This window comes from Aricia agestis, chromosome 11, assembly GCF_905147365.1.
Source record: "Aricia agestis chromosome 11, ilAriAges1.1, whole genome shotgun sequence".
Classification (NCBI taxonomy): Eukaryota; Metazoa; Arthropoda; class Insecta; order Lepidoptera; family Lycaenidae; genus Aricia; species Aricia agestis.
The window spans coordinates 15,928,635-16,072,813 of record NC_056416.1 but is presented as its reverse complement, the minus strand read 5'-3'; the positions used below and the strand labels follow the sequence as shown (position 1 = coordinate 16,072,813).

The 144,179-nt window shown below is 37.9% G+C and overlaps 3 protein-coding genes and 1 long non-coding RNA gene across 5 annotated transcripts in view; 2 read left to right on the top strand and 2 right to left on the bottom strand.

The window, feature by feature from the left end:
- Positions 1-31,062, top strand: part of LOC121731719 (protein Tob1) — a 49,939-nt gene extending 18,877 nt beyond the window's left edge. The window contains exons 2-4 of the mRNA XM_042121308.1: positions 27,292-27,590; positions 28,578-28,669; positions 29,908-31,062. Of these exons, the coding sequence (XP_041977242.1) occupies positions 27,302-27,590; positions 28,578-28,669; positions 29,908-30,264 (738 nt within the window). The 5' untranslated portion in view covers positions 27,292-27,301 and the 3' untranslated portion in view covers positions 30,265-31,062. The remainder of the gene's footprint in view (positions 1-27,291; positions 27,591-28,577; positions 28,670-29,907) is intronic.
- A 976-nt stretch (positions 31,063-32,038) lies between these two features.
- LOC121731477 (zinc finger protein Xfin-like) lies at positions 32,039-43,973 on the bottom strand. The gene is made up of 5 exons (XM_042120908.1): positions 43,646-43,973; positions 42,881-43,030; positions 42,715-42,795; positions 42,438-42,518; positions 32,039-37,727 (listed from the first exon to the last, which is right to left on the bottom strand). Exons 1-5 carry the CDS (start codon positions 43,784-43,786, stop codon positions 33,516-33,518), a joined length of 4,665 nt encoding a protein of 1,554 aa, XP_041976842.1. The 5' UTR covers positions 43,787-43,973; the 3' UTR covers positions 32,039-33,515.
- Positions 43,974-52,422: 8,449 nt separating this feature from the next.
- LOC121731478 (ras-related protein Rab-37) lies at positions 52,423-128,321 on the bottom strand. 2 transcript variants are annotated; one of them, XM_042120910.1, is made up of 6 exons: positions 128,082-128,321; positions 111,775-111,924; positions 107,756-107,866; positions 68,322-68,430; positions 57,373-57,483; positions 52,423-52,745 (listed from the first exon to the last, which is right to left on the bottom strand). In XM_042120910.1, exons 1-6 carry the CDS (start codon positions 128,085-128,087, stop codon positions 52,507-52,509), a joined length of 726 nt encoding a protein of 241 aa, XP_041976844.1. In that variant the 5' UTR covers positions 128,088-128,321; the 3' UTR covers positions 52,423-52,506. The 2 variants fall into 2 exon arrangements, with proteins under 2 accessions (XP_041976844.1, XP_041976843.1); XM_042120909.1 differs by lacking the exons at positions 107,756-107,866; positions 111,775-111,924; positions 128,082-128,321 and adding exons at positions 72,831-72,941; positions 73,280-73,474.
- LOC121731480 lies at positions 94,529-113,412 on the top strand. The gene is made up of 3 exons (XR_006036242.1): positions 94,529-94,541; positions 111,140-111,146; positions 112,694-113,412. It is a non-coding gene; the product is annotated as an uncharacterized LOC121731480 (long non-coding RNA).
- Positions 128,322-144,179: the final 15,858 nt, after the last annotated feature.

Below are 144,179 nucleotides of genomic sequence, written 5' to 3'. Positions count from 1 at the left end.
TATGTACATCTACGGAGCCCTGAAACTCCACTATAAACATTACGCCACACCTCGACAGATGTTCACGACGAGTAAACAACACGACACGACGCGGCACTTAGCGCGCCGCTAACACCCAATAACTGTCGTAATAGGAGGCGCATGAAAACACGGCGCCGCCATACGTGACGCGGTGTTGCGTCAGATTTGTGCGTAGGCCGTAGCTTTCAATTAGTTCTGCATTGTAATGTTACCATCGTCACTATCGTCCGACATATTTTTTTATCTAAATCATCGTCTAAATGTAAACCAACTTCAGTGTGGAAGAAATGCTAGCTATTATGATTTATGCTACCAATTTAAATTTAGAATTTAGTAAGTATGTTATTATTTTCAGCAATATTCGGCGAAATAGACCTCAACCTGTAAATAAATGAGTGAGTGCCTATGCGTACACTCGCATGCAAGAACCTGCAAACACCACCACCACACAAGCTACTAAATTTTAAGCTATGGTTTTCCGCAAAGTAACGCCTGATTCTATTAACAATTTAAATTTAGATTTTAGACCAAAATTAATTATAGCGTTTTATATCTTGTTCCTTAAAAGTATTTTTAATAGAATATGTTTATTCAAAAATCCAGTTATTCTCTATTGTTTAAAAATGCAGTATCTTCAATTATTAAATATTATATGGTTCCTGCAACTTCTCGTGCTGAAAATTTTGACGTGACAATAATTAAATAACTATATCGGTTTAGCGATATTCTATGGATATTAATTATTTACCCGACTATAGTCTGCCAAAAAAGTGGGATACGTGGGAGAGCCATGCTTCGGCACGAATGGGTCGGCTCGACCGGAGAAATACCACGTTCTCACAGAAAACCGGCGTGAAACAGCGCTAGCGCTGTGTTTCGCCGAGTGAGTGAGTTTACCGGAGGCCCAATCCCCTACCCTATTCCCTTCCCTACCCTCCCCAATTCCCTTCCCATCCCTTCCCTCCCCTATTACCCTATTCCCTCTTAAAAGGCCGGCAACGCACCTGCAGCTCTTCTGATGCTGCGAGTGTCCATGGGCGACGGAAGTTGCTTTCCATCAGGTGACCCGTTCGCTCGTTTGCCCCCTTATTTCATAAAAAAAAAAAAAAAAAAAAAAAGTGAGGAAATTGAAAGGTGGCAACATCGTAGTGTCATCCCTTTCAAATCAATCCAAAACAATTAATGTCCATAGAATATCGCTAAACCGATATAGTTATTTAATTATTGTTTTACTTTTTTGACAGACACATGCTATGATAAAATATGTCGTGAATGGTGATAATAGTTTTAAGGATGATCAAACAAAACGTCAAACCTTACTACTTGCGTTTTTCCAACACGTCCATATGACGACGAGACACGTAGGCACATAAATAACTACTTTACGATGTCTTAACATCAAAGTCGTCAATTCAGATGGACCATATGCGATAGGCCAAGATAAACTCCTTTTATCTATGTTTATCACTCTTGAAAAGTAGTTCTTATTGTACTTATCTAAGATACCTATAGCAACATGTATGTAGAAATAGTAAACAATGATTCAAGATCTAGTTTATCTATATTATAAATAGTTTCCCAAAAACAGAGTTACTATTGAAAAAAACATTATATTGGTAGCAATGAGATCATCCAAAACAGCAACAAACTCCAATACTACATTTCCCGGAAAACTTCGTATCTTTTCCCTCGCAATAAATAAACCTTCCCTGGAGTTCCACGAATATTTCAACACTAAAATTAGCCCAATCGTTCTTGAATTTTAGCGAGACTAACTTTAAAATTTATTTTTATTTATAGACATGATTCGCAATTATTACTTTTGAGTGTGAAAGTGCCCTAAATGTTCCAGTTTTGGCTGAAATGCCTATTTATACCCTAACCTAAATTATCGTATCGAATTTAGTCTTTATTCATGAATCAACTCACTTTTACTCGCTAGTACTTTTTGTTTATAAAAGCTCATCTCGATTTTGATTAAGATGGATGTTTATAGTCAATTTATCAGAATATGATATCTTAATAGAGTCCGTAAAAAGGTTGTATGAGGAAAAACGATAAGCCTTTTATGACTTTATTTAGGCGTCGCTATATAAGTTGTATTTTTATGGTTGCGTGTGCATTGACGGAAAGTCCGTCTACAATATTTGATTTCAAGATGGCATAAGGCATTGCTGTCATCCAAAGGTATGCATGTATAGTGCCGAGGAAGTTGATTCCTAGGCAGTTTACAGACCTACGTCGTTTGGTCGGCTTATGTCAATAATCAATTCAATGTTAGCTGTGATCGTTCGGGAGGGTTTGACTTAACGCGACCAAATTACTTAGGTGCGCCATCTGTAAAGGAATTAACTTCTCTGATAGTACATACAATTTTTAAGTAAATTTTCGGGGTGCTGACCGGCCATTTCGTCGAATTAATGTACAATCAATGCAAATATCCGTCTGTCTCTTGATGAATTCTCTAATTATGAATATGTACATACACTTAAATTTTCATGAATTTATGATAAAAAATTAAAGTGCAAAGATTGCATACTTAATATACTTAGAATAAGTAATTATAGACTTCAAGTAACTGCTGAAAAGAGTTTGTAACGCTAGCCTGTCATGAAAAAATAGTAATTAATCAAAAGAAACACATTAGAATATCTTCCATGTTTTATATTCATTTAATTAAATATTAAGTACTACAGTAGATTTAAAATAATGAAGATATTTCTCACAGACATTGATTTATTCCGTAATAACTAATAAATAAAAGTAATGTGAATTTTCGGGAGAAATAAATAACGTTAGTTGCTTCTAGTTTATGCAATTTTGCGACTTTAATTAACAGTCATACTTGACATTGAATTTTTCATTATTAAAATACCTTTTATTAACCCCCGACAAAAAAGAGGGGTGAGGATCAAACTTATAACAAGTTTGATCCAAAAAGAAGTCAAACACAACAACATCAGCTGATACTAAATATAGTGACTGAGTAATACGTGGGAGAGCCATGCTTCGGCACGAATGGGTCGGCTCGACCGGAGAAATACCACGTTCTCACAGAAAACCGGCGTGAAACAGCGCTAGCGCTGTGTTTCGCCGAGTGAGTGAGTTTACCGGAGGCCCAATCCCCTACCCTATTCCCTTTCCTACCCTCCCCTATTCCCTTCCCTTCCCTACCCTCCCCTATTACCCTATTCCCTCTTAAAAGGCCGGCAACGCACATGCAGCTCTTCTGATGCTGCGAGTGTCCATGGGCGACGGAAGTTGCTTTCCATCAGGTGACCCGTTTGCTCGTTTGCCCCCTTATTTCATTAAAAAAAAAAATTGTTGTTCATTAACGTAGTAATTGAACGTCCTTTCTACTTATACAAGGTGTAAAAAAACTAAGTGATACTTAATACTTAATACGTTAGAATTTCTATTGTGTCTCGGTCACCGGTGACCGTATGGGGCTTGATGAATTAAATCCAAAAGTGTGTCCGTTAATCTGTTACATAAACCGCGGCTGAATTAGAGGAGAATAGAATCTTTGATCCCCAAAATAGGCCATAGTTTTTGTCTGAGTAAGATCAAAAATATTCAGTTAGCTTTAAAAAATCGGTTTATTTAAAATCATAGCAATTATAGAACACAGCAATAGTGAACAAGGGGGTCACAGACGACAATGGTGTCTTGACATTGGACATTGTTTCCCGCCATTGTGACACCCGTCCCGCCGACCTACAAACCTAATAAGTTTGAATAAATGCACGGATGTTGTTCGCTCCTAGACTGTTTATCTATCTATAGAAATAAAAATGAATTTCAAACTCTCTCGTATAATGTCTAATAACATTTTTTTGTTCCAGGTAAAAGTCAAGCCCGCACCAAAGTACAATTTAATACAAGCTCATGTTTTCGGTGTAAGTCAATACATAGTTATCTTAATTTAATATTATTAACTAGAAAAACACAGCCAACAAAATATTGTGAATATAAATGTAGGAAAGTATTATCACTTAGTTTTGTAGCACTCTGAATTACGCTTTGGTCTATCAGGGGCCGCCATGATTGTCTATTATCGACGAGTACGATGTAGACAGTTTCACAATCGTGGTAGCAATCATGGTTCCACATGGCAACGAGGGCTTTAGAAATCTCCATCAAAATCTAGTACTGTGTAAATCATTACCTCCTTTCGGCTCCTAACGGGTAAAACCCACAATGTAACCAAATCAATCTGGTCCCGAGATAAGTAATCGGAATGTCGTTACCATCCATCATGGACCTGATAACGTCGATCCATCTCGGCTTCAGGGACGTAGCTAGTGGTTTCGAGGCCCCAGGGCAAAAAAGAAGTGGTCGAAAAATTAATTATTGGGCATTGGCTCAATAAAGTGTCCCATAATTTCAGTAAAAATTGCTTTTTACGGGAACTTACTACAGTTGCTTGTCCCTGTCAGAGGACCTCAAAGTCTAGTATTAGTCTGGGAAGCAACAGTCGAAAATATCCGGCAGTGAATGACGAGATTTCTACAGTTATCACGTAGAAAAAAAATGAGCTTTATTTTATCGAAGGTTACGTACTTACATAGACCTTCAAAATTGAATCCCTCCTAAAGTAACCACGACCGAAATTCCGTATAGCTGCTTGTCGTTCCTACCTCTATAGGCAGGGGTCATATTATACAGAAAAACTTTCAGCTTTTATAACGTAACGACGAACGCCTGGCTGTCGCTGGCTATATCACTAGAATTGCAACAAAACACCAAATGCTTTTTTTTTTTATGAAAGAAGGGGGCAAACGAGCAAACGGGTCACCTGATGGAAAGCTACTTCCGTCGCCCATGGACACTCGCAGCATCAGAAGAGCTGCAGGTGCGTTGCCGGCCTTTTAAGAGGGAATAGGGTAATAGGGGAGGGTAGGGATGGGAAGGGAAGGGAATAGAGGAGGATAGGGAAGGGAATTGGGCCTCCGGTAAACTCACTCACTCGGCGAAACACAGCGCAAGCGCTGTTTCACGCCGGTTTTCTGTGAGAACGTGGCTCTCCCACGTATAAAAGCCAAAAGCCACGTATATGCTGGCTTTTACCCACTTCATAGATAAAGTAACACGAGAAAAAAACAGAACGACACTTCGGAGACCTTTGTAGCCTCTTTTTTTCGCGGCCCTAGGCCGTGCCCTATTTCCCTTTACCTTAATACGGCCCTGCCACAAACTGTATTGGTAAACTGTGATCTCGCCGGGGAATATAACGAGCGCTTAATTAAGCGGTGGGCTGCCGTAGTGCTTTACTAATTTGAACTTTATCACTATGTTGATAAGTCAGATTTTGGCGGATTCAAGCCATGTTATAGTGTTTCAGAAGTTATTATAGATCTCTTTCTCAAAGCACAGCAAAGGCAAGAGATCAAGCACAAAAGTCAAAATCAATGCAGTGTGCATTAGTATTTGCTTTACAGTCACACTTTCGCTTTTACAATAATTTTAGTATGGATTGAGTGATCATTAAGGACCTGTTTCACCACTTCCTGATAAGTGCCAGATAGGCTATCCACAGCTTATGTGACCGATTGAGTATCTGTCAGAAAAGTTGTGGATAGCCTATCCGGCACTTATCAGGAAGTGGTGAAACAGGCCTAAGTCTCTCTGAGTGCAGCCGTACCTATCTGTAGTGGAAAAAATCCGTGTTTCTTTCCTTTAAATTAGGTTATTTTCATTAGTACTACGTAATTTAGTACTCTGCTACGCAGCTCAGGTATCAGAAACAACCTATTTAGTGTTATCACTATGCAAATTTACCTGTTTATGGACTTTCACACGATTCGGATGTGCTGATAGCGATGTGGGTTATCTGTGGTTAACTGTGCAAGGTATACTGGGCGTTCTGTACCGGTAATAAGGACGGATTTGGTGTGCAACAATTAGGACCTTGCGTTGTATCTGCCGCCCGTATGCGTCACTGGAAGTTGGGAGATGCTCTCATTTGTGTAACTTTCATAATGTTTAGTGTTTACTCTAGTCTGTACTAGTACTATGTACTTACTACTTAGTAGTTACATAGTACTAGTATAGTGGTACCCGTACGTTACGTAGAGCTCGTAGTTATCGGCTCACGTAGGCTAAGTAATATCCTTGTTTTAAATAACTTGCTTTACTATTGCTCCGTTTCTGAGGTTCGTTAAGAGAACAGTGACGGGCGTATATTATATAGCTTTGATAAGCCCCCTTATCCCTAACGTAAAAAAGTGCGAGTTGGAATCGCCCATGAAGGGTTCCGCAGCAGCAAATAGGCAACGCAATAGGAAATCATAAATATTTTTTTATACATGTACCGCGCCGATTTTAATTAGTCGAAATTGGACAAGTAAGATGAATAGTAATGGGGGGGGGAGAGGTTCGGACCCCCAGGACACCCCCCTTATATATGCCCATGAGAGAACTCAACATTTCAACAGCGGTGTAACTGATTTGTTAACAGTTAACAGCAGTGAGAGAATTTCGGAAATTTGATAGAAATTCATATAAGAACCAGCAGAATTGCTCCAATTTTCTTTGCTAAAATTGAACAAGAAGTCGTTCCCTACTTTGTTTTAGTTTTCAATTCAAAATCCTATTTATATCGTGTGTTTCTGTTCTGATTTCGCGAATACCGTGTGTAATTGTTATTTAATTGAACCAACTGCAAATCGCCATTTAATTATTTGCCTGGCGTCATCGGGCGGTCTACATGCGATTTCTGCCAAATTGTAGCCATTATGATAATCACCAAAGCTGTTACTAGGTCATAGGCCTAACTAGATTGATTAGTATTGTTACAGACTAAAATTTAACCTTGTTAGTCAGACAAAATTAGACCTTATTCTAAAGTACTTAGTAAAATGCAAAAATTAAAGAGAGAGAAGATTTTACGAGACAAAATAACTCATATTCAGACAAAGAGACAAAGATGCAACAAAAAATATCGTAATAGCTTTGTCCACACTGTGCCTTTTTCTGTTCGTCAAGGGCATGCCTTATAGCGCAGTCAACAGTGAACGTGAGGCATGCCCGCGACGCATGCCCTCTGACCGTATCCAAAACTTCAAAAATGACAATATAGAGGAAAAACTATAATGGCTGCCATTTTACAACCATGAGAGAGAGAAAAAATTTGAGGGCCAATTTGTCGATAAAATATGCCATAAATCATGACATTAAAGGGTCGGACACCGGTGTCGGGACACATTGTATTTTACTTGCTCAAAAAAGATATGCCGACGTATGTTTTAGATAGTGGTAGGTGACCACTGCTCTATGTGGCCTTCTGGATGTTGGGATTCTAAACTTCAAATAAAAACAATTAATTCTCTTGTAACAATATATATTCTCATCTCATAAACTTTTCCCAACATTAATTTTACTAATTTTATATCTTGCCAATATGAGCCATAATTTTAGACTTACTTCTTACAAATTGTCACTTGTATGTTTTTTAATAACAAAGGAGGTTTACAGAGGAGGCCTTATTCGATTCAACAGTAGGAACCCACTGCACGTTTTTTTCTTTGTATAGAAGCATGCATTAAAGTTTATTTTATTTTATTTTGTGTACCTTTATTAGTTTAAAAACGTTAAGTTCTTTTTAATTTTTAGAATATTTGCTAGTTTAGAGAAACCTTAAAAATATCATGGTTTTAAAATACTGTTAAGTGCCTTTACTTTTATTCAGAAGTTTGGTTAGTTTTGTTATTTATTCTTATAATTGACTAAGCCCCAATTTCACCAACGTCTGTTAGTGTTAACAGCTTGTTAAAATGTAATGTCTTCTCTTTCATTCATATGAAAATCGAAAGAGGTAACGTCATACTAATTCCGATTCCGGCGTTAACTTTAACAGTCGTTGGTGAAATTGGGGCTAAGTACTTTAGAAGATTACTGAACAAAATGTTGATGAAATTTGTTTTATTTCATAAAATCATTCAGTTAAAATATGTGAGTCCCAGGGACTCATAGAAGGTAAACACGTTAGTAAATTTCACCTAGTGAATTGAGGGCTAGGAGTGAATGAACGCGAAGAGATGGCGATGTCCTACGAGTATAAATTAGTCTCAAATATCCCGTCCGCAGGAAGGTTGCGGTTGTACTAATAATATATAAAAGATTATAAAGGTATAAAAGATTATGAAAAGGTATAAAAGGTATAAAAAGGTATAAAAGATATAAAAAGGTATAAAAGATATAAAAGGTAAAGGGAACGTTACCTGAATATTTGTACCGGACAATAAAGACGGGTGTATTAAAAGCAATTGCTAACATTTACGCTAAAATTATCTCGTTTCTGCTAAATTTTTCCTCAAAATGAGCTATTAGGATCACAATTCACACATAAAAGCTTACAAAATATTATAGACACGTTTATTATAATTTATGTTAGGATTTTAATAATAATCATTACGCTAACATACTGCCATTTTAAAATATAGTACTATCCTATAAATGAGTGAGTGACCTATTGCCTACATAACTTATTCGGATTATCTCTGATTGATGAGTATTAGACGTGATCGTCTAATACTAACTTGACATAGCCCGATCAAATAACGTGGACCTATTCACAATTACTAATTATTACTAATTAGTAATTAGATTATGTTACTTATAATGTTTTTACGACCTATACCTAGTCTCTAACCTATGCCCTTAGCAGATAATATTTTAAATTCAACTATTGTTAAAAGGCAAATAAGGCAAAAAGACGCTTATTGAGATCATAAAACCGGTCAAGTGCGTATCGGGCCACGCGCAATATAGGGTTCCGTAGTACCGCTAGTTTTTTTTTAATTTTTGTATGGTCAATGAATGTACATTTATAACGTGTTTTACACTACTAACAACATCATCTCAGTTACGTACAAAGGAATTTGAACGAAAAGTTCCTTTATACTTAGCCGAATACATTTTTTTTAGTTGATCGACTATTACTCAATAACTTATGAAGTCTTCTTAGCCGTGATAGTTTTACTTTTAAATTCAGCATATTTCCTACTCCCGTGAATTTTTGACCCGTGACAGACGGACAGACGGACGGACAGACCGAAACTATAAGGGGGACTACGGAACCCTAAAAATGTACAAATTAAAACTTATTATTAATCTTATGTTCGTGTTTATAATAAATTATGTAAAATGAAATGAAAATAAAGTGACGCACAGTATCAAAAATAATACAAAACAGGTATGTCGAGAACATAATCTTGGCGGTTTTATTATAAGCAGTGAAATTTGATGACGTGCGTCAAATCTTCAACAGGTAGAATTTGCGCATAAACAGAATTTTTATATTTTTACCCGATTACAGTGATGAAAAACGGAAGGGTACATAAGGGTCTACACAGACGGACCGCATTTCATCTGCAATCCAACTGCAAATTGCAGTTCAAGTGCTGTTTGAATGCAGTTGACACGACTGCAATACGACTGCAATAGAACTGCAAACCAAACGCGCAGTCGGATTGCAGTTCAGTTGCAGTCGGCGTGCAGTCGTGTGAACTGTTTCGTTTGCAGTTCTATTGCAGTCGTATTGCAGTCGTGTCAACTGCATTCAAATTGCACTTGAACTGCAATTTGCGGTTAGATTGCAGTTGAAATGCGGTCCGTATGTGTAGACCCAAATGTTTTTGGATGTATAATAATATACAATGTACCATCGAGGAAATTGATTCCTAGGCAGTTGACGGACCTACGTCATATGATGAATTATGATCGGTCGGATGGGTTTGACCAAATATTAGGTCCGCTATCGGCCTAGGAGTTAACTTCTATGATAGTACATGGATGGTATCCTAGCTACGTATTTTTACTTCATTATATAGACTAATCTACTAATCCGATTTTATTGAATGAGGAGTATATTAATAATAATTTTACTAAGATAACATAACTCATAAGGCAATATTCAATATTTTATGTGAACGAGTTACAACTTACATTTTCTAAATTTCAATTTTGTTTTGTTGAAAACTAAGTATCTTTGGTTCGGATTTCGGATGGTTATCTTGAGTATTTTTAGTGTTGAAAATTTCCGAAAATTTCCGAAACTTTGGAAAGTTTCAGAAAGTTTACCGGAAAATTTCCGTGAAAACTTCCAAAGTTTCCGAAATTTTGGAAACTTTCAGAAACATTTGCGAATTTTTTAAAAAATGGTTATTCTTCTATAAAATAGTAATTTTTACCGATGAAAACAGATGTGGTACTCAATTCAATACGTATTTTTTTTATGTAAGTATAAGTAAAATCAAATCAGCTGATTGACTTAAGAAGTTTAGCCGTTAATTCGATCCTTAATAGAGACACGTATACTTCAAAAAATGTTATTTTCTGTATTACTATTAGAAAACTATTCTAGTTTTTATTAAAAAAATACTTAGTTTCAAAAAATATATAATATAAAAAAATCGAAAGAAAGAAGCAAAGTCAATCCTGAGCAATATATTATGTTTGAAAATAATGTTATCTTAGATGAATATTTATAAAAACGATCTAAATCATGCGACTGAATAATAAAAAAGTAGACAAATCTGCTTTCACATCACATATTTTATACCTAAAGTATATTCAATTTAATCAAAACTATAAAAAGCACCTAATTTTAGTGTTATTTGCATTTAAAAACAAATGGCACAACTGTCTTTATAAGTTAAATGACAGTTTTCAAAACTTCCAAATTTGGAAGTTTTCAGAAAATATTCCGTAGAAATGGAAACTTTCCGCGGAATTTTCATCTCTAGTATTTACAAGCATTTTTTTTTGCATTATTGTAGACGCCCTCTAGGCCCTAACACGCTACGGGCTACTCTACAACCATGTAACATGTTTTATTTGCGACCAAAAGCACAAAAATTAAAAAATTACAATATTTAAAATGCTCTTGTTTGATGTTTCAAACGTACTTAAGTTGAAACATTTTAAAATTAAAACAAAATCATAGACTCACTCGAAGAAAATGCTCGCTTCGGTGCATTGCTAAAAGCATTTTGAAAGCTGTGGAAGCGAAAAATTATGTCCGATTGAAATCTGAAAGACTTGATGATTTTTAACGGGTCCGTACACACTTGTTTCAACTTTTGCGAGAGTTATTTTACCCTGAAGGCCTTCCCATAAAAAACGTCGTGTGGAAGGGCCCTTAGTCATTTTAAATGTTCCAAAAAAAACTGGATGAATTTGAAAACTCATAATTCACAAAAAAGTTATGAGAAGTAATTTTTCTCACATTAAGTTACAAGAATATACGAGTACCTAAACAGTAAAAAAAACTAAGACTGGGAGGTTGTAGAGCCTTCCAACTCTTTTCTCTTCTGTCAAACAGCTAGGCTTGGCTTTAGAAAATCTGATATTTTTGTCACTACAAGTCTTATCTTGGCATTTAGGTACATTAAACGGCTTTAGTGCAGAACAGTATCATTTTGTCGTGTACTACGTACGCTCTCTGAGGCAAGTCGAAATCCATCAGGCGCTGAAGGTGTGGAAACCGCACTAACTTAGATAGATGTGCACATTTATATCGGGCTAACCGATACGGCGCACTAAATGGGCGGTTTATACAACATTTTATGCTTATGTGTCCCTGGTATATATTTATTGTACTTTTGATATAAATTATTTTACTACGGACGTCCGACTTCGTTGCGCCAAAGTACGTTTATCTCGCAGGATCCGTAGATTTTTCCGGGATAAAAGTATCCTATGTCCTTTCCTGGGACTAGAACCACCACTATACCAAATTTCAGCAAATTCGGTTCAGCGGTTTGGGCGTGGAGAGGTTACAGACAGACAGATACACTTTCGTTAACTTTCGTATTTAGTATTGATCGAGTATCAAATCCTAATAATTTTGTTTGAACTTAGCTCTGTATATTTAAATAATTTATAATATCATCTCTATCCTTCAATACGAGAAACAAAAGAGACGGTAAGATTCTGAAAGCCAACTGGCACCAGTCTGAGTTAAAATGAACACTGGGTTAAATATTATGTCATTTCACTCGTCGTATTTCCTCGTATTGATCCTAGAAAGGCAGGATACAAAAGACGGTTAATTACTTTAAGTCTAACTTGCACAAATGAACCTGAAGGTTTAAGTTTTAACACAGGTTAGTTGTAAATTATGCAATAAAATAAAATGAATTTTCAATTTAGTTACAGTTACATTAAAACTCAAGTACGGCTAAGCCGATTTGGCTAATTTTTGCCTTGAAATATTCGTGGAAGTTTTTTTTTATGAAATAAGGGGGCAAACGAGCAAACGAGTCACCTGATGGAAAACACCTTCCGCCTCCCATGGACACTCGCAGCATCAGAAGAGCTGCAGGTGCGTTGCCGGCCTTTAAAGAGGGAATAGGGTAATAGGGGAGGGTAGGGATGGAAAGGGAAGGGAATAGGGGAGGATATGGAAGGGTATTGGGCCTCCACTGGAGGCCCAATTCCCTACCCTATTCCCTTCCCTACCCTCCCCTATTCCCTTTCCTTCCCATCCCTACCCTCCCCTATTACCCTATTCCCTCAAAAGGCCGGCAACGCACCTGTAGCTCTTCTGATGCTGCGAGTGTCCATGGGCGATGGAAGTTGCTTTACATCAGGTGACGTTTGCTCGTTTGCCCCCTTATTTCATAAAAAAAAAATTAGTTTATAAGTATTATTTCTGAGTTAATATGTAATATTTGTGATTATTTTACGAAATGGGAAGTCCTATTGTGAACTGTCAATCCAGGATACACCGACGTTAAACTAGGGTCTAGGACTTATCATTATGAAAAAAAAAAGTAATTCCATGTATTTAAATTACAAGTAATCTGATTATATTGTAATTAGAATAAAATTTATTCCAATTACATTCGAATCAACTACTGGTTAATTTCAGGTGCACAATTACTTCATCAATCTGATTATTTTGTAATCAGATTAACAACTACAATGTATTTGTAATTGTGTAATCGTTAATCTAATTACTTTTTGCCCAACTCTGGCCTCCAGTAAACTCACTCACTCGGCAAAACACAGTGCAAGCGCTTTTTCACGCCGGTTTTCTGTGAGAACGTGGAATTTCTCCGGTCGAGCCGGCCCATTCGTGCCGAAGCATCATGCCTCTCCCACGTACAAGGAAGTCCAGGGAAGGTTTACATTAGGAGGAAGAACGAGATAAGTTTACGGGGATTTCAAAATCTGTATATTATGTAATACAATCTCACTTCTGTGTGCGTAGTGGAGATTTTTCATTAATTTAATTACAATTTAAAGTTACAAAATCGACTATTTTGGCTGCCAAGAGATTATTCCTAACTTAGCTACTATTTTACCCTTCTTCCGACCCTCAAACTGACTACTCCAGCCATAAATATTTGACGACAGAAAAATAGATCAGATAGAAAATATCTGTGATGAGTAAAAAGTGTCCGGACACTCGAAATGAGACTCTATGTCGGGGTGGGGGGGTGTTTTGTCGCTTGCGAGTGTAGTCGGGCAGTAGGGCGCAGATCGATACGCTCACAGATGGTAGCTGAATGTTAAGGTGAAGGCTTGGTTGTGTTAATTGTATAGAATTGAGCTATTTACTGTATAAAAATAGTGATATACTGCTGTATATCACTATTTTTATACAGTATACGAGTATGTATTAACATTCAATGCTATTTCCTTAATGTCGTAACAAGGCTTAAAAAAGAAATTTTAGCTACCGACTCATTAGGTTACTTCCGACTTTTATGTTATAATATATTGCACAAACAGACTTTATAATAACTAGAATTCGGGAATGTATTCGTGAATTAATTAATACTCATGAAGGTAGAGAAAATATGCCGCATAATGCACCGCTCATATTATAATTATCAGTAGATATTCGTCTAGGATTGTGTAATATACATCGGTGTCGATTTTGCATGCTATGAGCGACCTCATAATCTTGCTACCAATCATGGTTACCTATTTACCTTTTCGACTGAAAAGAAATTTATATATTTCCCTTTTACTGAAATTTGTATATTTCCCTTTTTGTTTTATTTAGGCGTCATAAAATCGCTTTTAAAATGTATGAATTTGACTTAAAAATATATATTTTATGAATTACTAGAATATGTCCCGCGCCGCTTCGCCCACGTAAATTAGGAATTTTACGGAAACTGAACATTTTCCCGCAAAAAAATAGCGAATGTCCCTTCACGTGGTCTACTCTATATCCATGCCAAATGACATAAAAATTGCTCCAGTAGTTCGTGAGATAAACCCTTTCTAATAATTTTCCCCGTTTTTCCACATTTTCCTCCGTTTCTTCGGTTCTATTAGTTTTAGCGTGATATGGACAGAGTTCTGTGAGTGCGATGCAAATTATAATAAGTAATTTGAAATTTCTTAAGTTGATAAAAAATGCTATGCAATAGCTTTATTTTATTAGAGAATATTCTAGTAAACATCTGCAAACTCTTCCACCATGTCGGAACACGTAACCAGCTGACAGCCACAGCAACCTTGAGCACTTGTGAAGATTCGCTCTCCGGCATACAGAACGATATTGATCTTATTAGCCACTGACGCGCTGTTCTATTGCAGTAGTCAGTAGTAGGGCTACTGTAGATTTTCCTTTGTTATCGAAACATGGTCTAAAACATGCTGAAAAACTTATTAAACATATAATATTATGCAAACCAAGCTTATGACTCTACATACTGTAGCTCTAAAAACTCTATACCTATAAGTCTATGTAGACTATTACAGTGCCTTAGTTAGATTAAACATAAATTAATAACGTTTAGCCCCAATTTCACCAACGACTGTTAAAGTTAACGCTCGAATTAGTATCACGTTACCTCTTTAATTTTTCTTATGAATGAAAGAGAAGACATGACATTTTAACATGCTGTTAACACTAACATACGTTGAAATTGGGGCTAAATATTGTAGAAAAGAACTAAAAAATACTTTTAAGGCCCACTTGCGCCAATCTAGGTTACAGATGGTTACAGTTAACCGTGCATTAAATATTACGATATTCCTCCCATTATATTTGTGAAATTTTCTCATATTATATTTTCTCGGAGTTCGGACCTAAATGTAATTAATTCTACCTTTTTTCCATTCCTTTTTTGACATTGAAAACTGCCACGATTATGTTGGCAGCTACCAGGCGATCATAATTTGATGGATAGGTTATTTGTTTGCTGTCGTGTCAGGTCGGTGCTGGCACGGGCGGGGGTTGTGCAAGCGCTGGCAGCGGCCTGAGACAGCGGGACGGTCACCAGCTATCAATGAATAATATCATCATCATCATCATTATTGACCTTGAAAGACATAATATTGAATAACAGTATTTTAAGACAATTTAATTTAAGTAATCAGAAGGCTTAAGGTGCCCATACACGGGGCAATTTGTCGTTTCGATCGATCGTCAAGAAAATCGTCCAATCGATCTTTTGAACGTAAAATCGTTTGCGATATTGCTAAATACGTCCAATTTGTCGTTCGATTTTAACATCGAGGAGATAAATCTTTACGATAATTGTCCGTTGTATGGCCACCTTTAGTCAACATATATATTTATGCGTTTATGTGTTTTATTTAGGCGTTATAAAATCGCATTTAAAAATGTATGAATTTGACTTTAAAATATATCTTTTATGAATTACTAGAGTATGTCCCGCGCCGCTTCGCCCGCGTAAATTAGGAATTTTACGGAAACTGAACATTTCCCCGCAAAAAAATAGCGAATGTCCCTTCACGTGGTCTACTCTATATCCATACCAAATGACATAAAAATTGCTCCAGTAGTTCGTGAGATAAACCCTTTCTAATAATTTTCCCCGTTTTTCCACATTTTCCTCCGTTTATTCGGTCCTATTAGTTTTAACGTGATAATTTATAGCCTATACTCTATAGCCTTCCACGACAAATGAGCTATCTAACACTTATTTTTTTTAATCGGATCGTTCCAGAGATTAGCACGCTCAAGCAAACAAAGAAACAAACTCTTCAGCTTTATAACATTAGTATAGATTTTTAAAATCGCTTGTCAAAATCGAGTATAAATCTAAAAGACTATAAAAAGTACCAATAATAGGGTCATATTAGGCTCGACATAATATTGGGACAATGCAACAAACTTTAACACAAATAAGCATAACCAGCATTTTGGAAGATCACAAAACACCCTAAATCCTCTTTCGTGGCTAATTGGGTATGGTCATTAATTAACCAATGTATCTGACGGCAGATTAATGATGATGGGGTGGACCTCATTATAACCTGAAACGGTTGGCGGAAAGTAATGAAAATTAATTATGTTACATTTTGACCAACGCGGTTTTAAGTCATTTTAATAATACCTACGCGTTATTTTGACACCTTAAGGTCCAATCGTGCTAAAGCGAGTTAAAGTTCGTCATTTAAGCCAGGATTATTTTAACCCAGAGTAGTGGAAGTCGGCCTTACCGATGCAAACAAAATTTACACAGCGTATATTTATACGGTGTCTTATTGTTTCTGTCTGGGCTCTGGCACATTAAAGGAGTGAGCACACTGAGACGGGCCGTGCCGGGGCTCAGCGTGCCGGGGCTCATCGCAAAATTCCGCCTCCATACAATTTGTATGGAAGAGGAAATCCGCTGCGCCCAGACACAGTGTGCGATACGCGCATCCGCTCCATACAAATTGTATGGAGGCGGATTTTTGTGATGAGCCCCGGCACGCTGAGCCCCGGTACGGCCCGTCTCAGTGTGCTCACTCCCTTAAGGCACATGTCGGACAAAGACAGCGATCGTGAACTGCGTAGATATCCGATATGAGAGGGGGTAAGGAAGTGGCCGTAGCGACTGCAACGTGCTTAAAGTACATAATAAAATAATACGTGTGTGCGCTTAACGGCGTTGTTCAGCCATTTTCATCGAAGGTCGAAGGACAACTTCACCGATAGTGCGATTGAAAATCATCATCGAAGGTTGAAAAGCTTTACTTGCTAAAAAACGATTGTGTTCGAATAATTCTAGCTGATCCCAAATAATTCTATGTCTTTGGCTGATCCGGTAATATTATTTAGCCATATCGACGCCTCCGTGGTCTAGTGGTATAGAGCGCGGCTCTTGACTCGGAGGTCGTGGGTTCGATTCCCGCGTTGGAAACATGTTATTTCCAAGTTTGGTTAGGACAATGCAGGCTGATCACCTGATTGTCTGACAAGTAAGATGATCCATGCGTCGGATGGGCATGTAAAAAGTCGGTCCTGTGCCTGATCTCTCGCCAGTCGTGTCAGTCGTCCGTCCCACTGGGTTATGAGAGTAAAGGAATAGAGAGTGCTCTTGTGTACTGCGCACATACTTTGGCACTATAAAATTACTCCTGCGTAGCTGGCCTGGTTTTAATGAAACCGGCCACCGTCACCGAAACCGGTGTGGGAGCTATTATTATTATTATTATTAGCCATATCGTTATAGGAATTTGCTTGAAAGCCTCGAAGTCTTCCGACTGAGCAGTGAGTGAGGTCTTGTCTTTTTCTGACGTCGCGTAGTCAAAATTGCCATAACAACTTCTTTCAGAACCTCCATTCCGACTGAACCACTGACCTCCATTATACAAGTACGCTGGACTTACGATACCCTTTGAAATGACTGCTGGTTTTTGTGCCTATTTTAAGCGTCAGCGCCCCCAATGCGGGGGAAGAGAACTAAATTTGACGTAAAAATGAAGTTTGAAAGTCGCCATATTGGCGCTGATAGCAGGAGTGGGAGTACTTGGAACTAATACCAGTTTCTACAACCAATAGCGATTTTGCGGCCATTTGCAAGTTACGTCAGATTTAGTTCTCTTCCCCCGCATTGGGGGCGCTGATTCCGCTTCAAATAGGCACAAAAAGCAGGTGGGTATCTTAATATTATGTCCAGCGTACTTGTATAGTGGAGGTCAGTGGACTGACCGTATCATGTCTCCGGGTTGAGCGATGTGTTGTTATTCCTGACGTCGCGTTGTCAAGTACAATATTATCAATTATTATCAGTACAACTTTAAGATTTAACTACGGTTTGGATTGTGAACTTCGTCCGCTACAATGTTGGGAAGGTACGATGAACCAAAAAAATTGCGACAAAATCGGTTCAGCCACCGTTTGGCAACAAACAGCGCTACACGAGAATTTTATATATTATGTGTAAGATAACCCTTATCTATACACTTTAAATGTATCCCTCAAAATCATGTTTAAAACTCTTCAATAGATGATAAATTGTACCACAGCTATTCAGACACATCTGCGGGTACACTGTACTATCGTCTCTCATTTCTACAAGTTCTTATCTGTAAAGTTTGCAGTTTTCAATTTATACGGGTTATACAATCTCGAAGATTCGACAAGCCGTAAACGTAAAGTTTACGGAGACTTTCCTTGACGAACAGTTCAGAATTCAATTTTTGTTGTTAAATTGAAAGGGTTATAATCTTCGTTATAACTTATATTATTTTACAAAATATTCCTTTTTTTTTAAGACTAGCATAAAATATCACTACAAATTAATAACCTATATATTATTTTACAAAATATCGCTTTTTTTCAAGACTAGTATAAAATATCACTACAAATTAATAACCTATATATTATTTTACAAAATATCGCTTTTTTTCAAGACTAGCATAAAATATCACTACAAATTATTTACACTATAGGTAGTCTATAGAGTACCTCTTTTGATTGGGTACTTATTGAGTAATGAGCTAATCGTCTAAATAGGTACTTTGAACTAATACTTTTAAAGGCCCACTTTCGCCTCATGCTAAATGAAATCCCTTAAATCCGACTTGGTTAACCCTGGTTACAATAAAATAGGTGCACTTACTTCTAAACAAAGAATTAGAGTAACTTTGTTTCTTTGCATTATTCTTGTTAAAATTTAAAAAAAAAACTTAACTATATCATATTGAGTTAACAACGTTAACTATCATATTATTGTTTTATAGAAATAAAATTGCATTGTCTTTATTTTCGAAGCAGGCAGTTAATCTGCAAAACTAAGGTAAGGATAACAATAAGGCTATGATATGACGAACAGCCTTCATAGTTATTAGGTACATGCGTATTTATACAATGTCATCTAGCATAGCAACAATGTTAATTAATAGTTTAAGTGAGGTTAGATAAATTAGTACCTATAGTCACAAAATAAGGTATTACGAATTAAGACAGCAGACAGACATTATATTATGTTTTGACTATATCTAGTATTGCAAGGTTTATAAGTAGTAAAAAACCTTAGATAAATCGAAATTAAATTAAACAAAATAAATTTTTGAGTAAAATATTAGTGACTATTCTACTGTTTAAAAATATACATAATATACTTTATGCCTTATTAATTAACATAAATAACAAGTAATATTTAATATACTTAACCTAGTTTAACTTTAATCCCAATCTGCGCAAGGTATAAACGGCTTTCTTATTCAACTGAAACCATTCTATTGAAATATATTAATTCAGTAGCGTTAACGATAACTCTTAAACATTTCACCTTGTGACTTATGAAACTATATTGTGACGTAACAAATTTGCAATTTAACATCCACAACACAAAACCACCTCAATATTTAAAACGTCGCTATTTAATTTATTAAATTTAAAAATGCGATGTCACAAAACTTATGTCATAAAAATTTTAGGAAAAACCTTTTTTCACCCAACCTCTTTTCACCTTTATGGATGAACCCTAGAAGATGCATATTTTCGTCATACATTTTTTGAACTCAGTTAGTCTTCCGTAGTGTTAATTATTCGTGAAACCATTGACTATTGTCCAGACTCCAGCGTAGCTGCGCAATCACATGTCCAGTCACATGCTACTGCGTCACGTGGTTATGTAACTAAAATACTCATGAGTACACACTTCTTTCTACACACACACTTCTATAGAGATTTTGTTTGCAGACTTTTTTGGAACGTAGATTTGAATCTTGGCGTGTAAATGAAAGGATTTTAATTTTTAACCCCCAAGCGGAACCCGGCTGTCGCTTATCAATTGAAAATCGATTGTGTCTGAGATTCCCACGATCGAGATAATAATTATTCTAGTTTAGGGCCAACCCACACGTACCACAACCACACCACATCGCACCGACAAAATGTCGTCGAGTAGTGGTTACGTGCGAATGGTGTCGCAGCTTTTTGTAGTTGCGTTGTGGTACCGACAAAATGTCGACGTGGTTGCGTTGTCGCCAGTAGTTGCGATGTGGTTACGTACAAAAGCCAATGAAACGGAGGGGGGAAGAGCGCGGGCGGTGTGCGCGCACTGTCGTTGAATCGACGCAACGTTGTGGTTGCGATGTGGTTGCGATGTGGTTGCGATGTGGTTGCGATGTGGTCGGTATCTGACAAGTGGTCGACAACGACTGCAAAATTTGGTACGTGTGAATGGTCCAGTTCATTTACAATACGAAATATGTATATGCCCGACCACGTGATATGGTTGTGGTACGTGTGGGTTGGCCCTAAAGGGTTTAAATCACTGACCTCCATTATTAATGGAGGTCAGTGGTTTAAATAAATATAATAAATCCTTAAAGACTTTCGAGCATAATATAAATAAAGTAAGTAAGTATAGTGTCAAATTCGGCGTTAATTTGTATTGTCAACTCACTTTTCCAATAAAAATACTAAATATAAAGAGTATGTGCATTGTGCATACCGAATTTCAACAAAACCGATTTAGCGGTTTAATCCTGAAGAGTTAAGTAAAGTATACACTTGCGCATTTACATTATTAATCATAGATTTAAATTCAGCATAGAAACAGTACCTAGATAGTAGATACCTAGATTATGTCATGATAAATTCTTACTTCGTTACAATGTAAAAATGTAAACATAATAATTATTATGTAACCAGTACTTTGTGGTGTTGAATTTAGATAATTTTGGCATCTGGTGTCGTCGGTCGATGACCTTTCTGACGATATTGTTATGGTTACAATATCTATTTAATAGTTATAGCGAGCAACTCTTTTCGCAAGGTTCGCGTAGTATTCGTATCGCACGGAAACCGTACCTAATTATGCGCTAAAATTTGTAACCTAATAACGTTAAATTAAGCAATTTAAAAGCAATCCACGATTCAAAAATTTTAAGTAGATCAAACTCAAATATTTTAGCACAGAGCGGGGTGATGATGATGAACTATAGCTAAGGACACGGTCGACAATGTCAGCTTTCAAACAAAAAAAACTAGATCAAAATCGATCCATCCGTTTGGATGCCACGGACAGACACACACACAGACAGACAGACACGTCAAACTTGTAACATCCCTCTTTTTGGTCGGGGGTTAAAAAGTAATGCCATTTCTCAGTGTGTTCCTAAACTATCTATAACCAGTGTCGATTTGACATCTCAATAATGGGGTTGGCAACTGTCAAAGTGGCGCTATAGTAGCTTTCACCTTGTAGTTGTCAAAGTGTATGGAATTAAAAGGGAATTTTCGATTATTTTAAATAAATAACATGCCTAAGATGTGTGAAGTCCCGTTTTGTAAAGAAATAGGTGCCCACTATAATTCCCAAAAGATCCTAATATGGCTAAGATGTGGCTGAAAGCTATAATAAGGAAAAACTTTAGGCCCGAAGTTAGGCCCCATAAAAATGTAAACATTTCCATGATTCCGACTTCCAAAACATAAGTATTTATCAGGTATGTTATTATTTTAACTATATTTTGTAAGTAAATCATAATATATAAGTAGACATAGTTTGTTTCCATACATGTTTTTATAATATAAAATTATTATTTTAGGTCTCAAGAATCAACACAGATACACAGATACAGATACTACAGATACCCCGCCCAAAGAGCTACTCATTCATACTAGCTCATACAAAAATAAAAATACTATTAAATTTTTAGTAGGTCCAACCCCAGGTGGATAATTGTTCTCAAGGGTACAGCGGAGCAACAAGTGACCGTCAAAATATGATACAGTGAAGTCCTTTAATAGATAATTAGTGTCAAGAAGGAGACTGTATTATAATGGCAGACAGGGGTTTTAATGTTCAATCAAATCAAATAGGTCTTGAATCTTTGCAATAAAAAACATATTTACTATTAACATACCTACTTTTTTAAAAGGCAAGTCACAAATAGCAGGGGTTTTGCTAAAACATGACCAGAAGCTTGCCAGGCAATGTGTGCACATTGAGAGATTGATAGGTTTAACAAAAACATACAAAATTTTACAAACTGTACAATTTATGTGCCTTTAGCATCAGAAATATTTTTTATTTGTTTTATGTTATACTTATAAGTTTAGGGTATGTATTGTTGATAATAAAAAGTACAAAATCAATGTATGTTTTATTTATATGATCTTATATTATAACAATGCTTTAATCCAGTTTCATCACATTAATGCTTTATAATTAATATATTACAGATATAGCTGAATAATAAGTTTTTGTTTCTTATAACTAAACTTGGTTTAGTTATAAGAAACAAAAACTTGTTTACAGTTAGATTCCTGTGCTATTCCACTTTTGTGAAGCTTTAAATTTACTTCATATTGCAGCTGCTTCATAGTTTTTTGCAATATCCTTTAATAAAGGTATTTTCCCCCATATTTGAATCCAAATCCTCTTGCTAAAACAAGGTAGGTATCGGGACTCACACAATGCCTTAGCTTCACTTATTTTCTTGTCATCACTAAAAATAGTAATAAAATATTATAGGTGATTATAGGTATTTGATTGAATTGTAATGAAAATATTTGTACTTATGTACGTGGGTTATGTATACTTACCAGCAAAATGACTGTCGTATGTAAGTTTGGGTTACATAAGGTAACAATGAACTAGCATTTATGTCCCGATATGTCCTAACATGAGGAACTTCCATCACATCGTCAATGGACTGATTCTCTGCACTTCCAAAATTGGAATTCCGGTCGTAAAGTTCCAATCTACAAGGTGAAAAAGTTAAGAATAAATAACAACAATAGAAGTTATAATTCAAGCTCCAAATTGAATATTTACTTAATATTGTTACGTAACTTAAAAATATTTGTAAAAAGGTACACATTTTTTCCATTTTTTGGCTATGAGTGCTTAATTTTATTGGAAAAAAATGCAAATCAAATATTTTTGAGGTTATACCTTTCGACTAATTCTGCCCGTCTTCCGTTAAGCGATGCGCCTCTTTTCATTAGTTCAGCGTTTAGCTCACTTACACGCCAAGACGAATACATAATGATTTCAATATAATTAATACAGAAATTATGCAAAACTACTAAATAAAATTGTTGTTGTTGTTTGACAAAATCATTGACAGGTAAAAGCTAAGGTGGCGGCATCTACGAAAAGTTTCGACCGGCCTTCCCCATTTTCGTTCAATAAGTGCGTTCCTATTTTGTGCAGTGGTAAGTAAACTGAGAATTTGTGGGAAAGATATTCTAAGTTTTGACACTTATGTAGACCTAGGTTAAAGGCAATCCAAAGTTAAACTAAATGAAACTCAGGCCTGTGTAAGTGGACTGTAAATTGCTTTTGTTTATAAAATAACAACTAGTACGTGAACTTATTAACCTACCCGAGTATTATGTAATTTTATAGGCTTATATTTTAACAAGATTAACAAAAACGAATGTAATGGCCCTTATAATCAGCTTATACAAGTAACTCATAAGTCATAACTTTTGTAGCTATATTACGCATCATTGAGGTGAAATGGCAGAAAATGTGACCTTTGAGGAAAATTTACTTTTAACGGAAGACTGACTTTCTCAGATGAATGATCAGAAATATAGGTATTTCGATTTCTGTACCCCAATCCTACGGTTTTAATCCAAAAATACAGCTTTGTTCCTAGTTCGATAATCGATTCAGTCTGTTTCTTATCAAACTGAAATGTCATAAATAGATTAATGACGCTCGCAAATTCCTTGCGTGAAATTTGCTTAAGAACCATTTTTCCGGGATAAAAAGTACCTTATGTCCTTTCTAGGGACTCAAAGTATCAGCATACCAAATTTTATCCAAATCAGTGCCGCGGTTTTAGCGTAAACAGGTAACAGGCAGATACACTTTCGCATTTATAATATTCAGATATAGGTTGATTTAATATTTCATAAGAATATCATTTTCCAGGCCTACAGAGTACAAAGGTATACGTGGTTCTATTTTAGACTGACTCACACTCGAAAAATTTGCATTTATATTGTATTGTTTCGAGATTTTCATATTATGCTTTAAATACGGTCATACATATACATTATTATTAGATACAATCAGATTTAGTCTCTTAAGGCTCTCCACGATAGGACATGATGGATATCCAAGATTGTCACAAGGATCGCTATCGCGTAAACGGGTCACCTGATGGAAAGCAACTTCCGTCGCCCATGGAGACTCGCAGCATCAGAAGAGCTGCAGGTGCGTTGCCGGCCTTTTAAGAGGGAATAGAGTAATAGGAGAGGGTAGGGAAGGGAATAGGGGAGGGTAGAGAAGGAATAGGAGAGGGTAGGGAAGGGAAAAGCGTAGGGGATTGGGCCTCCGGTAAACTCACCCACTCGACGAAACACAGCGCAAGCGCTGTTTCAGGCCGGTTATCTGTGAGCCCGTAGTGTTTCTCCGGCCGAGCCGGCCCATTCGTGTCGAAGCATGGCTCTCTCACGGAAAATTGGACACTAGTCTCGCGCGACTAGTGTCCAATCAGGTGCCTTACTCCCGAAACTGGTGCCTTACTCCCGAAACTGGTGCCATACTCCCGAAAATTATATCAACTTTATACGAGTCTGATTTCGATTTCGCTTTTGATGTCATTGTAACGCGTAGGAATTCCGAAGCAAAATCGTATCAAAACATAGACATAATATAATGCTATATTATGTCTATGTATCAAAATCGAGATGTTGACATGGCGTCTTGTCAACGTCGTTATGGCAACGTTGTATTGTTATTTAAAATTATTAGAAGGTTACAAAAAATCACGGACGTAAAAAAAGTACAAAAAATATGAAATATTATGTAATGTTTGTGTTTTTTCGTCATACCATAAAAATACATTTCTTTAGAAACATTCGATGGATGTGCTCATTTTCTACTTTAGTGGGTTTAAAATGGTTATTTTCGTTAAGGAACATCTTGACATTAAACAAATATGTAAATTCTCTTTTGTAGTTACACTCATAAACCTATGTTACACTTAACATTGTCATAAGTACCTATACATATTCTAATATATTTTGTAGACATCAAAAGTTAGTTTTTATTTGGACAATAATGGTCCGTCCGAATTCGCCACGATTGGGCCGGCTCGACCGGAGAAATACCACGTTCTCACAGAAAACCGGCGTGAAACAGCGCTTGCAGTGAGTAAGTTTACCGGAGGCCCAATTCCCTTCCCCATCCTCCCCTATTCCCTTCCCTTCCCTTCCCATCCCTACCCTCCCCTATTACCCTATTCTCTCTTAAAAGGCCGGCAACGCACCTGCAGCTCTTCTGATGCTGCGAGTGTCCATGGGCGACGGAAGTTGCTTTCCATCAGGTGACCCGTTTGCTCGTTTGCCCCCTTCTTTCATAAAAAAAAACCTATAAATGTTGTTTAGATTCCTAGAAGAAAATCCAGGAATCGCAAAAGGGTACATGCGGGCGAGCCAAGCTAAGCTTGATACCAAACTTAAATGGGACCGTATAGCTGTAGAGATACATTGGAGGTGCCATCAATCACATTAAAAAAGCTTGCAGGCGAGCTATATTATTATGTTAAAATAATAATGAATTAATATTTATTATCAACAAAAAATAAAACGACACCATACCAATCGATACCATAGTGACCCTAAAAACGTTTACATTACCTAACTCGGCAACAATCGATCTCAATCTATGTCGATGCCTCTGTTGCTACCGTGAAATTTGACTTTTGTAAACGATCTGAAATTCGATTCTGAGACAATTTTGTTTCTCGCGAGCACCTAAGATGAAATTTGGCGAATGTTTCGATGCTGATTAGTTCCAAATTGAGCCACATCCCGATCGTGCGCTAGCATAGCTGGCAGGAATAGCTAAATCCATTGAGGTTGAATTAGTTTCAAACCGATCCGCAGCACGATCGTGCGCTATTTTAGATGTCTAAAGTGTCAAAAACCGTTGAAATCGAAAATCGAAATCGATATCAGTTTCGGGAGTAAGGTTATGCGTCTACCCGTTTGCTCGTAATTCAACTATCCTTCTACCAGGCGATCATAAACAATACTGTAGTTGCAATAACCGATAAGGCTAAGCTAACGCGATAAGACGTTTTCCTGTATGGCTTAGCAAGTATTACATAACAAAAACACCTTATGGCGGCTCTCGACATAGGCGAACGCGTTGGCCAACGCGTCTGCAGACGCGTTGGCCAACGCGTTCGCCTATGTCGAGAGCCGCCATTAGATAAAATTGATATAGTGCGAGGTGATATGCAAAATTGCTTGTAGGAATTATCATGGCTTCTTTATTCCCTTACTAATTACATATTATTTACATAGTGTATACTGGCTCGGTTTGTATTTGTCTGGCATAGAAAAATCATCATGACAGACAGACAGCAAACTTATATATAATATCTTTGTTAGTTAAATTATTAATATTTTGATAATGTTTCTTCTACAAGCCATTTTGAACTTCTTTTAAACTATTTTCGATACAATATTATTTAATTCCTCTTCTTTAATCTTTTAAATAATTTTCGATACAATATTATGTAATTCCTTTTCGGTCTAGTTACGAAGTGAGAGCGAGATAACTCATAAATCACAAATTTAATTAACAACAACATTAATTAATCACTTGCCCAGGTGAACCGTATAGCGTTTATACATAAAGTTATATAAATTAGTAATAATTTGATGCCTCGAGAGGAATACGGAATGAGTGCCAAATTGGCAATCATTAGGAATGGGAAATATGTAATATACAGACAGACAAAGACTTCTACATAGCTTGAATAGTTGAATACTCATACGTAAAGTGCTGTGCTATTATTGATAAAACTTATAGACTCTATAAAACTAGTATTATAGCATATTTTTCATAAGTGTTACTTTTAAATTCAGTTTTGAAAATAATCTTTACATTAACTTTTGGTATAATTTAGTAATTTAAATAAAATATTTGAATACATACCAGCCGCACATAGAGCCTCCTCTTTACTTGAATCCAGTTAAAAGTTACTGAAACATAAAAGACGAGAACTAAATCGAGAACACAAAAACTAGTAACAATGCCATCTAGTCCTAACTAATTGCTTTTTTCTTCTTTCCAGTGACACCAAAATGCATATTGAAGTGCAAGTGGCCCTCAACTTCGTGATATCGTACCTTTACAACAAGCTGCCCAGGCGGCGGGTCAACATCTTCGGGGAGGAACTGGAGAAGGCGCTGAAGGACAAGTTCAGGGGGCACTGGTACCCGGACCGGCCGTGCCGGGGCTCCGCCTTCCGGTGCCTGAAGACAGGAGGCCCCCTGGACCCGGTATTGGAGCGAGCGGCGCGGGAGTCCGGGGTGCCAGTGAGGGACGTGCTCGAACATCTCCCGCGTGACCTCGCCGTTTGGGTCGATCCGGGTAAGCTCCTTGTGACCTATGTTGTCCTAGTAGTATTTACGATGGCCACACTCAGATATTAATGATTATTATTTTAATTTACACTTATTTTTGATTTATATTAAACTCTTCATTAAATTAAAATTAAGTATTTTTTAAATGTCTCCGAATTTGGAAATAATGTTTGACGAATACCTGTGGGAACTATATTTTTTCCGAAGTAAAGACTAGCCAGCTATGTCTCTTCCGTGGTACTAGCTAAACATCTATATTCTATGCCAAATGAATTCAAAATCTTTCCAATAACTTCGAAAATGTTTATTTAAACGAGCCTTCATCGATTGCCTTAAAAATCAATACTGCAACAATTATCAATCTATAAATGACTAAGCTGTCACTAACAAAACAAAAATAAATATCTCCTTTACTGCACCATTCAGTGCAAATTAAAAGTACTAAGAATAACCATTGTAGCCTTTGTAGGACTAGGTCGGACCTATTTCAGTTATCTAAAGAGGTTGTGGCGGTTTTTATTGCGACTTTATTGCTACTTATGGCATCGTTCCAGCTCGAGACGTAATTAAAACGCGAAAGGTCAAACGGTGTTGGTTTTATCGATACTGTGGTGCACTTATTGTTTTGCTGTATTATGTATTACTTGTTGTGCTAAAAGGAGAGATATACTTATGTAAATATAATGAATATAAATTAAGTACTTAATATTTTTAATATCATGAAAATTGCTAAGCGCGTAGGCCGTAGAGGGTCTACGGCTCTACGCAGAACGCGTAGGCAGCGGCCGTAGGCGCATAGACAGCCTCAAGAAAATTATTAACTCTCCCAAAACTTTATTTTTGTCTTACTTATAATATTGCGACAAAATGTTATTTATTCTAGTAAAATATTTTGTGTTCATAATTATAATTTCATTCGAATAAAACACCACCTAGCAGAACTAAACTAGACATGAAATACCAGGCTAAAATATTATAATGTTAATTTTTCCAGGTGAGGTGTCATATCGCATTGGCGAGAAGGGCGCGGTGAAGGTTCTCTTCAGCAGCGACGAGCGCGCCGCTGACGAGAGGACCGACAGAGAGGTGAGCTCCTATTAACTTATGTCGTCCTGGTAGAACACAGAAGATCGGTGTGCAAACTGACCACAATTTTACAATTATATTTAAGGGCCTTCCTGATATTGAGTGCCGGATAGGTTATCCACAACTTATCTGTCAGATACTCTTCCATACTCTATATTTCAGATAAGTTATGGATAGCGTATCCGGCTCTTATCAGGAAGTGGTTAAACACCAAACAGGCCCAATCCTTATTTTCCCAATGGCATCTTATTAAAGGACTTATTCCACCTTAATCCTAATTTAGACGTCTAAATCGATTCAGTAAAAAAATAGTCAAGTGAAATAGCATATTTAGGAAGTTGGGATCCTAATTAGGACGTCTAAATTAGGAAGGTGGAATAAGTGCCTTAGAAGGTGGATACACCCTTAAGTGGCCCATTCACTATCATGCATTGCAGTCGGCCGTGCAGTCCGCCGGCTTACGCACGATTGTGAATGGTGTCGCAGGCCGGCCGCCATGCAGGCCTGCGACACCATGAATCACTATCCTGAATAGGCCAGCGGACTGCACGGCGGACTGCCGTGAATGGGCCCTTTTAGGAGTAAGGGTATCTCCTTATTAAATCTTAATGACTAGCGAACTCATGTTCCACAACTAAACACTTGCTATGATTTGCAAATCAATCATGAATGATGGACAAAAAAGTAGGTTGGTTGTCTCTGTAAATGTGCATACTGCATAACAGGGCATACTGATTTGAATAATTCAATATCCAAACGATAATTTCTTATCTCTTGCGAAGTACTGTCAAAGAAAACTACTCGAATTCAATAGATACGTCCTCGCACGTAAATAAAACTTATGAGACCGTTACAAATTGCTGGAGCATCTCACGTCTCCAACGCACGTCTTAACATTCAACACGACAAAGTTCTGTGCACTACAATTCAATTTGTTTCGTATAGCTTAGCGATGTGTCTAATCGATTGCTTCGCTTCGTAAATAAATTTCAAGCGTCGATTAATGTTGGAAACGTGCAAGCTGCAGCAATGACTGTTCAGTTTCATGATCAAAACTACGCCGTATATTCGGGAATACAAAACGCTGGAGTCCCATCTTTAACCTTCGACCCATTGATGCTACCCTAGTGTTCCAAGAAGCATCTGGCAACTGGCATCATCTGCATACAAATACGAAATCCAAGAGTCGATGTCCTTTCTGTTTCTATAGATACTAACTGCCCCGTCTCTGTTTCCAGGTGACGCGCGCGTTCAACCCCGAGGCGCAGTGCTTCCGGCCGGTGGAGCCCGTGGCGGCGCCCTCGCCCCCCGCGCCCGCCGCCTTCTCCCCCGCGCCGCCCTTCCGCGCGCAGCCGCTCACCTTCACCACGGCCACGTTCGCGCAGACCAAGTTCGGCAGCACCAAGCTCAAGAGCAGCAGCAAGCGCGCCAACCGCATGTCGCCGACGGAGTTCAGCAACTACATCAAGCAGCGCGCCGTGCAGCAGCAGCTGGCGGCGCGCGCGCTGTCGCCGGCCGCCGAGCCGGGCGCGTACTTCGGGCGGCGCGACGCCCCCGCCTCGCCCTCCTACCCGGCGCTGCTGCTGGCCAACTGAGCCACGCCCGCGCGCCCGCCCCGCGCCGCCTGCTAGAGCGCCGAGCCCGCGTCTGGAGCTGCGCGATTTATTTTTTTATTTTCCGCGGGGGCGTACCGCGCCGCCCGCCGCTTGTGATATCCGGACGATTTTTCCATAACTTTTTGTATTCTCTTGCGTTACGTAAATTTATCGATAGGAGCAATAATCGGCCGCGCGCCTCGCCGGCGATTTATTTTCGTACTATTTAGAGCCGGTCGGCCCCGCGGGCCGGGGGCGGGGGCCAGGGCCCGTCGGCCCGCCCCGGCCCGCGGGCCGCACGCATTCGTCCTGCGGTCCACGGACCGCGTGTATGTATACATATATTATATGATATATATTCGTACGCGCGACTAGTTCTCTCGTGGAAACGAAAGGCCAATAGAGAAATGATGTATTTTTAATATTGAAAATTGAATTCATAGGGTGTAGGAGCGTACAGATATGTATCGTGTACCGGTCAACGTTTGCATATCCCGCCGGGGCCCGCCTCGCGCTCCCCCCCGGAGATCTCACCTAGCGTAATCGTCACTACGAATGTACCCTTACTATAATAATTAATATACATAATATATTATAGGATTAGCTACGTTTCAATCTAACAGTATTTTTTTAAGAAGATATTAGTCCTCGTGTACCTCCGACGCCGGCGGCCCCGCCCGCCGCGCCGGCCCTAGAGTTACGGTATACTCGTATCGTCGTCACGAAAGACACGGTTACTACGATAAACGATAGAAAAATATTTCTCAATTCATAAACTAACGGGTGCATGCAAATTATGAAAATAAAAAAATACTACGTGTTATTTATCTTTTTTATATTTCACTCGACGGGCGCAGCGGTCGACCGAGGCGGACGTTAGCTATAGGTGCGTCGCGTCGCGTCGCCCGCGCCGCCCCGCACGGCGAAATGGCCGGTAGAAGTTTACATTTTCACTTAAATAGGGGCGCATTTCGCTCGCCGGGGCGGCGCCGCCGGGGCCCGCAGTGCGACCCGCGCGGCACGGGACACGACGCCGCCGCGAACATAAATATGCAGCTATTTTTTTACTATTTTTATATTTTGATTTAGATTAAGCCTAGTCGTATGATTTCGGTACCTTTAATATGTACTTTTAAAGTCCTATTCTTGTATCGGGAGGCCGCCTCGGCCGGCCGCCGCCCACGCTGCAGTATTTGTAGATAAAGTCTATCGTAAGTTTAATATTAAATAGCGTAATGAAATTTTTTATTACTAAAGATAATTTTATGTTTCTTTCTTTTGTAAGATATATTCGATGGAAGTGTTAAAGATAGTAATATATTTGCATAATATAGTGAGCGGCACTCCATGTCCGCAATATAATTAGTCAATAATAATTTTTCATATTGTTGTACGACTTTTTAAGTTTATATTAAAACGTTTTGTGCAATCTACTCGAACTTTTAATTAAACCGACTCCTTATCCATCATCCTTTAATCCCTACTTAGATCTAAACCCTATTAGATTAGGGTCTCAGCCCTATCTAGATAAATATTTTAATTATTCTTAATACCATGTAGATTAAAAGTCAGTATAAAAGTTAAGTCACTTTATTGATGAAACCACAAGATGATGAAACCTCATCTATGGACAGATACATGTTCACCTTTATCACTAAAGGTATGTAAACAAAAATATACTTTCATTCAAAAATTGATATCATAATAAAGTACAATAATTTAAACGCTAAGTACAATTTTTCATTTATTTTAAAAATAATTTTACAGCAGGTAAAGACTTAAACCAATTTTTATAATATAATTTATGTTGACATTTAACTATTTTAATTTTTAAATCCAACTCGTTCAATATAGTAGGGACGCAGATGATGGAGAAATCCGGGCGATGATCTATCGCTACTTGTCTCTTTCGGTCACAAATCACATACGAATAGTACATGCTATACCGTTTCATCAGGCGTGCATTTACAATATTTTTGAGCTCGAGATAAAGAGAAAAGTAGTGGTAGGGCAATGGCCGAATGTCTGCCTCTTCGGCGACCGGGCTATAGTTCATACTCTGAAGAACAATCTTCTTATTAATAATAAAAAATTTACCTGTCTGTTCTTCTTTTTTTCAAATCAATTTGTATACAAACAGATAAATAATTAACCAGCAGAAATTTAAAATATGTTTAAACATATTATATACTTAACTCATTTTGATTGTAAAAGTTTCCATGTTTGCATGACAGAACTATTTTATATTCACTGGCATATGTTTATGATTTATTTGAAAAAGATTTCTCACAATCTGAAGAGTATGGCAACGAAATTCTTAACGATATAATTTATCAATGTTATATTACAAAACAGTAATATAATACATAATTAACTCAGACTTGTATACAATAATTTTAAAGTCACAGTGGGAGGCACATTTAGAAATGTATTTTGCCGTCTTGAAAACGCTACAACAATGTATTGTATAGTAAATAGCATGCACTATACATGCTATTTTAAATAGAGATCTGTAAAACAAATAAGTTACTTGATTTGATATCGTAATTAAAAATATAGCGAGGCTGACTTGAACACAACAAATGTCATTTAAAATACAGTAAATAATGAGATGCAATCTGCAAATTGAATATTTAAGTATGTCGTAACTTGTACCATTTAAAAACTACATGTATTGACGGAGTAAAACATATTCATTGGCATACGATAAAAATTAAAAACGTTTTAGGCCTTACCACCATAGATGAGGGTTTTCCGTGGCGACCGCCCGTATAAAATATACAATTAAGTTTACATACTAAAATAATCAGTACTTTTAAAACTCAAACGATCTCCTTTCTACGCTATGTAGGAGTCAAATTTATGTACACCATAGTATAATTGAAGTTCCTACATAAAACCAAAGTTCGAACTCCAAAACGCATTAAAACATGGAAAAAAAATTAAATTACACTAGCATAATAACATCGTATCACTATTGACTAATTAAAATTTTGGCCCGATTCCAATATTTTTACACTTTAATAGACAAAATCTTCGTCGCTACTCGTTCGCGACGCCGGTCGGTCCGGCACCCGACGCTCCGACGGTAGAAAAGTACTGCAGTAACATTACATGCTACATTAAAAAATAAATAACATAACGTCTGAGCAAAGATCGAGGAGAGACGACCCGCGGCCGAGGAATGACGACGTCGCAACACTTTATTTACATCAATCGGCCGACGCGGGGTCTCCGGTCCGCCCCTGGCATCAGTGCGAGGTCTCGATGTGCCGCTGCAGGCTCTTCTTGTTCATGTAGAAGCGGTCGCACATCGCGCACGGGAAGAACACCTTGTCGTTGTCGGCGTGGCGCGCGCGCGTGTGCGTGGACAGGTCCAACGCCCGCGCGAAGTACACCTTGCAGATGTTGCAGAAGAACTTGGTGGGCGTCGCGTGCATGGCGCGGTGCGCGATGAGGTCGCGCGGGCTGGCCACGCCGTCGCCGCACTGCGCGCACGTGAACTCGCCCGGCGGCATCGCGCGCCCGCCCTCCTCCCCCGAGTCCCCGGACTCGTCGTCGTGCTCGCGATGCGCCTCCGGCTCCGCCTCGTCGTCGTCCTCCCCGCCGCCCGCCGCGCCGCCCTCCTCCGTCTCGTAGTGCTTCCTCATGTGCACGATGAGCGTCGACTTGCGTGTGAAGCTGCGGTCGCACACGGGACAGAACACCGAGTTGGGCTGGTGCACCTCGTCCATGTGCCGCTGGTACGCGGCGCGCTTGGTGAATTCCTTGTCGCAGATGTTGCAGTAGCGGTCGTCGCCGCCGGGAGCGCCGGGCGCGGGGGCCTCGGCGGCGTCGTCGGGCCGCATGCGCTTGTTAGGGTTGACGACGGTGACCTCGACCTCGGGCGGCAGGCGACGCTTGGCGAACGCGGCGGGGCCGGCCGGCGAGCCCGCCGCCCGCACCCCCGGGTCCACCACCTCGAACTTGCTCACCTTGCTGGTGACCTTGTTGTGCGGCATCCATAGGCCGGAGTTTGTGGCGGCCGCCTTGCCATCCGGCGAGCGCAGGTGCCAGCCGCGGTGGCTCTTGAGCGCCGCGATGGAGACGTAGCTCTTCTGGCAGATCTCGCAGTCGAACGTCTGCGGCTGCTGCTGCACGGCCGAGACGCACCGGTGGTTCTGCAGCGCGAGCAGGCCGACGAAGCGCTTGCCGCAGGTGTCGCAGGTGTAGTGGGCCTGGTAGTCGGCGGGGCCGGCGCGCACGGGCTCCCGCTCGTCCTCCGCCTCCTCGTCCTCGCGCTCGGCGGCCGGCGGCGGGGCGGTGTCGCCCAGCAGCTCCCGAGAGTGCGCCGCCTTGAGGTGCTCGTACAGCTCGAGCGTCGAGTTGAGCGCCCGCCCGCACAGCTTGCACATCTGCACGGTGGACTTGTGCACGTTCTTCCTGTGCCGGTAGTAGGACTTCTTATCGGCGAAGGTGATCCGGCAGATGGTGCAGCTGGAGCGGCCGCCGGCGCCGCCCTCGCCGCCGACGGGCTGGACATCGGCGGTGCCGATGGCGGAGGCGTTGATGATGCCATGCTTCGCGCGCTTGTGCTTCCACAGGCTCGTGCGCTGGGGGAACCGCTTGGAGCACAGGTCGCAGGCGAACTGCATGGCGTCGGGCGGCGGGGCGGCGCGGGGCGCGGCGGGGCGGGGCGGAGCGGCGGCGGGCGGGCTGCCGAAGTCGAAGCTGTCGAACTGCGGCGTCGAGAGCGCGCCGTTCTCGTCCCCGTTGTACTCGTCCTCCTCGGTGGACGCGTGCATGGTGTTCTCCTCGCTGTCGTTGCGGTCGGCGACGACGTCGGCGTGCAGCACCTTCTTGTGCTTCCAGATGTTTTTCTTATGCATGAAGCCCTTGCCGCAGATGTCGCACGAGTAGGGCGCATTGGGGACGGAGAGGTTCGACCTGAACCCCTGCTGCATCAGCGGGTACTGGAGGATCGGCTTGCCGACGATGTGCGGGGCGAAGCTCCGCCGGTCCGCGCGCCTATTCGTCTGGGGGAGCTTTGAGTGGATGCGCATGTGGTTGGAGTAGGCCTGGCGGCTCTTGAAGCCACGCACGCAGACGTCGCAGTGGAAGACGTTCTCGCCGGGGGCAGTGGCGGGGGCGGCGCCGGGGTGCGCCTGCTGCGCATGCTCGGCCAGCTTGGCAGCCGTGCTGTACGAGTTGGCGCAGATCGAGCACGGGTAAAACTTGACGCGCAGGTGCGTGTTCTTGTGCTCGGCGAGTTCGGACGGCCGGAGGAACTTCTTCTCGCACTGGTCGCAGTGGTGCGCGATCTGGTCGTGCTCGGCAACCTGGTGGTCGGTCCAAGCGTCCACGGTCTCGAATATCGCGTCGCACTCGGTGCACGAGTAGTGGTACTCCTCCGCCTCCTCCTTGACAACGGACATGTCGGGCTCGGCGCTCCTGATAGAGCGGTCGGAGTGCTCCATGTAGATGTGCTTGTTGAGGTCGCCGGCTTCCTTGAACTTGGAGTCGCAGTGCTGGCAGTAGTGCGGCCGCTCCTCGTCGTGGATGATCTTCAGGTGCTTCACGAGGTTGGGGTAGCCGCTGTTCTTCTTCCCGCATAGGGGGCAGTCGGTGGGGCGGCCGTCGACGCACTTGTTCTGGCTGTCGGGGTCGAATTGGCCGGCGTGTACGGCGAGCGCGTGGTCGTTGAACTCCTGCATGGTGATGAAGGTCTCGGTGCACAAGTCGCACGCGATGTACACCGTGCACTCGCCGTTCCGGATGTGCTTCTTCCACAGCGCCTTGTCCTTGAACCTCGAACGACAGTGCACGCACGCCAGCTGCACGCGCGACTGGCCATCCTCGTGGACGTCCAGGACGTGCTTCATGATGAACTGCTTCAGCTGGAACTTGGCCGGGCAGAGCTTGCAGGCGTACGACCTCGCGTTGAAGATGTCCTTGTACGCGACCTTGTTGTCCTTCGGCTCGTCCTCGATCACCCGGTCGTCGGTTATGCCGTTCTCGTCGTAGATGATCTTCCACAGGTCGGTGCAGCAGTTGGCCCGCATGTGGCTCAGCAGGGCGCCGATGTGGCCGAACGTGACGACGCAGTTGTAGCAGGTGTGCTTGGGGACCTTGTGGCCGTTCTTCTGGAGGTGCTGGATGACCGCCTTCCGCCGGGGGTGCTGCCTGTTGCAGCACAGGCAGGTCATCGTGTTGATCTGCTGAATTATATCGCGATATTTGACTATAAAATCTCTCTGGGTTTTCGTCACGTAAACCTTATCAGGGTCGAGCACTTTGGGGGCGGCGGTGTCGAGGTCGGCGGCGTCGTTGGGGTCGACGGTATCGTCGAGGTAGTCGTCGTCATTGTCGTTCTCGTCATTGTTGAAGGAGTCGTTCATCTCCTCGTTGATTTCAACGACGGGCGCGATGGGGGGCATCTCCTCGTCGTCGTCGTCGTCGTCGTTGGCGTCCTGGCCGTCCTTGTTCTCCGTCATCTCGTCGTTGGCCTTCTCGCCGCCGTCACCGCCGTCCTCCTCGTGTTTAGTGTCGGTCGTATCGGCCGCGTTGTCACCCGCGCTGTTTTTGTCGGAATCGTCATTTTCATTGAACTCCTTGTCGCCCTCCTCCTTGTGCTCCTCGTCGTAGTCGACGTCGGCCCGCTGCCGCGCTATTTCTATCTCGTTCTCGGAGTCCATGTCCACGGTGTCGTAGTTATGGCCGCGCTTGTTCTGTTCCTCGCCGTCGTAGTCGTCGTTCTGCTGGGCGTCCCCGTCCGGCTCGGACAGGATCGTCTCGACCGCAAAAGACGCTATCTCTGGCTCGGATATCAGCGTCTCCGGACTCTCGGGGCCGGAATTCATTATTTCCGGTTCCGACACCAAAACCTCCGGTTTCGACGTCAGAAGCGTCTTCAGGATTTGAGGTTCCTTCTTCTTAATCTGGAGGTCCTTCAGCGCCTTGATGCGGAGAGGGTACGGCAGATTAGTTTGGTTCGATTTGGCGTTCTTTATCGGGATCGGTTTCGGGCAGGCGACCATTTTTTGGGGCATGAACTTCTTCTGCAGGGGCTTGCCCATGCTCATGTTCATGTACTGGATTTTGTGGCTGATAGGGTTGGGCATGAGTCGCGCCTTGGGGTTGAAGGGGTTGGGTCGGAGCTTGGGCTGCATGGTGGACTTCCTGGCGAGGTGGTTGTTGGTGTATCGGTCGAAGTTGTGGGCTCCGAGCTCGTGCCGGCGGGCGTTGTGGGAGTACCTGTAGCTGCGGCCACAGACGAGGCAGTCCTTGGAGGCGAGCTGCTGGATTCCCTGCCTCGCGTGCAGCGTCTCCCCCGTGGGTCGCATGACGGTGATGGAGACTTCGGGCATGTTGGGTATTTCGGAGTACGGTTTCCGCTCCTTCGCCTCCTCCTCGTCATGATCATCATCAGCGGGCTCGTCTTGGTCCTCGCCGTCCTCGTAATCGTCCTTATCGCTGTCCACACCCTGAAAAAATGTTTATAGCCTAATGTAAAAAAAATTTAAAATGATATTTTTTTTATTTCTATGTTATATTTATATAAACCCTCTAATCCAGCTATCCCCAACCCGCGGCCTGCCGGAACTTTATTAGTGGCCGCGTGATGTTAAATCATTTTGAAATTCACGGCCACCGGCAGAATAATGTAAAGTCGTCGTGAAAGTGGTAAAAAATTTTCCACTTAAAGGGCCAAACCCACACGTACCACAACCACATTTCGTATTGTAAATGAACTGGACCATTCACACGTACCACATTTGCAGTCGTTGTCTCAACCACTTGTGTGATACCGAATACCGACCACATCGCAACCACAACGTCGATGCAATGACAATGCGCGCACACCGCATGCGCTCTTCCCTCCTTTCATTGACTTTCGTACGTAACCACATCGCAACCACTGGCGACAACGCAACCACGTCGGCATTTTGTCGGTACCACAACGCAACTACATAAAATTATACGTGGGAGAGCCATGCTTCGGCACGAACGGGCCGGCTCGACCGGATAAATACCACGTTCTCACAGAAAACCGGCGTGAAACAGTGCTTGCGCTGTATTTCGCCGAGTGAGTGAGTTTACCGGAGGCCCAATCCCCTACCCTATTCCCTTTCCTACCCTCCCCTATCCCATCCCTTCCCTACCCTCCCCTATTACCCTATTCCCTCTTAAAAGGCCGGCAACGCACATGCAGCTCTTCCGATGCTGCGAGTGTCCATGGGCGACGGAAGTTGGTTTCCATCAGGTGACCCGTTTGCTCGTTTGCCCCCTTATTACATTAAAAAAAAAAAAAAACTACAGCGACACCATTCGCAAGTAACCACTGCTCGACGATATTTTGTCGGTGCGATGTGGTGTGGTTGTGGTACGTGTGAGTTGGCCCTAAAATCGTTAATTTTGAAGAACATTATTTTTAACCCTAAAAGTTATTGTTGTGGCCCCGCGACAAAGGCCAAAACATGTTTGTGGCCCGTATGAAAAAAAGGTTAAGAACCACTGATCTAATCCTTATTTGTTATAGGAGAAAGTAATATTCCGTCTTACGTTCAAAGTAAGTAACCAAAATAAAAAATAAAAATAAATCGTACATTTATTCTCCTATACAAAAAGTAAGAGAGTGAATTGGAACAAAAAATACAACTAAAAATATATGATGTCTTTAATAACACGGATTGCACACAATTCAATGAAAGTTGGGTTTGAAATAACAAAATATTATGTACTAGCTGTTGCCCGCGACTTCGTCCGCGTGGTCTTCAGTTTATAGCGCGCGGTGTCAACAAAATTGTTGTTTAATTTAAAAGCTATTTAAAACCCTGGCCCTTAAATCAAAACACCCAAAAACAGCACATAACATTTCATTATTTTAAATTAAACTTTATTTATGCCAAATTTTAAAGCTTTACCCATAAACAGCTATAATTTATTATTCATAGGTTTAAGGTTACGTCACTGCATACTGCATAGATAAAGTACTGAGTAGTGACTAATTGAAAATCGTATAAAACAATCTAAAGAATCGAAAAATATAATTTGGAATGGTACCACATCTTATAGAAACTTTTAAAAGCAAGCGATAGCGCGATGTAAATGACTCTTAGCGCCATCTGTTTTAAATTTTTGGAACTAACTTAATTTGAACAAATTTACGCATTTTCACCCCCTTACAACCCCTTTTTCCAGTTAAAAAGTAGCCTATGCCCTTTCTCAGGCTTTAGACTATACGTGTAAAAAAAATTTATTACAATCGGTTCAGTAGTTTTGGCGTGAAAGCGAGACAGACAGAGATACTTTCGCATTTATAATATTAGTATAGAAGTATAGATTTATTTTATTCAATGAGAAAATATGAAGTATATTTTAAACTACAAATAATGAAAACTAAGGAAGAGTAACAGTGTCAAAAAATGTGTCCACAGGTCTACAAAATGTGACCCGAATACATGTACATGCATGTACACAATTTTGTGTAAATATAGAAGTGACAATTAATGTCAACGGCTTTATTTCGTAAAGAGTGTTAGTGTTTCGATGCTATTGCAATATTTTAGTGTGCGAAAAGGAGCCAAATTCAAAATGGTTGAAGTATGGGAGTTACATTTCCTTAGTTTTTATTAGTCGTAGATTTTAAATAATAAATGGTTGAAACAAGTAAAATTGTATTCAAGAAATTATTTAAGATAGCTTCATAAACCGAAATGTTTAATTTTATATGTGTATTGCATAATAATATTATTATTTTAAGTATTGCACATTATTAAAACAAAGTTACACATAACATTTTAAACTTTCGCGTTGCATTATAATTAAACTTTTTAATCGGGACTTAACGCGACTAAGTTAAGTCCGTTAAGTCGGTTAAGTCCCGATTAAAAAGTTTAAAGTTACACATTTCCATATAAGTCTTACATTAAAAATAAAAACACAAAAAAAGTTACGAAAGATTTTATGTATTCAACCTGTAGAGATCCATAGCATTACTTTTAATATTCTGTGATTTTTTAACTATCAAATAAACCAACAAGCATTTACCATTACCACGTATATCTATTTTAAATGTCAGTAACAAAAATTATTCTATATTGTGCAAGTCTTACGATGTTGTCTTATACAAACTAAATAAAAATTATTGTAAAAGAATTAATATAACATTTGAATATAAAAACTCTCTAACTTCCAAATATTGATTTAAAGTTCAAGACAATGAAAAATCAATGTGCAACAAAAATAAATTAAGACTTTACATAAATATAATTAAATTTAAAGACATTAATCAAGACAAATGGGTCTTAATCACTAATACTTTTTAGATCTTAATTCCAACTTGAAAATAAAAATATTACTTATTTAAAAAACAACAATATTATCATATAATTTTGATCAATTATTTTCTGCTGTGCCACAATCAGTGCAGATTATTATGGTATGTTCCCTGCAAACATACACACCACATCTAATGCAGTATGTCTTAGTCCGCCTATCTCGTTTGTGCACCGAATGGCAGGGCTTGCAGCGTCTTCTGCTCTTGTATGACGGGGTCAAATGTTCCATACTCAACTTTCTTCTCTTAGAACCAATATTTAACTCTGCAAGTAGAGGTTCGTACTGCGAATCCATGAGACTCAGTGCCAACTCTCTAATAAAAAAGCGACGCTTCATACTCGTATTCGGTGACTGAGAAGTCCACATAACTTGAGCATTTACTGATGCAATGTTAAGCAACATGAAAAATATGGACAGCGTCCAATCATTAGTATGCTGCATGGTTGTATAATAGTGCATAAGAACGTCTACGACTTGCACAGCGGATTGATGTTTCTTGTACAATGAAATAGGTGTAATCGAGTTAACATTGCTCTTCTTGTAGTGTTTAGGTTCATTGGTCAATATGTTGACAATCTTGAGATCAGAATCGATAAGGGACATTAGAAGTACATGTTCGTCCAGAAAACCATTCAAGAGAACTCTATTTTTTCTATGATGAGATACAAAGAGTGGGGGCAGGAGTTCATTCTTCTCATTCACAGCAGCCAATGAGAATAGTTTATATTCATTCAGTAACCTATCCACTAATATTGAAGATGAAAACCAACTGTCCATGATGACAGTCTTGTAAGTACCGGCCAAATGCTGAAGCAGCTTCATCGCAATGTCATCACTTCCAAAATATGGATCCGTTATTACATCCAAATTGGTTATATAAAAATTACAAGGATCAACTACTAGTACCATTTTGATTCCGGAGCTCAGCTCCTTCTTTTTGATCTGGTATCGGAATGGGCAAGGTCCGTACACCGGCAGCATAACTTCATCAATCACAACAGTGTTACCAACCGCAAATGAAGTTCGACAGTTTAACGCGAATATTTCAAACACTTGACGCATCTGTTTCATGATATCTAGCTCCATAATAGTTTCATTTTCTTTTTTTTCAAAGCTCAAGTTTTGGAGCAAAGTCTTAAACCGCTCATACTTCATGGCCCCCTGCACGCAGGGCGCTCCGAACTCAGGACTCCAGAGGTCACTACACTTTTGGTGCGTTGCTCTCACTATCCCGTGGTAGTACAGTATACCTATGAGTGTTTTTATTTCACGAATCTTTGTTGGAAAGTATCTGGATTCGGTCATCTCCATTTTAGCATTTGTCGCAGCTACAATGAGCTCCAAAAGATCATCCGAAATGAATAGCTGCCACGTTTGCTGGGGCATAGAATAATACCTGTGCGGCAACACAGTTTGTTTCTTTCTCAAGCTGACCACTTTCCGAGCCCTAGCTATAGTATGGGAGGATAACAATTTCGGATTCTTGGACAGTATCTTCTTATTTCTGCAAACATATCCTTTTTTGAATTCCAGATACTCCTGCTTTATATCCTCATTGAGTTCAATATCAGTGTCGGAGTCGTGTTCCGATTGATGGACAACATCGCACTCCTCTCTCATTTGTAAAGAGTCAATGACCTCATCTTCTTGAACTATGTCCAATATCGCATGGACTCGTTGCCAGTCCATTCTGGGATCTACATATTTCTGTGGATGAAATTAATTCAATTGAACTATTCTAAAACTGCTTGTTGGTTTATTTTATTAGTGGATTATTATAATATTACATATCACACTGTCACTGATATTATTTTAGCTATATGTATTACTGTCAGTGATAACACTGTATTTACCTTATCACTCCTCGGCGTCAATCCCAAAGAAGTAAGTATGGGTGGACCTTCGGGTTGCAGTTTGTTTGGCCCATCAGCACTCTGAAATTATCAAATAAAAAGTTAGCAAGTGTTTAAATTAGATAAATTATTTATGAACAAAAAATAAATTAATATTTATGATATTTAACTGGTTGAGTAAATAAACTGATGACATGGCCCATGTCCTTGACACAAAACCACTGAAGAAGTTAGACAGATAATTACAAAGTATCAGAAACATCTGTGACCTACTGACCTCACTCTCCGGATACGAGCCGTCTATGACCACTCCATCGTCATAGGCTTCATCTGCATATGGCTCTCTTTTCACATTCAACTGAAAAAACAAAATCCTTTTTAATGTCAACTCCATACTATGACAACTAACATGAAAAAGCAGAAAATATGTTTGTCAAACACACCTCTTCCAGTTGGCTGCTGCCCTTTTTGTTGCTCAATTGTAGAAGCTTATTTTGTGTTCTTTCACAAACTCCCTTGAATATCTCCCAGTTACTAACATTATCACTGCATTTCTTGCAAATATTACTCGGTAGATCGTCATTCTCCTCGATCTGAAAAATAATCGTACACGATCATTAAACCAAGGTCATACGACGCGCGCGTTTCATCAGAACGGGTCGAAACCGCGCCGTCAGTACGGAGATACGACGCAAGGCGAGGAGAAACGCGGTAGGTAGGCGTAGGTATGTCGGAGCGGCGGCGGCGAGCGCTGCTCCTCGACCGAGCGAGTAGAGGCGAGCAACCAGCGTGCCCCTCGAGGGTTACCGCTCGATACGGCACACACACGTCGACACCGCACTGACGCCCACATCGACGCGCTCCGGCCGCCGGCTGCACCGGCCTGGACGAGCCGATAAATCAATACGCCTCGTGGCCAACGCCGAGCCGATCTAGCTAGACCCCTCCCGGCCGAACCCTCGGGAATATTGCCAATCCCGACCCTCGTAGCGCGAGCTCCATCCCGGCTTTGCGGAATGCGACGCGGCGCGGCCTCGAGCGATAGCCGTGGAGCATTACAAAATGGTGGACGCTCTTACGACATCTCCACCTAGTCGCCCCGCTGCCTGTCATTATACGAACCGAAACGGATGACGAGTTCTCACGTACACCATGGGACCACTTTCACTAAAAACGACTATTCTATGCGATATGCACACTCTACGTACCTGTATGGACACGCAATCTTTGATTTTCGAAGCGAGGACGAGGGGTTCCGAGTCATCCGAACTGGTGGTAGGAAATATCGGCAGTAATTCGCGTTCGGATGCTAAGCACAGTCTACAAACACTATCATAATCCACACTCATTGTGATTCGTAAACTTTTTATCACTTTCTAGAATTTTAAAACACAGACGCCATGTCACCACGACCACTTCAACACAAAGCACTGCATGTTGTTCTCACTTGGATACGAAAGTGGCTGATGATGAGCCACAGAAGTCGATGTTCGGAATAAACGGATGGGTCTAGTCGCCGACCACCTGTCGTTCTGCGCATGTGCGCGTAATAAGGCATCAATGTTGCCAACATTCAACAACCAACTATAAAATCCAGATGTCAAGAACCTTTTACGTTTGACTACTTTTTTGACTGGATTTTATCTTTTTACTAGTTAAAAGTCGCTTTTCATTATCCGAAGTCAAAACATTTACCAATCCATAATGCTGTTGAGCAGATGAACTCCCGTCAAAAACCAGTTAGTCAAAAATAACTCTCAAAATCTCGGTTAATAATCGGTTAAATTTTTTGTGTAATTTAAGTTTTGTTTATTTGTTGAATTAACATCCTTTAAAAAACTTAACACTATAGTATACAAATGAACATAACATAATATTATAGTTTATACTAATATCAATAATTGATATTAGTATAAACTATAATATTATGTTAATTATTAACATCCCGCGTAAACATAATAAATTATAATTTCTCGCTATAGAAAGTATAATTTGAAAAATGTCTTTTTACGTGGACTGTGGTTTAATTTATGTAGAGAAATTTAAAAAAAAATCAGCCCAATGCTTTCGGAGTTAATAAAAAAAAACGTTGTAACTATTAATATGCATGTAGACTGTACCTAGAGTGTAGAGGTACGACCTCCTAATAATGTTATTATATAAACAATAATTTCTGTGTTCGTATTATAATAATTTATTAAAAGGTTATTAGAGAATTCACATGAATATTACTTGCCAAATTCTAATCTATTTATCAGTCAATTATGTCATATTAAACGTCAGTTGTCAGGCCACAGGACGGCTATGAAGCATAATATAAAATAGTTTGCAACTTCTGAAATCATCTGCCGTCTCTTTCTGGCCTCATATCCAGTTGGACTCCATGTTCAAATAAACTTCAACTTTTATGTTGGTACTCAAAACCCGCGAAATATGAATTCTTTTGACGTGTTCGTATTTCTTTTGCTTGGTTTATACTTTATATTGTAACTGGTACCTAAATTAGCACAATTCTGTCTACTCTGCTATTAGTGGTAACGTATATTAATATGTTCATAAAGTTAATATAGGTAAACCTATCTAGCGGAAATATTATTACTTTATGATTATGTTACCTGACTTGGAGCATTTCAAGTATTGTATAAGTAATTCATAGTTTTTATAAAGTAGGTAATTTAAAGCAGAAATCCTACCCTACTAATCCTTCCTACTTAAACTATAATATTATAATATAATATATAATAATATTATATTATATATTATTAATTAATATAAAGGCGAAAGTTTGTTTGGATGTATGGATGTTTGTTACTCTTTCACGCAAAAACTACTGAACGGATTTTAATGAAACTTTACAATAATATAGCTTAAACATCAGTATAACACAAAGGCTACAATTTTAACCGACTTTCAAAATGGGGGAGGTGTTATGTTCGTTTTCTTATGTTCAACGATTACTCCGAAATTTTTTCTTGTGGTAGGTATACATACATAATATAATAGGGTATCATCCCAATTTGGTATTATATTCACAAAAGTGGTGATCTGATGCATCCATAAGGCATAAGTAATCGAGGGAACTACTCAAAATGTATAGGGAAACATATATTGTGTGTGCGAGTAGGTAACACGTTTCCCACTTGCTAGGAAAATTGACGTTTATTTTGTCTTCCAGGAGGGGGGGGGGGGGGGGGGGGGGCATCCATAAGTTACGTCAGACGTTAAAGGGACAGAAATTCTGTCTGTTCTGTCACAGTCCACAGAACAGAATTTTAGGTTCAATTTAATATTATTTTTGTAAAGAAAGACTGTAAATGTCATACAACCAAATGAATATGTAGGTATGTAAGTCAATATATTTTTGTGTGTCTAATAACTGTTATGTTCGGTTTATAAACAAAATTTTACTGCCATACTTTAATATTGTATTACCGTTTCTTTCTTACTTTTCCGGCTGCGGCTTGCGATAATAAAATATCCAAATTTCCATCCTATGGGCTCCCCGAGAAATTGTGCTAGGTACTGGGTCACAAGTTTCAGCTTAGCAGGCAGAAACATGAAGGTCGTAGTTGTCGGTGAATGCTCTAAAACTCAGTCTGTTGATGCTTCATAGTTCATGCCGGTGTCCCTCAGGGCTGTGTGCTATCGCCTAACCTTTTCATACTGCATATCAGTGACATGTTACAGGCCAACGGCATTCATTGCTATGGAGATCATGGATCATAGTACAGGTGATGCCCTATATACCGAATATTTCTTGGTTAAATAACATTGACAGCCGAAACGAACTTGTCTCTAAAATTGAAAATTCTTTGGATTGATTTGCAAACCTTTAACAAGAGAGTGTATTCCCTTTGCATCTCTTCTGATAATGAGAGTGTCCATGGGCGACGAGTGACGACGCGACGCGGGTATAATGGGCATTGTCCAAAAAAAATCACATGTACTTTTTATATTTTTTTTTCGTTAAAATAGGGTATTTTAAGAATATTTATTAAATAATTTTGAAATTCATTGGCTAGTTTTTTCTCAATAAATTTTTAAAGTTTCGCTCTGACGTCATCATCGGCCGCCTACTGACCTCTGCATATGTTTTAAATTTCCTTTCAATCTTATTTATAATGGCTGGTTCGTCAAATGCAAGTTCTCATTATGTGAAAGCTGATGCGAGAAGCTTACCAAAAGTTCGAAACGTATTGTTGGTCGAATTTATTGCTAATTTAACGCCATTGAAGGTCAAACAAAGGTTAAACGTATTTGTTCAAAAATATAAGTAACTAATGGGTATTTTTTTCGTTTCTATACAGAAAAACGATCACTGACCTTATTCCTCGAAATGTTTTTGTAATGAGCAAAATTTAAAAAAAAAATGGACAATCCCCATTGCTTTCCATTAAGGGACCCGTTTGCTCGTTTGTACCCATTTTAAAAAAAATGCGAAAGCATTATGTCTGTTTGTTAGATACTTCTTTTCGCTTGAACCGCTGAACTGGTTTTCTCACACGTGGCCCGCGTGATGTTAAGCAACTTCAAAGTTGCTTAACATTCACGCCCACCGGCAAAATAACGTAAAGTCTACGTAATAGTTGGTACTACTAATATATTATATTCTGTGGTAATAGTCGTTAAATTTTTCCACTTTTATATCGTTAATTAATTGAAGAATGGTATTTTTTAACCCTAAAAAATTTTTGTTGCGGCCCGCGATACCAAGACCAAAACATGTTTATGGCCCGCATAAAAAAAAGGTTGGGGACCACTGATCTACATGTTGCTGTCATCTGTTTGAATCTGGTAGGTATTTGATTGAATAATTACTAGCGAATTCATTGAATGAAACTATTTAATTGAGTGACTAAAGGCCAAGTCGTCAAGTCATTGATTGAAACCACATTGTAACGCTTAAACGCCTAAACTAAAGGCCAACAGCTACATAGTTTCATGATTTATCCAATGATTTCGCTAGCCAATCGATCTAATAGCAGATTCAACCAGATCACTGCGACACAGAAATGGTATTTTATAATCTATTGGTTAATTTAGGCTAGAAATAATAAAATAAATCATTCAATAATGCATTTTATTCGCACAAGCAACATTAACTCCATCGTTATAATATTATTATACATAGAAACACAAACTTTAACATTTATTTTTAGAAACATCCATAATACCTACTTTTTACATTATACTTTGATATTCTTAAAATATAATTCTTTAAATTATTTATTTTTTTGTATAATATTAAGAATATAATTTTACATTTACATTTTGCGCCTTAGAATTAAAAAAGTAAGCCGTAACCTAAACTACAAACAGTCGATCGAACTTGGTTCGGGCCGGAACATGGTGCGCTCCGAACCAAGTTCTATCTCATATATTATAGTGCTTAATATTATTATGTTGGGCACTTATAGCATATGCTTATAGTGTTTAAACAAAGGGTGATAAAATGTTTATTCTGCCAGGCATCAGAAAAATACAGCTGGTTAAATTTTAACTTTTTAAGAGCCCATATGACCCTAACTTGACTACATACTTTAACCTAGATCTCAAAATCTGTAAGGTCTAGAAAACTGATTTTTTGACACAAGTAACTTCAGTTCATAAAGATTAAATGCTCAAGACGAAAACACGATTACTCAAAAAATGCTCGATAGTTTCTTGTTTTAGACACATTTTTGCTTGGATCTTCGAAGTTTGCTGTCTTTTCTTTAATATTTTTTAATATCTAAAAAGGTATTGATAAAACCTAAATTTGCTCAAAACACTTTCATTTTTACACTTTCATAATCATTATAGTTCGTCTTTTATTCAAGTAAAACTAACTCGGCGATGATTCCGCGCCGTCCTTTTTCACCTGGCATATGAAAGACGGGCGTGAGTGTGAAGAGAGAAGGACGATGTTTGATTTTTAGAGTCAGGTGAGCTCTTAAGGTCATAAATTGCATTTTTATTATCTTTACATTAACTTTACACTGGAATACTTTTAGACGTTAACTTTCTTACTTTCACATTATTATTATTTAATATTTCGACTCATCCATAGAATAAAGTCCGATGTTACGCCTCGCCTCTTTTGAGTTACAGAGGTAAACAACTTCAAACCCCTTTATTTAATACCATCCGTCCGGATCAGACCTTATTCTGTAGATTAATTGTTGTTATCACAAAAAATGTAAAAATAATTTCATTGTAAGTATCCAATTCTGATTATGTTTTATCGATATGGTCACCTCACTTTGAAATATGAGGTGACAAACAAATTTTATTATATAACTTTATTGCTATTTATGATAAATATTTTATATGCCACAGGTACATTACTTTCGGTGAAAGCTACAAGGGCCAAGGCGTACACGTTAACAAGTAATACAATAGAAAAATAATTTAAAATAATCTGGGTACGTGATAATTTTACTAGGAATCGGTTAGGAAATTCTTAATATCACAGGGAACATTAATTATTTACAGTATGAGAGCCCAGGATACGTTTCTTTGAGTTGCTCAAGTGAGTGATACTTAATGATATTAAATAACACATAATATATAAGAACCTAGTTGTAAACGTGATATGTACTTAACTAATAAGTTATTTTAAAAAGGTAGCACTCAGAGACGAATTTAATTAAATAGCTGTAATTAAATGAAGATTTTGACATTATTTGTCAAAGTCTTCATTTAATTACAGTTAAGTAATTATTATCGTCTTTGAGTCCGGCAGTAAGAAGTGTCAATGAAAGATACCGATCTTCCAAAAGTATGTAACCAAAGTCCACAACCTCTTATTAAGAGAAAATGCAATAATATAAATATTTAAGTAGATATAGAAATAAGTGTTTATTCTTTAGAGAGTTTATGTCGCAGTCATCTGGTTTAATTTGCTATTTGATTGAATAACTAGCGAATTCATTGAATGAACCCATTTAATTTAATGACTAAAGGTAAATGTTTTATTTAATGGATGCGCTATAGTCATTCCATCAAATAGCAGATTCAACTAGATGACTGCGACATATTATAGACCACGTGATGAACAGTCACTACTTTGTAAGAACTATATTTTATAGAGGTAAGTAGGTATACTAATTATTTATAGAGGTAAGTATGTGTTTAATAAAGAATTTAAATAAAAAAATCTTCAGTTTTTTTACTGTTAAGTTTAATCCTCCCCAAGCGTTGTTGGTTTATTGTTTAACGTGAGCCAATGAAAAACACTTGTCTAAATATAAACTTTGACAGTAATAACTGTCAAAAACAAAAGAAATAAGATGTTCGTGATTCTGGGCTCTCATGCTACTTTTATGATAAGCATGCTAGCGGTGGTCATAGGGGTTACAAGGACATGACTCCTCAAAAAATCTAGGTTTAATTTCAAAAATAGGTTTTCCCCCATTAGCTACGACCTCGCCTGAATATAGAATATAGATACATTATCTATACTTACTTACTTGTTATTTTGTTTTTTATTATTATCATATTGTATTACTTACTTATATTTTTCCTTACAATTATTTTAATACTACCATTTACCTAGATATAAATACATAGCGTATTCTTAATTCTAAAATATGATGACATAGGTTGATAGGTACCTAATTGATATTTCTAGACATTTAGCCATTATATTTTATGTATAGAATATAGATAGATTGGTAATAGTAGCAAATCCCAAATTTAAAAAGGTGTCATAAATAAGACCTAGTATAATATCTAATACTTATCTTAACTCAGCTTAACTGTTAGCTCTAACGTTTCCAAAACTTTTTGTGCCTCTTTCTTATACCTGTACATTTGTATTAGGATTGGCAAATAAATAAAATATTTTTTTCAGACCTTTTGATAATATTATTAGTTGGTAAGTATAATATACTCACCAGTGTTTGTCAACCTGTGCGATCCAAGGTAATATTTCAATTAAGAATTAAAAATATTCAAGTAAGTATATTTTAATATTTAGTTGGAGTTTTAATAAGGATTTTATTTTATGATACCTACATTATAAAAAAGTAAAGAGATATTGATTCGCACCAGGGGAGTCGTATCATAGAGAAAATTGAAAAACACTGGTTTAAACTATGTATTGTCTATTAACTGTAAGGACAATTCCAGAATATGTGACTGACTCTACATTTGATACGACTTGCGTTTTATTTTGTCATATTATATTATGGTTACTATTATGTTGTTAATATCAATTTTATGATGGCTTTGTAGCAGATTAAATAAGTTAATTTATAGAAAAAACGGTAATCACTGTTGTTTTCAAATAACATTTATTTAGTCAAACATAAACGTGACTGACACTACATGCAAAATGAAGTCGTTTCCAAGAATGTTTGTAAACACGAATAATCTTCCTCTCTGTGTGCTAAATAACTCTACTTAGTATTTTTATCGAAAGCGCATGAAACATACTATTATAAAATTGTTACATATATCCTGTAGGTTATTAAAAAAAATATTTATTAGCAAAAGAAATTGTGACCGACACTACAGCCCAAAACGTGACTGACACTACACTCACTTTGTGCAGGTAAAAGTCGGTAGTTTTACATGAAGCCTCAAAATTTATATATCTCTGCACATACACTACGAACTCGAAAATTATGTACAAGCAAGTCAATAATTAGTTAATTCATTAAAATGCCTTTTTTGAACTTAAACATCATAAAACCGAAATCACTAATCATTTGTCAAAAAATAACTCAAAACGAAATCTTCTCAAAAACAATTAACATAATAACCCAAGAGCCAGCAATAGGCAGACTATCGTCATTTTTTAAGCTAAAAATTTTGTTTTATATGAGCCCTAACATAGAGGTAAGAACGACCAGACTCTATGGAGTTTCGGTCGCTATTACTTTAGAAGGTTTCCAGTTCTGCAGGTCTACCTAACCTTCAATAAAGCATAAAGCTCAATAATTTTATCTTATTTTCTTGCGATCTCTGTAAGAATCTCTTATTATTCTACTACACTACTACAGATTTTTGTGACAATTGACAACATTTCAAAATTTTTAAGCCTTAAAATAAAAAATACCGTTTCTTTAGTTTCTTCTCCTGATATCAAAAAAATATTCAAAAAATTTTTATATTGCTTATTTACTGAGAAAATAAATAAAAACTGAAAAATACGCTGTGACGTCATACTTACGGCATAATATCATACAGTTTGTTTGCCTGGTGTAAAATAGTTTTAAAAAGACAACATGAAGCATAAAAACAAAAACGTCACTGTCAACCACCTGTCAACACTGACATTTCTAAATAATAACATTACCTCATTGGTTACCTATCCTCCAGGTTGACGATAACATTGACAGACGTCATAATAAACGTAACAAACTTACATTGACAGATTTTTTCTTTTGTTAAAGTGTAATGGAATTAACCGTTCAGACGTAAGTATGACGTCACTTGGCGCTTACGTCTCTTTAGAATACGAAGGATTAAAATCTATTTTTTAGGTATCATAAAAACATAATTTTGAAAAAGCAAGAAACACGTGTCGCCTTATTTTAAGTCTACTTTCATATAAAATAATAAAAAAGCCATGTTAAAATTTTGAAATGTTGTCAATTGGAAGCAATTCCAGGCATCACTAAATTTTATATTTTATTTGAATTTTAGGTGGTCTGGCAGGTTTTTAAAATGATCATTTAGCTTTCTGCTTCTCTCTTTGATTTCTATAGCTATTTTCGCCATCTATCAGCAAAAATAACAAACAAAACGCTACTTTTGGGCGTGATCGACTCTATAATGTGACTGACACTACAAAAATGTTTTTAAGAGTTTAGGTGTTATAAAAAAGATGACAAATTTTTAATGCCGGCATCGTTTGAATAACGCTATCACGTAGGAAAGTTTCTAAATTTTTTGATGTTCTCTTTGACTTTCTAATAAAAATTAAGTAAAATTACTTAGACACGGCTGGACTCTGCAGTTCATTTTCAAAAACTTTCGTAATTTACGGACGCTTTATGAAAATTTTCAAAAAATTCAAAATTGGAATTACAAAAATGGCGAACCATTTTGTAACTGGCCGAATAGAAATTCAAAATTGGAATTACAAACATGGCGGACACGAGGAGCGCTGGGGTTCGGGCTGCGCGCGCACGGCGAGGCGGCCGCTGTCGACGGGGTTCGCCTTGGCGACGAGAGAGCGCGCCACATGCGCGAATGCCGCGTCCACATTCAGCCCCGTCTTGGCTGACGTCTCCATGAACGCCACCTGGTACTCGCGCGCCAGCCGCTGCCCCTCCTCCCGCCGCACCGCCCGCTCCAGACCGCTGTCTGACTTGTTCCCTGGAATTCGACGACAGTGTAAACAGTAATATCGGTGGACTTGTGTAATTGTGTATATTATAATTTATAGGCCCCTTAAAACCTCCATTTAAGGGGCAATATATACAAGTCCACCACTGTGAAAATATCAGCACAAAAAGAATTACTTTTGGCTTCCATGTTTCTATGAGAAAAGTTTCAGCGTCATAAATTTGCACATAAACAAAATAAATAAGTCTTTTAGCACTGCAGCTTGCAATTTTCGCAGGGGCTAGTATTTGAGGAAAATAGAGCCAACTGGTGGTTAGGTAATCACTTATCTGTCATTGACTTCTGCTAATCGTTGTAAAATGTAGAGTACGTAGATGTATGTATGAGTAAGTATACTTATTAGAGGAGTTGAGCATGAGCAATGAGCATAATATCGTATCAGTAGCAAGTATATTGGATATAAGTACTTAATATTAGTATCCCACCTTTTTTTTTTTTTTTTTTTTCGTTGGGGGAATGCTTTTACGCATCCTCGGGGCCTGGGGAGGACCACCGAGGTATGTGGGACTCCCTGGGGCGGACGGAAGACGCACCCGGGACTACCCACTAAAACCCCAACGGTGTTCCTGCTCCTGAAGGTGGGACTACGGGAAATGCGTGATATACGAATTAGTATCCCACCTAACCATCAGTCCCGAGACCTGCCGAGATCTACAGAGACCTGCCGTCAAATAAAGTGAATTAAACGTCTCTTTTGACTTTACAATAATCATGATTCATGAGTTGAGAGTTTGAGAGATTGAAAGGTGTCACTGGAGTCTTATTGGGTTGTTTAATTTTTATTTAAGTATTTAAATCAGGCTACGTAGGCCCATACAATATATACCTTAATGTCTAACATACATATTAATTATAATCTTAATAACTACACTTTATCACGAATTAACGGCGACGTGACGCTCGCTTCATTCCGGAGTCCCACGGGAGCTCCCACGGAACCTTCGGTAAACCACATCAGTCGGCCAGAATTCCTCCGCTTCAAAGGTCGACAAAAGATGCGTCGGTACTCTCACCACAAAGGAACTGAAGTTGACCTTGTGGCGAGACTGCAGACGTTCGACCCTCGGGGAGGGATGTCTTCTTACTGATGTAATGCAGCTGGTTCACTCCCAGAATGGAAACATTGACATTCGGTTGAGGAAAATAAGCCAAAAATTTGTAGGTCACGTAAGGACGCGTGACCAAACGCGTGACCCTAAGTTAGTCATAACAAGACTAAAAATATTCTATGTTAATACATTAATGCAAAACTGTCTGTCAGTCTATTACCTCTTCACGCCCGAACTGCTGAACCAGTTTTGCTGTAATTTGGTATAGAGATACATTGAATACCGGGAAAATACATAGTTTTTTTCCCGAAAAAATTTACGGTTTCTGAGGAAGCATACGGCCTTTTTTGGGCGTGAAGAAGTAACACACAGACGAACAGACACACTTTCGCATTTATAATATTACTTACTTAGTATGTAAGTATATGGATATTTACTTAGTACGAACTCTACTAATCGATGGACAAAATTTTGCAAAAATGAATAAGTACCTAAATTTAGCAAAATAAATCTTTAATTAGTTAATATAATTATTTTAAATCGTAAGTAAATACTTTAAAAATAGACATTGCAAATACCTAACAAATTATAATAATACGGATAATAATAATCATAAGCATCTTAACAATGTAACCTTAATCTGTGTAATTAGTTAATTACTATTATCATAATAATTTTAAAATACTAAAGAATCACAATATTAAGTATGTCCGTAAATACATAATTATAAACTGTTTCAGTTCCAAATATTCAAGATCATTGTTATAATAGCTGATCCGTGCGGTTTTGCCCGCGTTAATGTAAATTGTAAAGGGATGTGGAAGCAAACCCTTTAGACTACAAGAACAAAGAAAAATTTTGATGCTAACAGACTTTCGACAATTTTTTTCCTTGGTTTTAGCCTCTAAAGACTTCCAAAAAGGAGAAGGTTATATTGTGTTGAGCTGTGGATTGCGCCAAAACTCGTTTATCGCCGGAAACCGTACATTTTTCCAGGATAAAAAGTATCCTAGGTCCTTTCCCGGGAGATACCGTTTTTTAATGAAATAAGGGGACAAACGGGTCACCTGATGGAAAGCAACTTCCGTCACCCATGGACACTCGCAGCATCAGAAGAGCTGCAGGTGCGCTGCCGGCCTTTTAAGGGTAATTAGGGAGGGTAGGGAAGGGAATAGGGGAGGGTAGGGAAGGAAATAGGGGAGAGTAGGGAAGGGAAAAGGGTAGGGGATTGGGCCTCCGGTAAACTCACTCACTCGGCGAAACACAGCGCAAGCGCTGTTTCACGCCGGTTTTCTGTGAGCCCGTGGTATTTCGCCGGTCGAGCCGGCCCATTCGTGCCGAAGCATGGCTCTCAAACCGTACCAAATTTCATCAAAATCGGTTCAGCGGTTAGGGCGTGAAGAGGTAACAGACGGCTGACAGACAGACACATTTTCGCATTTATAATATTAGTATGTAAAGTTTTATCACTTAGTTCGTAACAACCTGTATGTAACATTAAAATTTTAATAAAATAACTTAAATTATTATTACGATGTTATCTTTGGGGATGCAAACATTTTTTAACTTGTTTGGCGGATTTGCCTTGTTGGGATATTTAAGACGCAAGTTCAAAAATTACAGTCATTGTTCGCGCGGTCCTCCCAAGATGATATCCAAGATCTGTGTGTTGTGTGTTATATTTAAAGTTGGATCTTCTTTTCTCTTGTACATAAATCAAAAATGTCCTGTGGTCGCACCAGTTCCAAAATTGGATTGGAAAGGAGTAAGTCATCAACTCAATCAACATCATCCGTTTTGTTTTCGTAAATTCGTAAATTGTTTTATTAAAATACGAGTTTAAAAAAATATTAATATTTTTGTAACCCCCGACAAAAAAGAGGGATGTTATAGTCCGTCAAGAAAGTGAAGAAATTAAAAAGTGGCAAGTGGCAACATCGTATGTGCCATCCCTTACAAATCAATCTAAGAAAAATTGATGTGTCTGTCTGTCTGTGTGTCATGCCGTGGTATCTTAATTCTTAGCATCCAAACGGGTGGACCGATTTTGATCTATTTTTTGTTGTTTGAAAGCTGACATTGTCGACCGTCTTCTTAGCTATCAGTTCATCATCATCAGCCCGCCCAGTGCTGAAAAATTTTAGTTCGATCTGCATACAATTTTTAACGATATGTTTTGCCTCTTTCCACTAGATATATTAATTTTCCTATTGCATGTACAGTGTACATGAGTCCAGTTTACAATGGAATTTGTGCGGATTTTTCCAACTGAGTATCTGTTACTTATTTAAAATTAGAGGTTAGCATCCTACAATTTTCAATAACAGATACGAAGATTATACTTTTAAAACAGGACAAAAGCATAATCTGATTATGACCTCTATGTTTGCAGCTTTCAGGCATGTGGTACCAGCAAGCGAGGTATGACAACGACTACGAGATGAAAAATCACTGCGACTTCGTCAATTTAATGACGGAAAAAAACTTGTTTAATATCACCGAAATGGGCGAACCGCCGTACTCTTTCGGCGGACCATTGAGGCCTGCTTCTAATGGAACTGGAGTGATCTTCTTCCACTCATCATTCCACAAGAAGATAGAGCATTCAGAAGATATGCCCGTCGCTGTATTAGCCTTGGACGTGAAAAATTACGCTGTCATGTATGATTGTAAATACGATGATGAAACGAAAAAACGCCATGACTACCTCTGGATTCTGTCCCGTTTTAAGGCCTACGAAGGCAAAACGAAAGATTTCGTCGATGATTTCCTAGATAGGACGCCGTTTTTGGACAAATCTAAGATCCTCTGGCAGGACTTCTCGGGTAAATCATGTAATCTATGAATAAATGGCTAAAAATGTGTAACGTTTTAAACCCGAATCCAATAGTACTTAATATTACCATAGTATGAATCAGTTCACACGGTGATGCTGATGAAGGATGAGTGATGACTGATGACGTTAGCATAATATGAATCAATTACCACCGGAGGTAAGCTAAGCTGGGTTGCAAGATTTTTTTTCTATCAAATAGAATCGCTGCGCTACGCAGGATCCATGGGGGGGGGGGGGGGGGACTGGGTGTCCGGATAGAATCGTGGCAGGATCAGGTAAATAATGCGATTCGCAATTGCACACACACAATTAGTTGTCACAGTGCCAATAACTTTTCCTCACAAGTCGCAACGCTACTTGGCTCAGCTCCGGGTGGTGGTGGCTAAGAGTAAGACTACCACATAATATTATAACTGACCACACATAGGTAACTACTGAAAACCAGCGTTGCGAACTGTGTTCGCAGCAGATGCTGAGTAGGTGCCAGTTTGGCAAGACTTAATTATTGAAATGTTCTTAATTATTTTAATGTACGATCTATTGTTTTACCAACTAAAGTTTCTTTCATCTTCTTATCTGCGAATTCGCATCGCATTGTGCATATCTTTGACAGAAATGAAAATGCTATGAGAATTCACAGCTCCGGCAGAAGCCCACCCTTTAGGAGATGTTAATGATGATGATGATGATATTAAATGATGTTTCGACTCACCCAACAACATGATAACGACGTCGTCCTGAGCGTACTCTCTGATCTCGCCGAGCCACGCGCGGATGTTGTCGAAGCTCGTCTTGTTCGTCACGTCGTACAGCAGCAGCAGGGCTGACAACATTACAGGATATTGTGAGTGTGTTCCGAAATATTGCCCAGTGTACTGGCCAGCGATGTCATGATTTCCGGTGCGCTAAAATTTGTTTATCGCGCGGGAACCGTGCATTATTCTGGGATAAAAAGTATCATAATTATGTCCTTTCGCTGGACTTAAAGTAAGTATATCCCTAAATTTCAGGTTTGGGTGTGATGAGGTTACAGACAGACAGATAGAGAGACAGACAAACAGACACACTTTCGCATTTTTAGTATTTTGAGTCCCGGGAAAGGACATAATAATATTATGATAAGCTTTTTATTTTTTAACCCTTGAAATGTACGGTTTCCACACGATCAACGAGTTTTGGCGCAACGGAGTTGCGGGCGCCATCTAGTATCTTATTTTCAGTGCCGTAAATAGAGCGGTGCCACCGGTGCCCAGGCACAGGGCGTAGACTCTGGGGGGGCGCAAAAATGGCCAAACTAGGCAGGAGTATTATTTTTTCGGTTTGCTCCCGATAATAGTTCCCGCTGCGCCCCTAGAGCACGATTCCAACAGTAACATAGACCTATTCATTGCTTTGGGTAATATAATATCTAAATAGCAAGGGCGCAGTTGTAGAAGCTCGCACATGGCGCAAAAAAGACTGTTTACGGCACTGCTTATTTTGAGCTAAATATAGACTTTGTTTGGAAGCTTCATGGAATAGCCACATGATCACATCATGTCATAATGAGTAATGCCGTATATGTCGCAGTCATCTGATTGAATCTGCTATTGCCTATTTGATTGAAAGACTAGCGCGTTCATTAAAGAATGACTAAAGCCTATAAAGGACAACTCTTCAAGTCGTTGACCATAACATTTAACGTCAAAGCTAAAGACCAACTCGTTAATCGTCAAGTCTTTGACTGTAAATAAAATTTCAACCAGACGACTGCGACATATCACATTAAGTGACATTTGACACGCATGACGCATATATGTTTACCCGGTCATTAGCCTTATATCGATCAATTATATAATATAACATTATACAATAGGCGTCACTCGCTCAAGGTCGCGCGTTTTATACCTACCGCTCGACGTACTGCTGGCTGGGAGTACAAGTTAATAATAATACGTAATAAGTACCTAACTATTTAGTAAGTAAGTATTTAGTAATCTGTGACAATAGTTTCAGTTGATTGACATCGAGACTCAAATTACAATAAGTCTAAATTAAGATTAATGGTAATTATTTTTATTTTATGAAATGAGGGGGCAAACGAGCAAACGGGTCACCTGATGGAAAGCAACTTCCGTCGCCCATGGACATTGGAAGCATCAGAAGAGCTGCAGGTGCGTTGCCGGCCTTTTAAGAGGGAATAGGGTAATAGGGGAGGGTAGGAGTGAGAAGGGAACGGGAGGGAATAGGGTAGGGGATTGGGCCACCGGTAAACTCACTCACTCGGCGAAACACAGCGTTAGCGCTGTTTCACGCCGGTTTTCTGTGAGAACGTGGTATTTCTCCGGTCGAGCCGGCCTATTCGTGCTGAAGCATGGCTCTCCCACGTATAAGCACATTTCTGGTGTACATAGAATACATAATATTAGCAGGTGTAGTCACTATAAGTCATATTAAGTAAGTATATCTATTTAAAAAAGTTCTGACAATATATTTTTCGAAACATGCATTACCTACCCATGAAATAGTGCTTCTAAGAAAGAAAGAAGAGAAGTTTTCTCTTTTTTCTTTCTGTCTTAGCCGGCTGGTGCTATAAAACTAGCATTAAAATATCCTCAATCCTCATGGACCTTTCGGCGCTTAAAATCAAACGGATGTTGGCTTCCGTCATATACTTGAGATGACACGGTATCTTTTTGCAACTGGAGCTGTTACTATCATAATTCATAACAGTAGGTAGACCAGGGTCACTTTTTCAGCAATATTTTTTAAGTCAAGCGTTCTAGAAACTTTCCTATTCAAGGTAATCCTCGTTTAATAAATTTGACAAAACCTCAGTAACTTCTGAAACCGCACAGTTGATCGAAATAATAGTTATTTAGCATCAAAACGCTGGATTACCATTAAGTAGTCCGTGCGAGTATTGGTGAACTAAATTCAACCATGTATGTATTTTTTTAAATTATTGATTTATACGAGCGGGCTGTCAAATTTTGCTGTGTTTTCTAATAAGATTCAATCCCAGAAGACGATTGACTTAAATGAAATTAAAATTTATTTAATCATTGTATAATGTATATTTATCTGATATTTAGCTAATCGAAAACACGATTCACTTATTTTGACTTGATAGTTTTATTTTTCGAAATTATGATTTTTTCTGGGCATTTTAACAAATATCTGTTACACTTATTGAGTTACTATCATTAAATAACTTGCACTACTAGAATCACACACTTTACAAAATAATAGCTAAAGGAAATATTAGTATTGTATTTAATTTTTAAGTAATCATCAAAAACATTTTTGGGACTTACGACCTTTACTTTCGTGCTATAATGCGGGAACCGTTTTTACGCGATATTGTTCACTATTAGCTGCAGCTATGGAGTGTAGATGGAGGAGAACTATCTCTGTATGTAAAAATGAAAATCCGCTGTCCGCTGAAATGCGTTAAATTAGGGTGGCGCTACAGTAGCAACAGGGTAAATTTTAAATCATTTAGCAGCTTTTATTTCAGCTATTTTAGGTTAAATTTTTCAAAATATATTGGTATCAACCCAGTAATTCTGTGACTCGGCTATTCGGCTAACTTCAATTTATATTTTGTCACCAACGGCTACATTCATTCCATACCCTTTGCTGCAGCTCGCGCCACTCTTGGAGGATTTTTAATTGTTATTTACTGCGTACAGCTGGACACTTATTCAAATATCCCCCATATAAGATAGTTCTCCTCCATCTACCCTCCATAGCTGCAGCTAAAGCACATTGCCCTGGAGCACGATTCATGGAATGATTGTATCACGATTGGAGGATAGCGGTGGGCTCTTAAATATTTTATGCACTAATACTAAAATAGACTTATGATAAATCGATTACAAAATATACTAAAATTTGATTTTTTAATAAGATATAGTGACTTATATAGATTGACCTCCTAACTACGAACCTCCTAACCATAATATTATGACTTACCAGAAACATAGGAAATCTCACCTACCTAATTGCAAAAAAATAATTAAAAAGTTGAGAAAAATCACATATTTAATTTGTGTTAAGTATTTAATTAATTAAAAAAATATACTTACTTAACTACTTACTATTTTGTAATTTTTACAGTGCCAGATTTCTAATTTCCTCGTCAGGCTTTTTATGTCAGTTTTGAGATGAAAAATTGTGATCTAAGTTAGCTGCTATAACTAAATAATCGATCAACAGTGATCATACAAGTGATAAATATTGACTAGTCTTGTAAACCCTAGTCTAGGACTAGCGTTGCCAGACGTCCCGGTTTTGGCGGGACGTCCCGATTTTTTCATCAAAATTAAATGTCCCGCGCGGGACAGGCTCAGTCCCGCTTTTCGGGAAATGCCCGAACGTACGTGCAGCGTGCTGAGAAAGAAAGGTGCGTAATGAAGATAAGAGTGTGGGAGGTAGAGGGGTGGATTTTATATGGCTACATTTGCTATCTATTGTCCCGTAAACGTTATTCAACGCAAATAAAAAGATAAAAATAAAAAAAAACTTTCGATTTTATACCTTTTTTTACTTTGTCCCGCTTTTGACTGAAGAATCCCGCTTTTTCCGCCGTTCCATTGCTTGTTTTCTAACACATATCCAACACGGTTTTTTTACTTTAACGCGGCGTCACCTTAACCTATCAACTCCCAAGCGGTCGAATTCAACCGCGATAACAATAGAATAACAATAGATTTCCAAGAATCCGAGATCGAATAACTCTCGTAACAAGTAGTAATCGTAAATAGAGGGACAGCTGCATTATATGATCATCGTTTCAGTATTAAAAAGCAGGTACGAAAACCCACATAAATTCCACAAAAGGTTAGTGACGTAACATATGAATGACCCCGAACATAATATATATTATCATCAATTTATAGAGCAGACAGCAGTGGTCGGTTCGCTGCCGTGCAGGTCACACACGCTTACGTTAGCTCCGTAAATTTAATTCCCAAAGTGCTATTAAACTGAAGAAAACTGTGAATACAATTATACCAGTGAACTATACAATTGACACTTTCTCTAATGATAAATACACCAGTGTTAAATAATGTGTAATAAGTGCAAAAAACAGTAAAAAGTTCTCACTAAATCGCCAAGAATTTAATTTCGTCAAAAGTTTGCGGTACTTACATAAAAAATAAATGTTTCAATGTAGTTCACATTCTCAACTATTGCAAGCAAGAACTATTCGTTATTTTCGAGCGTAGAGACAACAGTCTAGTTGGCTTCGTGGTATAGGACGTGAGCACATAACGCAGTGTCCTGGGATCGATTCTGAGCTACGGAAAGTCACTTTTTGAGTCTGTTTCGCAGTTTCATCATACTGCCATAAGCCAATTAAGTGTAAAATAATAAAATGCCAAAAACAATTAGCACTCCTCCCAAAACACCGGACTCTGGAGTTCCGCATGTACAGTCTGAACCTGATTTGCAGAGAAAGCTATTGGTTGATATGGCAAAAGACACTAACGTTACACTCGGGCAAAAGCGCCGTCGAATGGATTCTTCTCCGATCTCCTGTAACACGCAAAAAGATATTATGCAAGAGTCGTCGCACTGCCCTGCATCAAATACAGACACGTCGCTAGTACTATCTGAATTACGATTACTTATAGAGCAAGCATGCGATCTGAAACAACAGAATGCAAATATAGTAAATAAACTCTCAATGGTTTCTGAATGCCTAACTCAAATCGAACTCTATAACAAAAAAATAGAAGTCCAAGAGAAGGAAATAATATTGCTTAAAAACACTGTAAATAATCTCCAACATAAACTGAATGTATATGAACAAAATATAGAAATGAGATTGAAATAGTAGGAATACACGAAGAGAAGATGGAAAATTTGGTCCACGTAACAATGTTAACCGCAAAGAAAATCGGAATAGACCTCTCGGAAACTGATGTATGCGAGGCCTATCGAACGGGTACACGTCAGCCTAATTTAGGAAAGTCTAGACCCATCGTCGTAAAACTTACTCGTCGTGCAACGCGAAATAGCATCCTAAAAGCTGCGAAAGAAAGAAGACCTGTCTCCTCCGACGATATTAATAAAGGATCAACAACTAACATCTACATTAATGAGCGGCTAACTAGCACAAATAGACTTTTATTTCGTGAAGCACGCACACGAGCACGCACTAGTGGATTTCGTTTTTGTTGGGTACGAAATGGCACAATCCATATACGAAAGGCTGAGAATTGCCCGGCTATACCTATTCGTACACAAACCGACTTGGATGAGAGGATTGGATGTCAGCCGCGGGATGGATTTGCTGTTTCGGACATACAAATTAACCCATCTCTTAGCTCTGAATAATAAAATTACTTTGGTACTATTGTTGCCAAAATTCATTAATTTTAAATTATTTAAGTCAATATCCATTGTAATGTGTGTGTTTACTCGTAGATACTATAATAATTATTTAAGTTATATTAATATATTACTATACAGCCTTTAATTACAATTCGTACATGAACAAGTTGACACTAAACTTCACAATCTTATAGTTATAATGACAATCCAAATCCTTGCATTTAATTCGTTCTCACACCCCAGTGAACACATGACTTTAAAATGACGTCATACATAGGTCACACAGAGGTCCACAAAATTTTACGTAGGTATGACATAATAGTGACTATGTTTGATGACTTTCATTTGATGTCATGTTGTATGACATCACTATGACCTCGATTTGACATAAAAACTTGACTTCTATGGCTGCGTTCTAGATGACGTTAATTTTGACCAAAACGCTCAAAACGTGTACTTCTGCCGTTCCCTTTGGCGACCGGGGTCGTTTTGATCGCGGCTATGACGTCACTCATGACGTCATCATTTTCGCTCAATACGACCCTCGACGAAGATGGGTCAAAGTGGGCGTTCTAGTTTTTATTTTTTATTTTAACGTAACTATATCGCGAAAGCCATGTTCGGAAAGTTTTCAGGAGAGAGTAGAGACAAAAAAACTTTATATTATTTCATTACAAATAATATTTATATTACTTAAATAAATTAAATAACATTTAATGAAATATTTTGATTGGAAAATAAATTGTTTTAAATGAAAGGTCAAATGATTTCTTATAAAATATTATAATAATTAATAGTAATTTTCATCTCTCCTATACCTGTTGATTTATTCGTACTTGACTAAACATTATGCGGTATTGTTACCTAACGTTTATATGTATATTGTGACAATTATAGTCAATATTCAAAGTATGTGGTTTTGTTATTAAAATATGATTCAATGTGAAAACTCAAATATAATAAAAGTTTAACTATATTAAAATATGATTACTTAAGTAAAAAAAATGTAATACTAAAAACCAAACAAATATAATATTATGTATTTTATTTGTAAAATAAATGTAACAAAAACAAATAAATATAAACAATAAAATTACTTTTATTTACGACTTGAAGAAAAGGATCATAATATCCAAGTTCGGTTCATTGTACCTATGTATAAAAAAAATTATAGTTCTTTTTTTAAACTTTTCTCAAAACGCTCAAAACGATCCATAATCCGTTCCACTTGGGTTTGTATCGCTGACGCTCACATGCTAGTGGAACGGGAAAAACTACGGTCTTGAGCGTGAGCGTTTCTAACGTCATCTGGAACGCGGGGATGTGATGTCATTTTTGTGACTTGACTGTTACGTCCATATTACATCATATTTTCATCATGCTGTGACGTCATATTCGAGTCATAATTTGATGTATCATTTATGTAATTAGTAAGTCATATGATTACATAAGGTACATAATATATCAGTTTACTGATGTAGAAATGATATAATATTACCATCACGCTTCTATGTAAGACAAAAGTCCCCATTTTTACGTAAAACTGATGTAAAAAGAACATCATATCCTTACATCTTGTATGAAAATTATTAATACTTATACTCTATGCTCGTGAAATAAAGGAAAGGATTATGGTATTGAATTTGAGATAAAGAAAATAATATAAAGAAATTTTTAAGTTAATTATTATATTGCAATAAAGGCATAGTGATAAAATAATTACAATTGGGTTTAAAAAAACATAAACATTTGGCTTTTATAAAGTTTGAGCTAACAGTTATACAATTATTTGAAGAGGCTTTTTTTATGTTAAAATTTTTAGAGTCGCATGGTAATGAAAACAAAGATTCAAATTGTTATGTCAGCTCGACGTCAGTTAAATCACATTGAAGTCAATTTAAGATCACATGAAGGTAATTTTAGGGGATAAAAAAACTCGTCATCATCATGACATCATTAATACATCAGGTTGACGTCAGGTAAGACGTAAAATAGACGTCATATTTACGTCAATGTTTTACGTAAAAAGTGTTACCGATCACTTACGGCCATTCCCAATATTTGATCTATCTCTGGTTTTGCCCTACTAGAGATAGGAATAGCTCACAATTGACATAAAATATATGTCTCTAATGTCTAATGTGAGTTATTCCTATCTCTAGTAGGGCCAAACCAGAGATAGATCAAATATTGGGAATGGCCGTTACTGGCCAAAATATAAAACTCTATTATACATACACGTTGTTGTATGACACTCGCTTTCAATTTCATGAATTTTCTTTAATAATGAATATCACGTTATTTAATGGCTAATTTCATAAGTGATGAATTTGATACAAATATTGTAGAGTGTCATCAGGTTACAAAAGCCGAAAACTGTTTGAGTTTTTTGTCCGCAAATCACAATCTTAAGATACTCACCTATAACATTCGCAGTATACAACACAATTTTAATTTATTTTGTGTAGCTCTAGTGCGGCTTAACATTGAATTTGACGTCATTATCCTTACAGAGTGTTGGATATCTGCCAACTCAGTAATTGGTCAAATTCAGGGATATACTTCTTATCATACTATAAACAACCTTAATCAATCTGGAGGTGTGGTAACATATGTAAGAGACATATGGAACCCCACCGTTTCCGAACCCCCTCTTCGAGATGCTGAATCTCTACTTATTAAGCTCTCCAACAATATAGTCCTAGTTGCTATTTATCGTTCACCATCACATAGGCACCTGGATAACTTCATAACTTCGCTAGATGAAATTCTTAATTCAGTAAAAAAATACTCGACAATAGTAGTAACCGGTGATATAAACATAAATATTTTAATGCCCTCTAATCAGCACAGCTCTGAATATCTTTGCCTAATGTCTGAACATGGACTGAGACAAATTATCCTATTTTTTGCTAGCAAAATTCTCTCGTAATGAAACCTTAGAAAGTATACTTACTAAGCAACAGCTTAAGGAGTCCTCGGGTAGCAATTTCTTTTTGCAACCAACTGACCCCTTTGAGGTTGACAGAATAATTGCAACCTTAAAAAGTGACAGTTCCCCGGGTATTGATGGATTTGCCTCAAAGACTATAAAACGTATAAAATCTGAAATTTTGTTGCCTCTAACACATATTATTAACCTCAGTCTTAGCACTGGAACTTTTCCAACGAAGTGGAAAATCGCTAAGGTAATCCCAATACACAAAAGCGGACCCAAGCATAACCCAACCAACTACAGGCCGATTTCCATTCTAGGAACTTTTTCAAAAATCCTTGAAAAGGTTGTTAATGAGCGACTTATATCATATCTTGAGTCCAATAATATAATTTCTCATCAACAATTTGGCTTCAGACAAGGTAAGTCCACGGAAGATGCTGTATCTCTATTGACTAAAATAGTAACCTCTTATCTAGATAGTAAAAATAAATGTATTGGTACTTTTCTAGACTTGGCAAAAGCATTTGATACGGTGGCGACGCCAATATTACTAAAAAAATTGGAGAATATTGGTATCAGAGGCCTCCCACTCCAATGGTTTATGACTTATCTTTGCGATAGAAGACAATGTGTCAAAATAGGCGATTACCTCAGTGATTGCGAAAATATTGAATTTGGAGTCCCACAGGGAAGCGTACTAGGCCCAACACTGTTCACTATTTATATAAATGACATTCAAGGTGTCCTCAAAGGCAAGGCTGAGGTAATCTCCTACGCAGATGACACAGTTCTTATATTCCATAATAAATCCTGGCAAAAAGTCATTAAGGAGGCCCAAATTGGCATAGATGCAATGAAAAAGTGGCTTGATCTAAACTTGCTATCTCTAAACGTAAAAAAAACTAAATACGTATGCTTCTTTAAAACCCAGGCAACTGCTCCAAAACATTCACTAAAACTCAAGATCCACCTGCCCACATGTAGTTTATTGACATGCTCTTGCGAGGAAATTGAAAAAGTAGATCACATCAGGTATCTCGGTGTCTTAATAGATGAACGACTAACTTTCAAGCCCCACATTGAGCTAGTAGCTAAACGCACAAGAAAAATCATCTTCTTAATGAGGCTTCTGCGGAACTCGGCAAGCAGGAACGTTCTTCACCTGGTTTATATGTCCCTGTGTGAATCCGTAATTTGCTACTGCCTCACTATATGGGGTGGTGCTGGAAAGTCTACTATGATACATCTGAAAAGAGCTCAGAGATCGGTCTTAAAAGTAATGTTGAGGAGGCCTCTTATGTATCCTACAAAACTATTGTATAATGAACTATCTCTACTCAATGTAAGGCAACTTTATATTCTAAAGCTAGTTTTAAAACAACACCGTATATGTCTTCAACGTGGTGACTTTTCTAATATTAGTCGTCGAGTTTTTAGGGTTCAAAGTGTCAAAGTAAAGTCCACTTTTGCCCAACACATGCAGGAATTTATGCTTACCTTTATATACACACACACACACGCACGCACGCACGCACGCACGCACGCACGCACGCACGCACGCACGCACGCACGCACGCACGCACGCACTCACGCACGCACGCACACACACACACACACACACACACACATAATTAATCGTTCATGGATAATTGTAAGGTTTTATTTTGTATAAAAAAACGATTCTATGTAATTAGATAAAATTATTATTATTGGTAAGACCACTCATGGACTCCACGAGACAGGCCAGACCTAGTGTGGAGTCCACTAGTAATTAAGTTGTACTTTGTAAAATTTAATGCAATAAACAATTATTATTATTATTACCATGATATATATTATCATGATATTATATTTATTATTAGTTATTACAATTATTATAAAAAATATGTAAGTACATAATTAAGATAACTGTATTAGTTATGTACCATCGAGGAAATTGATTCCTAGGCAGTTGACAGACCAACGTCATTTGGTTGGATCATGTCAATTTAAAGTTAATACTTAATTGTGACCTGTCGGCTGGGTTTGAGATAACGCGACCAAACTACGTAGGTCCCCCATCTGCCTAGGAATCAACTTCTTTGATAGTAGGTACTTAGTACAGGTACCTGTATTTAGTACCGCCCGCGCCTGGATGCTGCAATGCTGCAACTTGCACTAGACAATCACAAGCTATAACTTATAAGCTTTATAATAGATGTCACTTTATGTGAAGCTTTAAGAAAGCTTTCAATTTGCCTGGAAACTTGTGCTAGCTTCACTCAAAACTTGATATGTGTCGTCTTACAAATTGTTCGCTAGATGGCGCTTTAGCAACATGGTTTTTTAAACACATTTTAATAATTAAATATCGCACTTGCTGGTATTACTATGTATTATAATATTAAAATGTTATTTACCGTGGGCATCCCTGTAGTAGGCGTGGGTCACACTACGGAACCGCTCTTGTCCCGCCGTGTCCCAAATCTGGAGTTTCACCTTGATGTTGTCCACAGTAACTACTTTATTCTGCAACAGATGGCGCCAGCTGTAGCGTTTTCACTTATTCAATAATTGATAATATTTATCAAAACTTCTCTAAATTGTTTCTATTTTAGGAGTTTCTACTAATAAAATTATTAAAATACCTTTAATTTGGATAAACGTTTATAAATTAGAATTAATGTCACAGATATCACAAAGTTAAATTTTCATTGTCAATATGTTTTGATCAAGTTTGCAGAAGTTCAAAAAGTAATGTTCAAAATATCTAAGGTTGGGTTGCACCATGAAGCTAACTTTAACTATAAGTTCTGTAACTATAACTACAGTGCAAAATGTCAAATCTTTGGTTAAGGTTAAATATGGCGTCCGAGGACGCCATATTTAACCTCCGCTCATACGAGTACGTATTCTGAAAATTTACTATGTTTTACAGTGTTAAGTATATATTTTTCCTGTCGATTTTTTACGGATAATTCAATTTTTTATACCCTCAATCCCGTTACCTGTAGCTTCAATAAAAAAATGCAACAGACATCTGTGAATTTTCCGGTTAAAGTTAAAGCTAAAGGACGCCATATTTAACTTTAACCATAACTCTAACTTTAACCACGCCTCTGGTGCAACCTAACCTAAATGATTTAATCGAACATTCATAATTTATTTATTTTTTCATAACATGAGACTTTAAAATAAAATATATAAGTAACATGCGAAAAATATAAATCACGTTACACGTATGCGCCAGAAAAAGATATTATATTATGTTAATACTATGTTATATTAATTATTATATCTTTTTCTGGCGCCAATGCCAATTAAGTAAGCTGTAATTTATGATTCAAATTCTAAAACTTTTTTTAATTCTCTTTCATATTTATTTATATTTTTTCTTTATAATAAATGTTAATTCTGAATTCTGTCAATTTAGCGAGTCAGCTATACGGAAAACCCGTCGAGCCGTGAATTTAATCTCTCGTTAGCCATGAATCAGGATACAAGAGTTTAAAATAATATAACGTCAGTACTTGTTTATTCAGGCTTACAGATTTTTAATTTTAATTGCTACGAATAATAAACGTTTAATTGCATTGAGATGTAATAATCGGCCAAGTGCGAGTCGGACTCGCGCACGAAGGGTTCCGTACCATTATAGAGCAAAATTAGGCCAAAAATTGTGTTTTCTTGTATGCAGGGAGCCTTCCTTAATTTTTTATTTTATTTTAATATTATTATTAAATATTAAATGACACATATAACTAAGGACTTTTAGAAAAATCCAAGTACCTACCTGTTGCCATTATTGATATAGAGCAAAAAAGGCCAAAAAAATCACGTTTGTTGTATGGGTATTGGGTGAAATAATATTAATTAAGTAAATATTAATTTTATTTTGTTTTAAGTATTTGTTGTTATAGCGGCAACAGATATACATAATCTGTGAAAATTTCAACTCTCTAGCTATTACCGTTCTTGAGTTACAGCCTGAGAGACAGACAGACAGACGGACAGACATCGAAGTATCAGTAATAGGGTTTCCAGTTTTTACCCTTTGGGTACGGAACCCTAAAAAATATGTAGGTAAAAATCTACGGCCGCTCGTGGCCGCGTTTTCTCAAGCGATACTATGTATTACAATAATGAAGATAAAGTTTAAAATCATATGACACTGAAAGTGCTCGCCTCGCCGCTGCCATTTCGGTGTAGCGCGGCCCTTAGCGTTTTAGCGGGAAATTTTTAAACGATATTTAATAAGTGGTTTTTCAAATTTAAGTAAATAAGAGTGTATTTATTTTTTATAAATATTTTTAGGTGTAACAAATGTAGGTACATCTGTAAAATAAATATATTTCCTAAAAATGTCTACTTATATGTATATAATTATAATTATATAATTAACCTGAATACTTTTAATTCAGGTTAATTATATGATATAAAACAAAATATATAATAAGTGATTATAATTCTTATTCTAGTATCAGTCCTAAGCATAACTCATAGCCCATAGGGAGAACGCAGACGACAGACTTTTTGTGCGATCGAGTCTGCGGCGCCCATCGCGCGCCGGCGTGCGATCGCACAAAAAGTGTGTCGTCTGCGATCTCCCTAAACTGTAGGGGTAGAGTTTAGGTATTACTTCAAGGAACAAAAGATTAGACAATTAACGAACATAAATTAATAACGCCGATACCGATGACTAGACATCGGATCATATGCACCATAAAAGTGCCGAAATATGCATGTAAATATGCACGAAAAATAGCCGAAATATGCACAAAATATGCACAATCAAAAGTCGCTTAATATTAAAATTTATTGTTTTTTAAAGAGTTTCCCGGTGGTGCCGTCAATAAATGCGCCATAATTCATCACTCCATCAAATTCAGGTTTTTTTGTTTCTTATACTGAGTATCAAAAATTTTCTACCAACATTTTCCTACTAAAATCTTAATGCCCATGAGAAACTTCATTAAGTACCTACTTTTTTGCCAATAACAAAGAAACATTTTGTTTCTAGAAATATAATATAGTATAGTACCTATATCGGGTGAATAACGAAAGGCTCGGAAGTAAATAAGGATGAGGCCATATTTGAAGTATTTTGATCTATCGTACCTCTATTTCGTGACATCGGTGTGTATTATGATAGCTAGTTTGGAGACTACGAGGGCATAAAACCACTGAAATATGCACTATCCAGGAAAAATTTACAAAATATGCACTAACGCCTAAAAAGTACCATTATATATGCATTTGCATATTATGCAAGTATGCAAATGCATATAATCCGATGTCTACCGATGACTAATACTTTAAGTTTTTCATATAATATCAACTACAAAAAGTTAAGGAGCAATAAATCAGTCAATTCAAATTTCAAGCACAGCTGTCAAGCCCAGGGGCGGAGTACGCGCCAAACTTCGACGCCATTGATAGCGCGAGACCTCTGGCGAGACCGTTTGAAATTAATGGAACCCCTGACGACCATGATAGCTAATTGTTTTTTTTTGCAAGAACAAACTCTCAAAGAATAATAAGAGCTAGATTTGCAAAACATTAATGTTACGAAGTTCATAATACTCCTAGATAATAAGTATATTATTAAATTTATTTTAATATCAAAGATACTTTTTTTTTAAATAAAATAAGGGGGCAAACGAGCAAACGGGTCATCTGATGGAAAGCAACTTCCGTCGCCCATGGACACTCGCAGCATCAGAAGAGCTAAAAGTGCGTTGCCGGCCTTTTAAGAGGGAATAGGGTAATAGGGGAGGGTAGGGAAGGGAATAGGGTAGGGGATTGGGCCTCCGGTAAACTCACTCACTCGGCGAAACACAGCGCAAGCGCTGTTTCACGCCAGTTTTCTGTGAGAACGTGGTATTTCTCCGGTGGACCCGGCCCATTCGTGCCGAAGCATGGCTCTCCCACGTATAAATGTTTTATTATGTAGATACGATTTTTGAATATTGAACAAGTACATAGTTTCAATGGTTTTTCTAAGAAACGTCGTTCCATGACACTTATAATATCTACGAAATTTTGCTACAGAATAATAGCTAATCTTCTAAAGAGGCTTTTTGTTTTCCGTACTGTTATTATCAGAGAACAGTTCTGAATCGCACGAAAAGCTCTTGTTTTCATAAAAGCATTAAATTTATAGTAGGTAGTAAGTATGAAGCTAGAAAATTAGAGAGAGAAAATTAGAAACGTAAAGCTGGTTAAGGCTAGGCTCTTTCCCATAAGGCCTTAATTAATTTAAAAATAAAATATTAGACGATCAATAAATAATAATTTATTGCTTTCAGAGACTCTGATTAAGTACGTTCTTCAAGTCCAGCAACAAGTTCAAGATCAACAATATCAATTAATAAATTTAAAAAAGTTGTTAAAAAACGTTTGTGTACCAACTACCAAAGCGTAGAGTTTTACTATAAAGTTGCTGATTTCATGAATGATAGTACCTACACCATTATAGGTCGCCCCCTGCAGAGCTGTTTCTCTATTTAAATATTATGTATTGTACACTTGTTGTGTTTTATTTAGTCATAATGACACTGTGACTGTAATTTTATATATTTTTTGTAATTTTCCATCCTTTTAGTAAAAGATGGCCCCGTGCGAGTTTCTTACGCCGGTTCTTCTCGCCAGGTTAGTTCCCGAACCGGCGGTAGGCACCAGTATATAATAGTCCCGACGTTCAGAGAATATTTGAAAAAAATATAATCTGAATAAAAAAAAATTAGTTTGAGTTTGAAACGTTCAAACATTTTTGTAAGCTTTTTCTTTTAAATATAACATGCTTAAATCTAAGGGAATAAGACGGAGTGCTTTCAGACTTATTTCAACTCTGATCTTTACTCCAACGACTATCACATTTGCGATAGTGTATCCCAAGCATTACAGTGTGTGTAGAGCGCGCGTAATACCCGGAAGTCGATGCCGACGGTGGAAATGTAGTTTCCCGCCAGAAACGTGCCGTCCCGGAAACGCACCAGCATGCACGTCTTGCCAACCCCGCTGTCACCCAGCAGCATCACCTAGAAATTCAAATTGGTAACAGAATGCCCACCAAATAAAGAATAATAAAAAATACACAAAATATGATCTCTTAATATCAATAAGAGAATATTAAGATTCTATAGATAGATTTTGTGGCTATAAAATTGAATTTTCATGAATCAGTTTTCACAATTCACATTATGACCTCGTGAAAAAGTTAGCCAAGATTTTTCCTAAAGCAAAATCCACATTTACGTTATAACAACATACCTACTCAAATTGTTTTCATTTTGCCAAGCGTGTTTAATTTACTTCTTAAACCAGTCTCAATGATTAAGAAAACTACCAGGGCCCCATAGCACACAAGAGATCTCACCTTGCCGAAAACATCGTATTTCTCCTCCTGCTTGTCGTACGTTGGAGACGGTGGGTCGCTGTGTGGCATAGCACCAGTCTCCTCGCTCTTGTCATCATCATCTCTCCCGTCTGGCAGGTTCCTCGCCCAGGTGGGTCTGACTCTCCCCACTACCACTCTCTTCTCCATCTGCCGAGGCTCGCCAGGATTCCACATAATTGTGTTCACTAACAGTTTGTTCGCATTGTCTTCAATTTTTTCACATTGCCTTTTAGATTTTTTGCATTTGAAAAGTTGAATTTTTTGTAAAGTAGAAAACTATAAATAACAGAAAAAATACAAAGAAAAGATATTACATAATGAAGAAAAGAAACTTGATTGAATTGGTTGCCTAATATAAAAACGTTTTCATCTTATATTAAAGCGACATATAAAAGGTATTCTCAGTGCCGTAAATAGGGCGGTGCCACCGGTGCCCAGGCACAGGGCGTAGACTCTGGGGGGGGGTCGCAAAAATGACCAAACTAGGCAGGAGTATTATTTTTCGGTTTGCTCCCGATAATAGTTCCCGCTGCGCCCCTAGAGCACGATTCCAACAGTAACATAGACCTATTCATTGCTTTGGGTAATATAATACCTAAAAAAACAAGGGCGCAGTTGTAGAAGCTCGCACAGGGCGCAAAACAGACTGTTTACGGCACTGGGTATTCTTAATAATATATTGAAATTACGATATTAATATCAGATTTATTTAATAACAATATTAAGGGTAACCTGTAGGTGGCTACTAGTTCTAAACTAGCAAGTTAAACATGTCAACCCTCGTCATAGTTTTATCATAACGAGCATATCATTATAGCATTTAAGGTACGTTAGATACCTACTACGTGGTCATTTATAATATTATTATACTTAGGTAAGTATATAAGTTTTTAAGAAAAGAATCGCCGGTTGGAGTCCTGCTCAAGGGTCTCAACTTCTCAAGGCACACGCGAAAAAGTTAAATCGCTTGAGAGCTTGAGCTATATTAATGCCGATTTTAGAGGTTTTATTTTAAACTATTTAAAGGAGTCTAAAGTCTAAACATCTGTCTTCATGACATCTGTCCTTATTATAAACCAAACCAAATTATAGATGCCTACTCAATTTTTCTTTATGTAATAGGGGGCAAACGAGCAAGCGGGTCACCTGATGGAAAGCAACTTCCGTCGCCCATGGACACTCGCAGCATCAGAAGAGCTGCAGGTGCGTTGCCGGCCTTTTAAGAGGGAATAGGGTAATAGGGGAGGGTAGGGAAGGGAAAAGGGTAGGGGATTGGGCCTCCGGTAAACTCACTCACTCGGCGAAACACAACGCAAGCGCTGTTTCACGCCGGTTTTCTGTGAGCCCGTGGTATTTCTCCGGTCGAGCCGGCCCATTCGTGCCGAAGCATGGCTCTCCCACGTTAAAAATTAAATCCCAATATTAGTAATGGTGACTAATCCTACGGGCTACGACGTAAAAGTTTTTCATTTCCGTGAAATTTGAAAAGCAACCGGCTTGTGGTTGAATTCGGGGAAAACTTCGTGCCAATCAACCGAGATGGGCGGTCAAAGAGTTTGTTAGCTCCACGTACAGCTCACACGTTTTATTTTTAACTGATGAAAAATTGGGCCTGGGGTTCTCAAAAGTCAACGCGTATATTTTTTTAGCAAATGCTAAAGGGCCCCACACATTAACAGTTCGCCGGCAGGCCGTCGTCTGGCAGTTTATCGGAAAAGACCACTCACAGTTCCCCTGACGATTTTGTAGATTTTGTATCGACGGTCAATGACTGTCAGGCAGCCTGCCGACCAGAGCCTGCAGGCGGACTGTTAATGTGTGGGACTCATAAATAAGCAAGTTACTGGGACAATCAAAAGTTGTGTGTTATATGTTTATAATCAACTAGATGACGCCTGCAACTCCACTGCGCCAAAATTCGGGAACCGTACATTTTTCCGGGATAAAAAGTATCCTATGTCCTTTATAATGACAGTATGAATTTATAATGACGTAAGTGTCAATTCAGGCCGCAACGCGACGCGCTACTCGCTAGTTCTGTTTAATTTAATTGGACTATGGTCTATGGCCGGGGAAGTTTTTTAAAAAGGAAGGAAAAGTTTTATAATTGAGTAACGTCCAAAAGTAAACCAATCAATAAATCCTATTAAAAAACTTCAAAACTGGGCATTGATTGGTCCATCGCTATCTTTGAACTACAACGATTTCGAGCGTTTGAAAATGATTTTGAAATTAAATCAAAAATCTAGTCCGAGGGTAACGAATTTTTCTATCAGCTGCTGTATCGTCAATTTATATTCTATTGTGAGGACAAACGAAGTGTGCGCTGCTAATCACATTTCCACCTTCAAGTGAAGGGGGCAGCCGGCAGAGCGAATCAAAATGTAAATTCACATTATGTAAATGGCTCTCTTTGGATAACAACCAATAAGGGTTTCGAATTTCGATTGTACCAGCTTAGCATGGCAATTGAAGATTTGAATCTACGTCAAATATGCAAAAATCTGTTCTAGGAGTAGTCAAAGTAACTATTTTGCTAGGACTACTGCAGATTTTGATTTTTGTTTGAAAGTAAAAGTCGTAGATTGATCATTAACAGAATTTGATTTTATATTTCGTGAACAACTATTTACTAATTAAGTCAAATGAGTAGCGTGAGAAAAATATAATTTTATTGCAAAATCAGAGAAAAATGTGGAAAAACGTAGAAAGTTAATCATCCTCACATATTCTGTAGACACGAACGTAGGACCGCGGACAATTAGTCTGTATCATAAAGTTAATATACCTAGCGGAATAGAGAAACAAAGGCCTGAGCAAGAGAGATGTCACTATCAGTAACACTGCGTGGTAAAAAGAGACGTGTGATAGATGACAGCACAACCAATTTCTTTCTATTTGACGTCCAGTCGGTACTTATCGGCATGTTGACAATTTAATCTCGAAACATCCTTGTGTAAGTGTATACGTAAACAATTTTTTACACACAGACGTAAATCAATTTCGGTTTCTTTTGACAGCTCGAGATTGTTGCTCTATTCCGCTAGGTATATTAACTTTATGGTCTGTATTGTAAATAACTGTCTGTAGGTTTTTCATTATACAACGTAGTACGGCCTTATCGATGTTTCCAAGAAAACCGTGAACTGTGATCGAATAAGTTTTCTCATTAAACTATATTTACTAAGTACTGATAGATCTCATCAATTTGTTTGCATTTCGAAATGCACGTCGACAGACTCGACATATTTTCGTTCCTGTTACCTAGGCATTAGGCCATACGGAGGTAGAAAATTATAATTAATATTTAAAATCTGGAAGTATGCCTGTCTGTCCTTCCTCTTCTCGCTCAAGCCACTAAATTTTGTTTAAAATTATGGAACTTTGAATCCCGGAAAATTACGTGCAAAAACCCTAAAAATGTACGTTTTATGTGCGTTAAACGATAATGGCTCATATACAAGTTCAACTAGCTGTCCCGGTGAACTTCGTGTCACTTTAAAACAGTCCCTGGACTTTTACGAATATTTTAAGACTAAAATTAGCCCAATCCGTTCAGCCGTTTTCGAGTTTAAGCGTTACTAACAGAATTGAAAATCCATTTATATATATATATAGATAAATCATTAAATAAGCTTTTTATATTCTCAAAATATACGGTTTCTTCTTTTACACTAAGTACTTCAAAACTAGCAAAGCCAGTGTCCAGTGACACTGATACTTAAGGAAATAATTTTAATAGTTAAATTAAATAATTTAACTGTATTTAAATCATTATTATCATAATTAACAGAATTCCAATAAGCCGATTACATTTAAAGAACCTTTGTAAATTAATTCGGTGAAATTCTGCTGTAAATAATAATATAATAATAATAACTGTTGAGTTCTGTAACTGACGCAGTGGAAACATTAGGCTGGATTTATTTATTTATATTATACAGGTTGTTACAAAACTACTTGATAATTTATAATACTTTAGGGTGTGTATGGGTCCCCTATAATGTAGAGGGGTAACATAACTAAGTTATTATCTTTTGGCTGTGTACGTGTTCCTTATAGAGAGTTCACTGTGAAAGTAGCAGCGCTGAAAGACCAATTTTTTCCACTTTTATATGGGCAAGCGCCCCGGCGGCGTGTCGAGTTTCCCCATAAAAATAAGGAATACATAATTTGTTTGTTGTTTAAACTTACTGTGTAGAAAAATAAATATTCTAGCTTTAAGCAAATTTAATCTTTTTACAGCCTCTTCAGTTTTCACCCGAAAAGGGATTTCAGGTGATTTCGACCCTCGAGTTCGTTTGAAGTACAAATTAAGTAGGATTATTGAAATTGTTCCTAATTCGCTTCAGCAATTATCCCCGAGAACAATAACGAGTTTGTTAACACTGCCGCGGTGTGGGGTTCTTTTCGACCCCACGCCGCGGCAGTGTCAACAAACCCTGAATTAATATTTTTTTAATTGAAAATTGACAACTTTTTTAGCGTGTTGTACGAATTTAAATCATACATAATAAGTACTTATTGTGTATGCTATATTTACATGTTGTGTCATAGCTAATAAAAAATAGTAAAAATTCTGAATTAACTTTTTTTTACTTATTGAACATTTTCCGGTGAATACGTACTACAGATAACTACGTACTGAGACAAGAATACGAGTATATACTACAAAAGCTAGTCGTCAAAATACGAGTAGGCGCAGTAGAGGATGAAAAGTACACTAAAATAAATGAGTTCTGTTAGTAAAATAATTACAAGGAAATGTGCATACTAATCTATCTAATATATAAAATTCTCGTGTCACAGTTTTCGTTGCCATACTCCTCCGAAACGGCTTGACGGATTTTGATGAAATTTTGTGAGCATATTGAGTAGGTCTGAGAATCGGCCAACATCTATTTTTCATACCAAAAAAAAAAAATATATATGGCAAAACAACGTTTGCCGGGACAGCTAGTATTACCTATAAATCTATACTAATATTATAAATGCGAAAGTATCTCTGTCTGTCTGTCTGTCTGTCTGTCTCGCTTTCACGCCAAAACTGCTGAACCGATTGCAATGAAATTTTGTACATAGTTATTCTAGAGTCTGAGAAAGGACATAGGCTACATTTTGATGTGGGAAAATATCTTATTTCCATGAAAATATCGATGAAAATTAATTCGCATTGCGAGTGGCCAGCGCTCATCCCGGGGGTCCTGGGTTCGAGTCCCGCAGGCGGAACAAAAAGTTTTCAATGTTCCTGGGTCTTGGATGTGTATTAAAATAATATTTCAAAAATCTTAAATATATTTTATGTATAATATTATAAAAAATCCAGAAATATATCGATGCAATGAATATTTTAGTTCTAATACGATTCAACAGATGGCGTTTTATTTTTTACTTCATTGTAACATAGAACTAATCATACTTATTAGTTGTTATGTTTTTGTTTATAGTTTTTAATACGTTAGAATATTATGTTTAATAATATTATCACTTGGTATAATAATAATCAATCTATCTTATCTTATAGAACTCCTACTGCATTTCTAAGGAGTTTGAGTGTACCGTGTTGGCCTATATTCCATCCAGAAAATATATCAATGCAATCAACATTTTAATTCTAATATATGAAAACAGATGGCGTTTTATTTTTTACTGCATTATTGTAACAGAACTAATCATACCTACTTTATTATATATTATGGTTTTTATTCATAACTATCTGTTGCCCGCGACTTCGTCCGCGTGGACTTTAGTTTATAGCGCGCAGTGTCAACAAAATTTGTGTCAAATTTAAAAACTTTTTAAAACCCTGGTAAGTGGTACCCCTCTTAGGGCCGCGCTACACCGGAATGGCAGCGCTGAAAGTGCTCGCCTCGCCGCTGCCATTCCGGTGTAGCACGGCCCTTAATTAATCAAAATACCCAAAAACAGCTGTGCAGTGTGCACATAATCTATACTAATATTATAAATACGAAAGTATCTCTGTCTGTCTGTCTGTCAGTCTCGCTTTCACGCCAAACGCCAAAACTACCGAACCGATTGTAATGAAATTTTGTATACAGATAGTCTAAAGCCTGAGAAAGGACATAGGCTACTTTTTGACTGGAAAAAAGGGTTGTAAGGGTCGTAAATTTGTTCAAAAAAATCATAATAGATGGCGCCGTGCGTCTTCTACATCGCGCTGACGCTTGCTCAAAAGTCTTTCTATAAGAGGTGGTATCATCTTACATTTAAGTCTCGATTTTTTTCGATTGTTATATCTATTCTACGGTATTAAATAACTCAGTACTTTATCTGTGCAGGCAGTGACGTAACCTTAAGACCAAATTTCACCTACGACTGTTAAAGTTAATGCTCGAATTAGTATCACGTTAGCTGTTTCGTTTTTCATATGAATGAAAGAGAAGACAGGATATTTTAACAAGCTGTTAACACTAACAGACGTTGGTGAAATTGGGGCTAAACCTATCAATGATAAATAGTTTATGGGTAAAGTTGTGTAATTGGGGGGCTAAATATGCTTTAAAATTTGGCATAAAATATAAAGTTTAATATAAAAAATGAAGTACTTATTGTGTGCACACTGCACAGCTGTATTGATTTAAGGGGTACCAGGGTTTTTTTATAAAAGCTTTTGACACTAATTTTGTTGACATCGCGCGCTATAAACTGAAGTCCACGCGGACGAAGTCGCGGGCAACAGCTAGTATTACTATAAATGCGAAAGTGTGTCTGTCCAAGCCGCGGAACCGATTTTGCTGAAATTTGGTATTTGTGGAGGTTTTTATATATATATATATATATATATATATATATATATATATATATATATATATATATATATATATATATATATATATATATATATATATATATATATATATATATATATCCTGACCGATTTCAGCCACAGCGACTTTGGGTCTACGGCTATTGTAAGCGTCGTTCGTGTGCTCGCAGGTGACTGACGTAACCGATTTTTGCACTAAACGTGCGAGAACATTGAGCGCAAGTCAGTACCCCTCCTACATAACGATAGTGTATGGCTACAGGTGGTCGAGCCTTGAGCGCGTCGCGTTTAGCATCTAGCTCGGCCACACGCACTTTCTCATACTCTGACACCTTATTGCTCACGGTCCGCTTCCATAGTGATCGGCCCGCAGCCATTGTCTCCCTGTGCATAGTATAAAAGTATTAAAAATATTTCCGTTGTCTGGTACCTGTAACACAAGTCCTTCAGGTACTTAGCACGGGGCCAGACTGACGTGGTTTGAAGCTATTATTATTATTATATCATTATTATTACTTTACTCCCTCTTTAAGCTATAATTTAGTTAATAATAAACATATAATGACGTTAGTAAACATATTATAAAAGCTAATAGACACATTATCGTGTAACTGTATGCGACTAATAATAGATTACGGGATACGCGCGTAACTGGATTGTGTGCGAGTTTAAAACTAAATTAGTTTACGTCGCTAAAAGCCGCGGTAATGTAACAATCGAATTAATTTTAGCGATGCAACGGAATAAATAAAATGCGGTGCTCGATCGCTCTGTGAAACAATTTAGAGTATGTTATAAGTAATATAATATTATACAGGGTGTAACAAAAACTAGTGATAATACTTTAGGGTGTGTACATGTTCCTTGTAGAGAGTTCACTGTGAAAGTGGCAGCGCTGAAAGACCAACTTTTTTTTTTACTTTTGTATGAGGAAACTCGTGACGCTCGGGCCCTTGCCCATACAAAAGTAAAAAAAAAAGTTGGTCTTTCAGCGCTGCCACTTTCACAGTGAACTCTCTACAAGGAACATGTACACACCCTAAAGTATTATCACTAGTTTTTGTTACACCCTGTATAATATTATATTACTTATAACATATTCTAAATTGTTTCACAGAGCGATCGAGCACCGCATTTTATTTATTCCGTTGCATCGCTAAAATTAATTCGATTGTTACATTACCGCGGCTTTTAGCGACGTAAACTAATTTAGTTTTAAACTCGCACACAATCCAGTTACGCGCGTATCCCGTAATCTATTATTAGTTTTTGTTACACACTGTATAGATAACGCCCGAAGCTCCATTGCTCCAAAATTCATTTATCGCGCGGGTACCGTACATTTTTTCGTGAAAAAGTATCCTATGCACTGACCTCTGTGTATTATAGAGGTCAGTGATACTATGTCTTTTCTCGGGACTCAAAGTACCTCCACAAATACCAAATTTCAGCAAAATCGGTTCGGCGGCTTGGACAGACACACTTTCGCATTTATAGTAATACTAGCTGTTGCCCGCGACTTCGTCCGCGTGGACTTCAGTTTATAGCGCGCGATGTCAACAAAATTAGTGTCAAAAGCTTTTATAAAAAAAACCTGGTTCCCCTTAAATCAATACAGCTGTGCAGTGTGCACACAATAAGTACTTCATTTTTTATATTAAACTTTATATTTTATGCCAAATTTTAAAGCATATTTAGCCCCCCAATTACACAACTTTACCCATAAACTATTTATCATTGATAGGTTTAGCCCCAATTTCACCAACGTCTGTTAGTGTTAACAGCTTGTTAAAATATCCTGTCTTCTCTTTCATTCATATGAAAAACGAAACAGCTAACGTGATAATAATTCGAGCATTAACTTTAACAGTCGTTGGTGAAATTTGGTCTTAAGGTTACGTCACTGCCTGCACAGATAAAGTACTGAGTTATTTAATACCGTAGAATAGATATAACAATCGAAAAAAATCGAGACTTAAATGTAAGATGATACCACCTCTTATAGAAAGACTTTTGAGCAAGCGTCAGCGCGATGTAGAAGACGCACGGCGCCATCTATTATGATTTTTTTGAACAAATTTACGACCCTTACAACCCTTTTTTCCAGTCAAAAAGTAGCCTATGTCCTTTCTCAGGCTTTAGACTATCTGTATACAAAATTTCATTACAATCGGTTCGGTAGTTGACAGAACAAGCCACTTAGTGGAAGTGCGATTCTATGTCGAACATCGAGGCCGATAGCTGTCAATTATTATGGTTATGGGGTATAAAATACCCCATTTAACTTTTTGGGTTATATTATGATACCTATGTAAGTATATTATTATATATATTATTATTATTTATTTATTATTAAAGTTAATTACAACGGGTTACCTCAATTACAATAATTAACTACAATCTTGACTTAAAATTAAAATTAGGTACTATAGTAGTCCGCACCGGCTCCGCCCGTGGTACATACATAGCACTCAGGGACATTTGAGCTATACATTGGTGAAAGAATTTTTGAAATCAGTCCAGTAGTTCCTGAGATTATAGCGTTCAAAGAAACAAACAAACTCTTCAGCTTTATAATATCAGTATTCAGTATATATTTACAAAAAAGTGATTCATGAATCATGGGAAATCTAGTAGGAAACGGATTGGAACATGAAAAACTCGTCATCAAAAAACCCGTTGCCCCAAATCTCACTAGTAAGTTCATCTTGCAAAATATATGAGAATAGTTTTGTATAATGATTAATGGGCTATGGCGTCTTAATTATGTACAAAATGATACAAAGATCCATACTAATATTATAGTAATAATAATATAATCCGAGAGTCCGTTTGTTTGTTACTTTTTCACGCCCAAACCGCTAAGCCGATTATGCTGACATTTGGTATGGGGATACCTTTTTTTTTATATATATAAAAAAGGGGGCAAACGAACAAACGGGTCACCTGATGGAAAGCAACTTCCGTCGCCCATGGACACTCGCAGCATCAGAAGAGCTGCAGGTGCGTTGCCGGCCTTTTGAGAGGGAATAGGGTAATAGGGGAGGGTAGGGATGGGAAGGGAAGGGAATAGGGTAGGGGATAGGGCCTCCGGTAAACTCACTCACTCGGCGAAACACAGCGCAAGCGCTGTTTCACGCCGGTTTTCTGTGAGGACGTGGTGGAAATGGAAATATCAAATGGAATATACTGTTACTGGATACATCAAAGGGAAATTAATTTGCGCATAGTCGCGGGCAACTCTGTATCGATGTCGAGATATAATTATTAATTAACCAAGCCTCAATGAGCTTTTTCAGCAGCTCGTCAGATGTTTGGAACAAGTAATATTCCTCTGAGCATCCTTTGAGTCGCGCCTAATGAGTTACTCGGGAAATGAGATATTCTTTGTGCTTTTAGCGATAGATCGAAATTTTGATTACGCCGATATTGAAATCTCGAAAATCTCCAAGGTTCTCCACGCGTAATTAAAAATGTAGTAGGGTGAACCTGACTAGTGATTAGACAGTACTAGTCATTGGACAGAACACAAAAACACTATATTTATTAAAGTTGCTTTAAAAACTACCTATTTTTCTTAAAAATCATTACTTTAAAAACAGGCAGTTTTTAAAACAACTTTAATAAATATTGTGTTTTTATGCTCTGTCCAATGTACTGGTCATTTACCCTATATTAAATTCCTCACATTTTCCCCAAAGAAGTCTTAGAAATCCTTAAGTTAATTTTGTTTCTTTATAATTCGACCCTGGATTGAAGAAGACACTTTAAAAAGTTAACCAAGGTGTTACAAAAGATAACAGGAGTTCATAACTCGGAGAGACAAACGATTATTATGATTGAACTGGCACGAGGCATGAAGAACCACACGTGTAGCTTTACATCACACAAGTTGATCAGAATTTCGATATCCCCACCAGTCTGCGCCCCTGGTATTTGTACTGGTACACAACACATTATTTCTCTTTGTTTATACTGCACGCGCCGCTGAATGTCCTTTCATCGCTCGCGTCCCGGATAATCGAATTACTATATACTAGGAGATCAAAGGAAGCGCAGTAATAATTTTACCCCCTATTACCATATCTACTATGTATCCATCCATAAACACTTGACAATCCAATTTAATTGTAAAAAAAGTTATGCCCCTTTACACGCGTAACTTTAGAAAGAAAGGTATTTTCAGTTCAAAAATATCCGTTTTTTTCTGTTTATAGGTAGGGACTAGGGATGCGTTGCCAGCGGATTAAGTCCATATGGCTCAGTGGTTCCACCTATTTTTAGTGAGACGAGGGTGAAGAGGGGTTGTATTTATTTAGGTTGATAATGAAATTCCCATAAACTGTTTGAATAACCTTATTTACTACCAGATATTGAAAGTTAACACGTCTTGAGGATTTTCTTTGAGAAAAACTGTAGCTTAACTCTTACAATCTAGTTCTAACGATTTAAAAGTAAAGTTATTTCAAAGTAAAACTACTTTTTTCCGTGGAAATTTATAAACGATACTATTGAAACTCGTTTGAAACTTATCAATGTTGTGCCCGGTTCTATTAAAAGAAAAATATAGACAACACTAGTGCCGGCAGAAATGAAAACCTTCGAACGATACACACAACACACGATAGGTATCTAAATGTAACAAAAAAAAGTGTGGGGTGGTACACTTTAGAGTGTGTAATGTGTATGTCCCCTTCTTTTAATCAAAGGTCCTCTTATATTGAGTTTTATCTGAAAGTAGCAGCACTGAAAGAGTTCATTTTTTGTAATTTGTATGGGCAAGCGCCCCAGCGTCATGAATTTGCCCATACAAAAGTTACTCTTTCAACGCTGCTACTTTTACAGTGATCTCTATTCTCTATATAGGGGACTCATACACATCCTGAAGCAGGGGTCACCAAATGGCGGACCGCGGTCCGCATCCGGACCGGATCGACTAAAATTAGATCCTACATTATATTTCCAAGAATTCAATCTGAGCAAAAACACTATATCTTTAAATTTTCTCGATTAAAAAATTCACAAAGATGCATCTAATTTAATCTAATTTTCACGAATTTTTCATTTATTGCCATAACCGTGCATTGAACTAAGTAAATATTCTAACACATTGTATAAAATTCTATCATTGAGAAACCGACCTACTGGATTTTTAAAATGTTGTATATTTATCGAGTTATTGAGAAAAAACTAATTTGGCGATGAATCCGCGTCGTCCTTTTTCACCTGGCATATGAAAGACGGGCGTGAGTGTGAAGAGAGAAGGACGATGTTTGATTTTTTGGGTTAGTCGCCCTCTTAAAACGGACCCGGAGCGAAATTAATTAGTCACCCCTGTCCTAAAGTATTATAAATTTATATTGTTACACCCTGTATAATATAATAACCAGAATAAGTTACCATTTCCCTCTTTGGTCTTAGTTTCAAATTTCCATGCCATGAAAATAATAAATTCGTGGCGATGTCACCCATTATACTGTGGTATAATCGAAGTCACTTTGTACTGTATGATCTATGCGAGGGAATATGGAACATGACGTGGGACTAGGGTTGCCAAAACGCCAAAAAGCCGGATAAACAGTTAGCCGGAGTTATGGTTTAGACGAACTTTTATAAAACGCAGCCTTTAGGTGTAATTAGTAATATAACACAGATTACTAAATTATTACTACGTTAGGCTGCGTTTCCACCAGAGATGTGCTCCGAGGAATGTGTTTTTGAGAACTTTTCGCCATCGTCCCACGCGAAAAATATACCATCCTCACCACCTTGATGAGTAACAGTCTTCCACTGTGCGTTTCTCGCGTAACTTCCTGCAGCGCACTGTAAAACTCTGGAACGAACTGTCACCAGCAGTATTTCCGGATCTATACAACCTGCAAACCTTCAAGAAGAGCCCTCTTAAAAGGCCGGCAACGCACCTGCAGCTCTTCTGATGTTGCGAGTGTCCATGGGCGACGGTAGTTGCTCGTTTGCCTCCTTATTTCATTTTAAAAAATCAATAGAATCGCTTCATTGACGTGAGCTTGCCGTGACCTCGCTCAGCGCGGCGATTCTATTGGATATTAAAAACACATCTCTGGTGGAAACGCAGGCTAACTAACATCCTAACTTTCAACACACACAGATTACTAAATAGTTGTATATCAATAGGCTCCACAACGCGCGCACAAATTATCTGCACAATAAAAAGAAAAAAAAAAATGATTTGGATTTTCATATTAAAATACTGATGCAGAGCTCTACAAAAAGCCGGACTACCTTCAATTTTATTCTGACACGCCATCAAAAAGCCTGACCTTATGCAACTTTATCCGGACCTCTAGCCATTGTGGCAGCGTGTGAAATACAGAAGCCTTTAATGTTAGCCGGACGCGCCATCGAAAAGCCTGACTCTCCGGTTTTATCCGGACCAGTGGCAGCCCTATGTCATGTCGGAATCGCCCTGTAGGGACAGGGAAGTGTTGTAGGGTCTAGGGTACAATCGTATCTGCCCCACGTACTGGGGTCGCATACACAATGAACTGAAATTAACTGCTCGCACGATTTGTTTATTTTAACAAGTTTTTAACGTTTTATGGAAAACGCGTTAATGTTTTTCCTACGTGGACTTTTAACTTACCCGCTCATACATTTTACTGTAATTTTTTGACACAAGAGTTAATATTATAGTTACTCCTTTCCCGGGACTTAAGATATCTCTATGCCAAGTTTTTATCTAAATCGGCTCAGTGAATGTGAACCGAACACAGACAAAGATGACAGAGACACTGTCGGATAAAATGACAGACAGACGCACTTTCGCCTTTATACAGGGTGTAACAAAACTAAGTGGTAATTTTTAGGGTTTTTTTCATCAGAATAATGTACATATTAATATGGGATTGCTCAGAATATGTCATATTCTTAGTATTTGTAACGACGTATATCTATTGCTTTTAACCATAGAACAAAGTAACAAGCCACATTTCAATGAAACCAATGCTAATTTTATTATTCCGATAATATTATACAATGATTATATTTACCGAAGCTACGCTACGCTACCCATACACACCCTTAGTATTATCACTTAGTTATGTTACGCCCTGTTTAATTTTAATCGTATACACGAAAGCTACGCATGTGCTACGCGTTCAAACGGCGTAGCACATGCGTAGCGTAGCTATATTATTCTGATGAAAAAAAACCCAAAGAGACCAATTCTTGCTTTTTTCGACGTTGGCGTTGAAGTTCGCCATATTTAGCTACCGCCCCCTATAAACTACAAAACAACGTTTCTAACGATGGCAAGCTTATATCGTGGTCTGTGACGCAAATCCCGTGATATTAATTTCAGGAGAAGCTACCAGGATATCATAGGTTCCAGCGATCAAATCGCACTGCCGACTCAGCGGTCGCTTTGTTCCCCCGGATCTGTCCAGAATCCGAATCCGTATCCTCGATACGACGCATTAACAATTAATTCACTCTGTCCGCTCGAACGTTCCCTTTTGTCCGTTCGTCCTATATTATATAATAATATGTATATTAATTACATCATAGAATATGTTATTGTGATCAACAAGATGACATAGTAAAAACTATTTCAAACCTATCGGCAGTTAACATTTTCAAGGTCTACGTCTTGTCTCTGTCCGGCACATTGGAAAGTCACATGACTGATGAGTGATGACAGACAGAGGACCTTCAATAAATATTCATATTAGTGAGACGGTAAGGATTCAAGGTCGATTTACCAAACCCACGCAACTTGATACCTTTATCCTAAAGAGTACTCTGATTTTTATTTCAGACTAAATTATATCTAAAATCTAAATAGAATCCATATTTAGCGAGTTTGGGAATAACTTGGTACATGTAAAGGAACATGAAACGGCGTGTTTAACATTTCTTTTGATGTTTGAAATACGACTCCCTAATTTTCGAGATAGGAGTGCCTTCAAAATTGAGTTGAACGGAAAATTAAGTTTGATTCCAAAATACGACACGGCGTTCCCCGTCATGTGTTTTAGGATCGTGGCATTTCGGATAGCTCACTGCGACTTCGTTGGGCAAAATTTGAGTAAAATACTGTCAATAAAGTACTTACTTTGTTGACAGTATTTTACTCAAGTACTTACTTTAAATATAAAAATATAAATTTTACATCCTAAATAAAAGTTATAATCTTAATATTATAACTTTTAAAAATAGTTATAATCTTATTATAACTTTTATTTAGGATGGAATTATAATTTTTCTGAGGAACTAAAATACTTATTTTAACATCTTACTTTACTTTAAAGTAACAGACATACATAGAAAAAAATAATCGGCCAAGTGCGAGTCGGACTCGCGCACGTAGGGTTCCGTACCATTATAGAGCAAAATTAGGCCAAAATTGTATTTTTTGTATGGGAGCCCCCCTCAATTTTTTATTTTATTTTAATATTATTATTAAATATTAAAGAACACATAAAACTAAGAACTTTGACAAAAATTCAAGTACCTACCTGTTGCCATTATTGATATAGAGCAAAAAAGGCCAAAAAAATCACGTTTGTTGTATGGGAGCCCCCCTTAAATATTAATTTTATTTTGTTTTTAGTATTTTTTGTTATGGCGGCAACAGATATACACAATCTGTGAAGATTTCAGAAGTCTAGCTAAAGCGGTTCTTGAGTTACAGCCTGGAGACAGACGGACAGACATCGAAATCTCAGTAATAGGGTCCCGTTTTTACCCTTTGGGTACGGAACCCTAATATACGTTATTTAGATGCAACATGTAATTATTGTTAAAAAGAGAAAAAATCAAATACCTACACTAATTGGAGGAAAGAATTTTGCCTTCCTCCTTTTTTGCATTTTTTTATACGATACGATAAGCAAGGACGAAATAGGAAAGGCAGATACGGTTAAAATATTTTTATTACATATTCTTTGAATACGGCGGTACGCAATAAAATTTTATATTCCAAGTAAAACAGAGGGAAAGGGAATAAAATAGCTTAGTTAACGTTATAAGTTACATGTGTGAAGGGCCTAAATACACAACTGGGTTTTGGTTAGCGCAAACGGACTACAAAAGACTATTTCGAGGACGCGTTTTTGATGGCTGCATCTTTGTTGCATTGACGCTGGGTCTTACCGCCGTACTCGTTCGTACTTTTTTACGTACTTTGCAAATCAAGTTTGCAGACAAGTTTGACAGATAATGTATGGGGCTTATGTCAAAATTTAAAATTATTACATTCAAGTAATAAAATATGTTCCACTCTGAGTGCGGCAGTTAATCTTTTTTCACGTATTAGTTTCAAATTTCAATACGTAAGATAGACATACATATAATTGAGAACTGATAAGTCAGCGAAATCAAGTAAAAGCAACTTGTTATTCATTTCCAGACGTTTTTCTACGCCCTACGGTAAAAACATTGAGATGATATTGTATAATATTTCATAAGGCAAAGGTCTATCGCTACACGTGTACGGTAAAACAATATTCAATACAGAGTTATTATAGAAAATTGAAAAATATCCACGACCGAACATAGAAGCACATTTTTTCCTGTTAAAAGCAGACGCTACTACAAGTTACACCCCCTGTCGCGATAACAAGTATCTCGTCTGCGCAAAACCTAAAGCACACAGTTCCTTTACTTTTACAGTTAGTTCAGTAACGTTTGTGGGATCTTTTATTTGTGTTCTGTTTAGTTTTTACGTTACTTTTTCTAACATAAATTACCATTGGGATTGCCAAATATTTTTATGTTTGCTCTCGTAAAACATCTTTATCGTTCCTTTACCTTGCCTGTACTTTTCTCGATGATAATAATGAAAGGTTTCTACGTTTAGAACAGGACAGCAGAAATATGGTAGAGTTATACAACAATGCTATTTAAAGCCCGTCTCTCGCTGTATAATCATCAAAGGCGTTTCCGCATGAGTAAAACGTCGTTTTTCGTAGCGAGAAACGTTTAGTTAATATTCTTATTTCCGCTGTGTCCCTGGTACCTTTGTCTACCTCCATGCCTGTGAATGACATGACGAATATGAATTGTATGACCATGACGTGATAATAAGAAAGTCCGTAGAGTGGACAATAAACAATATTCATAATTTTCCTGTTTTTGTTTTGAACACTATATTTTTATGATGTATTTTTATAGCGCAAAAAGCAGAAAGCGGTCAAAAGTACGGCAGCGTGAAGCAATTTAAATCCGTACTCCAAAAAGGCGGTCTGACAGGCACAAAATTACTTTTAAAGTCAACTTTTTCAGACGTGTATTTATTTGGTAAGCCTTTAATAATCGAGTTTCAAAAGTTAGTTGTTATAAGGGCAGTATTTTGTATAATGATGAGTTCGTACTATGGTCTCTGACTCAAAAGACTCAAGCAGGATACGAACAAAAGCAAATTAATTTTATAATTTTTATTTGTAAAAGTTTGTGTAAGTTTTACGCAAAAAGTTTTGCACGCAGAAATTATGTGGTAAGTGGTTATCAAGCTTATATTGGCGTGGGTGGAGGAAAACTTTTTAGAAGTAAATTACTTATCATAATATTTTCAAGATAGACTGCTGACTGCCTATTTTAGGTAGAGCAAAAAAAATCAATTGATGAGTTAAATTTTTTCGCCAAAAAATGACTGCTCATTCTGCAGCCTGCGGGGGATTGGAGATTTCCACCGCATATATGTAAGACTTGTATTTAAACTTGCTTCTTCAACAGCACCAGCCTTGCCACAGAACATCAAGACATCCACGACTAACTCTAACCCAATCATTGAAGGACACGTACAATTATATCTAGTATCTATTCTCAACCTAAACCTAGTCTGAATTCTGAAAGACTTGCTTGTTTGTTCCCCTCCTCATTAAACATCAGACAAAAAATACTTCAACCGGTCACCACTAATCAGCTTGAGCATTTGATTCAGTGGAAAGCCAGTGTAAATTAATCTACGTCAATCTTCTAAATAGGCCATGTCATCGCTTTTTACTTGTTACATTTTAAACAAAATTTCATACTCCGTAAATTCTCCCCTGGGGCCACTGTCAACTATTATTCTCCCGGGTCTATTTCAGGAGTTTGTTACATTTTTGACATGTCCTATGTTTGGGAAATTCTTCTCATGTGTGCAATAGATATTTCTTACATTGGTTATGTAACATATAAAGCTGAAAAATATTATATAATGCTACGAATAATAAAAACTATATTATTCGTAGATGTGGTCAAAAATTATTTAAACTCTCCAGGCTCGGTCACATTCCATGTTATTATAACGGTGACAGGTATTGTTATTATACTTTCTTTTATATGTACACTGTACAGGTATACTGTTATTATAATTATTTCAGTTTCAGGTATCTGAAAGGGGTCTGTCCATCTTCTCGGGGATCACGAGCAAGTTTGTTAATTAAACACAAAATGAAGTGAACCGATACAATATTAATTATTCGGTCGACGAGTTTTGTAGTTCAACTTTATAATTGTTAACTTTTAGCTAACGGGCCGTTATTGTTAGATTAAATACATTGGAAATAGCAACATTGTAAAAACATGGGAGAGAATACCCAGGTGGGAATTAAGATATTGCTTATATCTGAAAGCTTGTACTGATGTATATTTTGTATGTCTCTTACATCTAAAGGTGCCCATACACGGGACAATTTGTCGTTTCGATCGATCGTCAAGAAAATCGTCCAATCGATCTTTTGAACGTAAAATCGTTTGCGATATTGCTACACACGTACAATTTGTCGTTCGATTTTAACATCGAGGAGATAAATCGTTACGATAATTGTCCCGTGTATGGCTACCTTAAAAGCTTGTATATAGATACCGTACCGTACCGATATACAAATGTATATTATGTACAAATGGATTAACTATGTCTCAACTTTTTGAGTATGTTCACTGTTCAGATCACAAGCGCTGCGCGTTTCAATAGCGCGCGTTTACAACTATCTACACACATTTTATCCAGGCTCTACGCATGCTAACGCGCGTTTTTTACGAGAAATTAAATTAAGAAATTTAAAAAAACCCCCGCCAAACAACTTTAAAAAGTAATGAAATAATATTTACTGCCTTTAAGTTCAAATAATTCCTAACTTGTGTAAAGTAATATTTTAGTCCATAATTGTTGTCACGGTGTGTCGGGGGACCGCCAAGTAAACTACAACCTACAACCGCCAAGTCGCTGATTATCTCCATTCAGTTCGCTGTGAACTGATCCTTAAATTACTATAATGTTATGTGAAATCAAACATCTACATTAGCGGTCCCCCGACACACCGTGACAACAATTATGGACTAAAATATTACTTCACACAAGTTAGGAATTATTTGAACTTAAAGGCAGTAAATATTATTTCATTACTTTTTAAAGGTGTTTGGCGGGGGTTTTTTTTAATTTCTTAATTTAATTTTATTTCATACTTTTTAAACTTGTGTTGGTAATAGTGCAGAATAATTCCTATCAACAATCATATTCTCATGATTACCATCTATCAATGTCCTTTTCGATGAGGCCGTTAATATGAGTCCAAACTGTCCAAACATGAAACCCTCATACGAAGCTCGGTTCCTATAGAATCCAGGGGATGCTGCAGCAGCAGCATCCCCTTACTGGTTGTCGCAATTAAAATGAGCCCAAACACGAAACCTCTGCTCTAAGTTGGCGAGGAGTTGGATATCCTATTGATTACCAGCTGATGCTGCAGCACCAGGTCAACTTTCCATTAATATGTGTATACGTATATTGTATATTCACAAATTTCACGAACTAGAATGAAATAAAAAACCAATCAAACGACTACAAGTTGCTAACGGCCTTTCATGAACCAGATAAACCCTGATTGTCCAGCACTGAGCAGGCTGATGATGATGAATTATAGCTAAGAACACTCTCGGTCATGTCAGCTTTCAAACAAAAAAAACTAGATCAAAATCGGTCCATCCGTTTGGATGCTGCGATGCCACGGACAGATACACACACAGACAAACAGACAGACAGACAGACAGACACGTCAAACTTATAACACCCCTCTTTTTTGTCGGGGGTTAAAAATATGTAGCTGTAAACGCTAGCCTAGCCATCAAAACGCGCATTTAGTGCTTGTCGTATTCTGAACGGCCAGCATAGGTAGTTTCGTGGGAATTTGTTTATTACTTTTTACTGACAAGGGCCTTCATCTTCTCCACATCAGCAAAGATTATATACGTACAAGCATTGTCGCCCGAACAAACTGTCGGTGAGTCCGGTAGGTACAAATCCCACAATCACTCTCTTTTATTCGATTACCGGGATTGGGACCGCAAAATCAATGAGCTAAAATGCTTAGCTGATTTCCGAAAAAGGGCCGTTCAGGGATAAGATGCGAAGGACCCTATTACTGCGAAAAGGGACGGGCCCTAAGTTCCACAATTTATATTAACAGGACGAGATTCTAAGGAGTTCGTAATAAAGTTGAATGATTAATGAAGACTACAAAGTTTTTGTACTTTTTATTGCATTTTGTCCTTAAAGTCAATATTGAAGTGATGGTTGTGGTAAAAAACTTTTAGGCGAATTTGCCAAGCAGAAATTAACTAGGTACCATACGGCTAAAGAAACTCTACGGAAGGAAATGCTGAGTTTTTAACCCTGAATGTATAAAGAAATTGATTCCATTCATCCAATCGTGAGAAATTGATCCATCTGGTGCTTCGATCACTAATATACAAGATACACAGTCCCATACAAAACCTCTCGAAAATCTGTCGCCGAGTAAAAGTGTTTAAAAAAGTATACATTTATCTAAAATCAACCTTAATAATAGTTATTAAAGATCTTTTTATAAAACAATGTACAATGTGTGTTTACAAAGCAATAAATTTTTACGAACGACGCACGCTTCAAACTAAATTCAACCATCCGCGTATACTCGTATGTCTTAAAGTTTAAATTATTACAATTCCAAAAAAGCACTTCAATAATTTTACGGCCGCACTTCGCCGCTGGAACAAGGTGAAGTGAAGTATGAGCGGAGTCGAACTGTTCAACATTTTTTTGTTGATTGTAATAATTTTAATAGTCCATTTTTTAATTTTTCCAAAGTTTAATGTATAAAGTGTGGAGTAATTATTTTTACTTGTAATATTATGTTGTTCTAATATGTTTAATCTTATAGTTAACTAAAATATACGTGTATACATTGAATATAAATGCTTAGAACATACAACGCTCGCTAAAGTCGGCTTGAAAAATTGTTCGCATCTTTGCCGTGCTATAACTGATATCCAATCTCCACATCTAACTGGATCTCGAGGAAACCTGAAAAAATATATTCCTCAATAAAATAAATAATAATTAATAGCGACTCCACCAAATGGAACAGAAACACAATGTATAACCCGAACATTTCAAGTGGGCATGATAAACTACGATAAGTACCTTTAGTATGAGTATTCGCAATTGAGATGGTTTATACCTCGTGTTGATTTATTTACAACTTAATTTTAAAACTGTTTTTTTGTTGATTTCTTATAATACAATTGTATGAAATATATTAGGATAAATTTAATACTTACCGGGAATATGAAATTCCATCCTTTTTTTGCGTTTTAAACGTATGATTTTTACAATTGTTGAACGAGCACTGGGACATGTTTCCCAGCGGAGCGTTCGAGCACTACTAAATCGAAAGTCCACCAGAATGTTGCGTTTGGTGCTCTTTTAGTGAGGTCGTTTTTTGCCGCGGACTGTGTATCTTGTATATTAGTGATCGAAGATCTGGTGGATCTATGTAATTTGGTCGTGTTATGTCAAGTCAATGTTAGTTATAATCCGGGCTTGGCATAGTCCTACCAAACTGCGTAGGCTCTATCCGTCTATGAATACAATGTCTCTGATAGTAATGTCACGTTTGAAATATAGCAGCACCAACTTCTAAAGTCTATCTCTAGTTAATAGAATCAGGCGGTACTTTGCGGAATTTAGTATGTTTTATTTTAGAAATATTCCGCGAAATTACTGCGCGTAATAAATCTCTAATTACCATGGGCGTACATATAATAATCGCGTAATAATCTCTAATTACCAGGGGCAAGGGGGGGGGGGGGCAGCCCCAGCCCCCCCCCCCCTGGAAGATAAAATAAACGTAAACTTTCCTGGCAAGTGGGAATTAGAAACGTGTTGCCTACTCTGCGCAAAATGAAGTGTTGGAAACAAAATATATTTTCAGTCACATTAATAAAAGTCAATTTTCATGATTTTTTGTTTCAATAAAGGGGGCTTTAGCTGCCCCCCCCCCCTCCCCCCTAGCTGAAATCCTGGGTACGCACTGGGTGAGCTATTTGCTGTTGAAATTGCATATCTGAACAATAAGCTATCCTTTGTAAATTGACACTAATTGTCAGGTGTCCCGTTTCGCTGAAGGCTCTTCTGTCGCGTACTCGTTCAAAGGGCCGTCCACAAATGACCCGAAGGATTTGGGCCCCTAAATTATTCTGTGCATCAGGTATCAAATTTCACCGAATCTCATTTAAGAGAGATCCCCAAAGTTTCAGAAAAACTTGTGTAATTTGTTCGAGCATCATTTGCGCAAATTATTTTTATCATAATTTTTAACTCGTAATTGCAAACTCAACGTCAACAGTTAAACAAATTGAACTCTTTTTGGACAACTATTTGAGTATTTGTAATTGACCAAATTATACAAACAACCATTTCCCCAACAACACAGTTTGGGAACCCCTGCACTATACAGTATACAGCAGCGGTCGTCACACTTTACTGGCCAAGGGCCATACATGACAAAGTGACTGCCACCTCCGGGCCGCAGAGTATGTGAAGGGCGTTTCAAGAAAAGATCCACACTAATGCCTTTTTTACACCTACCGAGTAAAGTGGCGAGACAGTAACCTCGGCAAATTTTTTTGGTCGAGAACACTGTCTCGCCTACTCGATAGGTATAATCAGGCCCTATGAGTGAAATGCTTCACACCATAAAACAACTAGATTAGGTTATTATTTTGGCATTTGTCAACTAAACATTAAATTAAGGTTCTTAACGATAACCGGCCAGAATTGGTCAGTTACGTTTATCTATATCTATACTATCTATACTATAATATTATAAATGCGAAAGTATCTCTGTCTGTCTGTCTGTCTCGCTTTCACGCCAAAACTACCGAACCGATTGTAATGAAATTTTGTACACAGATAATCTAAAGCCTGAGAAAGGACATAGGCTACTTTTTAACTGGAAAAAAGGGTTGTAAGTTCCAAAAACGCATAATAGAGGGCGCCGTGCCGTCTCCTACATCGCGCTGACGCTTGCTCAAAAGTCTTTCTATAAGAGGTGGTATCATCTTACATTAGGATTTCTAATTTTCAATTGTTATTTCTTTGTTACGTAATGAAATGACTCCGTATTTACTATTTAAATGCAGTATGCAGTGACGTAACCTTAAACCTATCAATGATAAATAGTTTATGGGTAAAGTTGTGCAATTGGGGGGCTTAATATACTTTAAAATTTGGCATAAATAAAGTTAATTTAAAAAAATGAAATAAGTTATGTGCACACGGCTCAGCTGTTTTTGGGTGTTTTGATTTAAGGGGTACCAGTGTTTTTTTATAAAAGCTTTTGACACCAATTTTGTTGACATCGCGCGCTATAAACTGAAGTCCACGCGGACGAAGTCGCGGGCAACAGCTAGTCATTAAATATGGCGTAATTTTTAACCATTGTATGTAGTTGAACTTTCAAATACTTTACTTTGTCGCGGGCCGCAATTTAACGACCAAGGGTATAGAGCCACAAATCCTATATTATTTTTGTATTAAAACGCTAGAAAGTTTTGTTTGTTTGAACGCGCTAATGTCGGGAACTACTAGTTCGAATTGATTTTTTTTTGTATTGAATAATCCATTTATCGAGGAAGCCAGGCTATTAAACATCACGCTGCGACCAATAGGAGCGAAGAATTGGAGGAAAATGTAAAAAAAAAAACGGGGAAAATGTTATAAACGTGTTCAAAAAATCTCACGAAGTACGGGACCGATTTTTAACCATAAAAATCTACTCTATATCTGGTCCGAATATCAATTCGGCACAGATAGGGATGGAAGCTACTTTTTGGGGGAAAATATACGGTTACTGCGAAATACATTTTTTACGCGGGCGATTTTTGTTTTGGAGTAACATTTGATCGGAATTTGGATTTTATAGTGCGTCAAGAAAGTCATGACAGGCGGGAAAATTTTCTAAACGTAATCACGCATAAAAGGTGTATTTTTATTTTTTGTTGTGTTTTACAGAGAACGCTTATTACATTTTAAATATTGTCACCTTGCACATTTTTATGTCGAATTAATAAAGTTCTCTTATTTTTTATTTCATTTAAAAATGTTCCCGCCTGTCATGACTTTCTTGACAGACCATACTTTTCCTTTTTGTATAATTATTAATTATTAAATTGTATAACATTCAATCTCCAGTCTTTTGTATACAAAGTAATGCAAGTGACGTTTTGTAAGCGTTATTTTGCTAGACAATACCTTCATAAAACTCGAAAAGAAACTGCCGTTGAACGTTAACCATTAAATTATTTATGGTTCTTTATTTCCTTGTATTTAAATAGGAGTTTATCGGATTATCTTGGTTTTTAACTGACTTATAAAAATGAGCCCTTTGTTGGCTGAATATTTTAATGATTTTATGGTTATGTTAAAATGGTTATGTTATAAAAAGTTAACTTTCTTCAGCTTTCTTTTTCGAATTCGTCTCAGGTTCAGAAATATTTTATTAAAATTAAAAATAAATCATCAAAAAATTAAATAGTAAAAAAAATATATGAACTGGACAGACCCTAAATTCTTAAAATTTGTTCGTACCTCACCTATTTAAGTATGTTATTAAAAAAAAAAAAAAAAAAAGTTCTTTCTAACCCGCACAACCGAATTAGGCAACCATAAACAACAAAGCACTGCACTGATCACTCGTCGCAAGTTTCGCGCGTTTTTGCAAACACCTCCTGGTCGGTCTGCTCGCCTGGTGGTCGCGTCTCGACTGATCCCGGCTCGCATCCCGGAGGAGACCGCTCTAGAGCACCCCCCGCCCCCCGCTCCGTCACCCGGGTAACGTTGTGTGATGAAGTGTGAGAGTTTTGTCTATATTAATTACCGGGGTGCTTAGACAAGTGGATATCCACCTGGGTAATTTGACAAATGCTTTCGATAATATTGATGGTGAAGAAATCAAAAAGAATTGGCATAGCGCCTTATGTGTCATACGTCCTAACGATGTTTAACATTAAGTTCAAGTTTTTGATACCTTAGGGCTTAGACTAAGTACCCAAGTAGATAATGATCATAGGCTACGATTTTCCGCTAAAGGAAATCACCGTCGTGCAATAACCCCGTGGTCAAATGTTGTTGTTGTCATCAAAATCACTTTAGTACTTTCTGAGCCTATCGCAGCAGGTTTTAACATTCGTTTTTCATATATTTGATTGTTCTGCCTGTAGATTGAATACCTACAGCTATATTGAGTTTTAGTGTAAAAGTCTAGAACAAAGAATGAAAAAATATAAATTTTAGCCGTCATGTACAGCCAGGGGAAAGCTTTAGCAGACATTCTAAAAAATAAAAATGTCGGTACATATTTTGTTCATAAAATATTCAATAACTAAAATGCCATTTCATTGGAATATCTAAAATTTTAATATTTTTTTACTGTGAATTCAGTGAAAATTTTTATTTTCTAAGATATTTTTGAGAAAACCTGTAGGTTGATTAGATTTCTGTGATTCTCATACTAAAAGTCAGCAACTCAGCAAAATAGGCTCAGCGGTTTTAAGGTGAAGAAGTGACAGACGCACTTTCACATTTATTATAATATTAGTATGGATTATTGAACCTCTGTAATATGTATTATACCTGTTTATTTAAGTGTAAATCTTATATATAAATTTCTCGTGTCACAATGTTAGGCCGCGTTCTCCTCCGAAACGGCTTTACTGATTTTAACCAAATTTTATATGCATATTCAGTGGGTCTGAGAATCGGCTACTGGGTACTTTTTATATTGATAAGTGCATTTGTTTAATAAATAATAGTAAATTATTACAACTCGAGACAGACGGCGACCATTGTTTGTGCGACGGGATAGCGATGGACGTTGCCATGGTGACATACTTATTTAGTCACTTCAATAAAATAATATGGGCGAAATACTTTATATTATGGCAAAGGAACGTTTTCCGGGACAGCTAGTAACCTTATAAAGTTCATTTTCAGTTTGTCTTTTTGTTTACAAGAAGATTGAACTAAGTTAAGTAGAGCTCAAATCTCGAGCATATTTTACTATTCGTAGCTTGAAGCTTCGAATGTAATCAAAGGAAGTTCATAGAAGTTCGTCCGGTATGAGATAACTTAAAATTGCTTGCTTAAAAAAGTTTAACAGTGTTAAGTATGAGAGCGGGTTTAAAGAGGTATACTTATACTTAGGTATATATAAGTACTGAATGTTATAAATGCGACAATATAATTATAATATAATGTATGGGCTTTGCCTCTTAAATCTTGAACCTTCTTTAACTAAACTTTAATAAATTACTCAGCTAAGTAGATATAACTATTATACCTAGAAGCAAGTGACAATATGTTTATAAAAAATTAAGTTATTCTCGGAAAGGACATGGGATAGTTGTTATTCCGGTAAAATGTACAGTTCCTGCGTGACAAGCTTATTTAATCTAGTTTCATATAATTTTTAATGTACTTATATTAGTGAGTTTTAAATAATCTTGTACAGTTACAATACTTCTACAAATATTCAAAATATTTTTAACATTATAATGAATATATAATTACTTTTGCAATACTATAAAATATTAAAAGCGCTTGTGAAATTATTTTGAAACTTCAAAAGCTTCATAATATTTGTGTTCAATCTCAAATAGCAAATAATTATTGAAAACCGCGTCGTACTCTCTCACGTTCATGTGTGCTCAAAACATAATATTTACTTTCATACTTTCAATACCTACGCAATGTATATTTTTGTTTTCATTACAATGAGTTTTTCTGCTTATCCCCTTTAAGGCTTAATACATAATCCTTAAAGTACAAAATTTGTTAACAAAAAATCATTAATTATTAAGAAAATTGTTCCATCGTTGCCATAATATCATACTATAGAATTAAGCTATAATATTATTTAAACTATTCTTTTCTCTATTATATAGCCAGAGCCCTTTCATGTTACAAAGCCTATGTAAATATCACTGTTCATTATTATTTGAAGTATTTTTTAATCCATAAAACAAAAATTAATTAAAATTAAGTTTGTTTATTAATTTTGCAAGGAAATTAGAAATTAAGAGGAGTCCACACCGCCATTTTTCCATACAAACGCTGTCCCCTGTTTCCTCCCTGGATAATGCCGGTAGAGTTATGATTTTTTTCCTGAATATCTTTGGCCACTATTAGCATGTCCCTATGTTTTCTTTTTTTCATAATTTTATTATTAAAAAAGATAAGAAGGTCCAAAAACCCAAAAAAATGGCAAGATTTTCCTTTGTGTTCAAACACCCAGAAAACAAAACTGGCTAAAATATACAAAATAAAACATAGGAACACAGCTCAAGCCTTGCTTTATTTCTTAATGAAAAAAGTACTTAAATCGGTTAAGTTTTGGAGAAGGAATCAGCGGACAACGAATCGAAGATTTTCTGTTATTTTATTAGAACTTTTGTCGTGTTGTCTCTATCGCGCTCTGCGGTGGGAGACTTGAGATTGGTGAGACAGCAATACATTTTCAAATACCTATTTTCAATTTCTCTCGCCCCTGGTGTATCCTCTTAACAAATTAGCAAATTACTGTTGCAGGCTCTACAGTCTCCTCTACATTAGCGGGCAACCTTCGATCACTAATATACGTGATCGAAGCGGGCAACCGACTTATGTGTCCCGGCTTTATTATTATGAGCTGATGTACTACGTCGTCTTAGTTTCCAAACATTTTAGCCACTCTTCAATTTAATAATATTTTCCTAAATCTTATGATTTAAAAAATATTGGTATATGTATTTACGTATACACAATATACATGCTACAGTATTCAACATAATTAGCCGCGTACTCACCAAGCGAGCAGCCTCGCAAGGAAATCCTCGGCAGGCGGGTCCACACCAAGCAAGCAGCCTCGGGCGAGGCCCGCCGCGCGCGGCAAACAGGCGAGGCATTAGGCGGGTCCACACCAAGCGAGCAGCCTCGGGCGAGACCCGCCGCGCGCGTCAAACGGGCGAGGCATGCTCGCCGAGGGCGAGTCGGCGGATTGTACACAGCGGACAGCGGCGGCAGTGTACCCGCCTGCCCCCGTAGACAAGACGTGGCAAAACGCTAACGCTAACGCTAGCGCTACAAAATGTATGGATTTGACATTAGTATTCGCTAGCGAAGCGATGACTTATGTCAAATCGCATACATTTTGTAGCGTTAGCGCTAGCGTTAGCGTTAGCGTTTTGCCACTTGTCTAAGGGGGTCGGTCAAGACGTGCCTCGCCCGAGCGTGCCGCGGCCCGAGCCCAGCGTTGTCGGTTTTTGTCGATGCTGAAAGGCGCCTCGCCACTTGGTATGTTTGCCGCGCTTACTCAAGACGATAGTGTTTTGCCTCGCTCGTTGCGTGTTAGTTGTGCGTTTCAAGTTAAACTGAAAGTCGATGCTGGCAAACAAAAGGGCGCCAAAATTTTTCAGCACTATCAGCACCCTGAACGCCGAAAAAATCTCGCCCAGGGCGCTGGTAGTCCTAAAACCAGCCCTGCTAAATATGCAATACGCCTATTGGTTGTTAAATCGTTTGTGAGAAGTGGTTCGTTAGTTGTTTATTTGAGATGTTGTGACTTGTGAACAACTTTATTGCTCCCTCCTCACACTGTTAACTAAGAAGGCCTGCGAGTTAGCTTTAACTTTATAGAGGCCTAAGTGTTAGATTAAAATGTTTAGCTTTCATACACACTCTGGCGGATATAAGCGGCCTCTGCACGTTGGCCAATGATGAGCCAATACAAGCAATTACGAACGTGCAGCCCATCTACACGTTTGTAATAGCTTGTATTGGTCCATCTAAGCTTATCTTTGTCTGTCTATAGTCTATAGCATATGCTATAGACAGGTAGAGAAGTAAAGGTATAGAGAGATAGATAAAATAATGTTTTCGCGACGCGATGACATTTCCAGTAGCTACGTCAGGGGGAAGAGCGACAGCCCAGGGCGTCGGATAAAAATGGCACCCTGGGTGCCGAAGAAATCTCGATCAGGGCGCTGGTAGTGCTAAAACCGGCACTGGACATTTCCATGTACATGTCATTGATTGTACAGCTACATAAAGTAACTCATATAATAAAAAAAAGTTTATGTGACCTGACCCTAACTTCTTCAGTGGTAAGAAAATACATTTAACTAAACAATTATAACATACGTAAGAGATTCTGCGAATATTACTTGTTTCTTTACAGCTTTGAAGTATGAGAATCCAGCTCTAAACCAAGTTAACAGTTAGCTTAAGTAAAATGTATGTATCACGTGACAGGAGCACTAACTAAACACTAAGGGTCAATTCAGACCGCAACTTCACACTCACGCCCGTCTTTCATATGCCAGGTGAAAAAGAACGACGCGGATTCATCGCCAAATTAGTTTTTTCTCAATAACTCCATAAATATACAATATTTTAAAAGTCCAGTAGGTCGATCTCTCAATGATAGAATCTTATACAAAAAAAAAACAAATTTCTAAAAACGCTTAAATACCTATCCATTCATTTTTAATCAGCAGTCCAAAAATAAACTTTCATGTTTCTAACTTAAGAAATGACGGACTTTCATTTAAACTTTCAACCCCTATTTCACCCCCTTGGGGGGAGAATTTTCAGAAACGCTTAAACACGTATCCAATCATTTTTAATCAGTAACCCAAACATAAAATTTCATGTTTCTAACTCAAGAAATAACGGAGTTTCATTCAAACTTTCAACCCCAATTTCACCCCTTTGGGGGTAGAATTTCCAAAAACGCTTAAATACATATCCATTCATTTCTAATCAGTAACCCAAAAATAAAGTTTCATCTTTCTAAATCAAGAAATGACGGACTTTCATTAAAACTTTCAACCCTTATTTCACCCCCTTCGGGATAAAATTTTTAAAATTCCTTCCTTAGTGGGTGTCTACTTAATAAAACAACCCTACTCACCAAATTTCGTGGCTGTAACTTTTATAGTTTTTGCTCAGCGATGATGAATCAGTCAGTCAGTCAGTCAGGACATGTAATTTTATAAGTATAGATTGAGAAAAGTGGCATGTTGTTTAGAAAACATAGGCCAGAGTTGGCGAACCCCGCCTTGGTTCGCCACCCCTGGCCTATGCTTTCTAATAAGAGAAATCAAGTCTACACAAAAAAAATCTTCACTGCTAACCAAATTAATTTACATGGACCCCCTTACAATTGTAGACCCCCATTTTTTGTCACCCCTCGTCCATCTAGTCTAGTCTCGCTTGTACACCTGGGCGTCTACCTAAACAACTTTGGGAAACACTGGAGTAGAGTGACGAGACAGTGGCAATGGCAGAGCTTTCAGCCAATATATCAGGCCCTATTCGTTATATTTATCAAAATATGTTTTCTAAATCAGAATGAATTTTCTAGATGTTAAATAATACATATTAATATGCTTTCAATACTATTTTTCTAATTGTCTCATTATTTTCTAACGTTTTACTGACAATTTGGTCGCGGTTCGCCTTTGCAGTCGCGCTCGCCGGTCGCTTCGGTAATGCATGAGCACCTTAATGTTGGAAAATAATTTTAATTAATATTCATAATAACATTTGTCTTAACTCTTAATACCTACCTGTTGGAAACTTAATATTAATTAATGTTTTTGTTAATGTTTTTGATACTCGCCAGTTGTCGGATACCACTTCTCATGTAATATTACCTATTTAATAAACATTATATTTTATATGTGACGCCTCGCCTCCGTGGTCTAATGGTATAGAGCGCGGCTCTTGACTCGTAGCTCGTGGGTTCGATTCCCGCGTTGGAAACATGTTATTTCCAAGTTTGGTTAGGACAATGCAGGCTGATCACCTGATTGTCTGACAAGTAAGATGATCCATGCGTCGGATAGGCATGTAAAAAGTCGGTCCTGCGTCTGATCTCTCGCCGGTCGTGTCGGTCTTCCGTCCCACTGGGTTATGAGAGTGAAGGAATAGAGAGTGCTCTTGTGTACTGCGCACACACTTGGGCACTATAAAATTTCTCCTGCGTAGCTGGTCTGGTTTCAATGAAACCAGTCACCGTCACCGAAACGGGTGTGGGAGCTATTATTATATTATATATTTTATGTCCTTTACCCAGCAGTGGGACAGCATAGATTCTTGAAAAAACATTTTGTACTGTCGAGAAACAGTACATTTGCAGTACATCACACATCGAACATGGACCCACATTGTAGATACAACAACAATCAACATGTGGCTAAGTATGATGTGACAATCCACAATATCTAATTTTAAAGTGTATCTGGCTGTCTGTTACTTCTTCACGCCAAACCACTGATCCGATTTTGTTAAAATTTGGTACAGAGATACTTTGAGTCCCGGGAAAGGACATAGGATACTTTTTATCGCGGCAAAATGTACGGTTCTCGCGCGATAAAGAAATTTTGGCGCAACGGAGTCGGGAGCGTCATCAGAGTACCTATACAATATACAGACTACAGTTCAACTACGTCAGCACTCTTTTTTTTATGAAATAAGGAGGCAAACGAGCAAACGGGTCACCTGATGGAAAGCAACTTCCGTCGCCCATGGACACTCGCAGCATCAGAAGAGCTGCAAGTGCGTTGCCGGCCTTTTAAGAGGGAATAGGGTAATAGGGGAGGGTAGGGATGGGAAGGGAAGTGAAGGGAATAGGGGAGGGTAGGGAAGGGAATAGGGTAGGGGTGGGCCTCCGGTAAACTCACTCACTCGGCGAAATACAGTGCAAGCACTATTTCACGCCGGTTTTCTGTGAGAACGTGGTATTTCTCCGGTCGAGCCAGCCCATTCGTGCCGAAGCATGGCTCTCCCACTCACTCCCACTCTGCAGTCGTTGCGTTCATAAAGTAAATCGGTTAAGTTTTGGAGAAGGTATCAGGGGACAACGAATCGTTGATTTTCTGGATTTTCTGCAGTTGTCTCTATCGCGTTCTGCGGTATAGGCTTGAGGTAAGGGAGACAGCTATAGATATTACACGTACTTTTTTTTCATTTCTCTAGCCGCTGTTGTATCCTCATAAGGCTATTTGTAGGTTCAAATTATTGGGTAAGTTATTTAACCGGTAACATTTGGCGGCTGGTGAGCTAGATTTTCAGTCAGTTATGTAATTTAAATGTTAACAGAGTAACTACTAACTATAGAACATAATTATACTCTGACCACTTAAAGCGTGACTCTCGTAACATACATTTAGTATGCTACGAAGGTCGCGCTTAAACTGGTCGCACCATAGTAATTATAGTTCATCAATTAGATTTACACATTTAATATTTATATACTAGTATGTTGCCATAGAATGTACTGTTAAAATCTAATGAAATTCGTTATATATTTCATCCAGTCCTTTTTTGCCAAATAGAATTTTCGTTTAACGTCAAACCAACGTAGGTATAAAACGTATATTTGACGTATACAGACTGTAACAAACTAATAGATAATAATTTAGAAGTTTGGCATGTAGGTGTTCCTAACATAGAGTTCACTGTGAAAGTAGCAGCGCTGAAAGAGTAACTTTTTTTAACTCTTGTGCCTATGGGAAAATCCATGACACTCGAGCGATTGTCCATACAAATCACAAAAAAAGCTCTTTAAGCGTTCCTCCTTTTACAGTGAACCCTATAGTCTCTAGACAAGGGTCATAAACTCATAACTTTAATATGTAACACACTAGCTCTTGCCCGCAACTTCGTCCGCGTGAATGTATGTTATTTTAATCGAGATTTACAAATTGCACACCCATCTACGACTATATTATTTGGATCTATATTACACACGAAATTTTTTATTTACATCAAAGACCCAGGAAACTTAAGAGCTCACCTGACTCTAAAAATCAAACATCGTCCTTATCTCTTCACACTCACGCCCGTCTTTCATATGCCAGGTGAAAAAGGACGGCGCGGAATCATCGCCGAGTTAGTTTTACTTGAATAAAAGACGAACTATAATGATTATGAAAAAAGTGTTTTGAGCAAATTTAGGTTTTATCAATACCTTTTTAGATATTAAAAAATATTAAAGAAAAGACAGCAAACTTCGAAGATCCAAGCAAAAATGTGTCTAAAACAAGGTTTTTTGTAAAAAAGAAACTATCGAGCATTTTTTGAGTAATCGTGTTTACGTCTTGAGCATTTAATCTTTATGAACTGAAGTTACTTGTGTCAAAAAATCAGTTTTCTAGACCTTACAGATTTTGAGATCTAGGTTAAAGTATATAGTCAAGTTAGGGTCATATGGGCTCTTAAACTATCGTTTTGAAAAATCCTTTCTTCGAAGACCGCTTGGCGTGGAAAGGGGATGGGGAAAGGAGCGACGGAGATAGTGATAATACTTTAGGGTGTGTTAGGGTGTGTCCCTATAAAGAGTTCTGAAAACTCTGAAAGTAGCAGCGCTGGAAGACCAATTTTTTTTCACTTTTGTATGGGCAAGCGCCCCAGCGTTTTCCCTCTACAAGGAACTCGTACACATCCTAAAGTATTATCGCTTAGTTTTGTTACACCCTGTATAATATATACTTTTTTGCTATTTGATAGGTTCTAAAAATTTGAATTTAATTTTGTAGAATGGACATGTTCCATTTTGACACGAAAATATGATAGTATCCCTCAGTATTTCAGTTCACGCATCACAACTATTTCATTTCACCGATGGTTTACCTCAGCCCCAGTGTGCTGACATAACACAAACCGTAAACGGGGGAAGATTCTCGTTGGTAATATTCATTCAGCCTGCGTTTGTAAGCGGAAAAAATGTAATTATTTACCACGTCACATTTATAGAAGCCTCAAAAATATTAGTATTTCTCCACTATTTAATGGATGTTGTTATACTTGTAAACCTTCCTCTTCAATCACTCTATTAAAAAAAAAGAAAACTGGAGAGGTGTCAAGGGACACCCGAATGGAACGCAGTTACTTCTTATTTTCAAAAAAAACCCGTAAAAAAATGTTTAAAAAAAAACGCCATCTAGTTGACGCACAGGAATACTATCAACGCCCTCTGCCTCTACCATGCAGGTACTAATAAAAAGTGTCGAGGTAAAAATATAGCCTTCTTTACGCCGAACGCGCGATAAAGAACTTCGTTCCAAAACGCATCATCATCAACAACAACAGTCGCGTAGTTTATATTTAAGCTTATTTAAGCATATAAAGGGACATAGGGACATAGAAAGCGACTTTGTTTTGTAGTGATGATGATGTTGCACTTGCCGGTGGACGCGCTTTACTCTCACTATAATAGCTGTACTTTCTGTAACTCACAGGATCAAAACATATTGACGTTCAACATTCACGAGCACGGTCCACATTGCTAATGACTACTTATGAGGTTATTCGCCGCTCGTTACTCATCATCATCAGTACTCACCGTGAAGCCGATCCCCACGGTGGCTGAGAAGTTCCCGGGCTGGAACTTGCCGGTCTCGAACTGCACCAGCAGCGACGTCTTGCCCACGCCGCTGTCGCCCAGCAGGATTGTCTGAAATAAATAATTATTGATAAGATATTGAATGTACTGCAGCGTTGCCAGATTTTTTTTTGTGCCAAGTCGGGACTTTGGAACTTTTTGAGTGAAAAAGCGGGACTCTTCGGTCAAAAGCGGGACAAAGTAAAAAAAGGTATAAAATCAAAAAAAAAATTGAGTTTTATCTTTTTATTTGCATTAAAATAACGTTTACGTGACATCTAAAGTAGCCAAATAAAATCCACCCCTCTATCTCCCACACTTTTATCTTCATTAAGCACCTTTCTTTCTCAGTACGCTGCAAGTACGTTCGGGCTTTCCCCGAAAAGCGGGACTGAGCCTTTCCGCGCGGAAAATTCAATTTTGATGAAAAAATCGGGACGTCCCGCCAAAATCGGGACGTCTGGCAACGCTGATGTACTGTCACTTCTTGGTGGAACTTCTTATTTAATCGGAAATAATAAATAATTGTTTAGACTCATTAGCCCATTCAGATATTAAAAGTATTTATTCTAATAATTTATACTTTTTAATATCAGAAGGGTGAAGGGTGAGCATGAGTTCTGTAGTCTGTAGTAATCGTAAGATTATCAAAAACAACACTTTACGTATGATATTAAATCATTTGAATTCTTACGTGCGTTACAAATTACACAATATTACATGCGTTCATCCGTCAGTTTTATACAAAGGCCCAACTCTAGCTGCCTCTTTAACTGGTGTCTTTCTAAGTAATCGAAATAATTATGATTATTGATTACACAGCTAAGATCATTTTTAAACACGGCTGCAGCTTACAAACACAAAAATTTTATCAAAATTGGTTCTGTCGTTAATTCTGGTCTGTCGAGAGCGTAAATTCTGTACCATGCTTATAGCAATATAACTATAAATAATATTACTTTTGGATTTTGTATAAGCAAACATGATCTCTCTTTATATAAACACTAGCTGTATATACATAGGTAAAAAATAAAAAAGTAAAAAAATATCCTCCTCCTTTTTGGAAGTCGGTTAAAAAGTAGCCTAAGTTACTCCTTATTACATCAGCTATCTGCCAATAAAAGTCCCGTCAAAATCGGTCCAGCCATTTCGGAGATTAGCCGGAACAAACAAACAGACATACAGACAGACAAAAATTCTAAAAATTATTGTTATTTTGGTGTAAGTACCATCTAAATATTCATATTACAAACAGACACTCCAATTTTATTTAAATGTTTAAATAAGTAAGTATGTTTTTTGTTTGTGCCAAATCTGAAAGTAATACTGCTAAATAAGAGCTAAGCTAAGCTAAGGTAAGGGGGCAGATCAGTATAAACCAGGGGTTCCCAAACTTGTTTTGTCTACCGCCCACTTCGAGAGAAAAAAAATTTGGCGCCCCCTTTGTTTCACCTACTTTTAAATTGAAGCCTCTACACAACGCCCCCATTTTTTTCTGGGTCCCACACCGCCCCCCTTTAGGCCTTCAGCGCCCACAAGAGGGCGTTATCGCCCACTTTGGGAAAGGCTGGTATAAGCTCTTGAATAATTTAAAAATCATTTATTTAGATTACGATGACGTCAAAAGTTATAAAAGCGAAATACAATAATCCTTCTCACTTTGGAGTCTGGATGTTTAATAAATAACTGTCTGAAATTTCATATTCAGTTCAGTTTCCACAAAGGAGATAAGCTTTAGACGGATATTTTTAATGAACTTTTCCTTTGTGGATTTGAAAAGTAATAATAGTGCGACCGTGGACATAGAATGTTGATAGGTTGTAGGAAATCCATACTAATATTATAAATGCGAAAGTGTGTCTGTCTGTCTGTCTGTCTGTTACCTCTTCACGCCCAAACCGCTGAACCGATTTTGCTGAAATTTGGTATGGAGATAGTTTGAGTCCCGGGAAAGGACATTAGATTCTTTTTATCCCGGAAAAATGGACGGTTCCCGCCCGATAAACGAATTTTGGCGCAACGGAGTTGCGGGCGTCATCTAGTTAAAGAATAAAGTTTTTCTCATGAATTAGGCATTTTTTTCTGTATTGGAGAATTTAGGAGTTTTTACTATTGTAAAAACTTTCGTAAAAACATTACTTTTTAACAGTGCTTGTTCCAAAAGTTGAGGTACTGGGTACAATAATTTAGCGCCCTTTTAATGGGGAATATTACAGAAAGGTCGAAGCAGAGGGCGCTAATAGCACGTACAGTAAATAATTTGACCAAAAGTTGCACACGTTATAATCCTTCGATCGCGGATTCTTGTATTGGAACGGGGTTTCGGGGGCGATAAATCGATCTAGCTAGGAATCATTTTTAGAAAATGTCATTTTATTCGTGTTTTATCGAATACCGAGCGTAGCTTGGTCAAATAGCTATTCATTATTAAAGACAACATATCACTAAGGTTTTTTTGAAAATTTCAAGTGCCTACCTGTTGCCATTATTGATATCGAGCAAAATAGGCCGAAAAAATTACGTTTGTTGTATGGGAGCCCCACTTAAATATTAATTTTATTTTCATTTTAATATTTGTTGTGATAGCGGCAACAGATAATCGGTGAACATTTCAACTCTTGAGTTCTTGAGTTACAGCCTGGAGAGAGACAGACAGACAGACTCTAGATATTATTATTATGAAATAAAGCCGGCAAAACGTCTTAAATTAAAATGAACTAACATACTAATAAATAAAATAAAAATGGATTTCCAATTGTGTTAGTCGCGCTAAAACTCGAAAACGGCTGAACGGATTGGGCTAATTTTAGTCTCAAAATATTCGTAGAAGTCCAGGGAAGGTTTTAAAGTGACACAAAGTTCACCGGGACAGCTAGTATGCTATAAAAATATTATGTAATACGACAGTATATATAAATAAGTCTATGAATATAATATTATTATTATCATGTAAAGAAAATTGTTCCTTTTACAGCGAAGACCTTGTTAATTTTTGCCGTCTCACCAGTCCCACGAAAAGGTTTGTTTGCATTTTTTCACTGAATTCAGACAAAGTAAAGAACGAAATAAAAATTAGGCCAATTTATCTCTTTGTAGAACATTTTACGAGAAAAATTATATTACTGTGATGTTCAAATTAGCTTACATATTTGAATACCCTTTTATAATCGTATTCATTAGTAGTGAAAAACATCAGTACCCTAAAAAGTGGAGGACTGACGTTCGATGGAGACAAGTGTTGGAGTGTACGATTAGGTATACGGAGCATAGGTGGCCTTGCGGCTCGATGGACTGGCTTGAAGAAGGTGGCAGCGGATACATGAGGATTGATGGCTGCCCAAGAAGTATGGACGTTTATTGAGGCAGGCCTACGTTCAGCAGTGGACGGCGGGTTGGCGATAGGGAAAATATCAACAAGATACGTGAGAGATATACGTGGGAAAGCCATGCTTCGGCACGAATGGGCCGGCTCGACTGGAGAAATATCAAGTTCTCACAGAAAACCGGCGTGAAACAGCGCTTGTGCTGTGTTTCGCCGAGTGAGTGAGTTTACCGGAGGCCCAATCCCCTACCCTATTTCCTTCCCTTCCCTTCCCTTCTCATCCCTACCCTCCCCTATTACCCTATTCCCTTATTAAAAGGCCGGCAACGCACCTGCAGCTCTTTTGATGCTGCGAGTGTCCATGGGCGACGGAACTTGCTTTCCATCAGGTGACCCATTTGCTCGAAACTATGAAACGGATCCAAATATCTTTTTTTTTTTAAGAAATAAGGGGGCAATTATTTCTTAAAAAAAAAAAGATATTTGGATCCGTTTCATAGTTTCGGTTTAGCTAACAGGCTACGGTGCTTATGAATGGCTGTTCATTTCAACTATCTCATACACCTAAACTGCTGGCATCCACTTCTTTTAGCCCACAAGCCCACTCTGGTTTTTAGAGTACTTTTTGAAGAGTGCGTCACAACGGCGTACGGCGTACCTTATGTATGGGTATGTCCTCGTCCACGGGCGGTCGGACGGGCGTCTCGGGCCGGTAGTCCCTGTACCCGGTGGGGGACGGGGAGGGGCGGACCGGCGCCCGCAGCTCGTCCTCAAACACGTCGTCACTCATGCTGTCGTCTGTGCCCGGCTGGAATGATGATGGGTTTTATTATGCTGCCACAAGACCTAAAGTTAGTAGCAGTAGCGACTAGCGAGGTTAGAGGGGAGGCGACACTGAGCGACAGCTCAGCAAGCGCCCCCTTTTTAGCGCTGCCAGCACCTTTCGTAAAGAAATCGCATCCAGGGCGCTGGTAATGTCAAAACCGGCACTGGTTAGTAGATTAAGTTGTGGAAATATCGTGTTACGTACTAGATGACGTCCGATTGCACCAAAACTCGTTAAACGCGGTTCATTTTCCGGACTAAAAAGTATCCTATATCCTTTCCCCGGACTTAATATTTTCATACCAAATTTATATATTTAAATTTCAGCAAAATCGGTTTATATCAATAATAATCTAAACCTAGCCAATCATAGCAGAGCACTAATTGGAGATTTGTCAGCGCGTGGATATTAATAACATAATTAACTATAGCAGATGCCGATACTGATTACACGGATAATGGACTTTGGTCCTACATACTACATAATATATTATGTAGTCCAGGGTTTCCTAAACTGTGCGCCCTGGGGCGTCGCGACACTGTCCCAGGAGCGTCGCATGTCAACACAACTAAATCGAATGAGCACCGCACGTATTATGTCAATCGTACATCCTGGGATTCTCGGGCAGTCTAAATCCCCGGTTTCAGAAGCTATGCTCAGAAAAGCAAGCGCAGCCTACATACCCAGTCTTTCTGACTTTAAAATTTTTTACATGAATATCCACTGAGGTAGTAAGTACTACGTACTAGAGCAGCTATTGCGAACAAAAAACATGTCGCACTTGAGGCATGAGCGGGGTTGGAGGCGGGGCGGTGATTGCTATAGATCAGTACCGCAGAAGTGACACAGTTTTGTGCCTACACTCGAATGAATGCAGAATCTATTTGAGTAAGTGGATAAAATAAAAATAAAATTTCACTTTTTTATAAAATTTATAATTAAATATGGATCCATAGTACACTATAGCTAATTACCTTATTTAAATTACTTAAATATTTTCAAATATGTACCATAATAAAATTATTATAATGTACGCATGTATAATGTACGTAATATTTTAAATACATATTACCAAAATACAAACTCGTCTACGTGAGTACTTCATTTATCGTCGTCTTATCATAGATCTGTATTCTGCCTACATTACACTCTGAATCTACTACTCTATGACAATGCAAAATGGCGCGCGTCTTCGCCTAGTAATTGAATGTTCGTATTTTAATTGAAAATAATTAAATAAGAATGCTAATACCGATGAAATGTTATTCCGTTGCATTACTGGAATCATTTTTGCAGTATCTTAACCCACAACTAGGCATTTTTGCGACTTTTTTGGTTTCGTTTTTGATTGTGGTACGTCTGGCGCGCAGAAGAGCTCGCGGGCGACTAAGTGCACTGCTGCTATATAGATTACGTTGAATGTGACCAAGCATTGCGTTGCGTTGTCGAGTCTACGAGTAGTACGTAGTACATACTATGTCAGTGTGAATATCTCTTTTAATTTTTATGCTTATGTTTTGATTTGGATGGGGAGGAGATACACTATGTCGACGAGTACGTTTATCTAGGCCAACTAATATATTTTTATAACAGGCAAGACAAAGAAATAGACCAACGTGTTGAGAAGGCATGGAGAAGCTTTTGGTCAATGAAACATCTGATGCAAGGGGACCTACCAATATGCCTAAAACGTTAACTCGACATGTGTATCTTGCCTATTCTGACCTACGGTGCCCTGTCCTGGTCTTTGACAGCTTCACAGAAGTCCCGACTCGGAGTTTGCCAACGAGCTATGAAACGCAGCTTTCTAGGTATAAAAAGGATTGACCGCGTCCGCAATACCACCCTGCGTTCCCAAACGAAGCTCGTTGACGTAGGCAGAAAGGCAGCTAGCCTTAAGTGGAGCTGGGCAGGGCACGTCTCCCGTATGCACCCGGACAGGTGGGCGCGTCTCGTTTCGGAGTGGCTACCGAATGGTCGGCGTAACAGAGGCCGACCCAAGAAAAGGTGGCGCGACGAACTAGATGCGTTTGATAAAGAGTGGCCAACAACTTCACAGGATCGTGAACTTTGGAAAGAGAGAGGGGAGGCCTTTGCCCAGCAGTGGGACACTGTAGGCTGATAATAATAATAATAATAATAATAAGGGAGCGAAGCCGATACCTATCCGTTGGTGTTCCCGGGCAACACTTGGGTGCGCCGCCCCGCCTTCTGCGGAGTGAGGTACTCACGTGGCTGATCGTCGGTTCTTTCTTTTTGTTTACTATCCTCTCACATTCTTTTTATAATCCAAGTCTTGTTGCTGCATTATTTTGGTTTTGTTTAATCTATCTTTCACCACCTCTGTTTCTCTCTTACTATCTTTCATTTTTGGTTCCCTCTTCCTTTATTTGTTTGTTTATAAGCTACATGATGCGCCTACGAAATAGAGTTATACCCCAGGCGGGTACCGGAGCTGTATGCGATGGAGAATCCCGCCCCGGGCCCTCAGGCTCGGGCTGCCCTTCGTATTCTGGGGGGGGCAACGAGTCGCACCAAGCTGCCCAATCTCAAGCTGCTGCAGAACGGATGTATCATATTAATTCACCAATTTCAGCAGCACCATCATCATTATTTTCATCGCCACCATCTTCACCTCCATCTTACCTTGATATTCGCCAGACTAGATCATCTACTTCATCAAATTCATTATCATCACCACCACGTGCTAGAGATGTTGTGCAGGAGGCTACTATAGCTAAGAATACTGCACCCGCTCTTGGCACACGACGCACACGTAAAGCGTGGACTAAAGAGATGAATACTTTTATTATGCGTCACTATTACATTATAACCGAATTAGAAAACAAGACTAAAGCTTACCTTCCACAACTACACTCACTATTTTCAACTAAGTACCCAGATATGGAAGCAAGCAAGCAACGTGTCGGGGACCAAAGACGGGCTATTATAAATTGCAATCTATTAACTAAACAAGAACTTGCAGATATCAAAGAAGAAGTTAAGAATATTTTACGATTTCCACAAAATATTGAAATTCATACAAACACAGAAATCACAAAAACCCAGGCACGATTAACTTGGACTGACGAATTAAATGAATATATAATTAAAAGTTATTACCGAGTCACACACTTAGAAACAAACAAAACAGCGTATCGGAAACCAGTGCATGAGGCTTTTATACATAAATTCCCCATTCTTGCACACCTTAGTGAACAAAGAATAAGTGATCAACTGAGAGTAATAATCAACAATAAATATATCACAGAAGAAAGATTGAATATATTAAAACAAGAAGTTGCCGAGGAACTAATTGTAGACGTCATTGATAGACCGAATACTAATGAGCATGATGTCCCTTATGATATTAATAATTTTCAAGATATCGACATCCAAAATATAGAACCTGACAGACAACAAGAACCATATGCCGATGTACTTTTGCTCGATAGAGATACTGACATAGATGAAATATTCAAACAATCATTGCAACATTTTGCTGATACAGATCCAACAAGCAGAGTTTATATACCCAAACAAAAATCCTCAAAAAAATTGGCGTATACAGTAAATTACATTAATAAAATAACTCTTCCTGAAAACATCAATAAAGATACAGACTTCCATCATTTTCAAACAGTGCTATATTGCGCGGCATGGACAGCTGCCAAAGTTAATGGAAGTAGGCTATCAGCCAGTATAAATCATTCTAACTATGCAAAAAATATCAAGAAACCACAGTGGCAAAGAAGGCTGGAAAAAAGAATAGAAGATATAAGGGCAAAAATAGGTAGAATAACTCAATTCATTAAAGGAGGCCGAAGCAGAAAACTCATTAGACATGTTAATAAAATAATAGAGGTATATAAAATACATACTATACACGAGGAACCTAACACACAAATAGCTCAAATATTAGATACACTGAAACAAAAACTCTCAATATTAACAGGACGCCTTAAAAGGTATAATATATGTACACTTAGGAAGCAGCAAAATAAGCAATTCAATAACAGCGAAAAAGAATTTTATAGAGGCATTAGGTTGGCAACACAAAATAAGGATAACATACTCACCGAAACCCCAGACCCAAAGGATTTACAGAGCTTCTGGGCAGGAATATGGGAACAACCTGTAAGCCATAATATTGAAGCTGAGTGGATAGAGGATGAAACGAAAAGATATCATGGAAACTTGACAGAAATGACGTTTCAAACAATCCCCATAAGTATATTTCAACAGGTGATACGCAATTTACATAATTGGAAGGCGCCAGGATCAGACTGCATTCACAATTACTGGTACAAAAAATTTACAAGTATCCATAATAATATGTTAATTTATTTGAATCAATTTATTGAAGACCCTAGCTCAATCCCTCCGTACGTCACATCTGGAACAACTTTCATGATACCTAAAGACTACAGTGACCCTTTAAACCCTGCTAAATACAGACCAATAACATGCTTGCAAACAATTTATAAAATATTGACTTCTTGCGTCACCGAGCTAATATACAAACACGTTACTGATAATAATATTCTAGCTGAACAACAAAAAGGGTGCCGAAAATTTAGCCAAGGCTGTAAAGAACAATTGATAATAGACTCCGTTATTCTGAAACATGTAAATAAAACAAAATCCAATCTGCATTCTATGTACATTGATTATAAAAAAGCTTATGATTCTGTCCCTCACTCTTGGTTGCTGCATGTTTTAAAAATCTATAAAATACACCCCAAAATAATAAATCTTTTGAAGACCATGATGACGTCCTGGAAAACTAAACTTAAACTTAAAACTTCCACTACTCTAATAGAGACCGATCCTATCCAAATACTAAGAGGCATATTTCAAGGCGATGCATTGAGCCCACTGTGGTTTTGTCTAGCATTGAATCCACTTTCTAATATACTTAACTCTACAGATGCAGGATATCGTATACATTATAATGACAGACAAATACAGACTCAGACTATTAACCATTTACTTTACATGGACGACATAAAACTTTATGCTGCCACTGAATCTGAACTATACAAACTGACTGAACTGACAGAACAATTTACAATCGATATAAAAATGAATTTTGGAGTAGATAAAACAAAAATTAATTCTATAAAGGCAGGAAATACATATTTACATAGTTACACTCTAGGAACTGGCGAAAGAATAGAACCTCTTGATGAAGGAGAAACTTATAAATACCTTGGGGTTAATCAGTCTCAACAAATTAATTACAAAGACACCAAATATAAATTAAGACAAACATTTCAACACCGGCTCAATGCGATCATGAAATCTAAATTATACTCTCGAAACACTGTAAAAGCAATAAATACATTTGCAATCCCAATACTAACCTACTCCTTTGGCGTAATAAACTGGAACAAAACAGATTTAATCAATATACAAAGAAACATTAATACAACAATGACTAAGTATCGCAAACACCACCCAAGATCGTGTATACAGAGAATTACGTTACCTAGAAAAGAAGGAGGTAGAGGAATTATCGACATAACAAATCTACACAATAAGCAGGTCATAAATTTAAGACACTATTTTACCACTAAATCTGAATCTTCTACTCTCCACAAAGCAATAGCTCAAAATGACAATAAATTTACCCCTTTAGATCTTAAAAACACTCAAAACAACCAATTAAAAGTAACTGACGACAAAACTAAACTATCCGAATGGGCTAGAAAATCTCTCCATGGAAGACACCTGCATGACTTATGCCAAACAAATGTCGACAAGGAAGCGTCGAACGCATGGCTGAGTCGTGGAGATCTATTCCCGGAGACTGAAGGATTCATGATTGCCATACAGGACCAAACTATAGAGACCAGAAACTACCAAAAATATATCACAAAAACCCTAACCACTGATAGTTGTAGAAAATGCCATAGTTGCTCTGAAACCATACAGCATATTACTGGAGCTTGTAAAACAATAGTGCAGACGGACTATAAACATAGGCATGATCAGGTTGCCAGTATAATACATCAAAGACTTGCTAAACAACGAAACTTCATAAATGAAATAGAACCCTATTACAAATACAAGCCCGAAAATGTCCTCGATAACGCCTCTACCAAACTCTATTTTGACCGAACCATATTGACTGACAGAACAACTCACTACAATAGACCTGACATAACGCTAGTAGATAAAATCAACAAAACTGCATTCCTTATTGATATAGCCGTACCAAACACTCATAACTTGCAAACTACAATAGCAGAAAAACTCACCAAGTATATTGACCTTAAAGATGAAATAACCCGCCTCTGGAATCTGCAAAAAGTAACCATAGTACCAATAGTCTTATCTACTACAGGAATCATACCAAAACAACTTCATAAATCTCTTGACACCCTACAACTACCTCCCAATTTAACATATTTAATGCAAAAGGCTGTCATCCTCAACACGTGTCGTATAGTACGAAAGTTCTTACAGACAGATGAGGAACGTACGACACTACACACACCGCAAACACATCCAAACTCACACGTTCATACATCACATACATTACAAACTGATCATGCACCTGCCGCACATTTTACACGTACTAATACATAAATAACTAACCTGGTGTGTACTTGGCTTCGGCTCGTACATGCCAGTTTGCCGGTGAAAACTGAGAAAATATAAAATACCATAATAATAATAATAATAAGGGCAAGGGGCAGCTTGTGGCGAGCTGTTGGGGAGTAGCGACCCCACGAACCCGAGTGCTCCCAGGGAAGCCCCTGTTCTCCATCTCCGGCTTGCCTTCACCGGCCGGCCGAAGTGAACACTGACGGAGAATCAGGCCCTACCTCTGCCTTGCCTTAACCGGCCGGTCAGAGTGTAGTCGCAAGAGCTTCGGCTCGGAGGGAAGATGTGAAGCGTAAGTGGCGAGTGGGCGACGTGATGGGACCCTCTGAGGGTGCAAATGATCGGCGTTTAAAGTCCAGCGACACCTCTCCTGCCTCAAGCCGCTCTGTCAATGTTGCCGCCTCGGTGCACCGTGCGTGCGACCATTTTGAGGGGCCCATTCAAAGAGTTGGCGAGTCACCGTCTGCCAATTTTATGATACAATATGTTTCCACGTTGTATCGGCAGACGCCATAGTCCTTCCATAGTTCCAGTTACCCAGTCCACTAGCACCTCACCCCATAGCCCGGTATCATTTCTAATATCCATTCCCTGCAATAGTCCTACACTGGCCGCTGGCTCTCCTTGGTTGTACTCCCATAGTGCGGACAGGGAGAGACGCCGGTCAGTGTCACATAACATTTAGATTAAAACTGTGTAACGGGCCTCTACGTGTAGGCTTCGGCCCCACGCATGCCTTCCAAAGATCCGGGATTTAATTGCCCGTGAGCAAGGAATACCTTACACAAACATAATAATAATAATAATAATATTGTTTTGATTTGGTCATTAGTTCCTAATAAAAATATAAATATCCAAATAGTGTTTATAATATGATAAGTGATAACCTATGTAGACTGGTTCTAAAATTAGAAAGTATTTTTAGGGGCTGGGTTGAGGGGCGTCGTAAAGAAATGGCAAAGTACCAAGTGCGTCACAGACCACAGTACAAATAAGTTTGGGAAGCCCTGATATAGTCTATACGATACGAGTATGACATGACGTGACGTCAAAGAACAAACCACACGAAATAATTAGTCCAAAATCAGCAAATACATGTTGGCGTGCGTAAGCAACTAAATATCGAGAATAGACGTACCACCAATCATTTCAAAAACTATGCATGTGGTAAAATCCGGACGCCTCGATAATCCGAAAAAGTCTCGTTTTTTAATTAACAAGGTCCTAAGCTGCATGACGAAAATTTTATAACGAAATCCAAGGAATGCAGTGATTCCGTATGTCATCACTCATCATCGTTCCTTCGTGACAATGGTGGAATGAATAAAAATGTAAATTGAACAGAAAAGGAAAATAAATGAAAAAACCGCCCGTTCAGCTCTGAAAACATGGAAATTGTTTAATTAATAGAGCAGAAGGGCAGAAGGGTCGATACAAGTGAACTGGAAAGCTGATAACAAGCTGCGGGCCTAGCTACTAGCTAGTGACAGAAATAATGGTTTATGTGAAAACGTATACACCTATTACTAGCGACCCGACAAACGTTGCTTTGCTATATTTATTGCGGGAACATGTTATCTTTCGATCGAGCGAGGAGTTGTCATATCAGCTGTAATAAAATCTTACGGCCGTTCCCAATATTTGATCTATCTCTGGTTTTGCCCTACTAGAGATAGGAATAGCTCACATTAGACATTAGAGACTATATTTTATGTCAATTCAATGTTAGCTGCGATCGGTTGTATGTCAAACCAGAGATAGATTGAATTTTGGGAACGGCCGTTATAGAACCACCAATTTTCAGACAATCTTCGATAGCGCGATTCAGAAATGTGCGTTGTTTGGTCTGCTACAATTTCATTTCAGGTACCTATGAAAAATATATGTTAGCCGCTACATAGCTTCAGTGGACAAACACACATTTAAAGCGATCTAACCGTTTCAGTTTGCAGAAGTTTGGGAATAAACAGCGCGACATGAGAATTTTATATAATATTATATTAGAGCTTAGAAGTTCAGGCCATTTAGCCGAAATTTTTTCGTTTTCGCTTCGTTATAGAATCGCCGACAAAAATGTATGGACTATCGACATAAGACGAGTCGAACGTCAACGTCATATTAACGAACGCATATGTCAATTCCATACATTTTCATCGGTGATTCTATAACGAAGCGAAAACGAAAAGATTTTGGCTCACCCCCCTAATTACTTACTTCAAATTAAGAGCAACGCGTAATAAACTCTAGATATGTTTTTACATTAGCACAACGACGACACAAAAAATGTTAATTAAAGTTTATATTTCATGTTTTTTCCAAGTTGGAAAAATCTGCGTCCTTACCGAAGCAATTAGGAAGTTTTTTGCCTTCACAAGAAGCTGACATCGCGGACAAAATATTAAGATTTAAGAATACCAACAGAACGTTTATTTTTTTACCATCCATACCTTTTGTAGGCACCATCAGTTTATATTACATCAGGCATTATATTACATCAGTTGCTCTAATCACTAATGATTTATGAATAAAATAAAACCGCAAAATTAATGTCTGTCTGATTAAGAATTGCTCTAAAAAACCTTCTGGCTACCACAAAGTTTTGAAGGTAAAACAAAATTAAAGCATCTTTAAGAAGCCAAATCTTAAGTTCGGAGGAATAGAATGATATTTTTTCAGTGATCCTCATTGTGTATTTTGTAAGTAAGTTATTATATTTGATATCTCGACTCTCGAGTCTCGACAATTCTCTGTAAGCGGCTTAAGGGAATCTTTTTCGGGGAAAATTTGACAGAAACCTGTTGCTAATAAGGCCCCCCGAGTTTTTCAAGTTTGCAGAATTGTATTTCTTTTTGTGACTTCTATCTTATATCTTTAAACGAGCAATTCTTGTATATATATATATAACCTGAGCACTTTTATGGTACACTTTACGGAAAAACTATCACGCCTATTGATTTGTGCTTTAACATAGTAATTTTTATTTATATGAGTATAATAATAATCTGTAGTAGCGTGCCCTCACAAAGCTCGGCATTTAGATAGTGTTACTTATATCCACTTTATCCACTTACGTCTTCTATTATAGACCATGTAGTCTTTGTATTACCTAGGTTAGGTATTACGGTCACAAATACGTGCTATTATAATTCTGATAAGATCGTACCCTGTGTTTTGTGGTGACAAAACAACAGACAGGCCCACCCTCTTTGTATAGATGTGTGGGGTACACAAATTATATTACAGTATACTGTATAGATGTTAGACGCGACGGAAAAGTTGTATTATTAAATTTTTTTAACCGTTTTATCGGTCATTTACGTAAATAACCATAGCATAACCCCTTTTTTCAGAAAGGAAGTTAATAAAGATAGGTGATTTTTATAAAATAATACAGAGTAACCTATTACTAAAAAAAAATATACAGCTGAACGTATAACCTCCTCCTTTTTGGAAGTCGGTAAAAATGCCGTTTAATATAATAAAATTTTTAATTTATTTTTAAATTAATTAATTAATTTTTTTTTGAGTTCCCATCATTGTTCTCATAGAAGAAGTTGTTCATTTTGACGGTCTCATTTGATGGTTTCAAGGATAACGAGGTTTAACAACCTGTATATTTAAAATTCGAGAAGTAATTTATCAATTATCATAGAACTGCCGAGTTTTTAGTCATTACTTAGATATCAGCATCTGAACAAATGTGTAAAATTTCAAAAGTGTATATAATATGTATGTATGCTTGTGTTCGCATATATCCGGAAATACAAGTCCGATTGAAGTAATTCTTTTTTTGCAGTACTTACTAAGTATTATTCAACTTAGGGGATTCTTCAAGTTGAATCAAAATCGGTTCAGTAGTTTTTTATATTATCAATTACGTAGATATACAACTTTGAAGCTGCTTTTATCTTTCTGTTTTTTAATTAAAATACATATTATTATTGATTTATTTTTAGGGTTCCGTACCTCAAAAGGAAAAAACGGAACCCTTATAGGATCACTTTGTTGTCCGTCTGTCCGTCTGTCAAGACCCTTTTTCTCAGGAACGCGTGGAGGCATGAAGCTGAAATTTATATCAATTACTCAGGTCTACTGTCCCTTGAAGCTGTGAAAAAATCAAACTTCTAAGCCAACGCAATCAAAAGATACAGCCGTTTATGCCGCAAATTTTCGACACTTGCAAGGGAATCAAAACCTACAGGGTGCTTCCCGTGAACTCAGAATCTTGAAATTTGGTACGAAGCAACGTCTTATAGCATAGATAAAGGAAAAATTACGAAAACCATAAATTTTTAGTTACATCACATAATATATTTTTTTTTAATAATTTTAAACTTACTACCCATTTCCTCATAAACGCGTAGAGGTATTAAATTGAAATTCATACTAAATACTCAGGTCTATAATACCTTTAAGCTGTCGGAACCCTCGGTGCGCGAGTCCGACTCGCACTTGGCCGGTTTTTTAATAACCGCATTTACTCGCTTAGTTAGACATTTCCATTTCTCGTACATCCGCAACTCAATCCAAGTGAAGTAATTGTGTCCAGCTATCTCTCATCTCGGGACTGTGGTGTTGGGGGCCGCGTCGTGTATATTTATTAGTTAAATCACCCGTACGGACGAGCCTTACCCGGGAAATACGGACAGTCAGAACTCAGAAGCGTTAAAGATGATTTAGTTTGAAACCGTAGCAGTTCCTGGAAATAAGGGCTATAAGTCTTGATATATCTACTAAATTTTTTATAACAATTACGAAAGTGGCGATCTGATGATGAGACTTTTTAGTTCTACAATATAAGGCTTTATGCGTAAACAACAACGTTGACCGGGCGATAATGCATTTAAACCATTTGCGTTCTGCGTTTCTCGTTAACGATAATTTTATTCAAAATTTTTGATACAGCCTACAGGGCAACAATTCACGCAATAAATATTATAAATTATTATTATTAGTTAGCAAACTATGTTTTAAACTTCCGGGCAGCATAACTAGACTGAAACTTTAAGGTATTTCAATTTTCGACTAACAAATTTTGGCCCGTATCTTAACTAATTTGGTTGAGTTTTAAAACTTAAAGTGATAGCTAATTTCAAAGTCGGTAACACAAGAAGGCCATTAGCTGCCCTCTTTCTCCTAATTAAGAAAGGTATGTATTTGGAAATTAATTTTTACTGTCCTGTCATAAGTACTAACTTTGATTCCATATTTTTCCTAAGCCCTAAGGAGTAGCAAAGTAAAAAAAACATTACCTTTTAGCAAGCCACCATTATTTCGGGTAATTAAAGGTGTTGAGCCGATTATTATCAGAATACAGAGCTACTACAGAGTACAGAATAGGCACAAAAAAATAATCAAAATCGGTCCAGCTCCAGCCCCTTCGAAAGAATTTGCCTTTTGTAGGCAAAACCCCGACACGTGAATTTTGTTTATAAATAAAAATAAACCTTTATGCTCAGACCTCTATGCTATTTTAATTATAAGCGCCATCTGTTGTTTTCACGTTGAACTACTAAAAAGTTTGGCTGTAGCAAGGACTACTGAAACACGATGGGAGAATGTCGTGTTTAGGAAAGGCCCTTCGCTTTATCCTACAGGAAATGCTTCCAAAACTGACGAAAAACTTTGATATGAACCCAAAATTATTAAGTTGTGTTTATTGTTACATGGTAGTTCACTGAAAATCACAAACATTATTTGTCGTGTTAAAGCAATTGAACTTATACTAAGCTTAATTTTTTGCACGTAAATTGAACGAAAACGGTACAAATTACGATTTATACAAATCAAAACTATACTCCACTCGGGCTAACTTATCGCTAGCGGTCATCGACTCCCTGTCAAAAACTTGTCATTTTCCATATAAAACATGAAAGAACCACGATTGACAATATCTGACACTTCATTGTCAATCGCCGTTTATATGAAAAATGACAAGTTTTTGACAGGGAGTCAATGACCGCTAGCGACAAGTTAGCCCGAGTGGAGTAATCCATATTAATATCATTTCTTGTAACTGGATTTCATTAAAATCGATTCAGTGGTACAAACGCGAAGTAACAGACAGATGAACGGTGTCAGTACCATGATGATGAATGCCGAGAAGTGTCAGGTGGAAAATTCCACAGATAACTCAAATATCTCACACTGTTGTACTGAAAATGGTATTAACTTTCGTAGTATTTTATTCATATTCGACGCACTAATAAGTTTGAAAAGCAGCTGAAAAATTTGTGATTTAAATAATTCGGCAGAATAACGGTATAATTAATTATACCTACATATTACATCATCATTACAACGTGTGCCAATTAGTGTCAAACTCGATTTTATTATAACCCGAAATCTTTATAAATTCGTAAACTCGATAGTCAACAGCTGATACTTAAACCCGCGTTCCAAAAACAAAGGGAAAAAGGAGGCCCCTGCAAAGGAGTGTCCTCCCTCCAAAAAGGACCGTAAGTGCGATGATGACGGGTTTATAAGAGTGGAGATGAAGAAGAAGAAACCCGTCGTCCGCAACCATCGCGGCACCGCACCCGAAGGACCCGAGCAGCTGTTGCGGCGTGAGACTCTCGCAACACCGCTGTACGTGTCCAGGCTGCACTGGTCCACGACGGTCGAGCAGGTCGTGGACTACATCAGGAGCAAGACCCACTTCGTCTTGAGGGTCGAGCGCTTGGAGTCCCGCCACAAAGTGAATTTTAGCTCCTTTGTGGTGAGAGTCCCGACGCACCATCTACCGACCTTCGAGAAGGGGGATTTCTGGCCGATTGGAGTCGTCTACAGGAGGTTCCGAGGACGACTTCCGAACACGTCGCGCCCCACGTCGCAGACAATACGTGTTTAGTGTTTTAGTGTTAGTGTTAGTTTTTAGTATAATTGTATGTATGTTAGTCTATAAGGTATTAATAATATGGGCCAAGATGCCTGAATTAAATAAATAAATTAATAAATTAATTAATTAAATTACAAAATATAGTCAAAATGTATAAAGTGACTTAAAAAATTAAAATACCATAGTGAGTACATAATAAAAATATATTAATGGTTTATTTTTGTAAGTTATAGCGTAATAATAAATGTAAAAATTTAAAAAAAAATAAGTGAGAGAATAGTCCAGGTTGCTTTAAATCCATATTAATATTGTAAATGCAAAGGTGTTTATCTGTCTGTTAGCTCCTCACGCTGATTTTTATGAAATTCGGTATGAAGATACTTTGAGTCTCGGGAAAGGACATAGGGTACTTTTTATTCCCGGGCAATAAACGAATTTTGGCCAACGGAGTAACGGACGGAGTATTATAATAACAATTATTGATGTTTATAAACAACAAATTGATGATTTGATGATTTTAATCATAGTTAGTAATTATTAAGTAAGCATAGCTGGGCATTAACTCGTTAATCCGTTAATCGTGAATTAACGAAGTTAACATTTTGATTAACGGATTAACTATTAAGTTAACTTTTTGAAATATTAACGGACTCGTTAACTTCCGTTAATATGCAGAAGTCCGTTAATCGTTAATCCAATGCATACTATTTACCTCATAGGCTCAGACGAAACAAAAACAATACTAGATCGACCCGGCCCATTCGTGCCGAAGCAGGGCTCAACGTGGGAGAGATGCTTCGGCATGAATGGGCCGGCTCGACCGGAGAAATACCACGTTCTCACAGAAAACCAGCATGAAAACAGCGCTTGCGCTGTGTTTCGCCGAGTGAGTGTAGGGGGCACACGGGTCACCTGGTGGAAAGCAACTACCGTCGCCCATGGACACTCGCAGCATCAGAAGAGCTGAAGGTGCGTTGCCATCCTTTTAAGAGCGCATAGGGTAATAGGGGTGGGTAGGGAAGGGAAGGGAATAGGGGTGGGTAGGGAAGGGAATAGGGTAGGGGATTGGGCCTCCGGTAAACTCACTCACTCGTCACCTATTTCATTTAAAAAATATATATTTTCTGGCGCATGCGAGTGAGATGAGATTTGTTTCGTTTTATCATTTCATTACCCAGCGCCGGTGCTTATAGAGAGAGTGATTTGTTTATTGTTATTATAAATCATTTGCATGCGAGGTAAAGCGGAGCGTCTACACTCTCGCCACATAGTGAATTTCAGTTCCTTTGTGGTGAGAGTGCCGACTCAAGTTTTATCCATCTTCGAGGTGGAGGAGTTCTGGCCCGCCGATTTAGTTAACCGGAGGTTCCGGGGGAGGCTCCCGAACGAAGCGCGCATCACGTCGCCGAAAGAGACTTTACGTGATAAAGTGTAGTGTGATTGTGTGTGTGAATATGTAAATAATATATATTAGGATAAAATTGTTCGGCGTGCATCCGTTGTCTGATTGCCATAACACAAGTTTTTACTTACTTACTTAACAGGTTGCGTATGTACACTAACGCAATGATATAAGTTACAACAAGGCCATATTACACATATTAACGGATTAACGATTAACGTTAACATGCGTTAATTCGTCCGAAATGTAACGCTTTAACGTTTAACGAAGCTAACATTTTTTTTGAAGGATTAACGATTAACGAAGTTATCTATTTGATTAACGGTGCCCACTGCCCAGCTATGTAAGTAAGTATTAATATATGTAGTTATATCAAGAAGGTGATCAATACTAGGATCGCAGAGGTGAAAGAAGCCTTTACTCATAATAATATGATTAATCAACCAATCTGCCCATTGAACGTGAAATTAATTCGGACTTATTAGGCCTATACATTATAGGGTAACACACTCTTTTACACTCATTCAGTTTTGTATTAATACTATAATATGACCGGGTTATTAGTATCACTAGTAATACCTAGGCCCTAGAACAAAATAAAATATGGAAGCTAAATTGACGCAAACCGTTATTGATAAGATTACGAGCTTACTGTATTTTAATTAAATTCCGCCTGCAATTTCAATTTTATGAACGTTAATTAATAAAAAATTCTGATAGCTACATACACTCTCTGACTTAAATCCCGTAATCATTATTTTTTTATTTTGATATTATAATATTATGTGATAGGTGATAACTTAGATAGATTGTATTCAATTGAACCAAAAAATATCCAACAGGTTAGAGTCGTTTATTGGAGCCTGTTGATTCGGAAGTCGATTTTTTCCAACACAACAATAGCGAGTAAGTAAGTGCATTATGATTTATGTATTAAATATTAATGTATTATACAGTTTTACAAAATTCATTACGATTAGGGCAATACTTAAATGAGTTAAATAACAACATACTGAAAGGGTTGTGTAAATGATATGAAATAAGTAATTTTTTGGCACAATTTTTTTTTTACACTTATTGTTATGCACCATAGTTCTAAGCTAAGAACACTAATCGTACTTATTTGTAAATTGTAATTGTGATCTATAAATAAAGAAAATACTTTTCAGGACTAAAAATAAAGCAATGTCAAGGTTTTCCAGCCTTGACATGAAACAAACTTTCATTGACAGTTTTATAATGAAAAGTTTTTAATGAACTTTGATCTCTACTTCCAAAGTTACTTACGTTCATACTTCACAAATTGGTAACACATCTATAACTCTGTCACTACACACAAAATTCACTAAATACACCGTTCAGTCCTACATCCCATAGTAACTAGCTTCACTCACTGAATCGCCTCTTATCAAATAATTTCTTTATTAGGGCGAAACTTATGCGTTTTACGCGAAAAAACAACACAAATATTCATTGGTACTTGTGATTTCGTGCCAGAATTTGGAGGTTATCTCACAGATCGGTAAAAGTGGGGCAAAACGCGGAGGGTAACGGAGCTTTAAGGGTCAAAATCGCGTGACGACTGCGCATGTGTGCGTATTCCCTCGACAGTACAGTCCTGTGTGAGTTCTATTCATGATATTATGTGGAATTTATATTTTCGTCATAAATCCCTAAACATATTAGATACAAATGATACGTGAATAATGAATGTTCTTTTTTTCCACGTTATAAAAGCAATTTCATGTTAAGAATAATAACTACAGTACCTACTTTAACAAACGACATTTGCATTTTTAAGTTACCTTTCTATTCAAGTGTATTTACTGTACTTTAATTGTCACTAGATGATTGTTTTTTAAGATATTTTGTTTAATTAAATAACATACCTTACCTTAAATTAAATAACATACCTCAAAATAAATTACCTTTTTTACTTTCACACAATGGAGTTTTATAATTTTTTTAGTTTTTACAATGCAATGGTCGAGAATGTTTGAAAATGTTCAAGCAATCTAAAAAATATAATATTATGTAGTAAAAGAAAAACATTTTCCGACCATATTCGAAACAACAGTGACTTACACCCTTGGTAGCGCTCCGAACTATATTCTATGTGTGTGTTAATTAAACACAAACACATGCAACGTAACGCAATTTCGTACCGAAAACCCTTTATAAACCAAAATGAACCTTATAGCCCCCAAATAAAAAATGTTATTACATTATGCACTCCATAAGGGTGGAAAACTGAGTGAAATAGAGATAATCATTCCTTGACGTGCGAGAGAGAAGGGCGCAAATGTCATAAAAACCGAGTGTTTGAGTGTGCTTGTGTGCGTTTAGGTAAGTATACAAAGTTAATAGTACGTGACCGATCTATGTTAACAATTATTGCGATTTACGACCTGTTGGTACAGCGCTAAGTAACAATGCTAAATTAATATTGCCCTTTCTTCTTGAGGCTGTTCATAACAATCATATTATAATCCTTAGATTTTTGTCTAAAAGTAAAACTTGGAGGAGAGACTTGAGGTACGACTTACGAGTTACAAGTGCGACAAGGCTTTATATGTATGAACGTGAACGGGGGCGCTGCTTGTAAAGGAAAACTATCAAAAATGACTTTTTTGTATGATGGCAGCGTTAGTTCCTTTTTTCGCCACGTTCATATAAAGCCTTGTCGAGCTGTACAACAGACTGAAGATAGATTATAATTATTGCAATATAAAAATTAAAAATACGTGTACCTAGTTGCATACTTACAAACAAATACATATTTTGTATTGCAACAGTCTTAAGACTGTTGTGTCTCAACTCTCAAGTAAGCGCCACCCAAAAACATTTATGAGATCATTGATTTTATTAAAGGAAAATGGTAAGTAGCAAAGTTTGTTTCTAAATACAAACCGCTAATATTACTGAAATAAGCATTTAAATGTTTCAATTGTTAATTTAACAGGATTTAACAATGTATTATATTGATAAAGAAGATACACAATAGTTAATAAAAAAAATGTCGGAACAACGCAACTCGATTCTCGATCTCGGCTAAATATCTCGAGCCGGTAGTAGGGGCTTTCCAATTGACATGCGCACAGCGCAGCTGGCGAGCGCGCGGCGAATCGATGCAAGTTGTTGTTCTGCCCTCTCGCTCGCACGCGCCGCTCCCCGCATCTGTCAAGGTGACATTGTCAGTCACGAGTTCTGCCGCTTCGCATTTGTTCTAATAGATGGCGCTGCATCATACATATTTTATGTAAAGTTTCGAAGTGTATTTCTCTAAAAATATTCACGTTATTCAAAGGGATACATATAAGTAAATAAAAATTGATAACAACTGGTAAACAGGCACATAATAATTTAGAACACAAGCATTATTCATGTAAAAAATAAAAATATTTCTTGCATTTTGTAGTTCTATCAACTAGATGGCTCTGATGACCACTCTTAAACAAAGTTAAAGTTGAAATCACTGATGTTTTAATTACTTACTTAACTTTTTACTGATATAAAAAGAAAGCTATTCTTATTAAACACATGGTAAGCTATTCAAATAACCTATCCGCCGTCGGCAACGCCTACTTCGATTTCTTAGAATTGATGTCGAGTGTCGACGGGGGAAATAGCTTTATTATAATACTAGATGACGCCCGCAACTCCGTTCAAAATTCGTTCACGCGGGAACCGTACATTTTGCCGGGTTAAAATATATCCTATGTCCTTTCCTGGGACTCAAAGTACATATTATTATCTCCATGCCAGATTTTAGCAAAATCTGTTGTGCGGCTTGAGCGTGAAGAGGTAACAGACAGACAGACAGACAGACCAACTTTCGCATTTATGTACCTACTAGATGACGCCCGCAACTCTGTTGCGCCAAAATTCGTTTATCACGCGGGAACCGTACATTTTCCGGGATAAAAAGTACCCTATGTCCTTTCCCGGGACTCAAAGTATCTCCATGCCAAATTTCAGCAAAATCGGTTCAGCGGTTTGGGCGTGAAGAGGTAACAGACAGACAGTCAGACAGACAGACTTTCGCATTTATGTAGTTACCTATAATATTAGTAAAGTAAATGGATATAGGCCGTTAATGTTTGATTATTGAATAGTGTAACTTTATTTAAAGGAAAATAAAAATAGTGTACTGTGTAGTACAGGACGTGTTCCGTATTCGTCTATTTTTATCTGCAGCAGTCAGGACTCAGGAGGCGTCATTTCTTTCGTTTTTTACCGAAACCCGAACCCGCACTTCCTGCGACTGTGCGCCAAGTGCCAACGCTGTAACGAAATAGATGTGAATTTAAGGATTAAGTAGGCATAATAATTTATAACCCGAATAAATTATTAAGTGGAGTAAGTGGCCAAGAGTCATGACTCATGGCCTATACACATGGGCCATGAGTCATGACTCTTGAATTATGAAATAATACTATACCTACTTAAAAAAAATTAAATGGTTACCAGTGGCCACTTGCTAGTCGCTACCACGTCGCTACTTACTATCTTATACCACCTCATACTCAAAACATCCTAATTATTCCTAGACGAATCTAGCCATAGAGGAAAATAATACATGAATCCATCCTTCTCGAATCTAGCCGCCGTTCCCAATATTCAATCTATCTCTGGTTTGACATACAACAGATCGCTTTTTTTTTAAATTAAATGAGGGGGCAAACGAGCAAACGGGTCACCTGATGGTAAGCAACTACCGTCGCCCATGGACACTCGCAACATCAGAACAGCTGCAGGTGCGTTGCCGGCCTTTCAAGAGGGAATACGCTCTTTTCTTGAGGGTTTGCAGGTCGTATAGGTCCGGAAATACTGCTGGTGACAGTTCGTTCCAGAGTTTTACAGTGCGCGGCAGAAAGTTACGCGAAAAACGCACTGTGGAAGACTGCCACTCATCAAGGTGATGAGGATGGTATGTTTTTCGCGTGGGACGATAGCGAAAAGTTGCAGGTGGTATGATTCCGAACAATTCCTCAGAGCACTCCCCGTGATACAACCGATAGAGGATGCAGAGTGAAGCTACATCTCGGCGTAATTCCAAGGGGTCCAAACTGTTTGAAACACTATGGCAGTCAACAATTCGAGCGGCCCTTCGTTGGATACGATCCAGAGGGAGCAGTTGGTATTTTGGCGCCCCTGCCCAGAGATGAGAACAATATTCCATATGAGGCCGAACCTGCGCCTTGTAGAGTTATAGGCGTTGATCCGGACTTAAGTACTGTCTCGCTCTGTTAAGAACACCAAGCTTCTTCGAGGCTAATTTGGCCTTACCCTCAAGATGATATCGGAACTGGACTTCGCTCGATATGTTGACGCCAAGTATCTCAATGCTAGGGGAGATGGTTAAAGATGTGCCCTCGAAACGAGGATATACGACCATTGGTGACTTTTTAGTGGTAAACGCGCAGACTTGTGTCTTGGCGGGGTTGAATTGGACCAAGTTACGTCTACCCCATTCGGAGACCTTCTCCAATGAATTCTCCACCTAAGACACAAGTTCGTTTCGACTCTCAGTGACATTTTGCCGAGAAATATTAGGGGAGCCGGTATATACAGCATCACCTGTACTATTTTTTTTTTTTTTTTTTTTTTTTTTATATCTTTTTATTCAAAATGGGTATCATGATACACTTTTTGAAAGTCGAACGAAGAAACTACGTTGCCTACCACCGGTTCGGGAACTACCCATAGCAATGAATGCCAAAATATATGTCTCTAATGTCTAATGTGAGCTATTCCTATCTCTAGTAGGGCAAAACCAGAGATAGATCAAACATTGGGAACGGCCGTTGGTATTCAGGTACTTACTATCAGAGAAGTTGATTCCTAGGCAGATGGCGGACCGCGGAAGTCAAACCCATGCGATCACAGCTAACATTAAATTGACATAAGCCGACCACATGACGTAGGTACGTCAACTGCCTAGGAATCAATTTCCTCGATGGTACATATTACCACAGTCTATGGAACTCAATATTTTTATGTAAGAGTATATTTATAGGTATGGACTCGAACAACCTACACAGAAAAAACAAAATTCCATATTCTTAAAAGGACAGGACAAGGTCCATATTATAAAAGGAGACTTTCTCTCCTTTCAGCGTTAAGAGACTAATAATTCCAATTTCCACCCTACCCATAATGAGTATTTTCATAATTCTAAGCCTGCTCAGTAGCCAGTTGAGACAAAATGTGGGTACCGTACGTTTCCATGTAATTTCCTAAAGTCGCAGCAGGTAACATGGCACTATCTAATATAAGTATTATAAACTAAAATAAGACAAAAAGAATATAATTCCAATTATGACTACACTTCAGCGCTATTAACTAATGTGAAGCCACCCAGATAAAAATCTCTTACAAAGGATTTCCACACAATGATTTTATCGTATTATATTTGTGTATGATCATTAAAATCATAACATGGAAAGATCTGATAAAATCTGCTATGATATTAATTTGACTATTGTATTTCAACATTTTGCTCTATTTCAAATCATTGCGACAACATAGCAAGAGGAAAACTTGATATTTACATTGAAACTGTACATTTTAAAATAGGATTATTTTATTTATAACGAACCAACCCATTTTAATGCTAGCGGCATTGTGCAGAAATTAAAATGTGTTGGTTAAATAAATAAAATAATTAATAAGTTTTCATTAAAACAATAATGGTAACAATTTAGAGCTCAAATCAACGTTTCTAGAGTTCTACTGATATAATAATCTAAACCTATATTTTATCTGTTTGTTTTGATTTTTGAAAACATACAGTTGCAATAAAATGTGTATAAAAACATAGTTTTCATTGCAAAGAGCATGGAACTCAATGTTTTTCATTATTTGCGGTAAAACGTAGCCCACGTTCTGACGCTGGACTTCAGGATGAGCTGAAAAATACGAATTTTCCGCTGTGATTCTCGTACGCTCATTGCTGTTCCAAAAAGTTAAGAGGAGTCCATACTACCCTTTTTTCCATACAAACGTTGTCCCCTGTTTCCCCCCTGGATAATGCTAGTAGAGTTATAATTTTTTTCCTGAATATCTTCGGCCACTAATACAATGTCCCTATGTTTTCTTTTTTTTTCATAATATAATTATTAAATAAGATATGAACGTTCAAAAACCCAAAAAAATGGCCAGATTTTCCGCTGTGTTCAAACATCCAGAAAACAGATTTGGCTAGATTATACAAAAAAAAAACATAGGAACACAGCTCAAACCTTTTTTTAATCTTTAATGAAAAAAGGACTTAAATCGGTTAAGTTTTGGAGAAGAAATCAGGGGACAACGATCGTTGATTTTCTGCAGTTGTCTCCATCGCGTTCTGCGGTATAGGCTTGAGGTAAGGGAGACAGCTATAGATAATATTACTCGTACTTTTTTTTCATTTCTCTAGGCCCTGGTGTATCCTCTTAATATTCAACTAAATGTGGAGAATATTTCGGGTAACGTGCGTTTTTGGAGGCCGCTTTTGTGTCTGCCATTGTTCCGTGCGTACGTGAAATGTGAATGAAAAATCGTCTAGACAACGAATTATCTTTTGTGTGTTTTCAGTTCAGTTCTGCTTTGGGACAATTCTATTTTGAGCACGGGAATTAGCCGGTAGCGTCTAGTATTATGATATTTTTAATCTTTATCCAAATATATTTTTTCTTAAATGTAAATAAGATGAAGATGATGCGCGCTCTCCGCAACTCGTATATCGCGGGGCCGGGGAACCGTGTATATTATGTATTTCCGTAACAACTAACAGAAAATATCCTTTATAATATGTTAAGTTTATTTATTACTTAAATTATAATATGTCTTTTCTCGGGACTCAAAGTATCTGGATACCAAATTTTATCAAAATCAGTTCAGCGGTTTAAGCTTGAAGTGGTAATAGACAGACACAGTTTCGCATATACAATATTATATTAGTATGGATTAGGTATGCCAAGATCTAAGAAGAAGATAGAGAGCTTTAATTTTATCAATTTCCAGTACAGAGACTAAGGGCCCTTTTTTACATGGGTAAATGCTATGCGAATCTCTGGCGGATCGGGGATATCGGCCGGAGTATGTGGGACTCCCCAGTAGGGTCCACTAAAACCCCATGGTGCTCTACTCCCCGCTAAGGCATAGTTCCGAGTCCCGACTTCCAGGCACGATCACGCAACTATACCAACGATTTTCCGCATCTCGCGGGATTTATACCTGGGAGAGCCATCCTTCGGCACGAATGGGCCGGCTCGACCGGAGAAATACCACGTTCTTACAGAAAACCGGCGTGAAACAGCGCTTGCGCTGTGTTTCGTCGAGTGAGTGAGTTTACCGGAGGCCCAATCCCCTACCCTATTCCCTTTCCTACCCTCCCCTATTCCCTTCCCTTCCCATCCCTACCCTCCCCTATTACCCTATTCCCTCTTAAAAGGCCGGCAACGCACATGCAGCTCTTCTGATGCTGCGAGTGTCCATGGGCGACGGAAGTTGCTTTCCATCAGGTGACCCGTTTGCTCGTTTGCCCCCTTATTTTAATAAAAAAAAATAAAAAAAAAACTCACAGCATGCAGGCTTTGCAGCATGCAGCAGCCGCTTTTCCAGGCCGCCCCGCGGGGTGGCCTGGAAAAGCGGCTGCGTCCTACGATGCGCAGGAGCGCCATGCGTATCACAGCTCTCTCTAAGACTCGGTACAATGGGCGGCGGTGTACCAACACTGCCACCCCGAGCTGCTATCCCGGCTAAGCAAGGCGCTGCGGGCAATTCGTAATGCGCGTCTTCCCCTCTGCCGCCTCAAGGAGTCGATCGCCTCCCGTTCACAGAGACTAGGGGCCCCACGGCTACAGGGCTTAAAAACACAAACTCTACCTCAGTAATTTTTTGACAGAAGTTTATCTATTGACTAGCGCTTTTGAATGGAAACTTTAAAACTCTAATCAATCAACAACGCTGTACTTAAATAAACTTCTGTCGAAAACTTCAGAACATGACGCGGACGTGGCGATACTGTTAAGTTCGTCTAGACTCTAGGAAATAAATAAACGAATTGATTATAATTAGCTCCTATTATGTTTTAATAATATGAATAAAATGACTGAGCCCAGGACGGAGGAGAATTTAGAGATTGCGGGGTGGAGTATATTATAGCCAAGTAGAGTTAGAATGTATGAAGTATATCTGAGGACTGAGTCAATAGTTTGGTTTACATAATAATATTATTATCTACAAACCTTTTGATAGTGCCCGGCGCCAGCCAAAGACTTTGTCAATTGTCTTGCACTCACCAATAAATAGCAGAGTAAGGCTGTGTTTCCACCAGAGATATGTTGCGAGGAATGTGTTTTTAAGATCCAACAGAATCGCTGCGCTGAGCGACGTCACGTCAATGAAGCGATTCTATTGGTTTTCAAAAACACATTCCTCGCAACACATCTCTGGTGGAAACACAGCCTAAGACTCTACGAAACCCTTCTACTTGTGAATGTGCAACTTTAAAACTAAACAGATGTTCATAAACTTTGGCGTTAATAATAAACCTGGGTCTGGCAAGACCTCAGCAAAGCTGCGAGTTAACGGGAAAATGTTCATTTCTACCAAAATCGAGGAAAAACTTACACTAGATCCATTACATAAAACAGCATACTTTTGCCAAGACTCAAGTCTCAGTTGCGAGTTGAGAGTAGTTGAGAGATAAGACAAAGAAATAAAATATGTAAACTGTATATTTAACAACAATATGATTTATACCTTTGTCTTACCGAAGTTAGTCATAATCACATACAAATAACAAATCATAATAGTTATACTTACCATTAATTAACATAATGCTATGTTAATTTAATGTATCATTACACGCTACAAATGTTATCGCAATAAATAATGTATCATGTATGTCACAACAAAAAATCAAAGAATAAATTGTGCCTTTTTCAATTATTATACCTAGCACCAGCTAGCACGCTACACCGGTAGAGCGCGACAAGGTCATCGGGGACGCGCGAGCTGGCAACGCCGCGCGGGCCGAGCGAGACAGACATACGAGGCGCGCGAAGGTGGGAGCGAGACGGCGGTGTTATTGTGCATTCAGGAGAGAACGGATGTGCGCTCGTGACCCGCGAGAAAGCCGCGCCGAATTACTTGTTTAAATTAGAAAGGAACGAATTTGCTTTTTAAATTCGTGTACTTCTGATTAGGTTTTTGGTATTCTGTCTTCTTAACATTTATGGAAGCAGGAGACTGAGGCAAAAAAGTTTCCGTACGATAGATGCCTCCCCTCTACGGTCTACCCCTGATCCACACCCCCTAAACATGAACGATTTTCCTGCTTTTACTTTTTGCTTATCTAAAAGCTGGACTTGGACTATTTTGTTAATAATAATTAATAATGTTAAAGCTGGAGAGGCCATGTCAGTACCCTCTGGTAAATTGGTAATTTAATCGTCAGAGAGGCGATGAAAAAGAAAAAAAAGTTTTTGCGTGAAGACGTAACAACTAACAACTAACAAACATACTTACTTCCAAACTTTCGCCGTCACAATATTAAATAAAGATAGAGTAAGCTTAATGTTAATTAATAACAATTATACAAATAAAATCAAGATTCTAGAAGCTATAAAAATTGGTTCGCTCAGCGTTGGCACCACGGAGCTAATATAAGTAAGTAACTTTGTATTAGCTCCGTGGTTGGCACTAAGGGAGGCCATCGCTTAATCTGGTCTAGAACAGAACTAGAAGCATAAACAACAAAATTTATTTGAAGAAGAAGCAAAGTTAGAACAAACTCCTACAACTTTTTAATTTTCTCGCGAAGAATAAAGAAGCGCTACAATTATTTAAGAAATGAAAGGAGAAAGCCTCCATATAATAGTGTCTCAGGCCCAATGTGCATAATGGACATCAAAAAACTTTTGACTTGATTACTATCAAGCTAATTTTTCGTGAGTAGCTTTATTTTCATAAGACGAACAACAATTATTGCTGGAAATGACAGCTAATGGTTAGTTCGTGACGTCGAAGGCTTGCTTAGGATGTTGGGAATATGCTTGTAGTAATCCATACTAATAATTAAGTACATCTTCACGACCAAACCGCTGACCCGATTTTGCTGAAATTTTGTATGCAGATACTTTGACTCCCGTAAAAGGACATAGGTTACTTTTATCCAGGAAAAATGTACAGTTCCTACGCGATAAACGAACTTTAGGGCAACGGAGTTCGTCATAATAATATTTTTATCGCGACATAATAATAGGTAAGTACCTATACGTTCCCGCAAGATAAACGTGTTACGCAATTACAAATGTGTAGCGAACATAATAATATTATAATTTGTAACCTCCTTTTTGGAAGTCGGTTAAAAATGAAATTTACTAAATGAAATTTACTTCCTTACACGGTACACCGAAATCCGTTTCAATTCCGCCAACTACCCTCATCAATTTCGTTTGAGAAGAGGTGACAGATGGACACATTTTCGCATTAATTACAATTTTATGTTAGTTACAGTATGGAAATTAATGAACAGTTATCGTATAAATCCATATACACACAGAGATGGAAAGTCCTTGATGTGGAAATAGCTGATAACGAGCGTGTATTGTGTTGAATGAAAAACATCAAGAGAAATCTCATTTTCCACACATATCCGCGACAGTGGTGAGTTGGTGACTGGTGAGTGGTGTCACTATAATATATCAGATAACCTAAGAAAGTGATGTTTTCGATATTCTAATCTAAGCCCCAGACTTCGCACTCAAATCTCAATTTCTTTATTTGAAATATTCACGCTGCCGTATTAAAAAAAACATTTCTCGTGTACTGGCGGCTACTTATTTCTTAAAAGACTTCTTTTATTGTAGGGCTACTAATTATTACTATTCTGTGGTACGTAGCAGTCTTTTGAAACAACTTTCAAGGAACGGACCGATCAGGTGGGCAGGCCTTGTTGGGCGACAAGTTGTGCCGATATTCCGTACGAGGTACCAGGAGCGCAGAGATGTGCAAGAGCCACGCACGGTACGCACTACGCGCACGGTAGCAGTCATGGTAACTTTTTTTTAGAAAGTAATTTAGTAACAATAATGTATTGTAAAGTCTATTCTCTTTATTGTTTTAAATTGAATAACATAAGTTTACCGAGCTACTTTAGTTTGTAAAAAAAGTAGATTGTAAAGTGTGTAGGTAGTCTTTTCAGTTTTCAGGTTTCCGAATTCCGAGTTTTATATTATGTAAGTACATACTTACTTACATAATATTTTTAAGCTAATGAACGAATGCCCTATGTCCGTCTGACGTGTAAAAAAAGTGTAAAGGTTATGCAGAAAAACCGATTCTATAAAAATATATAAGTAAGTACTTATATATACAATTTGAAACTCTTTGAAGTCTTCGATCCCCGTGTAACTAATAGGCCAAATTCATTCTATGAGGCAATTGAAAATTGCCCTCATACTTCAAGTTGTAAAGAAGCTTGTTCCTCGCGGCTCCACTCACGTAGATAGCAATAATTTCCAACAACACGAATAATTTTCCAAGATAAAAGAAGACTGTCTAATGTCTATGTCATGTCTATGTGTTGACTTCAACGCTACGTACCTACTAAATTTTATCAATATTGGTTCCGCGGGGCTACAATGGTCACATTTAGTAATTCCTCTCAATCAATTCAGCAAATAAATTCTCAGAACTGTCAAACTGACAAATGTCAAATGTCAAATTAGTACATTGCTTCGGCTCTTCCCAAAATGTCGTCGTTAGCTTTCTGACTGTCGCCTGATGGCTCCTGAAAAAAAAAAGTCATGAAATTAAAAAGTGGCAACATCGTAGTGTCATCCCTTTTTTCTTAGATTGATTTGAAAGGGATGACACTACGATGTTGCCACTTTTTAATTTCATGACTTTTTTGACAGACTGTAAGTATATGCGACGATTCGTCAAAAGTTGCTAAAAGCGCTTTAGAGCGCGAATATCGTAAAGTGAATTTTCCTTTATGTTTAGAGTTTCAAGTTTCAACTCGTCATGTACCAACACCTTCGAGGAGTTCTGGCTGGTGGGATCGTCTATGATTAATGATTTCGATGATTGCCACAGCCAGCGTTGCCAGACGTCCCGATTTTGGCGGGACGTCCCGATTTTTTCATCAAAATTAAAAAGTCCCGCGTGGGACAGGCTCAGTCCCGCTTTTCGGGGAAAGCCCGAAGGTACGTGCAGCGTGCTGAGAAAGAAAGGTGCGTAATGAAGATAAGAGTGTGGGAGGTAGAGGGGTGGATTGTCTTTGGCTTCTTTAGCTATCTATTTTCACGTAAACGTTATTTTAACGCAAATAAAAAGATAAAAAATTCAATAAACTTTTGATTTTGTACCTTTTTTTACTTTGTCCCGCAGCTTTTGACTGAAGAATCCCGCTTTTTCCCTCAAAAAGTTCCAAAGTCCCGACTTGACACAAAAAAAATCTGGCAACGCTGGCCACAGCCCACATAACACATACCTATCCGTTCACATCGCAAACTAATTTTTAACAATTCCTTTAAATTCATAATATAAGTACTTACAAATTATAATAAGTATTGTATTAGCCCTAATCTATACTATTAACAAGACCGAAATAAATTAAATTAACTTGAATAAAATTACTTAATTAACAACTGGCAAATCAAGTTACTTAATTTATATTTTATCAAGAACTCGCTACAGATTACAGATCCAATAACTGGTTATTACAAAACATTGACCTTATTATAATGTACAACATTAAAACGACCATAAATTATGGTCGCTATGGTGTGTGGTGTCAGGCGCCGCGCGCAGGCGCAGGGCCCCACCCAGGGGCGTAGCTACCCGCGCGGCCCCGCCCCGCCCCTCCTCCGGGGCCCTTCGAGACGCCCTCCCGCGGTACCTTACAGATTGTACGATATCGCCAATAAATATTAATTATGCTTGACTTTTATTTGATTTACGTCTTCATGCTTGGTGACAGTTTTGATGGATTGGTTATTTGTTGCGAATTGCTATATATTCAAGAAATGGTTTTGCATAAACGGAAGATTAATAAAAAATATGATTAATCACTTGGTTATAGGGGCATAATATTTATGTTTCAAGTATCTGGATTTGCTCGTTTCTTCTCAACTTGATATATTTTCTTGTAAAGAATGTGCATTGTAATGGTTTTTATGCGGCATCGACTATTTAGGTACCTACGTGATTTAGCTTGACCTTTTTTTATTCTAGTTGCTGACTTTTTTTATGAAATAACGGGCAAACGAGCAAACGGGTCACCTGATGGAAAGCAACTTCCGTCGCCCATGGACACTCGCAGCATCAGAAGAGCTGCAGGTGCGTTGCCAGCCTTTTAAGAGGGAATAGGGTAATAGGGGAGGGTAGGGAAGGGACTAGGGTAGGGGATTGGGCCTCCGGTATGACTATTATAGTTTCTAGTTTCTACCTATCTGACATGCCGTAAGTAGATTATAATCTACGGTCACGTACAGTACCAGTTATCATTCTTATATTATAAGAACTTGCGCAATGAAACTGATTAGCTTTGTCCACACTGTGCCTTTTCTGTTCGTCAAGGGTATGCGTTATAGCGCAGTCAACAGCGGACATGAGGCTTGCCCGCGACGCATGCCCTCTGACCGTATCCAAATAACAAAAATGACAATGTTGGCGTTGCGTTCGTTGACGCATTCAATTATTGAATGCGCCAAAACGAAAGTTGAATGAAAGAAGCTACGAAACGATAAATTGCATTGAGTAGGATTAATAATTTTGGGCTACGCTTCGGCTTACAATAAAAATTAGTTACACATTGCACATAAAATAACTTTAAATAAGTATTTATAGGTCTACTTTTATTGACTGCAAGTTATCTGTGGACTGTGTCCGAAGTAGATAAATCTGTATAAAGTATAAACTATATTTTTGTAGAAGAAGTAAAATTTATATTTTTTCAGTATGTTGACGATTCAAAAGGTGTACACTGTACACTGGTATACACAATGAGTACCTACAGGCGAAATTTATTTGCCACTTTTGTAGCTAAGACTTTGTCTGAAGCGCGAATCGTCTCCTTAATTGTTTACTAACTAGGCGAACATAATTAGTATCTAATATTACTACAACAACTAAGTACTGACGATAAAATTATGATTTAGTGCTAAAGCACTAATAAAGTCAATGTTGTAATATCTAGTGTCAAAATATGTGCTTAAACTACGTGTTCCCAAAGTTTACAAACATTGACAATAGATGGCGCTAGCAGTACCGCACAATTTTGAGATTATACATACAGATAAGCTTGTGATGCAAGATAATTGTAATTATTAAAGTATTATCAGATAAATTACTATCAAATAAAAGTTAAACAGATAGTCAGCAATGACTGTTTTATACTTCATGTTTAAACCACTTAGGCCCACTTGCGCAGATCTGGGTTTAAATTAAACGTTATTTCTTTCGTAAAATACATAATATATGAAAAATGTAAGAGACAACACACTATTTGACTCGGTATTAACTTTAACCAGTAGGCCTACTGCGACATCGTTTTGAGACTCACACAATCAGACAAGAACGCCACGTCCTGCTCTAACAACGTCGTTTCACGTTAGTTAGAGTTGGACGCGGCATTTTCGTTCGATTGTTTGAGTCTCAAAACGGTTTCGTGATACAGGCCCTGTCTCTGCGCAAGTGGACCTTACCTGTAAGTTTAGTTAAACTTATGTAGAGAATAGAGATGTACAAGAAACAGTGAAAAAGTACGGTCCCTAAATTCACTTTTTCAATGCATACAAAGTTGTTGGCAACCACAAGACTAGTGACCTCAACATAAAATTGAAAAAATACAAATATTAAAAACTTTTGTATTAATGTTATATTGTATACTATTAAAATTACGTTATTGGTGCCCAAATAAGATTCTAATTCTCGAAGAAATTGGCGAAGCTCTTTTTTTTCGTATTATAAGACGTTTTAAACAACATAACACTAGCTACTAAAATTCAAGTTACAATTTTGAAAAGGTAGCCGTGCTAAAGAATTTTCTACCTGAGACTTTTTTCTATCCGAACTGAAATTGCGTGTGCGAGACGTGGCACTAAAAGGCAAAAGCGCCGTTTTTCTTTCCATAACTTTTTAACTACGAATAATAAAAACTAAGGTAAAGTAACTCCGTCAAAAAACATTTTCTAGAATACGTCTTGTCAAAAAAGTGTAAATTAGGTAAGTACACATTTCAATCGTTCCCTAATTTTGGTGGAAGGTCGGTCCCTTCTGAGGTAGACCGGCCGGTCGTAGAAAGGAGTCCTGTGTTTTTTAGATTCGGGACATCCGGCTTATACGGTTGAAGGCGAACCGCAGGTGGTTTTAGTGGGTAAGCCCGGCGCTCTTGCCGGCAGTCCCACATACCCCCGGGGTGCTTCACCCATTAAGGGTTTCCCCTGCGCATAAAAAAAAGGTAAGTACACATTTCAATACATTTGCAATATTTAGGTGGCCTTGAGCGGCATCAGGCTGACGTTACATGACAGTTCGAAAGGAACCAAAATAGTATGGGAGTTACGTTTTCTTAGTTTTTATTATTCGCAGCTTTTATATCTTTAACTTTAACCTAATCTTAAACTTGGTCGAGGATTCGGGGCTGAGGGACGGGACATTAATCAGACATTCGACAAAAAATAAGATGTTAATATATTATGAGACTGAACATTGCACATAGCAAGCGCCTGGCGATTATAACTACCACAGTTCCACCCTCTCCTTTCTTTTTCATAAAATTTCTCAAGGCTCGCTTGCGGTCCAACAACTCAGAAAAATTTTGAAAAGCTATACGCTTTGCATAATATGTATGTTATAGATAAATAACATAATATTAAACGCAAAATAAATACACATACACATAGCCTTAAGCAGCAAATGAAAATAAAACTGCAACAATACATTACAAAACTATCCCACCTATCTGCAAGACTAAAAACAAAACAATAAACCATTAATAACCAATACATTATCCAGCTAATTATGACTAATTAAGTGCATTAGCCGTAAAATACAAAGAAGGTCCAATTAGTAGGGGCCTTCCAATGGCAACCCTGCAGGGCCACTACAGCGAAAGGGGCGGGGCTGGGCGTGCCTAACTCCGCTCCTGGCGTCTCGCTCGAGCTTCTTCGCTCATGCTGCCCTGGTCCAGTGACGTCATACCTGCCTACTTATAGGGCAGACCCTTTTTTTTTGTTTGAGTTTTTCTAGTTTGTATGTATGACCACAGGTATGACTTATATTTATGACTTTATTTGTAAGGTATTGTTTTATGGCTCATTATTCATGATGCATTATTATACCTTAGGTACATAGAGAGCTTCCTTATCAGTGCAGTTTTTTTGA

What these genes read in the sequence shown, in the direction of transcription:
- LOC121731477 (XM_042120908.1), bottom strand. Translation starts at nt 43,786, where the DNA reads ATGAGTGTGGATTATGATAGTGTTTGTAGACTGTGCTTAGCATCCGAA. An exon ending in GCAGCAGCCAACTGGAAGAG is followed by an intron (nt 42,796 to 42,880) that starts GTGTGTTTGACA and finishes TTGTTTTTTCAG; the next exon opens with TTGAATGTGAAAAGAGAGCC. An exon ending in TGACGCCGAGGAGTGATAAG is followed by an intron (nt 37,728 to 42,437) that starts GTAAATACAGTG and finishes ACATTTTTTCAG; the next exon opens with GGTGTGGACAGCGATAAGGA.
- LOC121731478 (XM_042120909.1), bottom strand. Translation starts at nt 73,474, where the DNA reads ATGTGGAATCCTGGCGAGCCTCGGCAGATGGAGAAGAGAGTGGTAGTG. An exon ending in AATACGATGTTTTCGGCAAG is followed by an intron (nt 72,942 to 73,279) that starts GTGAGATCTCTT and finishes TTGAATTTCTAG; the next exon opens with GTGATGCTGCTGGGTGACAG. An exon ending in CCGTCGGCATCGACTTCCGG is followed by an intron (nt 68,431 to 72,830) that starts GTATTACGCGCG and finishes CATCTGTTGCAG; the next exon opens with AATAAAGTAGTTACTGTGGA.